This window comes from Lissotriton vulgaris, chromosome 3_1 (assembly GCF_964263255.1).
Source record: "Lissotriton vulgaris chromosome 3_1, aLisVul1.2, whole genome shotgun sequence".
In the NCBI taxonomy this organism is placed as follows: domain Eukaryota; kingdom Metazoa; phylum Chordata; class Amphibia; order Caudata; family Salamandridae; genus Lissotriton; species Lissotriton vulgaris.
In genome coordinates, this window is record NC_141689.1 from 1,076,743,337 (window position 1) to 1,076,887,515 (window position 144,179).

General features: G+C 43.3%; 1 protein-coding gene across 1 annotated transcript; it reads left to right on the top strand.

The window, feature by feature from the left end:
• The first annotated feature begins 10,559 nt into the window (after window positions 1-10,559).
• On the top strand, window positions 10,560-92,394 carry LOC147727425 (alcohol dehydrogenase 1-like). The gene is made up of 9 exons (XM_086961502.1): window positions 10,560-10,824; window positions 31,110-31,211; window positions 42,242-42,383; window positions 64,814-64,901; window positions 74,432-74,651; window positions 80,957-81,217; window positions 81,599-81,734; window positions 90,082-90,220; window positions 92,081-92,394. The coding sequence occupies exons 1-9, from the start codon at window positions 10,807-10,809 to the stop codon at window positions 92,112-92,114; spliced, it is 1,140 nt and encodes a 379-aa protein (XP_086817628.1). The 5' UTR covers window positions 10,560-10,806; the 3' UTR covers window positions 92,115-92,394.
• Window positions 92,395-144,179: the final 51,785 nt, after the last annotated feature.

The window sequence follows — 144,179 nt, forward strand, 5'->3', positions numbered from 1 at the left end:
TAGAAACGGGTTGGGCACCCGCTAAAGCACCTATGAAAAGGGGTGGCACCCTTAAATTTAATTTAATGAGAATCATGCATAATGCATGGTGGGCACCTGCGATGAAGGGCCCACATGGGGAATTCCTACGTTCGGGATTCCCTCTCACAGGGTCATATGGGAAAGGAGCCCAGCGCTCCCAGAGCGCCCACAGGCAGCATCAATTCCTGGGGCAAAGGCAACAGCAAAGAAACAGGTCCTGGAGATCAGGAGGCCATGTAGGGCCCAGGGGCCAGCACACAGGGCACTCCAGCAAGGAGACAGCCCCCATGGAGGTCCCTCCTTGGCCCCACCCTCAGCAAGCCCCACTCTGTCAAGGTTCAGGAAGTAGAGGGGTCCTCCAGGCATCCAGGGACTGGGTAGGGCACAGGGAGGAAAGCCTTCCCCTGGGCCCCGGCAGCAGCACAGCCCTGGTAGATTCAAGTCAGGAAACAAGAACATTTTACAAGAGGTCACAGCCTCTTTTTATACACACAATTCCTTTGTCTAAAGGTGCAGGCAAGGGGCGAACCAGATACAACTGGTTCCTGAGCATTTTGTTTTGCTCAGCCCCTCTCTCTATTCACAGGATGGGTCAGGGACATCAGCCACACCACAGGGGGTGGAGCCAGCATTTTGTGGGGGAAAGCCCAGCCCTATTCAGGTCCCAGGTGCACTCCTCCCCAGCCATCAACATATAGATCTCCCATTCACCACCGGGGCAGACCAATCCTGACACCAGGAGCCTGGCACACCAGCCAGCCCCAGCCAATCACAAGCCAGCACATTCACTGCATAGACAGGCCAACTTCTAGAAGTGGCACTTCCACACTAGACACAATAACACCGCACACATCATCGCGCAGCATTTAATCACACGAGTCCGCACATACCAAACTCGCACCTGCACTCCCATGCATCAGGGATTACCATGGACACACACATTCCCCATGCATTCCTATGGGAGGGCAGGACAATCTCACACACGCAATCAGAGAGCGCATACACTTTACACTGCGCCACAGTGCTAAAGTGCGCAAAGACCAGGAATCACTATAAGGAGGTAACCTTACAAGGCAAAAAGTTCAGGGGTGAACCTGCCAGAAGGGCCAAGTCAAACACCCCGCACATACTTCCTTGCATCTCCTCCCCTCATCTCCCCCTCTCACACACCCACAAATGTATCCACTGAGCAGTAAGCACTGCCTTTTGCCCTGGAAATATTTTGGCAGTTGTATAACTCCTTCACATTACTAGCACATCTGCCCATTGCCCTATTCTCCCTGCAGAGAAGCCAAGGATTGGATGAACATGCATTCTGAACCCCTTTATGACCTACTGACATGCACTGTGCGAAGTTTGCTCTGCCTTCTTCCTGACCTCTACAGCTCTCAACCATGGCCCATTATAAACACCAACCCACAACCTGATCCCGCACAAATACATAGAGGCAGCTCCTTTCACAATACACAACTACATGGGTAATATGTTGCATACAAACCTACAAAAAATCATTCTGAAAAGATGAAATAAAATAAATTCTAGAGTAAGTAAAACGTGAAAAGGAAATCGGGACAGCATTACTGTTCCAAGGCTAAGAGACCAGCTCTGTTTTTTGCAGACTGGAAATCCCATCTGGTGGAGGGGGACCAGGACAAAATTAAATGGAACATATTGGACTGGGCCCTTTTTGCAGGGTCATCCTTGAACTTTTTGCCTTCCTCTTGTATTTTGTCTGACCTGTTTTTGTTGGTTTAATGACTCTGGGCACTTTACCACTGATAATCAGTGCTAAAGTGCATATGCTCTCCTTATTGTAAATTGATATATGGATTAGTGATTCCATGATTGGGCTTGTTTGGTTTACCTGTCAGACCCTAGTACAATGCACCAGGAGTGCCCAGGGTTTGTAAAGCAAATGCTGTTAGTGGGCTTGCAGCACTGGTTGTGCCACTCACAGAAGCATCATTGTAAAATGTGTCTAAGGCCTGCCATTGCAGAGCCTGTGTGCAGTCTGGTACTGCCCTGTTGACTGGGCACGTGCACCCACTTGCCAGTCCCTAAACCTTCCCTTTTCTTCATATCAGACACCCCTATGGTAGGCCCAAGGGCATGGTGCATTGTAAGTATAAGGCAGGACATGCCCTGGTGTGTTTGGCATGTCCTAATAGTGAAGTACAGCCATTTCTGTTTTTCATTATTGCAAGGCTACCTGTTCTCCATAGGCCAGAATGGGCAGATAGATTATTACATCTTATAATCCTAAATGACTCATGGAACGTGGTAGAATTTCGGGTTTAGTGTGCCTGAACTCAGAATAATAAAATACATCTTTTAGTGAAGTTAGTTTTAACATTCTGTGTTTTTCAAAAAACACTTTTAGAAAGTAGGTATTTTCTTGTCTAACTATCCAAGTCTGCCTCTGCTAGGTTGCGTATTCCTTGTCTGGAGTTTGAGTGACAGGGCTGGGGATTCCAGGAGACAGGGTGAGTCCCCCCAGTGATGAATAGAGAGATCTGCATCCAGATGGGAGGAAGGAGTTGCACCTGGGACCTGAATGGAACTGTGCCTGCCCCCCACAGTGCTGGCTCCGCCCCCTGTGGTGTGTCTGATGTCTCTGCCCTTCACTGTGAAAGGAGAGAAGGAATCATGTCAACAGAGTGCTCCAGGGCTGTGCCTTTCCTCCACAATGCTGGCTTCACCTCCTGTGGGGTGTCTGATGTTTCTGCCCTGCACTGTGAAAGGAAAGAAGGAGTCATGTAAACAGAGTGCTCCAGAACTGGTTTGGACTAGGCAAAGGCCCCTCTGCCCTCAGAGGACAAAGGATTTTGGGGTATAAATATTTGGACCCTGATCCCAAGACATTAGATCACTTTTGGACTACAAGAAGAAACCTTTGCTGAGGAGAGGAACCTGAAGAAACTGAGGAGAGACTATCCCTAAGCTGAAGCGCTGCTTGGGGGATTGGCCTGCAGTGGTTGCCTGACTGCCAATGGAAGGAGAAAGGAACTTTGTGTACTTTATTTTCAACTTGTGAAAGATCTCAAGGGCTTTGAACAGTGCTTGCCTCCTGCTGAAGTCTTAGGGACAACAGACTTGACCCACCAGCTCCCCAAGAGTCTTCTTGAAGTGCCTGCAGTTTTGCTGGACTTTTTGAGGACTTGCGTGTTGCAAGGAGCTGGAAGCGCGACTCAAGAACAAGAAGCGTGTAGCTGAACTGCTGCTGCGGCTTCACATCACGACGTGCCATGCATCGCCGGAGAAGAGGATCGACGTAGCACCAGATGCCGCCGCATCACTGGGAAGCGTGTCGCAGTAGTGGAGGATCGACGTCACTTCAGACTCCGCTGCATCTCCGAGAAGCGTATCACAGGGCCTGTCGCGGCTCTTCCCAGGAGAAGAGGATCAATATCGCAGCAGACGCTGCTGCATCTTCAAGAAGAGTGTGGCAGGGCCTGTCGTGGCTCGCATCATTGTGGAAGCATCGCCAGGAGAGAGGATCGACGTCGCAGCAGACGCCGCCGCATCACTGGGAAGCGTGTCGCAGGGCCTGTCGGGGCTAGCATCGAGGACAACATCTCGCATCGGCGGAGAAGAGGATCGACGTCGCAATAGATGCGGCCGCATCACCGGGAAGCGTGTTGCATCACGGAGAAAGCGCCATCTTTATTTCTTTTGCACCTGAACATTGCCGCATTTTGTTGTATGTGATCTATGTCTCTTTTCCCCTAGTTGAGATTTCGCTGTGGCTCAGATGATGTCACTGTTAGAATACTTGGTGACATTGTAGAATGTTGGGGGCTTGGCCTGTAGTTGACTGGCAGTTGGTGGCAGGCAGGCTGAGTGACAGGGAGGTCACTCCTGGTGGGGTTTTTATTATATTACCATCTTATGATCTGGACTAGCAACTCAACTTGAATAATAAAGTAACTGAATTATATTCCTGACTCAAGGACTTCTTTTATGTATAACACATTTCCATCGCTGCAACACTTTTGTGTGGAAGCGCAATGCATCGTAAGGTACATTGACGCAAAGTGTTGCATCTTAAGAACTAAACGTCACTAAACTAATACTACCATTTTTAAGTATAGTATTGTGGATTTTTGTCATTTGTGGACTTGTTTTAAGTCTATATAAAGAATACTCATTTTTAATATACAACTGTGTGGTGTCCATCTGTAGTGTTGCCACTGGGTAACTGTATGTGGTCACAAATGCTTTATACACTGCCTCTGAGATAAGCCTGTCTGCTCGTGCCAAGCTACCAAGGGGGGTGAGCAGGGGTTATTTTAGGAGTGTACCCCCTTACCCTGACTAGAGGCAAGGGACCCTATTTGTCACAAGTACCTACCTGTGCCAACCAGAGACCCTCAAATCTGACAAAACATCACCCACGAGAGCAAGTAACGTCCCACGCTCTTTCCTCTGTCCCAGTCGCCTCTTTTCTTTTTCCGCCCCTCGTCCTCACTTTACCCTTTCACAGCTGTTCCCTAGCCCTAGTCCCGTTTGTGGTTTGTGTGGTGTTTCCCAAATTGAATTAAAGAGGAAACAAGGTGTAGATCAGGAGTCCAGTTTATTCGCCTCATCCACCAACAGCTTCAGGTCGTAACTGACCTGGAATCACACGTACATTCCTATTCTAAGAACATAGGAACATTCCTATTCTAAGCAAGAGGGACTACAATGTAGGGAGGAGGAAGGCAGGTAAGAAGACACAACATAACACATCTCCCTTCTTTACCAAAAACATAGTGAACAGAAAATTAAGTAGGCAAAGGAGATAAAAGAAACAGATGAATAAGCAGAAACCAGTGAACATAACTTACACATAATCTTTCATGTACATCGGAGCACTGCGTAACCTTTGACTCCTCATGCGAGAACTGGGTGGAGAGTTGTAACAAGAGCGAGAAGAATTGCTTATGCCAAACAGATTAGATGTAATATCAGAGTCAGACTGAGAAAGGTCTCTAGACTTAACAACTACAACTCGACTCTTGTTCCAAATCCTCCCATCTTGTGTCTTGACGGCATTACCAAAAACTTTAATGACAGGCCTAACATTGGTATACTTGGACCACGGCCGTCTCCCTACAGGTGCCTTTATTCTAATAAGGTCACCTACCTTTACTTCATGAAATTTAACACGTTTAACTTTGTCAAAATATGCCTTCCTACAAGTTTGTTTCTCAATTTCTCTCTCCCTCCAAGCACCCACATGATTATCCACAAAACCCTTCTTCATGTTCATCCAACCTGGACACCACATCGTATTCGGAACTCTACCTCTAAATAGCTCAAAGGGAGATTTTCCAGTGGTCGAGTGAGGGGAGTAACGATAAGCGTCTATTCTTTCCCTTAATGCATCCTTCCAATCCAAGCCACTAGCTCTTGCGAGCTGAATGCACTCCTTTAATGTACGGTTGACCCTCTCAACTGCACCATTTGTTTCAGGGTGATATAACGATGTTCTCTTGTGTACTATTCCACATTTTTTAAGATAGTCTTCAAAGACACTAGAACAGAACTGAGGACCGTTATCTGACAGTAAACTATTAGGGAAACTCTCTCTCAAGAATATGTCCGATAAAAACTTGATGACAGAATTAGAAGTAATCTCACTGACTGCACGAACCTCAATCCACCGTGAATACAAGTCAATTAAGACTATCAGATAGGGAGTGTCAGAAACTCCCGTAAGAGGGCCTAAAATGTCAATTGCTAATTCATCCCAGGGATGATTGGGTAACTCTCTACATACCATGGGCATTTGCCTGACTTTTAGGATCTTATCACTTGCACAGCATTCCACACATTCCCTCACCAAACGTTCAATTTCTAAGTCCATTCCTGGCCACCAGAACTGAGTACGAACCATCTCCTTGGTTTTTACTATCCCCAAATGACCAGAGTGTGCATGAGAGAGCAATTTTTTCCTTAAAGAGAAAGGAGGTATGAGTCTCAACCCACGAGTTAGCATGTCATCTGAAATTGAAAGTTCATGAGAAACAAGAGACCAAGGTTTGTCCAGACGTTTGTTATCTTTTAATAAGGACATTACCTTAACCAACTCCTCATCCTTTGACAATTCCTCTTTCCACTCTTCTTTACTTACAACACCCTCTGTGACCTCACAAACATTCAAATATTCATCTTCATCAACATAGTCATCTTCGTACCCCGTATCATCACTTTTAACCAATCTAGAAAAACAATCAGCAGCCTTGTTAGACACACCAGGTAAATACTGGACTTCGAAGTCAAACTCCTGTAACGATATGATCCATCTTCTTATCCGCGAAGAAATAGAATCTAGTCCTTTTTTACAAAATACTTCTTTCAAAGGCTTATGGTCAGATTTGACAATAAATTTGGTCCCCCAAACTAAATTCTTGATCTTTTTTAGTGCCCAATATATCGCTAATGACTCCTTTTCGATTACAGAGTAGTTTAACTCTGGACCACGAAGGCACCTGGATGCACATGCAATTAAAGACTCATGGTCTTGTTTATTTTGTACCAACACCGCCCCTAATCCCTTTTCACTTGCATCAGTAAAAATGAACGTAGGTAAACCAGGAACAAATGCCTGCAAGGACGGAGCTTTCTTTAATTCCTCTTTTATTCCCTCAAATTCCTTCTTACACTCATCTGACCAGACAAAAACAACACTTTTCCCAGTGAGTCTCCTCATGTTCTTTGTCTTGTCCGCAAAATGTACAATAAACTTCCCATAAAATTCTACCATCCCTAAGAAGGACAATAACTCTTCTCTATTGATAGGTTCTGCAACATTACTGATGGAAGCAACCAAATCCGATTTTGGAAAAACACCTTGACTCTTAATACAGTGCCCTAGGTAATTTACTTCTTCTAAGCCAAATTTACACTTCTCTTTCTTAAGAGTCAAACCAGAATCAGCCAGTCTTCTCAACACTTCACACACACGCTCATTGTGCTCCTGCAAGTTTGACCCATACACTAGAAGATCATCCTGGTAACATTTTACCCCAAGAAGACCTTTAAGTATGTGTGTCATAATTCGCTGGAAAACCGAGGCAGCTGATATCAATCCAAAGGGCATCCTTTTGAACTTAAAAGTACCCATCGGTGTTACAAATGCAGTTAAGTCCTGACAAGAAGTGTCTAGTTCTACCTGGTGGTAGGCAGATGCCAGATCCAGGGTAGTGAAGTATTTCGCACCCTCTAATGTGCCTACAATTTCATCTATGTTGGGTAACGGAAATCTGTCCACCACCACCTCTTTGTTTAACGCTCTTAGGTCAATGCACAAACGAATCTCACCAGTTGGCTTCTTCGCAACTACAATGGGGGCCAACCATTCCGTGGCTTCTACAGGCTCTATAATGTTATTTGAAACTAACTTTTCTATCTCTTCTTGTACCTTTACTTGTTCCGCTAGTGGAATCCTTCTAACCTTCGCTACTATGGGGATAGCATTTTTCTTAAGCTTGATACAATGCTTATAGCCAATCAAACATCCCAACTTGTCTTCAAACACAGATGGAAATTTTCCAGCAAACATGTCAGCAAGATTTTCCACCTCCTGAATTCTCAACTGAGGTGTGGCATTAGGATCAAGTGTGACCCCAAGATCACGTTGGTCACGCCAACTAATTAGTGCATCCCCAAAATTGGTAACATAAATTTTTCCAGGAATGATTCTACATCCTAATTCCATAGTGGCAGTAAAATAACCTAAAATCTTAATGGGTTTACTGCCATACCCTAGTGGTAAGATGTCGCTTTTGAACAGCTTTACATTTTTCCCAAAGGTTTTGTGCAGAAGCTCTTCATCAATCATGGTGATCTGGGAACAAGAATCAAATTTAAATTCAATCATGGCATCATCTACTTTAACTAAATGTGTGGGGTGTTCTAATACTCCATCACTAACCTGAAACGTAACCGTTTTTACCTGTGGTTGTGCCCATTTCTTGTACGTATTATCCCTTTTATTACCTTTTGTCCTACAACATTTTGAAAAATGACCTCTTCTCCCACATTCATTACAAGTAACTTTCAAGGCAGGACAATTTGGTGAGTTAGCTAAATGTCCGGGATTAGCACACCTGAAACAAGAAAATTTGTTAGACATATTAAAATTCGGATTATATCTATTCGTCATATTGTCATTTCTCCCGCTGTCTTCTTTTCCCTCTTTCTGAACTTGACAAACTACTTCCTCTACTTTGGATTCGGCTTTCTTCTCAGGTTCCACTGTTTTCTCTTTTTCTCCTTTCAGTTCATCTACACACTTGGTCATGTGTTCGACTTGTTTTGCTATCACAAGTACTTCCTCTAGGGGTGGTTCATCCTTTAGCCATAACTCTTTACGAATGCTGTCATGAGCACATTTTAAGATGAACTGATCTCTTATCCTTTCTTCTAATGTTTGTCCAAATTTACATGAAGACGCCAATTTTCTTAGAGCTGACACGTAGTCTTCTACAGACTCATCTCTCTTCTGACCTCTCAAGCCAAAATGGTATCTCTCCATTATTGTGCTCAATCTTGGAAGATAGTGACGATCTAATTGCTCTATGGCTATTTCGTACTCGTTTAAGTTTCTCTGTTCCGCTGCTGTGAGCTCCGGCAAGTGTTCTAGTACGTCCTGTCCTTCACCACCTAGACAGTGTAAGAGTAAAGAAAGCTTCCTTTCTGCACTCAGGTTTGTGCCACACACTCTCGCATAATTCGCAAAAATCTTCTTCCATTTCTGCCATTTCACGCTAGGTTCACCTGGACTTATCAAAAAAAATGCTGGTTGTGTGACATTCTGCATATTTATAACTTCTTTTCTTTTCCTTTTTTTTTAATTTTATATATAGTATATAGTCTTTCTTCACCTTATCCTTTATTGTGTCCTTAATAAGCTTTTCTTTATTTTCTTCTATAAAGAAATGTCATTAATAAAGATTTAGTTGTGTTGAAAAAAAAAGGCTTCTCTTTGTCTACCTTTTTTTTTTTTAATCACAGTAGAGCAGGCTTTGTGAGATCATCATCCTCTTTTTTTATAAAGACACGTTCTATTTTTCAAAAACGTTCTTTTACTCTGTTCCCAAAGACAATCAGGGTTCTTTTCTCTATTTCTGTGTTACTTCCAATGCAAAACGAATGTTCTTTCACTCTACATTCTTTTAACTTATGCGCAAAGCAAAGATAACAATCAGGGTTCTTTTTTTTAAATGCGCGTTAGACACTGAGCGCAACGAGGCTTGAAACGCAAGGTGACTTCCTTTGCACGTTGCGTGATACGTCACTGAAACGCATGAAGCCTTCCTGCTGCACGCGCTGAAATCTCTCGCGCATAGAAAAGCGAGCAGCGCGAGCGCATTTAACGGCTTCAGCAAACAAACAATGCGCGTTGATTATTTTCCTTCTTTTACGTCCCCTTATTTTTTTTTTTAACCTCCCTCCGTACTCCTCACCAGATCAAGGAGTTTTCTTTCTTCTTTTTAAATCGTCGATTCAGCCGCTGGGAAGACTTCGCTTCCTTCCAAAGAATACAGCCGCTGGAGAGGTACTTCAAGAAGAGGACAGCTGCGTGTTGAGGCGATGTGAGGTAGGATCGTCGCCAATAATAATGTGGTGTTTCCCAAATTGAATTAAAGAGGAAACAAGGTGTAGATCAGGAGTCCAGTTTATTCGCCTCATCCACCAACAGCTTCAGGTCGTAACTGACCTGGAATCACACGTACATTCCTATTCTAAGAACATAGGAACATTCCTATTCTAAGCAAGAGGGACTACAATGTAGGGAGGAGGAAGGCAGGTAAGAAGACACAACATAACAGTTTGTGTCCATCGACAGGCTACCATCAGGTTTCCGGTAAAAGCAAGATTCACATGGCCCATTAACTGGACATTGTACTGACAGTACTTCACAAAAATATAAAACAAAAATCGTAATTTCTCCGGCACGCTGTACTCTGCTGTCCCAACGTTCCATTGACGTCAGCGCTTCGGCAGTGCAAGAGCCAAATGTTTCACACAATAATAAAATACTACAGAATCTGGACTTTAGTAAAAAGTCGTTTGCAATTTTGAAAATCACACTCAAGTGCAAATACATTGAATTTAGCGTGTTTACAAGAACACTCGAAAAACGACTGTGCTTGCTGGCCGCATTAAAATCATGCCTAGCCCTTAATCAAATGTGGGCATCGTACCAAGGCAGGAACACAGGCCGCTACCAGTTCACTCAACGTGGGTCAACCGGGGACTCGGTTCTGGCTCGGTCCTCTGTATACAGAATTAAGGCATCAAGGGTGAGAGGAGAGAAAAATTGTTGCTTTCCTGCCAAGAAATCGCTTTATTCCACCACAAAAGGGCTGCATGGCAGTGCTAACCCCACCTAAAAAAAACACAGTAATGCACAATTCTTCTCACGAAAAAATATGTTTGGACTGCTTTTGTTTCCAACTGAAGTTTGAAAGACAGAAAAAAGTCAATACAGTCATAACTTGTCCCCGTTCCAAGCGTGTGTTTATATATTTTGTTTAACTCTTTTGAGTGGGACTTAGAGAGATGACTTGAAGAAGGGGCCGTTTGCCATCCCTCGCTTGCCAGGAGCTAGGGGTTGGTCCCTCGGTCTGAGGGGTGTAGCTCAGGAAGTGATTGTGCACTTTCTGCTGTATATAAACGGGGTGAGCGGTGCTGCTCGTTGACAGGCAGGAGGACCCGGCCGTCGCTCAGGAGAGTCTGCAGGCTGCTGGCCGCGCGGCAGAGAGTCCAGAAGTCTTCTGAAGACCAACCGCCACCATGTCGACCGCTGGCAAAGTAAGACGGAAGGGTTCCGGGAGTTATTGTGAAATATTGATCAGCAGCAGGCTGCAACGTGGGATGGGTTACACGCGAGTGCTGGGGGCACTTTTGTAGCTAAAGTTGCACTGACATTTGGACCAAACGATCGGTGCAACATGTAGAGTTTTGCACTGGTCTGACGGTGCAAATGTCGGTGCAAAATTGCAGCAGCAATAGAGCAATATCCGTATGCCCTTCGGTTTACATGCTTAGGTTGAATAAGATTCATTGAGAGAACAAAATATTTTTTGTCTCGATGTGAAGCGGGTCCGTGTGATGCTATTGGCACTGCAAGCACACGCGCGAGGCACATATTTGAGATAAGACAGATCCACTACTTGAAAGGGATTACTATTTCGCCGCGGCTTTCTATAGAATTTAACGGGTCCGCGATGACGTGTGAAGGCTCTCTCGCACTTTTAATTTTCGTTAATTTTAGGCAGCAAAGTGGGCGTCGAAAGGCAGCGTTTACTCATAATAGTTGGTCTGCACGGCTACTTCAATTCAGATTCCGGGTCAAGTTGCTCTTGCAGAGCTGCGCTGGCTGGGCGCATAAATGACCAGTCTATCAGAAATCACAGTATAAATAATGAAGCAGAGATTCAGGTGAATTAACACACGGCAATGCGATGCAGAAAAGAGGGAGTTGGAAATGCATCAGTTCATGAATTATGCTACATCTATTATGTGTCCTTGCAGATACATGGAGGGTTGGTGGGCGAATGAATGGATGAAAGGCGAAGGGAGGCTTAAATGGATCTGAGTTTAAATTAATAAATAGGTATTTGAATTGATGACTGGATGGTTGGGTGGACAGAAGACCAGGCGGCAGATAGATGGATTGATGGGAGATGGCTGACTGTGTGGATATATGGATGAGTGGTTGGATTGGATGATTGAATGGATGGATGGGTGAGTGGATGGATGGATGAGTGGATGGGTGGATGAGTGGGTGGATGAATTGGATGAGTGGATGGATGGATGAGTGAGTGGATGGATGGATGGATGGGTGAGTGGATGGATGGATGGTGGGTGGATGAGTGGGTGGATGAATTGGATGAGTGGATGGATGGATGAGTGGGTGGATGGATTGGATGAGTGGGTGAATGGATGAGTGGGTGGATGGATTGGATGACTGGATGGATGGATGAGTGAGTGGATTAATTGGATGAGTGGATGGATGGATGAGTGGGTGGATGGATTGGATGAGTGGATGGATGGATGAGTGAGTGGATTAATTGGATGAGGGGATGGATGGATGAGTGGGTGTATGGATTAGATATATGTATGGATGTGCGGACGGAATGGTTGAAAGATGGATGATTGGGAGTGTGAAAGGGTTGATGAGTGGATGCACTGATGGATGAATGCATGGATGAAGGGGTCCCCAGAAAGCTGTGCACATTGATGGTGTATGGTGACAGACACGTCATTGTATGTAATGATTTTCTGATTGCTTGGACAAGCAATAAACGATAGCAGTAGGTGGAGTGGCTATTGCATAATGCACGTATTCTGTGCCTTCTGCTGCAGGATGAATGAATACCGTACCTTGCAGTTTGGTTCGATTTTTCTGTTGCGTTAAAAATCTTGTTCACGTGCCAAAAGTAATGTGTGGATTACAAGTTTGACACGTAGGCGAAATCTATGGGCACATTAAAATAAAATGTGCTATGCAGCAAATGCTGGTGCAATGAGCTTGCACGCTGTTTGTTCACTAGAGCGCACTTGTTTTGTTGTGGGAGGGATTTCCGTTTACATAACTGCAGGAAGTGTACAGCACGTGTTTCCAATGCAGGAGTTTCCACTTCTGAACGAGGCAAAGGGTCATTTGCCTGAGTTTCAGTCATGTGGGCAACTCTCCTGGGCACAATACATGGAGCACACTGTTAGACTATTGACTGGCATATGCCAATGTGTCTCTAATGGTATAGTCCCTTCGTGAAAGCATTAGAGCTGTCGCTGTTTGAGTGCATGGGGTCCACCTGTGTATATATGTATGGTGTGCCTGTGTCAGCTGTACGCGTGTATTCCCCTGTAGTATGCACATATGTATGGGCCATTTATATAACTCCTTGCACACCCCTGTGCATGCCTATGTATCACCCTTCTGTTTATGTGTTTGTCCAGTATCCCACCCTGACTGCAGGTGTGCACCAGTGTACAAAAGTCATCAGTGCCTGTATCAGTCGACTTTGTGTATTCTCCTGTGTCTGCCTATACACTGTACAACTGTCCATTCCTTTGTATCCATCACTCAGTGTATACATTTGTGCTGCACATGTTTGGGAATGAATAAGGTTCTGTAGTGTACATATGAGATGTGCATGTGTAGGTTGCCCATGTGTGTGGACGGGTGGTGTACCCATGTGTACTCAGGAGTTCCATGCCACTGGCATACCCATTAGTTACAACTTCATGTATGCCTTTATAGCATCCGTCCATGTATGCACTGTGCAATTCTGGTTTATGAAGGTATTGGTGCCTCAGTGTAACATGTACGCCACGACATGCCTGTGTTAGTTGCCCCTGTGCATGCTTGTGTTGTATACCCATGAGTACACACGAGACATATGCAGTACTTAAATTTGTAAAAAAAAAAAGAAAAACAAGTGCCAGGGCCGTCCTCAGGAGGCCACTGAAGCTGGCACCACCCATTTGCATCTGCAAGCGCTGCCAATGACAGTACCACGCCAACTACTTACCATTACACTCCTACAACTGTGATAATTCAGAGTATTCCAGGCCCACAAAGGTATAGGAATAGCATGGGCGGCAGGTATTAGTCATTTTTAAATGTATTGAATTAGTAAACAACTGCTTCCGTGCTCACGCTAAATCAGACAAACAGCGCCACCACTGAGTGCCGGTACTGACAATTACGTGCGGGTGCCAGCACCAGAAACCGCCGGCTCAAATTAACCACTTGTTCTATGCCTCTGTTTATGTATTCTGACGCAAACCCTGCCTTTGTATCACCCCTCCTTTTAGGCATTCGTGACGTACACACGCATCCATGCGTGCCCAGGTGTGCACATACAAAGTGTTCCTGTCTCGATCGCCCATGTTTGCAAAGACTCAGCCGAAGGAGGCGACCCTATGTGCCTCTGGGGTGTTCCCCTGTGAACCAATCAGGTTTCTTTCACCCCTCCCCGTACCCTTCCCCTAACACCCTCTTCACAAGGCTGCACTTTGCTGAAATACACTTCTTATGTTTCTTGGCGCATGTACAGTCTCGCAATCAAAGAGAAACAGATGCCGTCCAAATGGAAAAAGTCTACCCGCCAAGAAACCTCTGCAGCACTCATTAGAGATAAACTCTTTCACAGTTGGTAATCAAAAGTTCAACAGTGACCAACATTTAATCTCGGCTGTTTGACATTCTTTGTAGAGTAGGTCCAAAGTGTACTTGTAGTCAAAAATACAAAAGAAAATGCAAGCAAATGATTGGCCTTCCGTGCAGAACTGCATGAAATGGGCATCGTGCCCACCATTCATGGCAATGTAATTGAGGAGGCTGCTCATTTAACACACCCAAAGGAACATTCATTTTCCCTTTGATATATTTTACATTTGAATTTTACTGTAGGGTGTTCTCTTCACGAGGCCACTGCAACTTGCACCACCCATTGCCCCGGCCAGCTCTGCAATGATAGCACCCACACAACTACTAACCATCACATTACTATAAGTGTGACAGTTCAGACTATTCCAGCGCCACCACCAGGAGTTTTCCTCGGGTGCTGGCTCTTGTGCACCTACCCCAACCATACTCCTGCCTGGGGTAGGTGCACAAGAGCCAGCACCCAATCAAAACTCCCGGTAAGGTGCGGGCGCTCGACTCCTACTAGCCTATGGAGCAACTCTCCTCTCATTTTTAGGTGGTATCCAGGAGAGGCTAACATCTAACTAGTTGTAGCAGTTAGACTGCAGGGTACATTGTTACTGTGCATGCCCGGATACCCATTAAGGGCAATGACCCTGGTTTCACGTACTATCACTTGCACCACACTTCACTTATTTTGTTGTTGTGGTCCTGAAGAAGCACCACAGATCTGTGTGGATCACCCAGTGGGGAAACATGTTGACCTCTTTAGTTACCTACGGCATATCAAGACTACATAGGTAACACCTGACCTACGGGTTTTTAAGTCTGCCAAGGGTGCCCCTCTTCATTAAAATTTCTATTCTGGTAAACCCTTAGGCAGTTTTAGCCTCACTCTGTACGCACCACTGCACCCACTTGGAGGACCCACACCACACACCCGCATGGACCAATACAGCATTTTGTCTCAAAAATGCTCCGCTAAACTGACCCTTCGGGGGACCCATAGGGCACTGCAGCGCCGGCCCGACGAGGAGCAGAACACCCAATGATGAAGCATGCCATCCCTCAGGATGTGTGAGGGCTATAAGGAGACAATAAATGCTATTTCCTCTCACACATGGGCCTCAAAAAGCCTTATACTACCTATACCTCTAATTTACTCTTCCTTACACTACATCGAGTGGGTGACTACTTGTACCCCTCATTTGGAACAGTGCCCTCTGTTTCGATTAATACAATTCACGTTATGAGCACGGGCACAGGACCTTAACTGGTTCCTGGTCCCCCCTCTCTTTTGTTTAGATACATCAAGGAGGGTGGCTCATGAATCCTGCCGACTGAGATTCCTTTATCTCATCTTCAGCACATAGTCTTACAACCCTCTGAGATCCAATCAGCTCACCTTTGTCCAATCCAGGAGGTCTTCTGAGCTCCCCAATACTGTAGGGCAGTGGTCCTCAAACGTTTTAATGCCACGCCCCCGTGGGGGAAAATAATCATCAGGGCCCCCTCAATTAAATTGCCAATGTTTAAATATGTCTATACATATTTAAAAATGGCTCTTCCATTCTGTTACTGTTTTAAAAATACAATCAAATACCTGATTACCAAACATACTTTTCTGGCCAGGCAGGCCATACTAACATGTACACATATCCACAGTGTGACTATTAGAAGTGGGGATGAGGGGTTTGAAGAATATTTGGAGCCCCTTCCCTTTTGACACATTCTCCCAGCTAGGGTATAAATGATAAAAGCATGTTAGTGATGGGCCATTACAGAGCGTCTTTGTGACGCTCATTTTTATCAGCTTAAAACAAAACACTGTTATCAGCACAATGCTTCTTTTGGGCAGAGCCTGGCGCCCCCCCCCCCACCCCCGGATCACTTGGGGCCCCATAGGGAAGCCCACCCCCCAGTTTGAAGACCACTGCTGAAGGGTTTTCATGGGCTCTCGCGACACACACAAACGCACGCTTGTTACACACATAACAGTGAAAATCTAGGAGGTGGTAGAACAGAAGACTCATCAGAGCTTCCTTTGAAAGTGTCAAATTTGATCGCACCTCTACTAACCTTCAGGGAAGAAAAACATTTTACTTCTCATTGGTTCACTGTTGTAACCTGAAGCCATCACCATACCCAGTGTCATGTCCATGCTGATGACATAAAACAGTGTTCTTAAAGTATATATAACTGAAAAATTAAAATAAAGTATATAATGTGTGTTTTGCCACTGCACGGCATGCAATGGATTTTATGGTATGGTAAGAGCCTGTGTTTTATGGCGTAATGATGGAATTATATATGAATGTATATCACCACTGTGCGTATTACTTGATGTGTTGCCCTTATGCACACATTTGTGGCCAGTGTGTGTGCAAACTGTGAAGCTGTGTTTGCCTTTGTGGTATGTCCCTGTATTTGAATGTAAAGTGTCACTATGCTTATGACAACATAGGTTGCCCCTGTGTATCATGTGTAGCATACCCTTGCGTATGCACCTGATGAGTGCACATGTTTATAAGCGCAGTATTTTCCTATATATTACTCCTATGTGGATTATCTTGTAAATTGTCCCAGTGTATAAATGTGTTGGATGGTCTTGTATAGGACTGCAGTGTCCCTCTTTCTATGACCGCATGGGTTGCCACTGTGTAGCAGCCGTGATTTGCCCTAGTGCATGCATGGGCAGTGCCCACTTTTATTTCATGTGCGGTATATTCCTGAGTGTGAACACAGCGCACCCCTACTGCATTAAAGTATGGGTTGTCCCTGTATATTCGTGAGTGGTGTGCCACTGAGCGTTGCCCCTGTGTCTTCATGAGTGGTGTGCCACTGTGGGTTGTCCCGGTATAAGCATAAGTAGTGTGCCACTGTGGGTTGTCCTTGTATATTCGTGAGTGGTGTGCCACTGTGGGCTGCCCCTGTATATTCATGAGTGGTGTGCCGCTGTGGGCCACTGGGGCCGCACCTGTATATTCATGAGTAGTGTGCCACTGAGTGGTGTGCCACTGGGGCTGCCCCTCTATATTCATGAGTAGTGTGCTACTGAGTGGTGTGCCACTGTGGGCTGCCTCTGTATATTCATGAGTGGTGTGCCACTGTGGGCTGCTCCTGTATATTCATGGATGGTGTGCCACTGTGGGCTGCCCCTCTATATTCATGAGTGGTGTGCCACTGAGTAGTGTGCCACTGTGGGCTGCTCCTGTATATTCATGGGTGGTGTGCCACTGGGGCTGCACCGGTATATTCATGAGTAGTGTGCCACTGAGTGGTGTGCCACTGTGGGCTGCCTCTGTATATTCATGAGTGGTGTGCCACTGTGGGCTGCTCCTGTATATTCATGGATGGTGTGCCACTGTGGGCTGCCCCTCTATATTCATGAGTGGTGTGCCACTGAGTAGTGTGCCACTGTGGGCTGCTCCTGTATATTCATGGGTGGTGTGCCACTGGGGCTGCACCGGTATATTCATGAGTAGTGTGCCACTGTGGGCTGCCTCTGTATATTCATGAGTGGTGTGCCATTGTGGGCTGCTCCTGTATATTCATGGGTGGTGTGCCACTGTGGGCTGCTCCTGTATATTCACGGGTGGTGTGTCACTGGGGCTGCCCCTGTATATTCATGAGCGGTGTGCCACTGATTTGTATTTTCCTTCTTCCACAGGCTGTATTTCACTGACCTAGCCATGTCTCCAGGCTGGCCAAGACCCTCTGTTAAAATGCATAACTCATGACCACCAAGCTACCTTGCCAATACTTTGCACCGCACCGCAGATGACCCTTCTATCCTCCGCCATAACACCACTAGGTGGTTTTCCCTCTACATTTTGGCCAGTGTCTGCAGCAGGAAATTAACAGTAAACTTAACTTGAAGCTTTCATCAACCATTTCTTTCATTGATTTATTTAATTGATTCAGCCACCAATGTAAAGACAACATTGAGTCTACTCTGTGTTTTACATATTTTCAGTGGCCCCTCTGCAGGTGAACAGCAAAATCCTTTGTTTTTGTATAAACATAACACACCCAATAAAGTAGCCCAGGCTTTCAGATATGTTCATAAGGAGCAAATCAGTGCCTCAACACATATTCAGATATATCCCATGTTATTTATTTCTTTTTCTGACAAAAGTTCCTCTTTTAAACCTAAATTGCTTTATTAATCATAAAACGTTAAGTCACAATAACATGTTCCGAATATTATAAAGGGCCGGAAATAAACCTAGGGGGCTGCTTACGATACGGCCCATAATGGCTCCAATCTTCTGTCGGAGACTTTAGGGCCGCATCGTAATAGGCCAGTTGGTTTCCTTTGCGACCACCTCAATATGATGGAGGCAGTCAGAAAGGAAACCAGCCGGTTATTCTAGCTGGCTTCCGACGGGCTCAGAGTGCCTGTCTGCCAGTGGGATTGCCGCCTGTAAACTCAAGGGTGGCTCTTTAATCCCTTGAGATTACAATGCACGCTTTCCAGCATAGTTTCTATGCTGGTTTGTCTGACAGGGAAACCATGTCGGAAAGCATGTTACAGGGCTGCCAGGAGGGCCCCCTTTAGTGCACGGCCTCCGGTTGGAGACTGAGGGGGCACCTATGATCAGAGCCGGACTGAGAACGCAAAGCAGCCCTGGCAATTTTGTCAGACCAGCCCCCTCAAACAGCTCCCTCCCAACCCTCCCCCCTCCCCCCCTCTCCCACCCGCTGGACTGGGAGGGATGTATCAGGATGCACTGCTGCTTTTGGTACTGAGGGCCGATATTGCAGCACTGCAAAAATTCTTCACAATTGTCATTATTTATTCCTTAAAAATGTAAGTTGAGGACACTTAAAAACCGCATCTACCAGGTCACCTTTGTACAACTGGATGACCAATATCTTTCATGCGCTAATAATTTCATCCTACAAAACGTGACTCGATATCAGAAACAATGACTTGAAAGAAATAGAACAACCTTTTTAGTACTCGCAGCTCGAGCTCCAGACTGAATCTTGATCATATTTTGTCCTAAGTGTGAGCTGACAGCTAGCATTGAAAAACAACGGTACCTTTTAATTCTTAGCAGATAAACTTCTCTTAATGGGAGACATTCAGGAAGTCTGAAAGATTAAGGGGTTCTAGTGTGCCCCGAATCTGAAGACACTTGACACCATCCTGACACTCGGGCATTTGTTGATTTTTTTGGTAGCCTCGATGAAAGGAAGTGGTGGTCTAAGATCCAGCCTCATTCCCAGTAGGCAAGTGTCTACACAAAATGACAATCATCACAAGATGGGTATGGTGCGCCAGAGAATGAATAGACATTGTCTCAGGTCACCACTTCACCCCATGTACACTGATGGGTCCAATAAGTATGCTTGCATTGTTTTATGTTTATTGTGCACTGTGCATAATTCAATTCACCAGCATTGCCTGTGATCTCTACCTTCACATAAAAACCAAGAGGTGATTTGCTTCACATGGAGTCAGATGGTTGGTGATCATGGTATTTACAGCAGGTGAAGGACATTTTGCCACCCAAGGCAATGAAATCTTTTGACACCCCAATTCCTCAGCACCCTCTTGATATAGAGACAATTGTTGCTGTCTTTACGGGGATCCACCCAGAAGAGGGCCAATTAAAAAAGATCGAGTGCTTTTTAAATTTCTATGGGATTCATAATTCATAGTAGACATGGAAATATATGACAGATAAGTATTTCAAAACAATTCTGGTTTTGCAAAATGTATTTACACAAAGTATTCTGTAGATGGAACATCTACTGTGTTAATGATGCTAAACTGTGTATTTGCACATCTATCTATTTTTTTTAATCCTTGTGTAGAGCACCCTTGCTCCACATCCCGGATCGCCCTTCCCTTCCTTTCCCTTCCCTTCCCTTCCCTTCCCTTCCCTTCCCTTCCCTTCCCTTCCCTTCCCTTCCCTTCCCTTCCTTTCCCTTCCCTTCCCTTTCCTTTCCTTTCCTTCCCTTCCCTTCCCTTCCCTTCCCTTCCCTTCCCTTTCTCTTTCCCTTTCCCTTTCCCCCTCCCCTTCCCCTTCCCCTTCCCCTTCCCCTTCCCTCCCCTCCCCTCCCCTCCCCTTACCTCCCCTCCCTTCCTCTTCCCTCGAAAGGCACTTACTCCTTCCTTCGACTCGAGTAAATTCTCATTCTCAACACCAGTCTGACTTTAAGTGCCTTTCGCTCTGTTTGTTGTATCAAACATGGCGCAAATAAATGCACCATGTGTAACAGTGAGCTTTGCCATTTGCCAAACCAGAGTGAAAGCTTACATAACAAACCTACTGCAGAAAAGTCTGTTTAGTAATCAAACAGATTTCTGAGCAGTTGGACGGGTATAGCCCTGGGGGTATATGCCATTCCAGGGAGGCGCCTCCAAAGAAGAGTCTGAGGCAAGCGATGGCTGTCTTTATTTAAGGCGTGGGGTGCTACAGAAGCTTTAGCGAGCGGCTATCATCTTTCATCATAATAATCCCCATACAATGATGCATGTGTGGATTTGATTTATGTAACCATAGAATCTTTTCCAGGGCCTATCAGTTCTTGAATGCCCTTGTGCTCCATGGTAAGCTCACAGGCTGTGGCAAAGGGCCAAGAGGCGCCTGAACTGCTGGAACTCTGACTCTCTGGGCCAACAGGCCTTATCCATAGCATAGCAAGTGGGCTGGTAAATGGATATACTGATTGCAGCCCAATCTCCACTCCAATTAGCGTCCATTCTTTTTTTGTTTTTGGTCTAGAATAGGGAATTATTATTCCCCTTTGTAGACCGAAAACAAAAAAAGAATGGCTTCAAATCAAGGGTTCAGTTCCTCACGTTTTTATGATCCTGAGCAATTTTCAGCACACATTTTTCCTCCTGCTTTCAAAAGGAGGTAAATGTGCCTGTGAACACATTTGGGGCCACTTGCATCAAGCATCCATTGTGCGATTCCTTATTAGCGAAAAATAAAGAATCGCTAATAAGGAATAGCAAAATGGAATGCATCAAGCAATCACTACAAAAATAGCGATTCCTTAGAATTCCTTAATTTGCGACTCGCAAATTGCGAGTCGCAATTATTGAATACCTCCCCATTCATTCCTATGGGCCTAGAGGCCCATAGGAATGAATAAGAAGACAATCTCAATTTGCGAATCGCAATTAGCGATTCGTAAATTGAGATTGCGAGTTCAAGGGTGCAGGGGTGTCCAAAGGACACCCTGTTGCACCCCTGAATTTGATCTGTGCACATATGTTGCGCACACACATGCCCTTTGGGCATGTGTGTGCGCAACATGAAACTTTGAAAAATGAACAAAAGGGCATTTTTCAAAGTTTTCGCAAATTACCATGAAGTTGTACTTTGTGGTAATTTGCGTGCCCTATTAGCGAATTCGCTATTTTTGAAACGTTCATGCTTTGCATTTAAGGAATCTCAATTTGAGATTCCTTAAATGCAACCAATCGCAAATTAGCGAATTCTCTATTTGCGATTTTTGCATTTGGGATGATGCATCCAAAATGCAAAAATACCGGTCGCAAAGGGGCAGATTCTGAGAATCTGCCCCTTTGCGACAGGTTTCTAGCTTGATGCATCTGGCCCTTGGTTCTCCAGGGTGCGTTCCTGCAGTTGGTAAAGTTTGGAAGAAGGCCGGGTCGTCTGCCCCCCTAACCCCGCCATCCCCTAATATGGTTTCTGCTCTATTCAACTCAGAAAGGGACCCTTACCTGTGGAGTTGGCACCAGCCCCACCGACAGACTGGCTGGTGTTCATGGAGGTCTAGCCGGCGACAAATATAAATTCACAAAATGGCCGAAAGTGTCCGCTGGCAGCCTGCCAGTAGTTGCTGCTCGAAGATTAGGCCTGCTCACTCACCATATCTTTCCTGTATTCTTAGGCATCCCCACTGTGTTTGTTTGGGGGGGTTTATCCACCAGCTTTAAGTCAACATGTATGTGAATACATGAATGGTGGGTGTAGCCAAGATTGTTGGCATTCTCTCTTTGGTGCATCTTTCATTATTAAAGGATTAGCTCCAGAGTACAGTTAATCCGGCCTCGAGTTCAGAGCTGAAAGCTCCGCTACGCTCCAGGCGCCCCTGCTCTTACTGTACACATGCCAGCTACTGGCAACGACTTGTAGAGTGTGGCCTTTGCTCCAGCTTTGAAAAGGAACCTTGTTCAGTCCTGTCCCCATTCATTACATAAGCCTCCTATCAGGTAACTATGAAAACACAAACAGTGGCATGTTTCACGTGAACGAGGGACACGCCTAGGTGGTGGAATGGCTGGCTCATCTCCCTGAAAGGTTATCACTTGAGTAGAGGCCTCAACAAGACCATGGGTGGGCCAGCTACAAACTGAAGGAAGAAAGGAAACATCCACCAGGATTTAATAATTCAATGTAAATTCAATTAATTTTCGCTATAAAAAAAATGACAACAAAAAGCACCTGGTTCCCAGTGACTACATCCTTCTTCCCACATAAAACAGCTATGAAGTGGATCAAAAAGATGGCGCTTCAAATCTCATTCGTTCTTGGCATCTGGAATAGGGAACTTTGGGCCAGATGTGCGAAGCATTTTACTGGGCGCATGGCCCATCTGGCTCGTTTGTGTCTGGTAAATTGCATTTTCCTATGTACCAACCCTATTTTGCGAGTCAGTAACCTATTACTTACTTGTAAAATAGGGTTTGCGAGTTGGTATTAGGAAGGGGAGTGCCATGGGCATCCCTATCTAATAATGAGTCGCAGGGGGAAGTACAATTGTTTTGCGACCGCAATCCGGTCGCAAAACAATTGCAGTTTACCAGTTGAAAGACCCCTTCCCATTTGTGAATGGTAGCAAAAATCCACATGCCACCGGCGACTACTGTATGCAGCGTTTAGAACGCAAGCATTACCACGGAATACCTTTACAACGTGGGCGTAACAACGAAAGTTGTTACCACGCATTGCACTGGGGGGCGCTCAAGGATAGTAAATGATTTAATTTACTATCCCAACACCTTCCCTATTATCCACGGGGACTGGTGTTGGAATAGTAAATTAAAATAATCAATTTTGCGCCCCCCAGCGCAATGCGTGGTAACAACTTTCGTTGTTACGAACGCGTTGTAAAGGTACGCGTTGTCAATGTATGCGTTCTAACCTCATACATCCACGACTACCCATAAAAAATCAGACAGAAACATTTCATTTTTCTTTTTTGAAAAGCATCCCATTTTCCTTTAAGGAAAACGGACTGCATTAAAAAAATTAAGTTGCTTTATTTGAAAGCAAACAGTCATGGTGGTCTGCTGTCCCCAGTAGGCCACCATCCCTGTGTTACTGCACATTACCAATGGGGCGCAAATTGCAAACTGCCTCATGGAAATTGATGAGGCAGGTCAATTACGACCCCAATGCGAATCGCTAATGTGTCTGAGACATATTAGTACATTTCATTTTGCGAGTCTCTAATTGTGAGGTGCAAAAAATCGCAATTAGAGATTCACAAAATGAAATGGTCGTACATTTGGCGCTTGATTCCTCCAGTAATACGCATTACGTCTTGATTTCCCACTATTTGAGAGCAACTTGCCTAATTAATTTGCTCTACAGCATGGATGTCAATTCACGGAAATGCCAGGGCTAGTGGAAGTGACATCACACGGCCTTTGACTTCTACTTTCACTCACACACATACACCCAAATTCACACATATACACTCTCTCACACATAAAAACACAGTCCCCCACAAGCATGCAAACATCATACATTTAAAACCATTTTTTACTTACCTCAGCTGCCATGGAAGGGCATATTCCAGATTATTGTGCTCTATTTTGTATTACAGTATTAGCAAATAATATATTTAATGCATTCACTACTAGTGTAATAAAAAATTGAGAGTAAATAAAGAGAGTGGAGCCCCCGCTGACCTTGTGTTCCTGGCACAGAATGTGCCACCTCTGAGGCCTGGGTCACAAACGCAGTGATAGGGGGAGCAAAGGACAAGTCAGGGGTCGCAGCTGCGACCCCTAAATGGCGTCCATACACCACAGTATGCAGGGTGTAAATAGATCTTGATCGGGATTCTTTGAGTTTTTCTTGAGAGTTTGTTAGTCTTTCTTCCATCCCACATTCCTTGAGGTTTCATTTGCTAGTTTAACTTCCTTTTATGATATTTTACAGTGATCTGTCATCTCTGGATCTTGTACACACACTCTATAAACCTGCTAATAAATAAATAATAAAAATGACTGCTCCTAGCACATTGTATAATATTGCTTGGATTAATCGAAAATATGCTCTGTTGTTTAAAAGTAAATTTGGAACATACATTAAATAGATAAAGATAGTGCGTAAGAAGATACAAAGAGGAGTTTGCTGTATAAATACTAAACTACAAATAACAATATATACCTACTAAAATAACATACCCCAAAACAGCTCGAGAAAAATAGAGGCTACATTGAAAAGTAAACCAAAGGATAACCACACATGTATTACGGCGTATTACAAAAAGACAGGGAGAAGGAAAGGGGCCAGATATTCTACACTGGTTGAAAAATGAAAACAAGTCATTCAGGAAGACAATATTTAATTTGTCAGTAAAGACTCACTTATAGTGGCAGTTCCTGGCAGTGAGCGGATCCAGCTCAAAAAGTAAATCAAAGTTATGTTTTTTCACTGAGTAATGGCAGCCTTCCAAACGACAATGAAAGATTTCAGCAATTTCAGCTAGTTTCTGTATAGGTACAGCTACTTCACCATCTCCAGCAGTATTCGTTTTTATTCCTTGTCATTCCCCATTACTGAATAGTTCATTGACACACTGAAGCAACTCATCCTAGCTTTGCCATTGGTTCAAGGGCAAGTGATACTGGGTGATCCTATGAAGTTTGCACAGGGGTTGGGGCTCTGCCCGGACTACCACAGAAAAGCAGTAGGGTCAGTTCACTATGCTGCCCCAGCACAACCCGAAGGTCCCTGTTAAATAAATGAAAAATGATGGCGCACATCACTCAATGTCTACTTATGTGGAAGCGATACAAAAGGGGATGATGGACGGAGCATTTGAGCAAATCAAACACTCACCCTCAGTCAACTGATCTGGGTTTAATCCATCACCATTCTTTAGCTCACTCAGCCACCCCATATCAGACATGGCCACATGCAAATCCGTCTTACCCTGTGCCTCATGGGAACAGTCCAGCCCGAACTGCCAAAGCAATTTGTGGAATTATGTGAAAGCGCTGCTTCTCACTCACCCGGGGAGGTGAACCTATGGTCTACTCACTGCTATCCATTAGTCTGGGATAGGAATAAAGGGGACAAGGAAGTCATGCAAAGGACATCCTTGATGGCCTATCCTCGGGATTTAGAGCGCTCGTCGCCAGGAATGAAAAGTTTCTGCTAATAGTGAGACTCAGTCCTGGCTCCGGTGTTAGTGAAGCAACCAAGGAGTAAGCAGAATTCATTTCAGTAGGTGGTCCTGTCCATCCATCTCAGCCTGTCCTTTTCCAACAGGAATATTCAAATACAGTTAGTAGAAATAGAAGGAACTTCAACTGCACCCTCTTAGACCTTTTACTAAAAAGGAGTTGGACATTTTGAGGCCGATCCGCAAAGCCATGAGAGAGTACATAAACGAGTACCCATGTAGTATGGCTTCCCTGCTATTACATGCCAGTATGACTCGTCCGTTAGTGTATAACTGGCTGCAGGCCTGTGACCATCATATATATGTAAGGGAAGTAGTACTACAGAGTACTTTTCCAAACACTTTTTTTGATTTTGTATTATGTAGCACAAACTCGTACCCGAAGGTATCGGAGCAGTTTTCATGAGCACCAGTTGCATTACAAATGGACACATTCATGTTGTTGTCGAGACACCTTAGGGTATTTGTTGCGCAATACAAATTACGTAAACATAAACATAAACATAGGCACCGGGAGATTAATTGATTTGCCAAGAATCACAGGATGTTGGGCGCCCCTGCAGAGACTCGAACCTGGTTCCCTTGCTTCGAAATCGACCGCTATAGCCTTTAGGTCACATCCTTGCATGACTTTACACATCACCGAGTCTCTATTAGTACAAGTACAAACAGGACATAGTCCTTTCAATTAGTTCTAAGTGTATATGAACGTTCCCTGAATATTCCTATTTTAAGTATTTTGGCGCCACTTCAAAAAGACATCTCAGAATATCTTGACTTTTAGCGGCTGATTCACAAAGGTAGGTGAGATTACATAAGGGTACTCCTGTAGTACTCCTTACTAAACACTTATTACCTTTCAGCATCGGCCGACAACATCCAAGATGGGTCAAAAATTAAAATATATGTGTCATATTCAGATACAGTTAGGACAAATAGAAAAGAGTGCTTCTTCTTTACAGTTTTACTCCTAGGGTATTGAACGTTCAAGGCTGATTCGTGGAGAAGTGTGGCTCAGTGGTTAGAGGCGGCAGACCCGGAAGCTGAGATCGGCCGTGGACCAGGGTTCGATTCCCCGCCTCGGCGGGTCTTGGGCTCAAAAATTCCACGGACTCGACAATTCTCTAGCTCCGGTGCCTACTTGACTCACGGGGTCACACTCTGCGACTCTGGGCAATAGCTTGCTTAATCTCCACTACGGCCCCTCGCTGCGGGATGCCTGGCTTTCACCTTGTGAATACCCTGCCGGAGTTATCTCACAGGGGAATACCAGGACGGGTTCCCTAAGCAAGCGCTTAGATACCGGGTTGGTGATTTGCGCTATATAAATACATGTACATTTACATTCCCAAAAGCATCTAAGAGTACCTAAAGGGATAAAGTGTATTCCTGTCATACTGTGTCCCTTACTACTAAATGTGTTTAGAAATTTCCCCATTGAGTATCAAACCTCCAGCCCACATCCAGACCTTTGGCTCCGGACTGTGGCCCTGATGTCAAACCATAATTTATATTACAGCATTTAGACTATATAATTGTTAAGGCATTGGAGTTGCCCAACTCCAGAAAGCTTATGAGCAGTTTGTCCATTTTAATGACCCTCGTCCTGAAGCAATCATTTTTTAGGTCTTGCCTCTGACAACTCATGCATTGCATGTGCTCTCGCTTGCGGGAGATACTGTACACAGCATGGGATTTAAAGCCTGCCCACTGCTTACCATTAATTGGCTTTATTATCACTATTATTTGCTACCTTCTAATTGGCCAGCACGTACTGGCTTCACTTCCTCTTCTTGCGGGTAGAACATGGACCAAGTACTGATTGCTTTACCTTGATTAGGGTCCATCTGCTCCTGGTGCTATCACGGAGCAGGGGCGGTTTGGCAATGCGGGCATTCGGGCATGGGCCGAAGGGCCGGTGTCTCCGTGCCCTCTGTGGGCCGTTTTTTTTCTCCCCTTTCCAAGCCACACAGTGAAGCTGCATTCACATCTCTGTCTCTGTCTCCGTGCTCACTGTGGACTTGGAAAGGGGAGAAAAAAAAACGGCCCACAGAGGGCACAGAGACAGAGACAGAGAAATGAATACAGCTTCACTGTGCGGCAGTAGCGATTATCCGCGGTGGCCTCTCCTTGACACCCTGCCCTGCCAAGCAGTCATGCTGATGGTGGGCTGGCGAGGGGTGATTGTATACAAGAATCGGCCTCCCAGGGGGGCAGGTGTTGCTCAGGCCTTTGAGCTATTTTCACCTCGGGCCCCCCTGGGGCTCACACAGCCCAGAAACAGTGTTTGTGCTAACACCTCGCCCACAGCCCTTCACATTCATGGCATAGTGGGCGAGGAAGAATGGGTCTTGCTGTGGGGGCCAGGTGATGTTTGTAACTTGCACCATCTTCACCTCAGCCTCCCCCTGGCTAACGTGGATGACCCAGCAGCTGTGTATTGTTCTCCCCGGCCAGGACATTGCCCTGAGGCCTGGAGGGCTGGGGAGGGCTGAGTAATTTACTAATTGCAGGGGCCTTACTGCTGTTCATGTGCTCCTGAGCTGAAGGTCTGGGGAGGGCGGAGTAGGTTAGTAATGGCAGGGGCTTCCTGCTAATTAGGTGCTCCTTCGCGAATAATTTTGTGACAGAAAGGGGCCTTGCTGTTTTTTTAGTTGCTCAGCATGTAGGCCATTGTCACCTTGGCCCTGTGTCCTGTGCAAGAAGAGTATCCTCTCACTTTCATTCCTTGCCTGTGCCAAACATCTTAAGGATTTGGGGGGCCCTGGGCCAAACGTATTTTTGGGCCCCTGTTCGGAACAGATTTGAATTTATAATCCAATTTCTGCTCTTTGATGCTCTCTTTCAGCTGGTCACTGGACAGAGCACTACCATACTTGTCCAAATTCTTATTGTATTTACATCTAATATTCAAGGACATTGACGTGTGTTTTCAATATTACAACACAGTAGCAGCTCACTAAAATTACTGAACATAATCTCAATGACATCCTCCCTTTTCTCATATATGATGGCCTGTTTGATCTCAAAGACATTTTTTTATGGATGTTGCATGAAACATAAACACATTTTTCTGCAAAATCTCTGTGATAGGTTCTAACTCATCGCCTGTATTAAAAATAAATTTGAAAAAATGGTATTTAAAACAATTTGTTTAAGGAGTATGCATGGTCATTAGGGCAAGATTCTCTGCAGAACAGTGCTGGCTCTATCAGGGGGCTTCATGAAAGGCTGGGGCCCTGGGCCAGAGCCCACATTGCCCATGCCTTAAAATGTCTCTGGCCTGTGCATAGGCATATGTGGCCTGACGCCAGAGTTGCAGAGATCGGGATTCAAGTTTGAGTCCCAGCGTCTGCTCAACAATCTGTGATTCTGGGCAGATCACTTCATCGCCCAGGCCCTTAATAAAAAATCGGATCATGTGTACTGTAATTGGTACTCATAAATAGAACTGTGTTTTTTGTATACGGACATCACCTGCTGGTTGTGAAATACATTTATGACTACATTGTACAGATACATTTTCCAGCATTCTTTACACCCCAGACTGCCTTTTCCGCGTTTGTGAATTCTTACTTTTGTTATTACGTGTTATATTCCCAGAGATTCCAGTCTTACCCTTTCTCCTTCACTTTGTGCTAGATTTCTGATTCATGTGATGATTAGAGTCTAGGACATAGCTGGTTGGGAAAGAGTATCTAACAGCATTGTGCAGGGCGTTAAGACTGCAAGTAAGTATTCATGTATCTGAACTGCAGTGCTCCTAGTCTTTACCAATGTTACCTGCTCTGTAAGCTTTAAAAGGCTTAATTTAGTAAATATTTCTCTACAAATTAGACCTCAAAGAGTGACCAAATGGTGTTCCATGAAAGGGCACTCCCCTTGATTGTGGGCTACGCCCCTTAATTTTGGGCCATGCCCCTTGAATGTGGGCCACTTTTTTCGTCAGTGCCAGGGCCAAATTGTGATCCCAATCCAACCCTGTCACGGAGGTACTATTTTTCATTTTTTATTATCTTTCCCTGTTGTTCTTGTCCATGGTACATTTTTCCCTCCCACACCCCATGTAGCTTCTTCCCCTCCCCTGTTGTCTGTGTTGCTTCTTCCCCTCCCATCCCCAGTGCCATGTTGCTTCTTCCCCTCCCACACACACGCCCACTTGTCTGTGAAACCTGTTCTGTCTCCTACCACCCCACTGTATGTGTTGCATCTTCACTCTACCACCCCATGTTTCTTCTTCCCCTCAAACACCCCACCTTCCTGTTGTTTGTATTACTTTTCCCCACCTGCTATAAGAAAAAAAAACTGCTATGGTGTCATAGCTCTTTTTTGTCTTGTTGCCCTTTTTCTCGCCCCCTCCCTCTTGTTGTCAAAGTTGCCCATTCCTTCCCACCTTCTCTCCTCTGGTCCGTGTTGCCCACCTCCAGCCACCATAAGAAAAAATAGAGCTAATACGCAGCCAGCACTGACAGCGTTGTAGCACTTTTTAAATTAGTTTTTAGCCATACTGCACACTACGCACTGCCTTTCCCATTGCTTGTCCCTCTTTGCTTTCAAACCCTGGATAGGTAACTCTGTCTTTCAGCATACTATCAACAGAGGTGAGTAATACAAATGACTAAATGCTTTCCAATGAGTTGATTCATTTTTTTCTTTGAAATGTTCTTGCAAAATAACTCTGTAACAGAGTACTTTCCGCAAAGGGACTGTGGGTGTCCTTGCAGAATCTATAAAATATTGAAAGAAAATGTGTCTTTTGATGGGGAGTGTATATATATGTGGCTTAAATAGTACAAACCTACCTAAAAACAATCACTTTAAAAACCAAGAGGAGTTTAAAGTGATGGGACGGTGCTACAATGGGATTAAGGACATAGTAGGGGGGTGATACTAAGCAATTACGTCAGTAAATAATAGAGTACTAACTTTGTCCCAGTGTTTAATTTGCAAAAAAGAAAAAGTGCCAGGTCTCTCCTCAGGATGCCACTGCAGCTTGTACCACACTTTGTCCCTGCCACGCTGCCAATGATAGTAACAACACAAATACGAACCATCATTTTCCTACAAGTCTAAAAAATCAGTCAATTCCAGGCCCCCAGAGGTATACGAATGGCTTGGATGGCAGGTCATTTTTAATGTACATTGCATTAATAACCAACTGTTGTTGTGATCATCTCTAAATTAGCCAGACAGTGCCACCTTGTGGCAGACTGCCACAAGCACTGGTGTTGACAATTAAGTGGTGGTGCCCAGCACCGGAAACCATGTGCTCAAATTAAGCACCGCTTTGGCCACCAAAAGGTGGATGAGTGAGATTAAATTACCTGAGATGAGGAGACGCGGGAGATGAAGGGTGATTCTCTTGCAGGTGTTCAGTTGCTGTAGAACTAGTATATGCTAGCTAGTCTACCTGAGAATTGGGAGCTGTAAATGGCAGGGAAAAACATGTGTTTTTTGATAATGCAGTTCACTGCGTGCCCAAGCTTCTCCTTAATGAAGTTATATTTCTCTGATACTTCCACAGGTCATAAAATGTCGGGCAGCAATTTGCTGGGGGCCTCACCAACCCCTGAAGGTAGAGGAGATCGAAGTGGCGCCGCCCAAGGCTAATGAAATCCGCATTAAGGTACCAACTCTATTAAACTACAATTTCCATGTATTTTGTTTTGAAAAAAATGATGGCGGCATATTATGAACTTGATTCATGTCACAGACTTTCTTCGCTTTTGGAACAGTTAATTCTGAAGTCCAGAAACCGGTTCAAAGTGCAGAGAATCTGATGCATGCGCAGTACTTGTTAACGTGAATTAGGGCCTCATTTATGAGGCCCCTTGCGCCATCGGAACGTCAGTTTTTGTGACGTTCCGTGGCGCAGAAGCCTGCATAATATTTATCAGGCAGTACTAAGTCACTTATTTTGGCTTAATGCTGCCTGATAAATATCAGTCTCTTTAATGCAGTGTTTTGCGTTAAAGGAGCGTGCAATGGGTGTTGCTGGGGGCGTTCCCAGCAACATCCATGGCCTTTTGACACTGCCCCATATTTACGAGAAATCGTAAATCTGAGGCAGTGCCACAGGGGAGGCGTAAGGGAGGCGCAACGGGGAGAAATGTCTTTATTTCTCCTGCAGCACGCATAGAAAGAGGAAAAGCCTCTTGTGATTATTTTTGTACAGAAAGGTTTCCCTTCCTGTACAAAAATAATCATTCCCGCAACCTAGGCACCCTTGAACCATTGTGCACAGATGCCTGTGTTTGCGGCCCATTTTGCACCGGCGCTGGGGAAAAGGACAGGAATGGGCCGTAGCTTATAGATACAGCTCATTCCTGCCCTTTTCCTTTGCCGTAGGGAAGCGCAGCAGGAAGGCCTGCTGCGCTTCCCTACGGCAAAACCTCATAAATGAGGCCCTTACTTTCCAGATGTTAGTGACAGTTTCTCTGCAAGACTGGATTACTGCACCAATTCCAAATGCAACCTAAAGAATTGCAAAACCATCACTAAAGTGTTTCTTGGATTGCCACCATTTTCTGTGATGCCGACCATGACTCAGCTAGTTTCCTAACTCACAGAAATCACTGACTCAGCATATGAAAAATAGCAGTTCACACATTAGCAGTACAAGAATCACGACTGCTTATGTAGTAAAATATTAGTAACTAGATACCTTCATGAGAATTGACGATTAGGTACAAATGATCTTGAAGGAAATTCAACTAGTTATTGCCTGGAACGAGGTAGTCTTTGAAGGAGCAAGCTGAACCCGTATTTTTAATGTCTCTCCAATGCTGATATTCTATGGAGATCTTTTCAGACCCACTGTCACTTTTACCAATGTGAGATCAGAAGGGCAGTAAGATCGTCCTGTACGAGGAGCAGCTCCAGATCCAGGGATAGGATATGCAGGGCTGTTAGATGCCCTATGTGAGGATCATTGGTAATTTCAAGAGACTGGATATGCAGGGTTGTCAGGTCGTCCCTTAGCATGTACTTTGGTAATTTCAAGAGATTGGATATGCAGGGCTGTCAGGTCGTCCCATAGCATGTGCATTGGTCATTTCAAGAGACTAGATATGCAGGGTTGTTAGGTCGTCCCAAAGGATGCGCATTGGTAATTTCAAGATTGGATATGCAGGGCTTTTAGGTCGTCCCATAGGATGCGCTTTGGTAATTTTAAGATATTGGATATGCAGGGCTGTCAGGTCGTCCCATAGGATACGCTTTGGTAATTTCAAGAGACTGGATATGCAGGGTTGTTAGGTCTTCCCATAGGATATGCTTTGGTAATTTCAAGAGACTGGATATGCAGGGCTGTTAGGTCATCCCATAGGATACGCTTTGGTAATTTCAAGAGACTGGATATGCAGGGTTGTTAGGTCTTCCCATAGGATATGCTTTGGTAATTTCAAGAGTCTGGATATGCAGGGCTGTTAGGTCATCCCATAGGATGCACTTTGGTAATTTCAAGATATTGGATATGCAGGGCTGTTAGGCCGTCCCTTAAGACAAGCTTTGGTAATTTCAAGAGACTTGATATGCAGGGTTATTAGGTCGTCCCACAGGATGCTTATTGGTAATTTCAAGATTGGATATGTAGGGCTTTTAGGTCGTCCCATAGGATGCGCTTTGGTAATTTTAAGAGATCGGATATGCAGGGTTGTTAAGTCGTCCCATAGGATGCGCTTTGGTAATTTCAAGATATTGGATATGCAGGGCTGTTAGGTCGTCCCATAGGATACGCTTTGGTAATTTCAAGAGACTGGATATGCAGGGTTGTTAGGTCTTCCCATAGGATATGCTTTGGTAATTTCAAGAGACTGGATATGCAGGGCTGTTAGGTCATCCCATAGGATACGCTTTGGTAATTTCAAGAGACTGGATATGCAGGGTTGTTAGGTCTTCCCATAGGATATGCTTTGGTAATTTCAAGATTGGATATGCAGGGCTTTTAGGTCGTCCCATAGGACACGCTTTGGTAATTTCAAGAGACTGGATATGCAGGGTTGTTAGGTCTTCCCATAGGATATGCTTTGGTAATTTCAAGAGACTGGATATGCAGGGCTGTTAGGTCATCCCATAGGATACGCTTTAGTAATTTCAAGAGACTGGATATGCAGGGTTGTTAGGTCTTCCCATAGGATATGCTTTGGTAATTTCAAGAGTCTGGATATGCAGGGCTGTTAGGTCATCCCATAGGATGCACTTTGGTAATTTCAAGATATTGGATATGCAGGGCTGTTAGGTCGTCCCTTAAGACAAGCTTTGGTAATTTCAAGAGACTTGATATGCAGGGTTATTAGGTCGTCCCACAGGATGCTTATTGGTAATTTCAAGATTGGATATGTAGGGCTTTTAGGTCGTCCCATAGGATGCGCTTTGGTAATTTTAAGAGCTCGGATATGCAGGGTTGTTAAGTCGTCCCATAGGATGCGCTTTGGTAATTTCAAGATATTGGATATGCAGGGCTGTTAGGTCGTCCCATAGGATACGCTTTGGTAATTTCAAGAGACTGGATATGCAGGGTTGTTAGGTCTTCCCATAGGATATGCTTTGGTAATTTCAAGAGACTGGACATGCAGGGCTGTTAGGTCATCCCATAGGATGCACTTTGGTAATTTCAAGATATTGGATATGCAGGGCTGTTAGGTCGTCCCTTAAGACAAGCTTTGGTAATTTCAAGAGACTTGATATGCAGGGTTATTAGGTCGTCCCACAGGATGCTTATTGGTAATTTCAAGATTGGATATGCAGGGCTTTTAGGTCGTCCCATAGGATGCGCTTTGGTAATTGTAAGAGATTGGATATGCAGGGTTGTTAGGTCGTCCCATAGGATGCGCTTTGGTAATTTCAAGATATTGGATATGCAGGGCTGTTAGGTCGTCTCATAGGATACGCTTTGGTAATTTCAAGAGACTGGATATGCAGGGTTGTTAGGTCATCCCATAGGATGCACTTTGGTAATTTCAAGATATTGGATATGCAGGGCTGTTAGGTCGTCCCATAGGATACGCTTTGGTAATTTCAAGAGACTAGATATGCAGGTTTGTTAGGTCGTCCCACAGGATGCTCATTGGTAGTTTCAAGATTGGATATGCAGGGCTTTTAGGTCGTCCCATAGGATGCGCTTTGGTAATTTTAAGAGATTGGATATGCAGGGTTGTTAGGGCGTCCCATAGGATACCCTTTGATAATTTCAAGAGACTGGATATGCAGGGTTGTTAGGTCATCCCATAGGATGCACTTTGGTAATTTCAAGATATTGGATATGCAGGGCTGTTAGGTCGTCCCATAGAATACGCTTTGGTAATTTCAAGAGACTAGATATGCAGGTTTGTTAGGTCGTCCCATAGGATACGCTTTGGTAATTTCAAGAGTCTGGATATGCAGGGTTGTTAGGTCGTCCCATAGGATGCGCTTTGGTAATTTCAAGATATTGGATATGCAGGGCTGTTAGGTCGTCCTATAGGATGCGCTTTCGGTAACTTCAACAGATTGGAAATGTAGGGCTGTTAGTTCGCCCAATAGGATGCGCTTTGGTCATTTCAAGAGATTGGATATGCAGGGCTGTTAGGTCATCCCATAGGATGCGCATTGGTAATTTCAAGAGATTGAATATGCAGGGCTGTTAGCTTGTACCATAGGATGCGCATTGGTAATTTCAAGAGATTGGATATGCAGGGCTGTTAGGTCGTCCCATAGGATGCGCTTTACTAATTTCAAGAGATTGGATATTGTGAGAAAGTGGCTCTATATATACTGGAGCAGAATAAGGTACAGTGTGCATAGAGACCACAAACCCGAGAGGTATAACAGAGGTTAAAGCCAGGTGTGACCTTACTCTCTAAAGTGGTAGCTTGGTCGAGCAGTAAGGCAATACCAGAGGACAGTGTAAAGCATTTGTTGTACACACTCAGTCAGCAAAATGTTTCACACACTCAAAGACTGAACTCCAGGCTAATTGTTTTTATATCAAAAGATATAGTTATTTTATTTCTAGAACAAACAGGCATCAACAATATACTGCTCTCAATATGAGAGGCCTCAGATGAGTACTTTGCAGAAAGGCAATAAACTTTGGAAAGACAATAGGTACAGGGGTTGCAGTAGGCAACCCAATTCTACACACAATTTAGCATTGAGCTCAATGGGTTTCCTTATATAGGCACAGGTGATTACTTTGTAGATTACTTTGGTAATCCCAGGACTGGCTCCTAGGTTCAGTCCTGGGTTCTAAGCTGAAACTGGTTTAGCAAAAACGTTTTAGGTATTGTAGAAACCATTTTAGCAAAAACGTTTTAGGAATTGTAGTGATTTTTCAGGAATAAAAAGCTATTTTAAAAGTTCACACTTTGAAACTTTTCAACAGAAATCTGGCAATGTTATCCAATGGGAGGAAATTCAGGTTGCAGGTAAAGTACAATCTCGTTACTTTTGTAATCCAGTACTGGTCTCCAGGGGCCAGCACTGGGGCCTCAACTCAAAACAGGTAAGTAATTATGTTTCAGTATTTCATATGATTTTTAAATAATATTTCTAGTTTTTAAAAGTAGACACTTTGAAGAAATTTCATAGAAAAGCAGACAATGGATTCCGATGGAGAAAATACAAGTTACTAGTAAACCCGCTAGGGATTACTTTTGCGTTTCAGCACTGGGCTACAAGGTACAGTACTGGCTCCTCTCCTGATCACAGGTGAGTATTTCGGAATTTGGATGATTTTATAGGAATATTTCAAGTTTTCAAAAGTAGACACTTAGAAGATTTTTCGAGTCAAACCAGTCAATGTTATTCAATGGCAGGTATGTGAGTTACCGGTTTCCTGGTGAGTCCTCGACTAGTGAAGTTATGGTTCTGGGCATAGACTCAGGGGTCCCCCAGGGTCAAGTAGGTACAGTTGGTTTACCCTCAGCGGCACAGGGGCGGCCGGAAGCAGAGGTAGTTAGGCCCAATGTTATCCAAAAGGGGACGGGGGGCCTCCGGTTGGTGGCTGCTGGCTAGAAGGCCACGCGGCTGTGGGAGCTGGTCTCTTGGTCACTTGCTCAGGGCAAACGGGGAAGCAGGATAGGACAAAGGTGACAAAGCCAGCTGTGCTCGGGCGGCTGGGTGCAGGGTGCTTTTGAGCTGTTGGGAGCTCAATGTTATCCAATGGAAAGGTCAAAACGGAACAAAGGCTGCAGGCTCGCGGGTGGAGACTCTCCAGGGGCGACCAGCACGTCGAGAGGTAAGTTGGGATCTTGGAGCACAGGTAGGTACCCCAAATGGAGGCACAGGGGGCTATAGGGCGCCGGGTGCAGGGTTGTCTTTGGGTGTTAGAAAAGCTTACCCTCAGCGGTCGCGGTTGGGGGGCCCTGGTTCTGAGTCTGCAGGCGTCGTCTGGTTCATTGAGGAGAGTCTTTGGACACTGGACTTCGGATCCCAGTCGCCGGTGGGACGTCCTTGTGGTCTTGGATCACTCGGGCACGGGCCGGCTTGGCGGGTGCAGAGTGGGCTGGTCCGGAGCTTCCTGGCTGGCACCAGGGGGGTTGTTGCAGCAGAGCCTCTGCTGATGGGAGTCCCAGTCTTTAAGAGCATCAAGGCAGGCAGGTCCTCGGGGTGTCCCAAGGTTGCTGTCTGCAGGAGTCAACGGGATTTAGGCAGGAGCAGGTTCCAGGATCGACAGGCCGGTTGGGCTGGGGCCAAGTCAGTTGTTGTTGTCCTGTTGTTAGCAGCTGCGCTGAGGGTCTTCTTCTTCTTCTTGATCTTCTTTCTTCTTGTGGTATCGGGATCTGAGGAAGGAAGGTTCAGGGCGCCCCATAAATACTGAATTTTGGAGGAGTTACAGGTAGGGCAAGGGCAGGGACCCATAGGTCCCTGTCCTGGTGTGGGTACACCCCCTAGCCTGCTCCTCTCCTGTGGGAGGGGGGCAGGAGCATAGCTGTGATTGGGCAGGGCTCCCCATTTTCAAGATGGCCAGAGCCCGGGGTCGTGCTTCACCTCGTATCACCCACCTGAGGGGTGGGGTTGGCATAGGCTGGCACACCCCTTCCTGACGTAGTTTTGACCCCCAGAGTGGAGGTCAGAACTGGTGGGGGCCAGTTGCTGGGTACAGCAAATGGTCTGGAGAAGCTCACAGAGGTGGTATGACTTTGAAGCTTCCCCCTGCCTATCCTGGGGGAGGAGACCTAGCACCTCACCCAGGATGTGCATTGATGCAGGCACAGGAGAGCGGGAGGCTCTCCACCAGGGGTCCAGCACCATGTCTGCTGTGTGGCAACCTCTGCAGCCACTCAGCCCAGATGTGGATTGTAGGTTAGGTTTTCAGGGGGCATCTCTAATATGCCCTTTGGTGCATTTTACATTAAATCCCACACTGGTATCAGTGCGGGTTTAATGTGCTGAGAAGTTTGGTACCAAACTTGTCAGTCTTCGGTGTAGCCATTATGGTGCTGTGGAGTTTGTAATGACAACCTCCCAGCACCATATACTCTTAATGGCATCACTGCACTTACAGTGCCCAGGAATAGCCCTGGGTACTGTAGGGGCACAGGGCTCATGCACCTCTGGCATAGGGTACCCAGCTAGAGGGGTGACTGAAGTATGCCAGGGCATTGTGTGGGTGTCAGGGTACAGGGCCCCTGAGGGTGGCACAATAAGTGCTGCAGTCCTCAGGGGTCTACTCTGGTCACCATGCCCTGGGCCCCTAGGGTGCCATTTATTAAGGGCTGATAGATGGCCAGAGATGCCAATTGGGTTTTAGTTTCAACAGTTTTAGGGAAGGAACACAGGCCCTGGGTACCTGGTTGGCAAGAACTCAGGGCACACTCAGTCAAAGCACATCAGCAGTTCAGAAAAAAGTGGGGGAATACCAAGGTAAGAAAGATGGCACTTTCTCACACCCCCCCCCCCCCCCCCCCCACACAAAATGAAAGGTCTTGAGACTAACCTTGTCCTCGAGAGTCTTCATTGTCTAAGTGGAAGAACCTGGAAAGTCCATCTGCATAGGCATGGGCAGTCCCTGGTCGGTGTTCCACTTCAAAGTCCATACCCTGTAGGGAGATGGACCATCTCAATAGTTTTGGATTTTCCCCTTTCATCTGCATTAGCCTTCTGAGAGATCTGTGGTCACTTTGAACCAGGAAGTGAGTTCCAAACAAGTAGGGTCTCATCTTCTTCAGGGACCAAACCACAGCAAAGGCCTCCCTCTCAAAGGCACTCCAACGCTGCTCTCTGGGGAGTAGCCTCCTGCTTATAAAAGCAACAGGTTGGTCTTGGCCTTCCTCATTGATCTGGCAGGGAACTGCTCCTGTCCCCAGCTCTTAGCCATCAGTCTGCACTATGAACTGCTTGGAGTAGTCTGGTGCTTTTAGAATGGGTGCTGAGCACATTGCTTCTTTCACTGTGTCAAAACCCTTTTGGCAGCTAACAGTCCAGTTTACTTTCTTGGGCATTTTATTGGATGTGAGTTCTGTGAGGGGAGCCACAATGGTCCCATATCCCTTCACATACTTCCTGTAGTATCCAGGCAAGCCAAGGAATGCCCTGACTTGGGTCTGGGTGGTTGGAGCTGTCCAGTCCATGATGCTCTTGATCTTGGGCTGTAAGGGTTGGACCTGGCCTCCACCAACAAGGTGGCCCAAGTACACCATAGTGCCCTGCCCTATCTGGCATTTGGATGCCTTGATAGTCAGTCCTGCAGATTGCAGGGCTTGTAGAACCTTCCCAAGGTGGATCAGGTGATCCTGCCAGGTGGAGCTAAAGACAGCAATATCATCAATATAAGCTGCACTAAAGGACTCTAATCCAGTCAGGACTTGGTTCACCAACCTCTGGAAGGTGGCAGGGGCATTCTTTTACCCAAAAGGCATTACAGTGAACTGATAGTGCCCATCAGGGGTGGAGAATGCTGTCTTTTCTTTGGCTCCATGGGCCATGGCAATCTGCCAGTACCCTGCAGTGAAGTCAAAGGTGCTGAGGAATTTGGCTGCCGCTAGCTTGTCTATCAACTCATCTGCTCTTGGAATGGGGTGAGTATCTGTCTTCGTGACAGAGTTGAGCCCTCTGTAGTCCACACAGAACCTCATCTCTCTCGTTCTACCCTGTTGATGAGGTTTGGGGACCAGAACCACTGGGCTAGCCCAGGGGCTCTCAGAGGGTTCAATCACCCCTAACTCCAGCATCTTGCTGACTTCAGCTTTGATGCTTTCCTTGACTTGTTCTGATTGTCGATAGATTTTGTCTTTGACAGGGTTACTGTCACCAGTGTCCACATCATGGGTACACCAGCTGGTCAGACCAGGGGTCAAGGAAAATATGCTAGCAAACTATTGCAAGACTTGCTTGCAGCCAGTCTGCTGTTGGGGAGAAAGGGTGTCTGAAAATACCACCCCATCCACTGACCCATCCTTTGGACTGGAAAAGAGATCAGGCTGAGGTTCACTCTCTGCTTCCTGTTCCTCATCAGTCACCATCAGCATGGTGAGGTCAGCCCTGTCATTGTAGAGTTCCAGGCGGTTCACATGGATAACCCTTTTGGGTGTCCTGCTGGTGCCTAGGTCCACTAAGTAAGTGACCTCACCTTTTTCTCCAGGATAGGGTAAGGGCCACTCCATCTGTCTTGGAGAGCCCTTGGTGCCACTGGCTCCAAGACCCACACCTGTTGCCCAGGTTGAAATTCAACCATGGCAGCTTTTTGGTCAGACCAGTGCTTCTGCAGCTCTTGGCTGGCCTCAAGATTCTTGGATGCCTTGTCCATGTACTCAGCCATTCTGGACCTTAGGCCAAGCACATAGTCCACAATGTTCTGCCTGGGTTCTTGGAGAGGCCTCTCCCAACCCTCTTTCACCAGACAAAATGGTCCCCTTACAGGATGACCAAACAGAAGTTTGAAAGGGTGAAACCCCCATTTCCTTCTGTGGCACTTCCCTATAAGCGAAAAGCAGGCATGGCAATAGGACATCCCATCTCCTTTTGAGTTTTTCAGGGAGCCTCATGATCATACCTTTCAATGTCTTGTTGAAGCTCTCCACAAGACCATTGGTTTGTGGGTGGTATGGGGTAGTAAACTTGTATTGCACCCCACACTCCTTCCACGTGTGTTTCAGGTAAGCAGGCATGAAGTTGGTACCTCTGTCTGAAACCACCTCCTTAGGAAACCCTACCCTGGTGAAGACACCCAGGAGGGCCTTGGCTACTGCAGGAGCTGTAGTAACCCTAATGGGAATTGCTTCAGGGTACCTAGTAGCATTAGCCACTACTACTAGAATGAATTTGTTCCCTGAGGCTGTGGGAGGCTCAAGTGGACCCACAATGTCCACACCTACCCTTTCAAAGGGTACCCCACCACTGGCAGTGGTATCTGGGGGGGCCTTTGGTTTGCCACCTGTCTTGCCACTGGCCTGACAGGTAATACAGAAGCTCACAAACTCCTTCACCTTTTGGTTCATCTGGGGCCAGTAGAAGTGGCTAACTAGCCTTTCCCAAGTTTTGGTTTGCCCCAGGTGTTCAGCTAGGGGATGTCATGAGCTAAAGTTAGTTACCTCTGTGGCACTACCACCCTCCTGGTAGCTCCAAGTTTGGGGTTTATTGCCTCAGCATACAGTAATCCCTCTTCCCAATAAGCTCTGTGGGTACCACTGACATTTCCTTTTGCTTCTGCAGCAGCTTGCTGCCTCAGGCTTTCAAGAGTGGGGCAGTCTCGCTGACCCTGGCACAGCTCTAACTAGTGGGTCCCCTGGGCCCAGGAGTCCAATACTTCTATTTATCACTCCCCATCATCCACAATCTAAAAACGAATGAACGTTTTTTTCTACTAATTTTCCGTATTTGTTTTATTTAGAATACTTTAGTATAGCACCGACCTAACAACAACGGCAATGGAGCAGTTCACATAGGACTGTATGAATGACATACAAGAACATTAAAAGACTTTCAGAACAAATATATATTCAAGCCATTCCAGAAAGACAGGCAGTGGATGTTTAGTGTTAAATTATCTGGAAGGTAGATCTATTGTATCTGACACTTTATTAATATGAATTATTTATGTGATGTAAGTCCCGAAAAATGTATTAACAAGATTTATCAATGTGACAATCCACCATCATAAATACATTCAAGAAGACATCATGGTTCAATTTGGAACAAGAAGCAAATGTTTATTGACCTCAGTTCTTGCAAAACAGCTGACATGTGTTTTGCTCTGGCAGATCAATATATTACGTTGAACTGGACTACTGGAACACAACCAGTGCCCCATTATAAATTCAGAAATCAATCAAACTTAAATGGGCAGCAAAACCTGTGGAATAGTGTCAGCCTCCTTAGAAAGATTTGGGGGCATATTTGCAAGAACCTCATTAAAATTATCGCCATTTTAGTGGCAGGAAACTGCCGCTAATACAGCGATAATGTGCTTGCTCATATGCGCTATAGAATTCCAATAGAAGCCCAGGTAAGATGTTCTGCACATCTAACTTGGGCTTCTATTGGAATTATATAACGCATATTAGCAAGCAAATTATCGCCATTTTATCGGCAGTTTCCGGCCGCTAAAACGGCGATGATTTTGATGAAGTTTTTGCTAATACACCCCATGGACCTTAGTCTCAGAAAATACTTAGCTCATCCCTCTAACCTTTAACAAGTTATATGTAACTTATTTTCTGCTTTTTCTCCCCCTAGATCATCTCTACCGCCATCTGCCATACAGACACCCTTCCAATGGAGGGCATGCTGACCAACTACAATTACCCATCGATTCTTGGCCATGAGGGAGCTGGCATTGTGGAGAGCGTTGGGCCTGGTGTGACTTCCATTCACCCAGGTAAGGGGCCTCAAACTGTGCTGTTCTACCACAATGAGTCAAGTTGCCGACTGCACTCTTGCATCATAATCTGCTGCTATCCAATATACATGTATATTTAATAGCCAATAAAGCATGGATTTTCTTATTTAACATGGCAGCAGTAGGGTCCATAAATCGCTCAACTAATTTCAAACAAAATGTATTATTAGATGTTTTACTAGTGGATCGCCTCTGAGGCTATGTCGGGTATAGCCAATATTGATCAGGATTTGGCATAAAACAAATGCCACCACTTACCCCATGAGTTCGGTATAGCACACGGGAAAGCAACACAAAAGTTATGACACATTAAGAAAAATCGTGAAATGGTTATAGTCATACACTGGCTATCAAACACAGACACAACTACCAGGGCTGTGGCGTCGAGGGGGTAGGGTTGTCATGTGAGTATCTAGAGCGTTTATTTTTTCCCACCTTTCACAAATCTTTGATATCTGGTTCTAGTAGAGCAAGAAACAGAAAAGGGAAGAATTAGCGCCACCATACTAACTGCACCTTTAGGTGATAATAAAGAGTTAATGATATGATACTTTTATGTTCAGTTAATTAAAACTTACAATATAACACAATTTAATCTCTGAATAACACATCATCAATAAATAGTATTTTAAAAACCATCTTCAAACTGTTGAAAACCCTCAGGATTCTTTCCATAAGCTTAAAAGTAAGAGCTAATTAGGAGGACACTGATCCACAGTTTTTACAATTCATAAACCTTATTGCTCTTACTTAGTGCAATTACACCTAGAATATACTACTAATAATATTAGTGGTTAAAACAACAATTTGTTCAAAAATGGTCGGAAAAGTACAACGCTCCTTTGATAAAATCTTTTCTCATCCTAAAACTAAATTATAATTGCAGTGAAAAAAACCCATCTTGTTTAACAAGTTCAATATCAGTAAAATGAATTGTTCAGAATAAAACTAACACAATGTAGGTAGACATCATACACACTGGGCGTAGCCCGGTCAGTGACCGTTACAGCTCACACTTTGCAAGTTTAGACTCAGCAATGGACATATATTTAAAAAAAATCCAGAGCATATCAAATCTTCCCCTTAAAGACAGGCTATATTTGCTCACCAACATGTTAGTATAATATTCTGATTAAAAAACTGCCTTAAGAATCTTTTACGCTCTTCCATTAGGGCTGGGCAGCAGCAAACAATGTGACAAATGTCTTCCCTATAATAATTACAAAGACGAAATTAAGTCTTTTTAGACAATCGCAACTAAGTCAGGGAATTAAACAAATTTGCAAGTTTCCAAGCCGGAAGATCAGAAGCTTTTTGGATTTCATCTATTTAACTCTCCTAAATGTCTGAAATTTTAAGGAGCCATATGAACCGATAACCATCCACGTATGGGCTCTTCTAGCTAACACTTCTCTATCCTTTAAAGATAAAGGGGCATATTAACAAGGAGCTGCGATAATTATCACAAAGCGCGCTTAGCGCTGTTTTAAATATCGCCGGTTATCGCTGCATTTCATCGCCGAGATATCGCGTTATTATTAACGCTTATCTCCAAGGCGATAAATAATGCAGCGATGGCGGCGAAATGTGGGATTATTGCTGGAAATCCAGCGATAACACTGTAGCGATAAGAAATTCATTGTTGATACGCCATGGTGGTCGTAGCCTGACAATCCACCACCCTTTATACATATAGCTAAGTCTGAAATTTAGCAGACGTTAGCTTACGACGATAACCGCGGTTAGTGCAGCTTTTTATATCGCTACGGGTGTCAGGGTCCGGCTTGTAAATACCGCGATGTGCGGTTAGCGACTTTTTCACCGTTGTTTTCTGAGGGAACGCCTTCTTTGCATTTCATTACAGATCCGATGTCAGGAGTTAGTGAAACGGCGGCTCACACAAGGAAACACGCGCTGATGCCTATCAGCGTGTACTTGCTAATACTGAGGTAATTCAATGGCCGCTTTTCGGCCGAAAACAGCCGTTAGAGCAGCAATGTTGGCCTTGATAATATGCCCCCTTATCTTTTTGCAATGTCCATTAATAGTCACTCAGTCATCAAATCAGCTTTATTCGGCAAATTGAAGCCATAAAAGTACAACATAAAACATCTATAAGCAAAAGACATCGCATAAGCATCATTTAAATCCCTAAAAATTTGTATCTTGATATATTTAAAATTCATTAAAACATCATACAAAAGGTAATAAAAACCAACCACAATTATGACTATTAGGTAACTTTGGATGATGACCAACATAAACATACTATCAGTCTTGTTCAGAATGTTTAATTCGGCTTTATCCTATTCCTGTATCTAATTGCACCAAATAAAAAACTGGCTACCCCCAAGCAGATTACTGGTGAGCTTAACATTTGCAAGTAGATCAGAGCTGGCCTTACTTGCACAAAGTTTTGATCCCTGGCCAGCGGGAGGATGTACTTTCTATGTAGGTGTTCATAATGGGAGCAAAATAACATAATATGTAGAGTGTCTTGCTCTGAGAAGTTGTCACAAGTGCACCTATTTGGTGAGTTTGATTTAAAATAACCTTTCAGAAAGGCCAGTAGCCAGAGTAACATATTTAAATGGAATCTTGTTAAGACAAAGAGATGAAAAGCTTTGTTTATGTAGGTCAAATATGGTTGCATCTGCTGTCCCAGGCTCAGTGTGACATACTTTCTCACCGAGGGCTTAATTATTTCCTTTTCCTCCCTCAAGCTTTGACATCTATCTAAAAATTTCAGCTTAACAGCTCTAACAGCGGACTTAGTCAAAGGTATAGGGGACGCAAACAATTCAGGGCAACCTAACTTCTCCATTTGATCTTTCATATATTTAAGCCATGGAATGTTTAGTGCCTTATCCAGAGCCAAGCAATCCTGAATTATTAATTGACTTAAGTTTGGGGTTGTTTGAGCCCAAATTCTCATCCAAAGGAGAAGTGTGGCAACTGCAATCAAGTCCGAAATGTCCATTAATAACTCTATTAAATGTAGTTTGAGAAAGGGATACGGTCCAGAGTTCCTCTGCTTTAACAGTGGATAGGGCCTGGATAACATTTCCATGTGCTGCAATATTTGTAGGGTCACTTATTGCCTACCAGACAGCTGTACTAATTGTAGATCTTGTATCATTTTTTAATTTGTAACAACATTTCAAATACACTACAAGGCCACTTATCCTCTGTCTCCTGAGGCCAAACTCTAAACAGATTTGGGCTGGTGAAGTCTGCTGAGGTAAGTTAAACAGGAGACAATAAATTGCTACCATGACGTTGTTTATAATTTTGTCAGCTTTTCCTCTCAATATCTCAACACCATATGTTAAAGAAGGGGCATGTTTAGCTGCCATTACTTGCATGAGTGGCTACAAAGACAGAGCTTTTAAAGAATTACGGAGGGAGGTAAACACAACAACTAATGAACAATTTCTTCTTAAAATTGCAGCACGCTGATTCTTGAATGAGCCTCTGGAGTCAACAATCACCCCCAAATATCTATACTCCGATACTGATTCCAGGGCTGCCCCTTCTATATAAAATGTTGAAAGTGAAGCTCTTCCTCCTAAAACTAGCATTGTTTTGGTTTTATTAAGATTCACTTTTCACCTGTGATCAGCAGCATACTGCATGGTTGTATTGATTAAGGGCTGAAGCCCCACCTTTGTATAACTAATCAATATGATGTAATCAGCGTACAACATATGAGAGACATTAAAACCAGCCACTGTCAGTGAATGTGAATTCATACTGTTTAAAGAGACTTTTGAACCGTTGCCCAGGCTAACTCTTGCCCAAGTATCTGTTTAAAATAGTTGGATCACTCTAAGGAGGAGAGGAGAAATTCCCAAATTCTTCAACTTTGACCATAAGATATTTCTCCACACTGCATTGAATGCTGACTAAAAATCTAAATAACACAAGTGGAGCTTTGCAGAGCGATACCTTGCTTGTTCGATTATCAAAGCCAGCATCTGTATGTAAGTGAGTGTATCAATTCCCTTAATAAAGCATGTCTGATGTTTCGGCACCAGGGAGTTGGACTCCACCCAGCCCGTTAATTCCGTTTGTAGACATTTTGCAAAAAACGTTGCCTCTCCGGCCATTAATGCAATCAACTTGTAATTAGAAGGTTGGGAGGAGTGTCCGGTTTTATGAATTGGGGCCAATATTGATCCCCTCCATCTATCTGAAATATCTTGGCTATGGAGAATGTAGTCAAATAGACTAACCCTTTAATCTGCCCAAAATAGTGGATTCTGCTTATAAAGTGACTGTGGTAGAGCGTTAGGGCCCGTCTCGACTGCACTTGCAGATAATTTTTTCCACTTCATCTGATGAAATCACTTTAAGAGAATCTTCCCCTTCCCACTTTTGGATACCAGCTTTTGGAGGATCTTTAGTTATGACCACACCCCATAAACTTCCTCTAAGTATTTTCACCAGGAAGCTTCTGAAATAGTCGATAAAGAAAAATAAGTAATAGATCTATCAGGTTAATTCACAAATTTCCAAACTTTTCTGGCATCCTTTCGCTTAGAGGCAAAGAGGATTTTACACCAATTTCGGTCGACTTCTGTTTTTGCTGAAATCCATGCAGTTCTGTAATATAACACTCTTAATTTAGGTTAAGATCTCACTGCAGATTCTTGAGTTTTATTTATTTCTCAACACCATCAAAGCGTGATTAAGCTTCTTTCTTGCTATTAGTTGGGCTGATTTTTTCCTGGGCCTGATTAGAACTGAGACTGTAATAGTTCTTTTCCTGTGGGAGCCAACTTGACTCTTCAAGCGAAGCTGTGAGAATTGAGCCCACTATTCCAAAGGACTAGTGGTTGTTTCGCATAATTTCTCCCATTGAAGTCTGGCTTGATATTCTACTTTGTTGATACAGGCTACAGACCACTGCAGTATTTTGTAGTTAGCAGTTAAGGAATAACGGATTTCCGGTAAAGCTTGTTCATGCAAGGACACTTTTAAATTTTATCAAATCATTTGTGGCTGGTGTTCACTTTCCGGCCTATCTCCCAACTCATAATTAGTCACCAACTAAAAGAAAACTTCTGTTGTTAAAAGTGTGCTCTTCATTACCACCCTACATATGGCTGATACCCAAAAATTAGATCCTTCGAATTTAATAAACTAAAATTGATGTGTCTGTTGGTTTATGTTCATGTCTAAAATGTTAATATTGTTTGCCCTTCTCCCCTCCTTTTCTACTTTTTAATGCTGCTAATATTTGCATTAGTAGTCCGACGCACTTACTAGTATAGTGTAAAGTGCAGAAATACATAAAAAATTATTAAAAAATAAAAAAAGTCATTGTTTCTCCTTTCTGTTCTGAGGCACCATGTTTAGATTTGTTACACACAGATACATGCACATACCCAATTCCCAACCCCTTAATACTTGCACACACACACACACACACACACACACACACACACACACATCTATATATTCCATCAGCCACTGGTCACCGAAGCCTTCAGGTACATCCCAGATCTCTGCAGCACAAACATTATCCAATCACGCTATCACATTTTTATTGAAAATGGGAACCTACATGCCAGACTAAGGCTTCTGCAGTCAGTGTTAAATCACATTGTTTCACACTCTTTGAAACAGTGCCTTATGATAAGCAAAGTAGAAATATTTGAAAATAATTATTTTGAGTATTAATTACAAGTTTCAATATGGTTCCACCAACTTATACTCCTCTTGGATTTGAATCTGAAAACCTGCTGGTTACACAGATCTCTACATCAGAAGCTTTGCCGCCTGAGCTATATTGCTCTAAATAGGAACTTTCTGCAGCAGTGACCTGGGTTGTGTGTCATAAGGTTGAGTACAAAAATATTGTCCTAACCCAGCAATGCTTCAGAGAACATCAATTCCCAAAATACTGTTAAGGTAAGCATATAGCAGTAAGTATAGATGTACTATTCTTAACGCCACACTTATCCACCTTATTTTGTTGCGGTACACATACGTGAAGGGAACAATATATTTACCTTCGCAAATTGTTGTAGTGGTTATATTTTAAAACACAATATTCTGATAGAATACCACAAACTGAAATTCTTTGAGCGAAAAATTAGTTTTGGAGTTGTGCGAACTCCTCAGTCCTGAGATATGAACGCACATTGCACACCACATCTGAGGTACATTGTGTGAGCTCTGTGGGTGCATCAGTACAGCGACACTAGAACATTCTGAAAAAACAGATAGAAATGAGTACTAAAATCTCTGAGGATTTGTCAGTCCTCTGATAGTGGTGCATTGTCCAGGTCAGGTTAGAAGAGCATTTGGGAGACCTATGAAGGTATCTCAACACTGAAACAGGAAGGCATGCTGCAGATGAAGAGGGAATTACTTTGGAAGAGCCCTTTGGATGTCTATGGTAGGTGGAGGCCAGAACATGGTTCCAACCAGGAATTATGCAGGAGGTCTACAGCGTTCTCAGAACCACCATACAAATAATATTCCTTGGTGAGGGCATGATAATGGTGCATTGAGAGACCCGTGTGAATAACTCAGCATGAGGATAGTTGCACATGGGGAAGTCAGAACAGAGGTGAATAATCAGAGCTCTGACTATATCTCAGTACTGGGATAAAAGTGCACAGTGCAAGAAACATCAGTGGGGCATGGGATGACTGTCTCAGGATTGGAATCATAATATATTCAGGAAGTTGGTATTGGGGTACAGCCTGGTGGGTGCTTCATTACCTGATAACTAGGACAGTGACTGGTACCTATCAAGACAGAGGTGTTTTGTGAGAGCTCTGTGATTGTCTCATTCTGCAAAAGATGTGCTTGGAAGTTCAGGGTAGAGGTGTCTTGTGAGGGCTCTTAAGATGTTAGATCAAGGTAAAGGGACTAGAGGCTCATTTCCCACTCATAGAGGAGTGGGGAGGTCCAGCATAGAAGATGCCTGAACAAGAGCAATACAAAAAGGATTTCTATGCTGTTCCTCTCTAAAACCGAAGCTGTTTGGAGACGCCAAGTTTCTGGAGCTCACTGTTCCCTAGAAAGGGCAATAGTGGAGATCCATGTGTTGGATCATAATGCCCTCACACATCCTTTCTGCGGTGTTCAGATATTCGTAGTTTAATGGGTCTTGTCATCATCCCTATATAGTATAGGTTGCAAGGACATATCAGTAGGTATACACAGTTGGCTGTATTACAGTTAGTGTGTGAGCACATTTCCCATGAAAAGTTGTTGTTCAGGATATTCTTTTGTACTAAAGTGAATGCGCATGCCGTGCAAGAGCCAGATGGATAGTGGCCAATTACTGCTGGTAATTCCCACAGTGTTCCTCGTCTGTTTGTTTCTTTGGTTCTGGGTCTGGTGCTAATGAGCATGTCCTTAAGATTTCTAGAGCACTTGAACGCAAAACGTGGCTGATCAAATTGTACTGAACCTGTGTTCAGTATGCTCCAATGTTTTTTCAACACTTTTGTCAGTTTGTTGGACATTGGTGTGTATGTTGACACAGAGGTCAAGGTTTCTGTTTCACTTCACATCACAGCATCTACACTACAATGGCCTCACACTCGCACTTCCCCATACAGCAGTTGGATAGAAGATCTCCGACAAAGAGACCCTTTTAGGGAGCCCAGATGATGAAGCATGACACCTGAAAGGGTGTGTGAGGGCATTATGATCCAACACATGGATCTCCACTATTGCCCTTTCTAGGGAACAGTGAGATCCAGCCACTTGGCGTCTCCAAACAGCTTCGGTTTTTAGAGAGGAACAGCATAGAAATCCTTTTTGTATGGCTCTTAAGATGTCTCAGTACTGTAAAGCAGCTCAAAAAGCAAAATGATGACCAAAGATTTACTTGAACATTGAGGGCATTAAATGACACTTGTTGCTCAGGTTCAGGTTTAAAGTCTTTATTTCGATTTTTAACAAATCATAAAAGACACATTAAAATACAAAAGAATTTAACTGATTCAATTTAAGCAAGAAACAGGGAAAAACAAAACACAGTCTAAATGCCCCCCTTGCACTATAAGAGTTGATTGGCACCACAGCTTTGGTTGCACAAAACATAATAAAGCCAGCATTGGTAATGACAATAGACCTTGCTTTACAAGAGTGTTGTATGGCAGTGTAAGTATTATAAGTAAATCGCATGGGAATTAATATGTATTTGTTCAAAAACAAAGACCTGTAGAATAATATTGGTGTAGGGTAAAAGGTCAGGTGATAGTTGCACTTTCAAACTAGATCTAGAAATCCATATAATGTAATGATTGCATTCCTCCCATCTGTGCTCTTGCCCAAAAACAAAATATATCTTTTTCATCTAAGACATTTGAATAGAATTTGAACAGAATTGCAATATCCCATGTGTGCCCCTAAAAGTTCAAGCTCAGGCATCTGGATAATTAAACACAATGATCACAGCTGTTTGGAGGGCATGCCCTTTTTTGTGAAAGCACACAACTTTTGCCAAATCATAACATGTACTCCTGGCTCCCAACATATGGGTGGACCAAAAGCCCCTCTATGGTAAAATTCACACAATTGTCAGGCAACATCAGCGCTGTCAAGACAGACAATAAACATGCTTGCTAATGATAAGTCAGCTAAGGCGACCTCGCCATTTGGTGGCAGCAGATACTGTAGTTTCTTTTGCCTGGAGACCATTTTTTTCTGTTTGTGAGGTGAATCCAGAGTGACTTTCCCGAAAAAACTATTTGACTGGGATCCCAGAAAAGCTTCTGGCAGATGTGTGAGGAAGTGAAGGCAGCGCTTTTGTGCTGAAGGCCTTTGCCTATTGCAGAATTCACATACCTCTGACTTGCCTAAGTTGTCCCCTCCTCGCCCATCAATTGCATCACGCACCTTTTAGGTCACACACCTCAAGGGTTGAAATGAGTTATAGGAGGATAAGCAGACATTTATACCACACCTCAGGATTTGAGAAAATTGCTAACGCTGGTTTATATCAAAGGCATAAGATGCATATTTTTCCCCTGCAGGAATCTTACAAAAAATAAACGTAAATAAATGTAGGAAAACAACATAATATTGTCATGTTAATAAACAAACTTAGTGCAGAACCCTAGATCAAGATATTAGCACCATTAGTACACCCTGCGTTTTTTAGCACATAAACAAATAGTATAAGCCTACAGACAGCCGACCCAGCGTGGGTTTCTTATTTGCAGTGTTGTTTAGAAAATGATGCATTTCTTTGTTTACTCTTCCGCTTTCTTCCTCAACCCTTGCCTTCCACTGCAAACCCACTCTCTCTCTCATGCTGTATGGCATCAACCACTTGCTGCTGTAATTGTATTTTATTGTACATTATACACCCCTGCCCTCATTATTATACAAATGTCAAATTTGCATTCGGTCATTGGAGTGGCGCGATGTGTTCTGTGCTTCCTTCACTTCGTTTCCAGAAGGAAGTTTCTTGTAGATACTGGCGTTCTTCCAAAGTCAGTTTCACTCGGTGTCCAGCAAGGACGGTGGTGACATATGTGGCCTTACGCCAGAGCTGCCTAGTTGGGAATTGTGGAACTGGGTTCGAGTCCTGGGGCTGTATTACAGAGGGCGCCCCGGGGCCGCAACAGGCATTTGCGTCCGCTTTGTGCGCCCCGGGGCACTTTGGTATTACAGAAGGAGCCACAGAAACGTGTGCACCCCTTCTGTAATACTGGTAGTGCTAGCGCACTTAAAGCACCAGCACTACCTTCAGGGGGGATCCCCTCATTTGCATGGGAATCCCTTTGCCTCTGCGTCCGAGCCCCATTGCAGAAGCAGGTGCAAAGGTAAAGAAGCCCTCAGGAGGCGTCGGCCGCCCTCTGGCGGGCGAAAGGGGGTCCCATGGGCCTCCCAGTCACTGACTGCAGCCACCTGCAAGGGGGATCTCTATTCCCGCTCAAAAGTGCAGTCAGCTTGCTGCCTGCTCTGTGAAAACACGAAGAGGCTAGAAAGCAGCCATTCCGTTTTTTGCTCTGAATGCGATGCCCTGCGTGAGTTTGTGGCTGCCCTGGCGGCAGTGCTTTCATCGTGATAGGCCGCATTTTCATTGTTTGCGCTGGGCACTTGTTTTTAAAGGTGTCCCCGGCGCAAACATTGAAAATGCCCTTTTTGTGTTTAATGTGGAAGTGGGACTTTTAGCTCATCACCTCCTGCCAGACCAAGGGTGGGGCGGGGTCAAGGAGAGGGGGAGGTTCTCTACCCTGCACTAACTGGGGAGACCTATAAACAAATAAAAAATCAATTTAAAGGGACCACCGAACTCCTGTGGAGGTTGCAAAATCCCTGATGGATGTCAGCATCTCAGAGTCTGATCAAAGAGGGAAGGATCACTTGTCCTGTATAACGTCGGGTATGCCGGAACGGTTCTGACTAGTCCCAATAAAAAACCCTCATGCACGTGTTGGTGAGTTTGTGATGTTAAGAGGTATATCTTGGTTCTCCGCTGTCCCTCACACGTGTCTGCATAATCATAGGGTTTAGTAGTTTATGCAACCTCCTTGTGGATTCATGGAGACCGTCCCTGTGTTGATTGAGAGCTCTTTTTTTGCATTTATCGATGATTCTTTTGGGGTAGTACCTTTCTTCAAGTTTTCCACTCAGGTCGTTGGCTTGTTGTTTATATTCAGTTAGTTTGCTACAATTTCTGCGTAGCCTCAGAAATTGGCTATAAGGGAGGTTCTCCCTTAATGGTCTGGGGTGAAAGCTCTGAAAAGAAAGTAGGCTGTTCTTTGACGTTGGTTTAGAATACGTCTTAGTTTGTAAAGTCTGACCTTCTGCGTAAATAGTGATGTCTAGAAAATCAATTTGTTTGTTGCTGGCTGTATAGGTGAATTTTCTAATGAAAGAGAAACTTTGAGCTTTTTTTTTTGGACATATTTTTTGTTTACAAGAAAGCCCTGATTGCATGAATGGCCCTTAGTCTTGGACCATTCACCACAAACGAATTAACTCTCAAAGGTTCTATATTTTTTAAAATAACTCTTGACCTGTCATGGGAGTTCTAATGAAAGAGACATTTGTCCTCAATGTAGGAGGCCTTTTTGTCAAGTATGTGTTTTTTTCAGGCTGTATGAAATGCACTTTGCACCAAGGATGTCGCCTAGCAACGCGGAGCGCCATGCAAATATTTATTTCTATACCAGATAATGTAAATAGGATAAAAAAAACAGCCAAGTTAATTGAGCGGGTTCATTATAAAAAAGACAGTCGGTGCTCCCAGCCTGGTTCAAGGGTTCAGAGTTTGTTCTCTGTATGTGTGCACTCTGGGTGTGTTAAGCCATGCCACGCACGGCTGAAAGCAAACTATTGTGCAGAAGCCAAGTGCAACTGAATATATAAAAAAAAAAAAACGAACGTGTCCATTGTGGAAGGATTATGTTCATTCTCTCCTCGTGCTTGAATACGTTTCTTGAACGCCCATTCCGTACCAAACGGTGCGCAGGGTGATCAGAAAGGGCCAGTGGGGAGGGCAGTAGGTATCAGGCACTGAACACTGCTAATATTACACCCTCATAAAAGTAACATCTCAAATTTGTGTCCAACCTTGTGCCATCGGTGCTCGTGTTTCATTCCAGCCGGGCCCCCTGAAAGCCCTGAAACAAGTCTAGTGGACATTTCTGAGACTTGTTACAGACGTAGGGTCAGATTTATGTTGGGAATGCGCCACGTTTGCGTCACGCAACTGCGGCGTAAACGTGGCGCATCCCTACGACCCATTTACAACGTGACGCATCTAGGCAGATGCGTCATGTTATAAAGCCCTGCGCCACTTGTGGGCGTTCCGGCGCAGGGTGGGCGTTCCGGGGCAGGTGCGCCTCGCAAAAGTGGCTGAGTGAAATCAATAAGATTGCACTCAGTCACTTGCAGGCCAATGCTTGAAGCAGGCGTAGGTCTTGACGCAGCATTGTAAAGATGGGGAACCCCCGAGCCTTGCTGGAGCTGCGTCGGGCTTGCGATGCAACTCCAGCAATGCGCCACCTTTACGGCACAGATGCGTCACGCATCTGTGCCGTTTTTGCCCCATGGTGCGCCGCATTTACAATGCGGCGCACCATTGGTGGCGGCGCAAAATAACTGGCGCATCCCTGGGGATGCGCCTGTTATCATAAATCTGCCCCAAAATATATGTTTTACTCATACAAGGTCAGTATACTTAACAATCTGATTATGTTCACCCTATTATGCCTTGCAAACAGTATTTGGTGTCCATATAGGCCCTCAAGACGTTGCAGTTTATGGCAGTTTAATCTGCTGAAAATATAGCAAGCACTGGAAAATTCATATGCCAACACACGGGGAAAAAGGCATAAAAACTGCAGTTAAAGTCAGACCTATTGGTTTTAGCAATGTCTTTTCTTGATTGCAGCTTCTGAATTATAAAAGGAACTACTTTGCATGGATGGGGGGGGGTCAAGCTTCAAGGTTTTAATAGGTCTTTCTGGCATAACAGAGCAGTGGGTGAGAATCGTTTAAAAATGTTACCCAACTCAATTCTTCCCAACAAAGTAAAATAATTAGATGACATTTGTTTGTCTTCCATTTTGTCCCTGTCAAAAATGTTAAAATAAACAGTAAGTCAACCTACACGTTTTGATAGGATCTGCAATGCGGAACACATAAAGTACTGTCCGATGTGATCAATTTCCCTTGTTCAGTTACACGCCTTCGAGTAGAGAGTCATGTTACAAAAGGTGCACGCTGCGTGTCTCGCTTAAAAAATAATGGCCGGACTCACAAAGGTAAACTTACACGTTTAGGCCACTCCATGTTTTTGCCTTACACGTTGAGCCTGGCCTATATTTTTATGTGCGGTGTTCTCCGCCCCCGACTGCAAGGTCTCCGCTCCCGTAAACTTACTATTAAACTGCAGGTATGTGAATACTGAAAAAGCGTAAACTTACACAAACATGTAAATTTAAACTTTGTGAATCATGACCTAAGGGACGAAATTCAGATAGGATTAAATGCATATGCTTCTAATCCATATTTTCCACCTATAGATTTTGAAACGGACGAGTAGTAAGAGTAGTTACTTTTGTTATAATTGTATTCAAGACAATGATTAATCTATGGGTTATTTCTGATATCCCCATAACAGCTGAAAGGGTGCAAACGTGTGGGCCTTAAAGAATATGTTGTTTCTGTGTTTTAGGTGCAGATACTCTAAAATGATGACCTTGATGAGGTGTTTGTTTTGTTACCACCCTTTTGTGTTTCATAAATAGTCTGTCACTTCACATAGAAGTGTATGCTTGTGCAATGACTTTACAGTCCTGTGCCTTCTCAGACGTGTTCAATTCAGTTAATGGAACACATTTCTCAACATATATTATAACATTATAGCCCACTGTTGAGGGTGATACCAGTTGTTAAAGGCCCTTTGCCTATTTTATAAACACGTGTCATAGGCGAGGGCCAATAACAAGGGTGAGGATGTCTAAATACCAGTATAGTCACACACAGCGGTGTTATGAAGGAATTAGTACAGTCCAGTCACTGTGGATAAACTGTTCTAAATTAATCAGGGAGAAAGGCAAACAAAACAAAAATAAACATTGGTGTTTTGAAGTGATCTGTACGAGCCGTTATTGACCCTGTGACACTGTTGTTTTCAATGCTGCAAATAACATTCCAAAGTTCTAATAAATACTTATCCCTGAAAGGATGCTGCTTCAATACATTATTTATCATTATGACAGATATCCTGGCGTATGCAGTGACACTCTCCTGAAACTTTCTACGTTTGCTAACAAAGTGAGGGGCATATTATCGGTGTTAAAATTATCGCTGTTTTATCGTCAGGAAACTGCCGATAAAACGGCGATAATGGGCTTGATAATACGCCCTTGTTAATTCCCATAGATGCCCATGTTAACACCAGAACCTGGGCTTCTATCGGAATTAACAAGGGCGTATTATCAAGCCCATTATCGCTGTTTTATCGTCAGTTTCCTGCTTATAAAACCGCGATCATTTCAACACTGGTCCTTGATAATATGACCCCAGATGTTTCCATGTAGTGCATTCAGGCAGACTTGCCAATCTTAAACAGTGTTATCTACAGACAGTCCATTGACAAACCTAGATTAAGGTACTTGAACAAACCCAAGATTACATTTGCAAAAGTAAACATGGGGTCGATTTCAAATTAAAGGCGATATTAGCATGTTGCAAAAGAAATCCTCTCTTTCTAAAACCTGACTCCACATTTGCAAATAGACAAAAAAGTTAAGAGTGATCGCAGATCACGTCTTGTACCAATTAATACTAAAGTCACTGTTTTATTCGTGACAGAATGCGTAATTAACGAATTGATATAAAATTGGTATTTGGGAAAATCTTAGAACACTGTTTTCAATTCATAGGTTTCAATATATAAATGAGAGCATATGACAACAGTATGGTCAAGCTTTCCAGATATTCTTAAGTGTTTTGTGAATACGTGCTGGATGCTCTGCATGCACTTTCTCCTTACACTCCTTACTTACAGTGAAGGCACATGCATCACCCCGTCCCCCAACCTGTTGTCTAGGCAAATACAATCTTTACGATTAAAAATAGATACTGCTCCTCCTGTCACAGCCGCCCTTAGAAGAAGACCTGTCTGGCTCCTCTAGTAGCACCGCCGACTCACGGGTCAAGGCTAGTCGAAATGACTAACCGCTGTGAAGAGGAAGATAGCGCTTGGACTCTTCCGGGGCATCAACATCTACTACCTTTTCTTTCCTCTTTGGTCAGCAAGCCCTTCTTTTCCTTTAGCCAATACATACGCGATAAACACAATCTCTTGGCATCACATTTTACCTGGGATATCAATCTTACAATCATCTGGCTGGGCTGCCAGACCCTCCATTAAGGTTACACCCTCATCAAGGTTCCCAATGAGTCCCTCCAAGAACCCAAAGAGGTAACAAAGTCCCAGTCTGCGCTTATCTAAATGTTTCAAGTGTGGTTATTACGCTTAATGTTTCATTTTATTGTGTTGCATTGTTATATATTTAATAAAACACGAGCAACTGAAAAAAGCTCAAGGCAGAATTCCATCTGTATTATGCACAGACCCCACTTGAGATCTCTCATTGGACAATCTTTAAATTATCTTGTGAAGTATGACAAACATAGGGGCATATGGAAAAGCACCTATAGCTACAGGAATGTCACTTTTAACGACGTGGAGGTGGCAATAGGGTGTGTGCCTTATGTACAAGGATTAACGCTAGCTTGTACGTAAGGATCCCTTTCATGCTATGGTTAGTGTGAAAGGGGTGGGCAGTGGGTCTTGCGGTGGGCGTTCCACCGTGACACCCATTCATTTTGATGCTGCCCCCTATGTACAAGGGTGGCTTACATAGGAGGCAGTGCTAAAATTAAGACCAGGTAAATCCTGGTCTTAAGGCGAAATAAGGAAAAATGCATTATTTCTCCTCGTTTTTTGCTTTTTCCATTTGTGCTGCCTTGTGCGTTGGGGCTAAGTTACTAAACTTAGCACCATCGCAAAGGGAAATGCAAGACTGCACCACATTCTTGTAAATATGGTGCAGCCCTGTGATTCAGAAGTGGAGGAGAGAGGCGTTAAGACAGGACGGCTACGGCCTCTCTCCTCCACTTCCTTGTACATATCCCCTATAATCTCCTAATTGTTGAGGGTGCTGTATTCTTTCCTGATGTAGATGATGACATACATGAATCTTTAGTGTTCATGTTTAAAGTACCCTCTTAAAGTTAGGAAGAGGAAATATTACTGGAGTTTCATTTCAAGGTGAACTTGTGGAAAATGTTTAGAGCATCAAACCGCCCCTTAAAAAGGCGTTCGGCATGTGAGGCCAAAAATGCACATGAAAATGGGAAAAAAGTGTGTGAAGGCATAGAATTCAGACATAATTTAATCCAAAACCCCAGCAAGAATAATTGAGAATTTCAAACCTTAAAAATTTCCAGCAAAAATGGCCAAACACGTGTTTTTTGTCAACAACATCGTGGTTTTATGTGACAACCAATTCTGGGCATGCAACAAGTTGACTTTTCTTGTGCATGTTTCCAGAGTCAGTTTTGGACAGTAGGGCTCAAGGGCCCTTGTGAACAGTCGTCTCCAATGGGGCTCCATTTGGGCTCATGAAATCTACAGTCCACCGCCAATATGTTTAGCTTTTAATGAATATTCAGTGTGAAACTTTGGGTGAGAAAGAGGAATTAACAGGCCCAGAATTACTAATTATCTATGTAACGCCTCTTCTCTAAAGGCACCCGCATAGTAATGCATGAATTATTAAAATGTATATAGCACTGCTGATACCCCAACAGGCTGACCAGGCACTAGTGGGACCACAGGAGCTAAGAAAATGAGATAGCATGTCTGAAAACTCTACTTGTAAATTGGATTCATGTCCAGATGTAGATTTAAGACTTCTTTTTTAATCGATCCCAGAAGATCCCATGATATACATGTTGTCTTCAGCTATGTTTGAGACGAAGGGATGAGTAGTAACCCACTACTGTTGCTTGAAGTAGACGAGGAAGAGCAGATAAAGGGTGACACCATTTTAATATCTAGTGGTCCCCCACAAAGTTAAGGTGTGCAGAGAAATTTATAAAAAGGAAATTAAGAGGAGGAAACTCGCCTTGCAGGCGGAAGCGTGGGCAGATTTACGAGAAGCGGGGGAAGAAAGGACCTAGCAGGTTTCTGGAAAATAATTAATAACCCAACCTTCCAGGAAAAAGATACCCCGGAAATAGGGGCCAATATTCTCCCAGAGCAGTGGGTTAACCACTATAGGGGCCTGTACAATCATGAGCCTTGTTCTACTGTAGACCTACCGGCCATTCCAACTGAGGCTCCACTGGTAGAATTCTCCATTAAGGAGATCATTGCAGGGATTGAGGGCCTGATCAAAAATAAAGCTCCGGGGCCTGATGGAATCCCCCCTGATCTGTTTTTGAGTAACATCGAACTCTGGGCTCCCCTAATGACAAGGGTTATTAATACTGCTATCATCTGTGGCCTGCCCCCGTCTTGGTCCACGGCAGTAATTGTGCCGATTTTCAAAAAGGGCAACAGGGATGACCCAAAGTGCTACCGCCCGATCTCCCTGATTGATGTGTCAGCAAAACCTTTGGGGAGGGCAATTCTTAATAGACTGTCCGAGTGGACCGAGGAAAAAAATATCTTCTCGGACACTCAATACGGATTTAGGGCAGGGAGGTCCACTAGTGACCAGTGCCTGAACCTTTATATGCTGACTGCCAAGTATACCATGGCTAGTGATGAATCCATCTACATGGGTTTCATGGATCTGGCAGCAGCATTCGATCACGTCAATAGGGAAAAATTGTGGGGCATGATGCTTAGTATGGGGATAGAGAGTGGTCTAATTAATATATTGAGGGAACTGCACAGTGACACCACCGCCAAAGTCCGCTTTAATAGGGAGGGGGGGCTGACTAGTTCTTTTCCCTGTAAGAGTGGAGTCCGACAAGGCTGCATTCTTGCTCCCTTTTTGTTTTCCCTTTATATTAATAATTTGGAGCAGTTTCTGTTAGGTCTGAAGGCAGATTGCCCAAGGGTTGGGTCGCGTCATATTCCTGTTCTGCTTTATGCAGATGACGCGGTACTGATCGCACGGACACCAAGGAGCCTACAAATCCTGATTGATGGTTTTGTTAGGTTCATGAGTGCCTTGGACCTTTCTGTAAATCTGAGTAAATCCTATGTGCTCCTGGCGGGGAAAAAAACCACCTCTAAATATACATACAAAATAGGGAGCCACATTGTGGAAGAAGTCAAAACGTTTCCATACCTTGGTGTAACATTTGATGGTGCCCTGCGGTTTGATACCCTGGTGGAGGAACGTTGTGGTAAAATGATTGCATCTAACGGGTCAATTGCTAGCTATGGCAGGAGGCTAGGAAGATGGTCCCCGGAACAGGTGATAAATCTGTACAGCTCAGTATCATGCTCCAAGGTAATTTACGGGGCAGAAGTATGGGGCTTTGTCAATACCACTAGTATCCAACGTGAAGAAAATAAATATCTGAAATCACTCTTGAGGGTACCACAAAGTACTGCTGGTTTGATTGCCCATAGGGAGCTAGGGAGACCATATATAGAAGATCTGATAAAATTGAGGCCTATTATCGCTTGGTTAAAAATCTGGTACAACCCTGATGCGACACTCAGTAGAGAAATCTTATCGGACTGCCTAAAAAGGGACAAGTGTATGCGCATCCCCTGGCTCCTTTATGTGAAGAATACCCTGGAGGAGCTAGGTTTTGGGAACCTCTTTACTCATCCTGTAAATATTGTAGCCCGGAATAAACTGCATGTAGGGAGAATTTTTCTAGAGCGGAAAAACCTACGCAGAGATGAGGCTGAAGGGTGCAAAAAGACAGTGAGGGCCCATCACCTAGTGAAGAGTGTGGAAGGTATGGAGCCATACTTGTTCCTCATGTACAATGCACAGGATAGGTTCCTGATGTGCCGTTTCAGATTGAACCTTCTCCCATTTATGTTGGCATCACCAGCGGGGTTTGCTACATCAATAGAACAGAAGGGGCCCTGCGGCGGCGACAACAGGTCTCCGCAGGACTCCCTTCATTTTGTTTTACTCTGCCCCTTTTACTCAATGCCCAGACGCAGATACCTTGTAAATATTTTGAAAAATGCTAATTTGGTCCATGCTAGGGAGGCACTTGTATTCTTACAGAAAGCTGAGGAACCCCTAACACTGTGTAGCATTATGAACTTTATCAAGGTAGCACTTCGTTTAAGGCTTACTAGAGGAGAAGACTGAAATGTTTTTACTTTAACTTTTAAGTGTTAAATATGGCTATATTGTTGTATTTATGTTTTGTTAATTCACTGTACAAAGAACCCTGAAATGTTTAATGACTTTTTAACATGTAAATATGAGTGTGCTTTTATGGTGTTTTTTAAATCACCGAATAAAGATTCTTTGACTTGACTTGACTTGATCTAGTGGTCTAAATACTTACTGTAACATGTCTGTATTTTTCAATAGACTGTGCTTCTAGAAGTAGTGGCCATTGGAAAGCTCTTGTGGGAGGGAGCAGAGAAGTATAATTAAAAAAAAAGTGTTGGGTGGAAACTGCATGGCCGTGTCAGTCTAAAAGAAATGTTGATCAAAATTAAAACATATTCTTTTGGTCTCACAAAGCATAAATTACCATAGGAGTTGCACTGAAGGAAATTGGTAGAATGCTGTCACTGACAGTGAAGTTAGCCTTTGGGGGAATAGGGTCGAACAGTTGCCCCATGCTTTAATGCTGGAGTGGGCGGAAGAAAATGTAAATGACACAACAACAGATCAATGGATGAAGACTGTTGGCTGAAAGCCCCCATAAGCAAAAATATTTTGCATATAATTGTATTAAAATCAAAAGGTCTTGGCTATAGCCAGACCTTATAAAGGCTGGGGTAAAACAGGTGACGGATGCAGGGGTAGTTCTCTAATTCAAATTTATGCATTATATTTTTAGACATGACCACAAATGTTTGAAACAAGGCATGATATCATGCACAAAAGCAAACATTCATTGATATATGTACCGATGTTTACAGGATATCCACAATACTTTGTATGTGGCCAATGTACATATAATTTGCTTCAATGGAGATTATTTACTTGTTCCCGATGATTTTCTATAGGCTATCTGTTTTTGGACATTAGTGTATCTGAATACACCAGCAAAAACATACCTAAAAGAAGAGTAACTTTATTGAACACAAGAAAACCTGATTTATTCGAAAGTATCCTTCACAGTTTCCTGCAGTCGCCTATTTTTCGGAAAGTGAACGACACACAATTACAATTATATTTCAAGGGCGAGATGTACCAAAGGGTTTTACCAATTCTATGTCTATGGGAAAATACGTTCATGTGTGCCCTAGTTCCTTGAATATTGAATCTATATATCGAAGCACATTGCAGACTGCCATGGATTCATACCACTTACTTGGACATGAAAATCTACAGTGCCACCACAGTTTTCATAAATGGCATCTTGGGCATTCCCGCTCGGTCTCTATGGTTCATATCCTGTATCAATATCTCGTCGCAAAGTTTCCTCTGTTATTGGGCTGAAACTCTGGAATAAACTCCCTTCACTTCTGCTCAAGTAGTGTATCTTAAGTTTGTATTATATAATTTTTCCTACACTAACAGGAGTGGCTTGCAAACTCCACTTTAGAAAAACCTTTAATGTTTGTCAATAATGTTCTTGTTAACATCCATTCTGATCCAGCCTAATGGATAAATAGCAAATCAGGTGCTTTGTAGCTGAACACACTGAAAACATTCATCACTGTAGAATTGTCTTTATCTCTCAGATGGTCAGTTTTGTTCTGATTCCACAAGTTAGTCTCTGTATTTTGTACAGGAAATCCATCTTTTCTGAGTGGCCACCCTGGCCTTTTCACCTCTTGCTGCACCCTATACTTTTACTGGTATGAGAGCTCTGAAGTATAGCAAAAAGTAAGGGATGGAAGGCTTGAATTAATTCCAGCCACTAGTAATTGCTCGGGTCGCATCCCATGCATCGTTATTTTGCACACCATGTCACTCGGGTGGTACTCATCTATATGCAAATCAGTCTTGACCCTGCTCCAGTCAGAACAGTCCAACTCCAACTGCCGGGTCAGGTCCTCCCTTAACCAGAACACAAGCAACCCAGGACTGGTTTCACCTTAGTTATGGGCTCATCAGCCAGGTACAGCTTGTTTCCAGTGACACAGTGAGTACAGGACCCAAGTCTGGGCATACCTATCCCACTTAGAGCTGCACAGAAAAGAATACCAAAAAGTGATGGCTGTAATGCTTGAATTAATCTCAGCCACTGATAATTCTTTGGGCCGTAAAATAACTGTGGTTTGTTATGCAGCCCGGGTGATTACCAGTGGCTGAGAATATTCCAAGCATACCATCCATCAGTGTTTTGTACAGTTAAGGTATTAGCACTTTACCCCCGCTAACCAGGAGTAAAGCTTTTGCGCAACTAATTTGAACATGATGACCTTGTTATACAGCTGATTGGCATATTTAGCTTATCTATAAGTCCCTAATATATAGAGCAAAGTGTACCCAGGGGATAGAAGTTAAAGGACACCAGTGGGCTGCAGCCCCTATTGTGCCACCCACTACAGTGGTAGTGCAAACATGGCTTGAGGCCTACCAGTGCAGCCTGACTGTAGCAGTGTAAAAACTACAATTCTACCTGACAAACTAGATTATCTTGACAGTTCAAAACCTCCCTTTCAAATATTTATAAGCTACCTATGGAGACCTCGTTGCCTACAAGGTAGGAGGCATAGTATAATATAGGATTTAGTATAGTTGTGCACATTTCCTTTAACCCCATGGATGCTTATGACGAGCCCAGCACAGTGGAGTTGTGCTCATGACGAGCTGGGCTGGTCATAACGGCAGCGCCACTCCCCCGCGTGGCGAATTCCACGCCCCTGCGGACGTTCTATTGGAGTGGGCGGAGTCATGACGAGTCCAGCGCGTCATGAGCCCATCTCCACTGGGCTGTTTTAACACGACAATGGAAACCCAAAAGGAATCATACTAGAGATCTAATCTAAGTAATTACGAGAGGCTCTGTGATTGAAATAGATTCTCTAGACAAACATGACATGCTATTTTCTGTCCTGATGATGATGCAAGTATTTCGTAACTGCATCAAAACGTCGTCGACCTCACTGCACCATATGTTGGTTTGACCTCATAAATATTGAACAACAATGGGTTGCTATGAATGTGATCTAGTCTGTATAACCAAAGAATAAGTACAGACCGCTTTTGTGCGTTTTTACATAATTGTTTTGTCACTTGTTCTGTCTTGTCCTCTGTGGGTCACAGGCTGTGCCCACTTTTGTATAATTGTTATATATATGGAACAATACTAAAAATTGAAAAATAAAAAAACCTGTCCGGCTGGACAGAGGTCATATATACTATTTAGTATATGTCTATTATTTACGTGATCCTTAATTACTAGGGTCCCCTGTTCTGTACATCTCCACTGGGCAGCATGATGAGCTGGACTCGTCAGGAGCACTGCGGCGACGTGCTTGCCCCCTCCCCCCGCACCGCAGGGGAACTACCCCCGCTGCGAAAGTGTTAATTTCCTACTGATTGCAGACCTTCAAGTTCATGAGGCTGTGCTCCCCACAAAGCCCCACTCACTCCCCGGCCCTACCCCTCCTCTCACTTCGTCAGTCTTTTCTGTGTTAGAAGTTGGCAGATCTTCAACTGCGTTCTATGACAAGTGAATGAAAGCTGAACACTGGTATGCAGTAAAATAAACCATGTCAATGTTTAGACAAACGAGGAATGTGACTAATGTTGTTCTAATCTCTTGGCTGCTTCTTGTTTCCATAGGGGACAAAGTCATCCCGCTTTGCTTTCCTGTGTGCGGGGTGTGCAGAGTGTGCAAGCACCCAGACGCCAACACCTGTGACAGAATTGAGTGAGTTTTCCGGGTTTTCTTCTTATGTACACCTGTCACATAAAACTGCTGGATGTAAATGTGTGATATTCTGAATTTGTACTACCACCTGCTCCTTCTGTTGCTTTTGTATGCCAGCTCAGATGAAACAAGTGCTGGCAAAGCCATTAGCTCTGGGCATTTTATAAGTTAAAGTGATTGACAGCCAAGTTTGTGGTTGTGGGGATGGATGAATGGCTGAATGCCAGAAAGCGTCAACAGCTGCATGGATGAGAGGCCAGGGTACGAATAGATGAATGAGTGAGTGACCGACCGAGTAGCAGAATAATTAGTTGGTTTGTGAATGCATGTATTGATGATTAAATAAGTCAGTCCATGGATAATTTGTTAAACTTTTTTAGAACATGAAAGGATGGCTGAATGAATGAATAAGTGAACGAATTCTTGATTTGGAGTTGACAGTTTTACCAATACAAGCTTATGTCTTAGGCAACAGTGGAGAAAATGTTATAAAATCCACAAAATACAATTTTTAGGCTAGTGCCATCATTAAACCATGGGCAGCAACCACGTGCCAATAGTACCTACTGAATGCTAAGAATTGTCATCATTACATCAGTCAGCTTTGCACACAAAAATCTTGAGTACCAATCCAGACTTGCAAGATTACTAGAAATACTGGCTGCATGACTACATTTGCACCACCACTCATTAATTCTTAGTGCATGTTATGTCAAGCAATTTGCGAGTACCAGTAGCTCATGCAATGGTAGAGAGACAAAATATCGAAATTAAAATATCGATATACAATAATATCGATGTTTTAATTTCGATGGTATAGAATATCGATGTGCAATAATATCGATAGACAGAATATCGATATTAAGGTATGTATGTTACTAATATCCTAATTATGTTTAGTGTTATGTATTTTATTATGTTGTTTATATGTTTGTTAAACATGTTTTTAATGTATGTTTAGAAATGAGTAATTTTGATTACATTTTGCGTTTTAGTATCAGAGCCGGTTGTGGGTTAATAGGGGAATAGGGTGGGAAGTAATTTATTTATAATTAATTAATTATTATTATTTTTAAATATTTTTGATTAATAAATAATTATTAATTAATATTTATTTGGTAATTAATTCTTATTAATTAAGTAATTAAATTAAGTAGAGTTAATGTAGTAATATTTATTATTTTCTGTTATTGTTAATTAATAATTAATTAGTAATTAATTATTATTAGGTGATTAAATGACAATTACATTTTTTATGTGATTTATTTATGTGTAGTGGGTTGTGTGTCTATTGGGGAATAGGGTGTGACATAATTAAATTGAATTAATTAAAGAGCCTGTATTTATTTATTGTTAATTAATTGTTAATTAATCGTCAAACGAATTGTCCAGATTGTTGGTGTAGGGCATAGCCTCAACCAAAGAGTGTCTCCAGGCACAAAGATACTAACAGGCATATGCATCAAAGTAAATACCGGGAGCAAAGGGGCAGATTCTCAGAATCTGCCCCTTTGCTCCCGGTATTTTTGCATTTGGGATGCATCATCCCAAATGCAAAAATCGCAATTTAAGGAATCTTTAAATTGAGATTCCTTAAATTGCGATTGCATTTAAGGAATCCCAAATTGAGATTCCTTAAATGCAATGCATGAAAGTCAAAAAAATAGCGAATTCGCTAATAGGAGTAGCAAATTATGATGAAGTTTAACTTCATGGTAATTTGCTAAAACTTTTAAAAAAAGCGCTTTTTTGCATTTTTCAAAGTTTCATGTTGCACATACACATGCCCTTAGGGCATGTGTGTGTGCAACATATGTGCAGAGATCAATTTCAGGGGTGCAACAGGGTGTCATTTTGACACCCTTGCACCCTTGAAATTGCATGAGCAATTTGCGAGTATCTACTGGTACTCGCAAATTGCTCATGCAATCTCCAATACATTCCAATACCTGTAGGCCCATAGGAATGAATGGGACAGCATTCCTTAATTGGGACTAGCAATTTGCGAGTAGCAATTAAGGAATGTTAAGGAATCGCTATTTTAATAGCGTTTCCTACATGCATAGGCTTTTGCTATTCCTACATAGCGATTCCTTAAAAATCGCTATTTAGGAATAGCAAAAGGCTACGTTGATGCATCTGCCAGATATACATACAAAAATATCGACGCAAAAATATTGACATCAAAAATATCGGAGTTCTATCTACATAATGGTAAGTACAAAAATATCGGAAAAAAATATCGTAGTACAAAAATATCGAAGTTAAAAATATTGGTTTTTTAAATGTATTAATAATGATGTAAAATAATATAAACATACATATAATTTAACAAATTATAAATATAAACATTAAAACATATTTAAAAAATAATAACTAATACATATATATTTCAAATGAACTAAAAACTTTAAATATAAATTAATATATATACTTACTCCATATATTGCAACAGTAGGGAAAGCGTTGGATAGCGTAGGGGTAAAAATGACTATTCCCACTCCAGAGGGTGCAACAGTAGGGAAAGCGTTGGATAGCGTAGGGGTAAAAATTACTATTCCCACTCCAGAGAGTGCAACACTAGGGAAAGCGTTGGATAGCGTAGGGGTAAAAATTACTATTCTCACTCCATAGAGTGCAACAGTAGGGAAAGCGTTGGATAGCGTAGGGGTAAAAATTACTATTCCCACTCCAGAGAGTGCAACAGTAGGGAAAGCGTTGGATAGCGTAGGGGTAAAAATTACCATTCCCACTCCAGAGGGTGCAACAGTAGGGAAAGCGTTAGATAGCGTAGGGATAAAAAATACTATTCCCACTCCAGAGGGTGCAACAGTAGGGAAAGCGTTGGATAGCCTGGGGGTAAAAATTACTTCCCACACTACTCCCCCTTTAACACACAGCACACTACACATACAAAAAAAAACAATTAATATAAATATCAATTAATCAATTGATAACAATTAATATTATTACATTGATGTAATTATTAATTAACTAATTAACACATATTAATTACCAATTAATATTTAATTACCAATTAATAATTGATTAACAAGATATTTACAAGAATCAACAATATGCAATAATAAATTATTTATAATTAAAATGAAATAATTAAATAAACGAATTACCAATTAATTAATTAACAATTATATAACAATAAATAAATACAATCTCTTTAATTAATTCAATTTAATTATGTCACACCCTATTCCCCAATAGACACACAACCCAGTACACATAAATAAATCACATAAAAAATTTAATTGTCATTTAATCACCTAATAATAATTAATTACTAATTAATTATTAATTAACAATAACAGAAAATAATAAATATTACTACATTAACTCTACTTAATTTAATTACCTAATTAATAATAATTAATTACCAAATAATTATTAATTAATAATTATTTATTAATCAAAAATATTTAAAAATAATAATAATTAATTAATTATAAATAAATTACTTCCCACCCTATTCCCCTATTAACCCACAACCCGCTCTGATACTAAAACGCAAAATGTAATCAAAATTACTAATTTCTAAACATACATTAAAAACATGTTTAACAAACATATAAACAACATAATAAAATACATAACACTAAACACAATTAGGATATTAGTAACATACATACCTTAATATCGATATTCTGTCTATCGATATTATTGCACATCGATATTCTATACCATCGAAATTAAAACATCGATATTATTGTATATTGATATTTTAATTTCGATATTTTGTCTCTCTACCATTGCATGAGCTACTGGTACTCGCAAATTGCTCATGCAATCTCCAAGTCATTCCTATGGGCCTGTAGACCCATAGGAATGAATGGGACAGCATTCCTTAATTGCGACTAGCAATTTGCGAGTAGCAATTAAGGAATGTTTAGGAATCGCTATTTTAATAACGATTCCTACATGCATAGGCTTTTGCTATTCCTAAATAGCGATTCCTTAAAAATAGGTATTTAGGAATAGCAAAAGGCTACATTGATGCATCTGCCGGTTAGTGTTTATATTAAGTTTGAGTGTTATGGAGCAGTTGGCCCATCTAGAAATTTTGACAAGGTTGCAAGTTATGCCCTTGATTTTCTCCCCCTACATGCAGCGTATTTCATGACGTCTTGGGTGTGACTGCATCTAGTCTTCTGCTTTGACCTACTCTTCAGTTGCGGAATTTGGAACATGATTTTGTCTTGAAATACCATGGTAGTTATGGTGGTTTCAACCTCATTATATTGAACAGGTCCTTGGTATAGTTCCCTATTCGATGCAAATAGGTTGATTCCCACATCAAGTGAACCATCAGTGTCACTAGAGTGGATCCCCCCATCGGAAAGATTCTCTTTCACATGATCAATTGAGGTAGTTGGTATATGGAGTGGGTTCCAGAGGTTGTGCCTTTCACATGTAATTACCAGGTCTTTTATGGCCACCAGATGGACCACCAGATGGCATCCTTCCAGAATAATGACAGATACATTTGATTGGACCACTGTTTAATGTCAGATGAAGTTGGTTGGGCTACAGAGTTAAATTTTGTACACAAGCCTTAGCAGATTAGTTCGGATCTGGGCTTCTCTGTCACTTCCTCGAACATTCCTTGGGTAGCTCTTCAAGCTTTGAGGGAACCCTGTGGTGATCTGGAAGGAGCTGTGATCCTGAGATTTGCAATTTTAAGGTATCTGGGGCCAGATGTACAACCATTCCTTTTTACCAGTTGAACATTTAAATTCCCAAATGGGTCACAAGGGACCTGCCTCATTAATATTCATGAGGCAGGTTGCTATTTGTGGCCCATTGGGAATGGCTGGCACTCCCAGGGAGTGGTGGCTTTCTGGGGTCAGTAGACCACCATGTTCGAGACTGCTTTTTTCATAAAGCAATTTTTTTTAATGCAGTTTGCTTTCCTTAAAAGAAAATGAGATGTGTTTCAAAAAGAAAAATGAAATGTTTCAGGGGACCATTGCCTGCTCTTAATAAATATTTGCACCCACTTTTGAAAATGGGAAGGAGTCTCTTGGGGATCCCTTCCCATTTGCAACTTGTCTACCACTAATTTTACATTGGCCGTAAAACATTTGTACATGGCATTGCAAGTCGTTCCTAATAGCCAGTCACACACCCTATTTTGCGAGTCAGTAATAGGTTACCGACTTGCAAAAAAAGGATTTGTACGTGCCACAGACCTATTTAGCGATCGCAAAGGCCCAATTCACTGTTTGTGACTGCTTAAATGGTTGTACATGTGGGCCCTGGTCTTGAAGGTATAATTGCTAGGATCTGTATCCTCCTTGATTGTGGTAGACACTTTATCAGCATCTGTTCCAAGCTCTTCAGTTGCACTAAGGCACTCATTAAGAATTGACCTGACATGCAGTGGAGATACCGGGGAGCTGGATTGAATCAAACTGGCTTACAGCTCTGCTGCAAAGTATGGCCATTGAACACTCTTTCTCCAAAACTGGGAATCACTGCTAACATCCAGATTAACTGGAAGTTTTACTGTGCCGCTTTTTACCATTATGGGAAAAAAACACATTCATTTTCCAACAGCTCAGACCAGATGGAAAGTGTGCACATGGTCTGGTGGGGGCTGAGGGGTGGGATGGGATGTAGTGGTTCAAGGCATGCTTTTATCTGTCTGAGGGAAGCATTGGATTCTTCTCCTAGACTTCTGCAGTGAGAGGGTGGGACCAGGCAATGCCGCTGCCTTCAGCCCCTGTCATCAATTCTATGATATTTCTGGGTTATGATACACTGTGGGGCATATTTACAAGCCCTCAGCGCCAAGGGAGCGTCACTTTTTTTGACGTTCCAGGGGCGCAGCACCATTTTCCATATTTACAAGGTAGTGCTAAACCACTTTGCATGGTTTAACCGCACCTTGTAAATGGGCCTGTTTCAGCCACAATTCTTTGCGGAAAAGAGGCGTGCAATGGGTGCTGCTGTGGCCGTTCCCCCACAACACCCATTTCTTTTTGACGCTGCCCCAGATTTACAAGGCTGAGGCATTGCCAAAAACTAACACCATGGAATACCAGGCGTTAGAATGGCACACCTTCTTTTTTGATCTTTCCACATGTGCCACATTCTACAGCACACATAGAAGGTGCAAATCACCATTATTGAGTGTTTATGTGCAGGAAGTTGTCCCATCCTGCACAGAAGCATTTGTCCCTGCAGCACAGGCACCCTTGCAACTTGGCGGCATGGGGCCTGCGCTGTCACTAAACAGCTTTTTTTCCTCCAGTGCTAGGGGAAACAAAAGGGTGCGCCATATTTTTGTGAACACGGCGCATCCCTACGTTTTAAAAATGTCGGAGCGCTGCGCTGCCAAATTTGACGCTACTCTGACATTTTCTTGTGAATATACCACTTTGTTGTTTCAATTTGTGTTATTTCACTAAGAATTAACTCTGTGAAATAACAAAACTCGCAATGTGGGCCTTAGTCTTGGAAAAAATCATACTGCTGATCCAGTCGGAAAAGTTACTTAGGAGTTTTTCACTTTGCAGTGCAGGCCTCCTTATTTCAGTATGTTCCTGGTTAGGTTTCTAGTTTCAACATTAAATCTGGTTTTCAACTTGAACAGTAAATTGCACCTCCTTTTTCCTAAATCCTGTTTCCTAAGAAGATATTGGATGCCATCTGGTGGAAGTTACACGGGCAGCAGCTTGTTATCTGGAACATGGCATCTTATGTCAAATTATCTGTTTGCCAACTTTGGTCGGCAAATGGGACTGAAAATGTTGCCTTCAATATCATAGACACACATCATTGAAGTAAAAAACTAGGTCCTAAAAGGATGACTCAAAATGATGAAGATAAATAACCATCAATTGGTGATTGATTTGTGGTACTACCATGTCAGTGCAGATCAAGGCCCCAGCCAACCTCACAGAGACCTCCATGCCATCCCTTCCTGGGTTAGGGGGGGGTTAAATATGTGTCTGTGTGACTACCCACTTGGTGAGGGTGCCGCGCCAGCTTTGCTGCTCTGATGTGCGGCTGTCCAGTTGTGCAATACGCCAGTTAGTACTTTCATGCTTAATCTTATATTTCTGAGAAGTGGACCAAAATCTGCCAGTTCCAGTGGTATTGTGTAAGCAGAATAACTTATGAATTTCTGTTTTCCCCTTTTTTTGCACGAGTAAAATATTTTGTATTGTATGGAGACAAGTAAGCAAGGGGCACAACTTGCTTGTTCTATTCCTTGTATTTTGCTCCTCAGTTTCCCTCTGTGCAAATGTTTACTCGATAGGACACCTCAGCGACTTTCGTGCGACTAAACCAGCAGCATGATACAAGTATGGAGAAATCGAAAACCATATCATCAGCAGCATTGCATTGTACATTATAATTTAATGTTGTTACTGAAGCAATGAAAGACTGCACTGCTAAGTGAAGTGTTCCAAATGAGTCTGCTGTGTAGTTTTAGGGCTTTAAAACCCAAACTTTGCAGCAAACTCCTGTTTTTTTCACGAGTCCAGAAGATCAACAGCTGTGCTGAATCCAATTTGGAATGAAATTTGAAGTTGAACGTTCAAAATCAGTGAATTCTTTCCTTAGCAAAGATGACACATTTTTGACTCATTCAAATCTAAAACTGTGGGCCCACACAAATGTCTTTTAATGAGATTTCAGAGATTTTATTTGCAAGAAGATATGCTTTACATGACCGGCCGCATCCTTCGAAATGGTTTTGATGTCTTACCTAAGTAGCTATTTTGCAGGCCTTCCAATATTTACACCCTAAGGGGAATACTTATGAAATAGTGACGCAATGCTGCAGCAACTCACCTTGCTGTGCTGTACTGGATCACTGGGAAAGGGCAGGAATGTGCTGTATTTAAGGCATACGGCATCTTCCTGGCCTTTGACCCTGTGCTGGGGCACAATGGGCTGCCTAGCGCCAACGCAGGCCCCCTTACATGGTGCAAGGAGGCGTGCGCTGCATGCATGATTGTTTTGGTGCCGGAAGGGGCACCTTCCTACACAAAAACAATCCTGAGAGGCATAGTCCTCTATCTCTGTGTGCCACAGAATGCAGCACACATTGAAAGAGGAAGTAACAAGGAGAAATAAAGAAAATTTTCAGAGTTAATCATCTCCTGGGGAAGTGTATCTTTTTGGTGCATTCTCAAGCTCACAACGTCCTGCAAATCTGGGACTGCATGAAATACTATGGGATTTGCATGGGAAAACCCACTCAATGCCCATGGAATGCCTACCCAGGACATAGTAATGGAATGCAGCGAATTGCGCTGTGTTACCCCAAATATTTGGAGCCAACCAATGCTATGCAAAGCGACTTTAAGTGGCTTAAAAATTCTGACATACGGTTTTACTTCACTCTAGCACTACGTTGCGTGGTGCAAGAGCGACGTAAACCGTGTCACAAATATGGCCCTTAGGACCAGATGTACAACCATTGGATTTTGGTCCTCATAATTTGCGACAAATTGCGAGGTGCAAAATCAAATGTACAACAGTGTGTTTAACACTGTTTGCGATTCTTAATGGGGACGCAGATTGCGAGGCTCATTAATATTAACGAGTCTCTCGCAATTTGCGAGCTCATTGGGTATGACAGGCCCTCCCAGGGATGGTGGCCTGCTGGGCTCAGCAGACCACCATGTCTTGGACTGCTTTTAAATAAAGCATTTTTTTTTAAAAATGCAGCCCGTTTTCCTTTAAAGGAAACGGGATGCATTTAAAAAAAAAAAAAAAATTAAACATTTTTGTTTTATTTTTCAAGCGCAGGCAGTGGTCCCTACTTTTGCATGCATTTGTGAAGGTGAAGCGGTCCCCTGAGGACCCCTTCCCATTGGCAAATGCATTACCACCTACTTGAAGTAGGCGGTAATTGCGAATGTTTTGCAACTGCAATTGCGGTCGCGAAACATTAGTACATGGGTTTGAGACTCGCTATTTGGAAGAAAGTGCCCTTCCAAAGAGAAAGCCTCTAAGCACTTTTTTGCGAGTCTCAATTCATTTGCGACTCCCAAAATTGTGTTGATACATGGCCATGCCAATTTTAGCATGCTCGAACAGGTCGCTAATCCCTTTCCGCATGCTAAAATTGTTCGTACATCTGGCACTTAGTGTCTACAATTTTAGTTGTCTAGTGCTCTTCCGTTCTTTATGAAGGATTCTTTTTCCATAGACAGAGACAATGGGGATCAAGACCAACCTATCCCTGAACATGTTTTCATTGTTTTTAATTAAACAGAGAAAATACATTAATGAATACAGATGTCCTATAACTAGAATCACAATCTGTAATATTTAACGTCGAAGGAATTTTATAATGTTTTTTTGTTGGTTTGAATGAAAGTAAACAAAAAGGGGGAGCACATTAGGAAAGCTGAAAAAGCTATTATTTTTCAAACAATATGACGATTTATCTGCGTCTAAATCTGAATCGTATTTCCTCTTTAAATCAGAGGATAGCAAAACAAATATTTGAATAGCAACGATCTTACTAACCTCTGAGTTTGTCCCTTGCACAGTGGTGGGAAATACATTGGACTGATGGCGGATGGTACCAGCAGATTCAGCTGCAAGGGGAAACTGATACACAACTTCTTGACAAGCAGCACCTTCACTGAATTCACCGTTGTGGCTGAGATTGCATGTGCCAAGATTGATAGTGCTGCTCCCCTGAATCGAGCTTGTCTGATTGGATGTGGTTTCACCACTGGATATGGATCTGCAATTCACACGGCTGATGTAAGAAGTCACACTCTTTGTTTTCTATTCTACTCCTCATTATAAGCACAGAGATATCTCTTTATACCTATGCACAGGATCTGTCTATGCTACATAAAAGCTATTACATTCAAATTCCAACTCCATATAATGATAGGAGCTTCTGTTGGGGCAGGATGTGTTCTAGCATTGTAAGGGTCACCTGTTGAACAAGGAATTAAATGGTCATGCCACAGGTTGCCCAAGTCACCAGGCTGTCTGATCCTGGACCAGTCATTGCAAATCTGTGTAATTGACCCCCATTATGAGTGGCTCAGGAATGAGTGTGATATGCATTGAAACAAATGAAATCTGACAGCGCAGGGTTTATCAGGTGACAATAGTTCCACCCACTTAAGTTTTTGGGGAATTAAAACAAGAGCCACATGTTATAATACACATTAAGCATTACTCCCCAAATAGATATCGGCAGGATTGACTAGTCATTATTAACCATAAAACTCATAATTGCGATATAAATGGTACAACCTATATAAGTTCTATTACAATTGCGATTACATCTCAATTAACCAGACGATTCTTAATTAGGGCCTAGTGTCCTACATAGGAGGAGTTAAGAGAATGCTAAACTCTTGTGATAAATACTAAAAAAACAAAAGCTATTTCTTGGTGCTCTTCAAAGTAGCTCGATATGTTGGCAGCCCTGAAATGTGAGTTTGAATTTTCGAAGTGGCTAAATCACAAACCTATACTAATTCACCACTAATGCTTTTTTGGGTTCCGGAGTAGCGTGCTACTCCCCGAAAAGCACCTAGACGCCTCATCGGGGTAGTAAGCGCTATAGAAATGCAATTTCAATTACAGAACACTGGTCGGTTCTTACAGTTAAGACATTTGACATTGTCATACTTTTTCTGTGATTTATACAGACTGAAGGAAAAAACAAGCACTGCAAAATGCAAGATTGCTGGTTTTTTTTAAAACCCAAGAAACAAAGCCTCCAGTCTGTGAAGGAAAGTTGGCATCCTATGCTTCCCTCACTCTCCAGATAGACATGGACGAGCAGCCGAGGCCCAACTCAAACAAGGTCACGGTTCAGTGTAAACCACTTATCACAGTTGCAGTGAAGATGTGAATGTTCAGTTCGTTTGTGAGTTATTGTGATGAACAACACTTCCACAATGTTGAAAGTTCTAAAAATGTTTATAATATTTAAGGAAGTCAAATGTTAAAAACAAAACATAGTACAAAGTAAAATGGTAATGCAACACAATGGAGTGATAAGACCAGAGCCCAGTAGCGGCCGGTGCAGGTAAGAGCGGTGAGGCCAGGTGGGGGGGATTTCGACAGACGACGAGGGAAAATTAAATATTTATTAAATTTTACCTTCGTGGTCGTCAGTCGTATCCCCCCCCCCCCCACCCCCCCACCCAGCCCCACCACTCTTACCCGCACGGGCCGCTCCTGCCAGAGCCAGTGTCGTTCACAGTGGTCGTGCATACCAGAACACACCTGAAAACAAAAAGAAAACCCTACACACTATCAAGTGCAGTTTGTGTAGCGATCAAAAGCTTTATACATTGTTCACAAACATGTACTGTTTCTGATCGTCTACGGGCCATGATCACAAAAGTGTAAACCGAAAGACTTCAATGCTCTCTGATTTTGTTCCTACTGTTTGCAAGCATCGATAACACGATAAACCAGAGGAACAATTATATCATTGTCCAGCAATAACCTGCAAGACAAATGGGATGTTTTTCAGTTTGGGAAAGGAAGATATGCCTGTCTCCTAGATAAGAGTTAAAGACTGATGACCCCTTACATCTCTTACAATGGACATATTTCCCTTGAATGCTGGTGGGGGTCCTAAAGACTCAGGTCTCTACTCCCTCACTCAGATGGGATCTAACTTGCAAATGAATTGAAGCAGACAGCAGTCTGACCCAAGGATCGCATTGTGCCGGCCCAGAGGAACAATATTGGACCACACAGACCCTTTCAGACCCAGCTAGCACTTAGGCTCATCAGGTGCCAAGACTCTCATCAAAGAACTGGGCCATCAAAGAAGAAAACAATAAAAGGTGGTGCAAATAGACAATGTGCCCACAAGACAGAGTCACTGCTCAGCACAACTCTGCATACCTGCTTGTAAAACAGTAGTCCTTGTGGCAACTCCTCTTCGAAAATGGCAGAGAAGGCTTCAAGGCACTGCATTGTATCTCTGGACTCTTTAACTCGGCTTGACGTTTCCTCACAGACAGTTAAATTGGCAACAGTATGGAAGAACTGGGAAGCTTCCTCAGGCCCTTCTGCCTGGTCTCAGCAAATGCAAAAGAGACGCAGGACTCATACCTTTGTTCTGGAATCACCAATAACAGCAGGATTCAAGAAGCAAGTCGGATTACCGAGCAGACAAAGTAGACACCGGCCTATAGGCCGCCCTTCTGTTAGAGCTCTGCTACTACTGTTGGTGTTGGTAGAATGACATACGTATTAGAAGATAATGTTTAAGAAGGGCACGAAATCTCGACTGCCTAGGGGCCTCCACAGGGTTTAATCCGGCACTCTGACGCAGGTGTATATCTAGAGAGAATTTGTGAATCTTTGGTAGTTCAAAAATCCCACAAACTACCCTGAAAAATATTTTCGTTCTAAAGAGATGTGTCTGGAAATGCCCAGACAGGTGTTGGAAACAAAGAACAGTAGAGTTTAATAAGTGGGGGACGGGGCTATGTCCTCTGAGGGCAGCACCCCTCCTATATTTTGTTAGTGATTGTAAACTAGCTTTCGAGTGGATATTTTAGTTGTTCCTGATGATTAGTGAGAAAGCTCTGCAAACATTTCAAACACGCAACAAAATGATCATATCACTCCATCCAGCTCCCACAAACCACTGGACTCAATTTAGATGAGAAGGCTAAGAGAGATCATACCTGGCTACAACCACTTCGCCCTAAAGTTAAAAATGATGCCACAAGTCAGAGCCTGTGCCTAGAAGAGTGAGCAGGCTAAGATTACAGGGCCGGGAGACCAATGGAGGATCTCCCCAACTCTAGTGTAGGCCATGAGAAGAAGAATATTTGCAGTTGAAGGTGTCCTTCATGATCATGGTCACCATGAGGCATAGTTATTAAAATATCATGCAATGCAGCGCAGCAGGACACCTTGTTGCGCTGTATTGCATGCCAGGGAGAGGGCAGGAATGCACCATATTTAACATTTTAGGGTGCATTTCTGTTCTCATGGGTCACAATATGCAGCCTAGCGCCAACATAGGCACTCTTGCACCTTGGGGCAAGGGCATCGCCATTGCAAACAGTATTGTTTTTGTGCAGGAAGGGCACCTTCCTGCACAAAAATAATCCTCTGCTGCTTTTTCCTTTTTCTATGTGTGCTGCACAATGCAGCAAACATAGGACGATGAAACAAAGAGGAAAATAAAAAGATATTACGATATTTCTCTTTGTTACACCTCCCCTGGAAGGCGTAACATTTTGGTACATTCCCAGCTGAATCTGGGAATGCTCCAATATCCATGGGTGGATGTGTAGGAACACCCAAGATCTACCCATGGAACGCCTCCCTGGAGTAGAGTAATGCATGGCAGAAACTTGTGCTGCTTTGCGTTACTCCTGATCTACCTTAGATGGCCTTGCGTGGCTTGGTAAATCTCATTCTAGGTGTTGCCTCACCCCTGCATCCCCTTGCATGGTGCTAGGACGATGCATAACCTTTGATAAATATGGCCCCATGGGGTTTCTAAAAGGACAAGGGACCTTGCAGGTATAAAGGCAGAGATAGTACAGTTGCACCAGTAGTAGGGGACGGCTGGCCTTACTAATGTGTGGAGCTTGCATTGCGTACATCATTTTTGTGTTTACGCATACCTCACGACTGTTCAACTATTCATGTAAATTATTTTGTGATTCATGTGCACAGCAGGCATGCTGTAAGGTGCACATATAGCTGTAAATAATCCCTTAAAATAGATATCACAACATGGTTTCTTATGGTTTTGTCTGTCTGCATATACTTCAACTCATTTAACAATATAGTTGATTGACATGCGCCTTCTACTATACACACTCTGGAAAAGCTGTATAGGCTGCCACATTTTAACATACTCTCTGCACTTACCCCAGATCCATTTGGGTTTATGTTTGATGCTAAGTAAAGAGTATAAACTAAGGGTCTGACTTAGAGTTTGGTGGATGAGATTTTCGTCACAAATATGACAGATATGTTGTCTTCTTTATTACAGCTGCACTGCTAAAAAGGCGGATGTATCTGTTACTCTGGTGAAAGAGTTCCTATCTGCCAAACTCTAAATCTCTTCCTAAATTTCCATTTCATTTCCCTTGCTTCTCCTCCCCTCGGTACAATCACTTGTTCAGTCCCTGTGTAAGTAATGCACACATGCATCCTGTACAACTGCACATAAGTACATATTACCACATAATGACTTTTACATAGTGTAGGTCTACTTTACCTTAAAAAACGTTTTTTTTTCAATGGGCCCCTCTATAATGCATAACATTTATTGACATCTTTAGCCAGACTTTCCCTCTGTAAATACATCTTTTTAAAATACAATTATTGAGACAGACAAACATGGGGATTTCAAACAAATAGCTTAAAGGCAAATTTAAAAGAACTGATTAGTTCATAAAAGAATGAAACTAGGAATGTCCCAGAATGCATAACACATGGCAGCACATATCAATGCATGTGAACAATCATGAAAAGCTCCTGCAAGGAACTGCCTTTAGCTCCGCCCTCCTTCCTCATACGTAAACAGTGTACACTGCATTCTACTGCCTAGCAGCCAGATGTTGATCAAGCAAGCCTAATGAGTGAGTAGAGTGATCCTGGTCCAGATGTGGTAATCAAGATCCCCCCTAGAGAACTGAGAGTGGGGCTGGCATGTTTATCCTGAAATAAATGTTTTCAATTAAGAGAAGTTTGTTTATTCCCTCTGTAGACCTCCCTGGCATACAGAGATTGAGCTGCGGTTCTTTTAGAGCCAGCTAACCTGGATTGTTTAACTTTTAGAATTCTGGTTGGCCTGATAGAGGATATTCAGAAATTCCTCGGTATCTCAAGGGAGACTACGAAATGGAGAGAAGGAGTTACTTTCAAACAATAATAAACCTCCTAATGTCAGAATACTATAAGGCAATGTGCACATTGGCGCCTACTGCCTTCGGCTCTGTGGCAGGGGCAGAAGGAAGGGTTGATAGCAGAATAATATGCCTTTGTGTTGCCCAGCATTACCACAGCCAAGCTGTAAATTGTACTCCAACACATTCTGCTCTAAACATTACAATCTAATGTCCACCAGGCAGCATTTCTCATTCTTGCCAAAGAGATTATTTTTTATGCTCTTTTTTTGTAGGATTGTTGTTGAAGGGATTCTCTGACCACTTTAAAGCCTTGTTTGCAAGGTTCTGTAAAGGATTCAAAAATTATGTTTTTACAAATGTACAGGGGATCCCATCCTGTTGCATTTATTTACAGGAACACAACTATAGAGGAGCTGAGTGATTAGAGCCACCAGAAAATGGGCCCTGGAAAGGGTATGGATTAGGGGGGTTTGACTATGTTTTTCCTGGGAAGAATATTTCTAGTAGTAAAAAAAACAGCACACAACGGGGTGAGATTCTTTTATGAAATAAATTGCACACCCGGAAAACAGTGTGTAGATAAAAAAGTCCCATTAGTGAATAGGCGCCCTTTCATATCACATACTTCCCTTGGAATGATAGGCCAAGCTGTGTGCCAGCTGTGCTGCCATACTTGGTGAACACAACAGAGCACAATATCAAATGAAGCAGCAATCTCTGAGTACAACAAAAGTGAGTCAAAGCTACTCTTGACAAATTGTTTGCGAATCAGGCTTTAGAATTTAAAAATTGCTGTTTTCAAAGTAATATTTTTTCCAACATACCTTCAGCTCACTAACCTTATTGAGCCATACATTGCGACATCAAATTGACCCCTTTAGGTTGCAGATAACCTACACGAACTGCAAACAGAGCTGTTGTTCATTTTTCTGGTCCTATCTTCTGAATTCATAGAGAGTGGGGTAAAATGCTCTCAATAACCTGGCTTGTATTGATAATGTGAGCAGTAGCTGATGATAGATGATTTTAAGATCAATACTATTGCAGTAAATTAAATTACACTTTGAAATATGTGAACATTAAATACATTTTAATGCTATATTAAATGGATGCATTTCGTTCCATTGTGAACGATTATGAAACAGTGACCATAGCTTCTCACCGTTTGTCCGTTATTTGTTGGCTTCGATGTTCCCCTAGGTTAAGCCAGGAACAACTTGTGTTGTGTATGGCTTGGGAGGAGTTGGCTTGTCTGCTGTCATCGGCTGCAAAGTGAACGGAGCGGCTCGGATCATTGGAGTAGACACCAACAAGGATAAATTTGCTAAGGCAAAAAAATTAGGAGTCACCGAATGCATCGACCCCAAAGATTGCAAAAAGCCCATCTACGAGGTGATAGCCGAAATGACTGATGGTGGAGCCGACTACTCGTTTGAGTGCATTGGAAATGTAGACACTATGGTATGTAGTTTTTTTCTTCTTATTGTGCTTAGAAGAGCCACACATGGCATCATTAGGTTGTAGGTTTATAGTCATGCTACAAGGACCAACAACATAGCAACAGCAGCGTACATATATTTGTAAAAATTAAAAACGAATACACTAAAGCATCCCTTGGTGCTACAGCGTCAGTACCTGATTATTTGGTTAATGGTAAAGGGCTAGGCACAATTGTCTGATTTAGAAACAGTAGGAAAGGGTTAAAAACTAAAAACAAACAATAAATGGACTTGAAGAGCATTTAGCATATTAAGCATCAATATATATATATGAGATGAAAAATTAAAACGATTTTTAAGATTTGTGATGTGGATCCTTTTCTCTCCTCCTGTTGCCTGTCAGGTGTCTGCCATCAAGTCTTGTCACTATGGGTTTGGAGTCTGTGTGATCATTGGAGTTGCTGCTTCTGATGCAAAGATCTCCCTTGATCCCATGCTGCTTCTCACAGGCCGCACCGTGAAAGGAGCTTTCATTGGAGGTACAGTATCCAATCATCTGAAAGATAGAGCACGTACTGCCTCTGGGAGAGCAGAAAAGGACCTTGTGGGGGATGTTTGAGGCCTTTGAACAAATAACCACCCGAGCAGGGAACTGGTGGCCTAGATTGTCTCCAGCATGACTTACCTATCGATGGGCGTTGTCCGCAGGCTCTTTTTTGTTGGGGCAGATGGGTGGGCATCTTTCTTGACCAATTTAAAAAGATTAGTTTGAGTATGTGGGCAGTTTTGCAGCTTTGATGACGACGGTCTGAGTCAAGCCAGACATTTAGATTAAGTCTTGGAAGAGCTGTACAAACTGCCCTGTTGTTGCAAAGGACAATGCACCATCTGTCTTAACCGTGAAAAAAAAGGTTCAAACAGTGGAATGCATTGAGCAGCCTGAGAAGAAACAAATGGCGGCATGTCCAATTCTTCATTTCCTGATCTCTACGAGTCAAGCGTCAGTTCAGCCAACAAAGCACTGAGTTTTCAAAGTTGGCTCTTCTCATGTTGTGTGATTGAATTCTTACGTAGAAAAGGTCACAGTTGTTTCACATTATCCACGAGGCAGGGACTCAGCTATTCATACTTTTGTTTGGAAGACACAGATGTTAATTATCCAAACGTCAGTATAACGTGAAATCATGCGCCCTATGACCCAACATGACCTTCTAGGTTTAAACCCCTGTTCCACCCTCAGTCCCTAAACAGCTGGTATTTGTTGCTGAGCAGAGAGGGAAGTGTAAAGAGTGAACCTACAGATTGTTAACAGTGATGCTGAAGCCCTGTTAACTTGCTGATCCTGCAGATGCTTTGAGGAGCCAGAAAGTGTCAGGGCTTAGAAAGGACAAGCCAGGGGTAGAAGCTGCTACTTCTGGAAAACATACGGGCTACCTGAGTATCACTGACTAACATTCATATGAATTGACAGGTGTCCTGTGACCAGCCATGGCTCGTGCAGGGCGTTACGCCGGGCGGTGACGTCAGGCAGAAGAGAGGCAAGGTGGGGGGTTGTAAAATGCGGGATATGGACGATGTCAGGTAAGTACCGGAAAAACAAAATGAATTTCGTTACCCGGGCTGCATCGCCAAATTTGATGCAGCGCGGGCAACGAAATTCGTTTTTTTCTTCATTTTTTCGGTACTTACCTGACATCATCTATATCCCGCATTTTATAACCCCCACCCTGCCCCTCCTCTGCCTGACGTCACCGCCTGGCGTAACACCCTGCACGAGTCTCTGGCTGCCTGTGTCTCCCCCTGATTTGCCTGATTACCTTCCTTCTCCAGAAGGCAGCATCCCACGAGGCACAACCCATGGCAGTAGTATTTGGACGCGTGTTTAGTATTCTTCGTTAAGGCAGCAACATTTTCCTGCTCCCCTCGGAGTGTACCTGGGCCTCCATTTTAATGGAACACATAGCAGTGGGTTTACATTTGTCCTTCTTGTGAAATATCAAGCAGGTCTCTGACATTATAGTAGACTTTTCCTACAGGCTTCCTCATCATTGTGCTCTCGTAGTGTTCTGTTTGGCTGCAACATTTTTTTTTTGCAGTCTCGTTATAGACAGCTCCAGCTGTCTGTGGCAGAAGGCATCGTGTGCAATTCTCAACAGACGCAATCCTTGCTCAGGATTCGATGGCTTTCATGTCAGTCTCAGTTATCCTGCTTTTGTTTGTGGCTCTCCTCTTTTTTTTGCATTTGACCCACACATAGGAGCTTTTAGGTCAACCTGTCCTAGGTTCGTCATTAGTCCACATTTATATACTAGTTTATAGGATTTTAGCGCCACCTGGTGGCCACAAGAAAAACCGCTGTATAAATGTAGAAGATATAACATCGATCTTGACAGACACCAGGGTCACTGGAATGATGCCACTTTACGGACTTTGCGTTTTCCAGTTATAATGGATTACCTGGGTGTGCAACATTACATAACCCATCATTCACTCCATAATCTGCTGAATTTAACAAAACATATTTGTAGCTGAAATGGATCAAGAAGGAAATAAAAACGAAGAGACATATGGCAGTCCTTGAAAATGTTTTCTGGTTCCGTTTCTGTGCTTATTGCTGCGTTCAGGTGTTAAACGGTTACGTATGAGGTGAAACCTTTCAAATTCCAATTGGCTTTGTTGTACATAAAGGTAAGGGAGCCTGATAGGCAATACAAGTGCCTATTTTTCGAACACTGTACTGGTTCAGTTTTGAAAAAAACATACCTTATGCATTATTTTCCTTTGACAGTAGGCTTATCTTGCAGTGAAGTACATTCTGATGTACTTTCAAATCTTGCTGGTACGCACTTTATTGTAAGATGGGTTAACTCTGCCTTGCAGCTTGTCTTCATAATGTAGAAGGTCCGGTTTGTCTCGTGGGCGAGGCACAGCTGTCAATTATACAGCAGATGCAGTGGCCCCTTGGCCTAGCAATTTAGACCTAGCCATTTTTGCAGGGTTATCCCAAACTTTTTGTCTCCCTCCTATATTGATTCTGACCTGTTTTGATGGTTTTATGACTCTGGGCACTTTTCGGTGTTAAAGTGCCTGTACACTCTCCTGGAAACTTGGTTAGATTGGTCCACACATGTCTGGTACATTTAATTTACCTGTAAGTCCCTTGTACAGTGGTATCCCTTATACCCAGGACCGGTAAATTAAATGCTACTGGGGGCCTGCAGCACTGCTTGCACCACCCACAGAAGTAACCTTTCAAACCTGTCTCATTCCTCTGCCACTGCAGGGCCTGCGCGCACATTTTACTGCTACTATGATTTGGCATTTAAAATGTTTGCCAAGTCTGAAACTCCCCTCTTACTACATATCGATCACCCCTAAGGTAGGCCCTAGTTAGCCCTATGGGCACGGTGCTGTTTTGGTAAAAGGTTGGATATGTGCCTTTTTTATGTGGCATGTCCTAGTAGTGACAAACATCCTATTTGGTGTCTCATTGCGGTGAGACTGCTCCTCCCATAGGTTTACATTGGGGATTTGCTGATATGTGTGTCAGTGGTAATTTTTGATCTGGAAGGAGTAGCTTTGCCATGTTTGGAATACTGGCAATAAATCCTGCTTATTGGCGTGAGTGGATTTTGTATTACTATTTTAGAAATGCCACTTTTAGAAGTGGGCTTTTCTACAGTCACAGAGGAAGCTCGGGTGTGCCCTGCATATCCTGATTAGTCTTCTTGGGCTAGAGTGGTGGGAGGAGAGTTGTCACCTGCACCTGAATAGTGCTGTGTCAGCCTTTCACAATGCTGTTTTTACCTCCATGTAGTGTGTCTGGAGTTAGGGCTAGGGATTTAATAGGGCTGTTACGCACTTCTAAACTTGTTTGAAGTTACCTCCAGAACAAAGACATTTGGAGTATAAGTACATGGACTGTAAATTGATACTTGTATAGCGCACTACTCACCCGCAAGGGTCTCAAGGCGCTTGTACGAATACCGCTGTGGAACCCATCCTGGCTTTCCCTGTGAGGCGTCCACTCCTGGGCACCCCCAAGGTGGAGGCCAGGCATCCTTAGTGTTGTGGGGGCCGTTGTGGAGATTAAGCAAGCTATTGCCCAGAGTTGCAGAGTGGGACTCCATGATTGGAATAGGCACAGAGGCGAGAATTATCAGGTCCGTGGAGTTTTTGAGCCCAAGACCCGCCGAGGCGGGGAATTGAACCCTGGTCCCAGGCTAGACCTTTGCATCAGGGTCTGCCGCTCTAATCATTGAGCCACACTTCTCCACCGTGACCCCATGATTTTAGGCACTGTGGGAGACTTGTAAGCAGATGCTGCTGGTTCTACAGACTGCATAAGGAAGGGGAAACTGTTATACTGCCAGGAGGAACTGCCATCAGACTTGCTTGCTGTGCTGACTTGTAGCCTGTTTGTGTTTCAAGAAGGACTGCCACTGGTTACAAGGACCCTGATGTGCTGGCTTGCTGCTTGTTGTCTGCCCTTGAGCCCCTAGTGATCTCACAGGGTATGGTGGCCTGCCCGGTGTTTTTGACAACTTAGTGCCTGATGAGCACTTTATTTCCTTTTGTGCCTGGCCCTGAAGCAAAGAGTGGTGAGCACTTTGGGTGAGCGAGTGCATGTGTAACAGAGGACCAGTGTGGGGCACTGGGCACACCAGAGTCAGCCGGACTGGCCCACTTGTAGCGCCATGTGATGGAGTGGATCGGGAGCCTGAGGATCCTACTACGCCGAGAGCCTCGGATTTCCCCTTCCATTCCTTACTTCCTCGTGCCTCATCCCCGAGCAGAAGAGAGGGTCGCTACAGCAGTGCAGATAGTCTGGCAAAGTCCCATGGAATTACCTAAAAAGAAAGCAGAGGAGCTCCGCTGTCATCTTGCTGTGGGTGAGGTCTGGCGAGGAAGGTTGCAGCCACCTTTTACTGCCGGCAACAATAGCCTCAGGGAGAGAAAGTTGCTGCCACTAAGGTTGGAGAGGGGAGGTCTCCCCATGGTATCCTCAATATGGGCCCTCCTCCCTAGGACACTGACACAGAGGTTGCTGTGGCCCCTCAACAAGCCCTGGTAGGCTGATATCGGTGCCCTAACCGCAGGAAACCTTGTGACACCGGGGCAGGATGATATCACGTTGCGGTAGCAGGCAGCCTGCATTTTGCGAGTTGAGGTCTCCCCAGAAACATGGGCAGTGCGGGTGCCTCCCTCCTTTCGTGCACATACCAGGGTCACTATTGCTTGATTGTCGGGAAGGGGCGGAATCTCGGCAGAGGCTCCAGATTCCCTGAGAGAATTTACTGCAATCCCCGTTATAGGTACACAGGTGCTGTTGCGCCCGATATCCTTGTGTTGGTTACCATATTATGTGTAAAGAGAGAGCAGGAGCTCTGGCCAATGCTTCTGGTGCATTTCATGCCCAGATATTGGGATATGTAATTTTATATCCTAAACTGGTTAGGACAGCGAAGACAATATCATCTCTCAGCATAAATATTCACAGTAAAGTGGTCTTTAATGATGTTTTCGTGACATCTGGTGATTCCTAGAACTGGTCATAAACTGCTTCATATTCATGCCTTGATGTGAAGATTTATGGTGTGCTTATGCTTTATACTGACAGGATAATGAATATTCTTTCAAGGGCTACAAGATATGTGTGCAGTGATGATGATTTTATGACGTATGCAACCTATAGGTATTTACTTTATTGCACTAACTGTGATGTTATGACAATTGCTTATTTGTCAAAATGATTTTATGGTTATTGTGATTGTGGTCTATGTGTTATATACAATGTATGAACTATTTTTATATACTACCATGTGGAGTTTCTTTTGTGGAGTGTTTATTGTGTCACTAGTGTGTGTGTGTGTTGCACAAACGCTTTACACATTGCCTCTGGGGGATAAGCCTGACTGCTCTGCAAAGCTACCAAGGGGATAAGCTGGGGTTATATTGGGTGTGTAACCTCCTTACCCTGATTAGAGCGGTGGCTTCTGGCTGGCTTAGATGCATACCCTAGCCAACCAGCAAGCAGAGTATGCTGGACATTGATCTCCACTTTACCCAACCAAAAGGAGTGCTAGGGGACATGTTCCTTGCTTAGGTTAAGGTTCACTGCAACCTTACTGTGTCAATGTCGTGGGGACAAAATATGAAAACAGGCCAAATGAGTACCACCAGCAGAATTTAGTAGCTACAGCCAAGCAGTAAATATTGAAAACTATATAGGAAGAAAACAATTCCTTCAGTAAAATAAAGGCCCATCGGAATTGCATTGGTGCCTCCAAATCATGTTACAAGAACACTTTGCTCAAAATGATAGCAAATACTGTCCAAAATAAGAACAGTGTTGAGTTGGTCTTTTCAGTTAGGCTATCAAAACTGATTTATTCCAAGTAATTTTGATCAAACCCATACAAAAAACAAAATAGCCATAAAGAAGGATGGATGACATTACAATGCATACATTTACTTCGCTGTACATTACATCGTGGTTTTCATAACACAAGTCGTTACAACGACTTGCGTTGGAGGGCGCTGGACTTAGGGGTAGTATAATTTAGTATTCCAACTCCAGTCTACGTACAGTAGGGAAGGTGTTGGATAGTAAATTATACTATTCCTTGCCCTAAAGCGCCATCTAGCGCAAGTCGTTGTAACAACTTGCGTTGTGAGAACCGTGATGTAATAGCATTGCGGTGTAATCCCTGAGTTGTAAACAATGTTTCCCATAGAGAAGTCTAAAAGCCATAATTCCATCAATAAAAGCATAAGGATGTGTAGATGGTAAATCTAAAAGGTCAATTACATGGAATGTAAAGCCTAGACAAGAGTTAGAAAATGCGTACTGTTGGTTGATGCTTCAAAAATTACCAGAGACCTTGTCACACTCCCTCCAAGCATTGCTAAAAACAATTCAAATAACATTCAGCTCTTATTTCAGAGAAAAAGCTTCTGAACTACAAAGAGTGCATGGCCCCTTTTTTTTAGGTGTATGTTAACTTCTTTTTTGGCACGGTGTGCAGAGGTAACAAAGTAAAAGTAAGTGTGGGGGTTTTCAGAACTTCAGTCAACAGACATCACAGGGCTTCCCTACTCGTGACTAAGGTCAGTTGAACCCACTTATGCACCTCAATGGACTGGTTACTGACTGTATCCATCATGCAGATGGACTCGTACTTTGCCAATTTTAGAATTGAGTTGTTGAAGAAGAGGCTGAGAAATGAATGGGGATTTGCGATTTGGATTAAACTAGCAGCCCGCCCCAGCGTTGCTTGGGGGCAATGAGGCTTCAGGGCCAACCGCCCGCCCAGGCCCCCGCCCGCCCCGACATTGTCCGTGCATGCCCATGCACGGACACGGACCAGGCCCCCTCCCGCCCCAACTCCCTCCCACCCCGACTCACTCCCGCCCCCCCCTCCTGCCCCCACTCACTCGCGCCCCCCTCCCGCCCCGACTCACTCGCGCTCCGACATTTTCCTTTACTGCTGCCTCTTCCAGCTGATAGCACTGCGAAGGTCCTTCTTGCCTCCCCCTGCATCACACAGTCTCGCACTGAACTTTCCCTTTCCTTACCTGTGCCGCCGCTCCTCACTGCACAGCCGCTCGTCACTACACCGACGCTCCTCCTTCATCGTCATCACGCACATCGCGTCGCGGTCATCACGCACGTCGCGGCCAGCGCTAGGTCCCGGCCGGCGCTACTTTCAGGGGACTACTTTGTTTTCAAACGTAATTTTTTTAATTTACTTTTTAATTTTTGTTTATATAGCCTATGTTCATCTACACACCCTGACATTTTCATAGATGTATCGGGTGTGTAGATTGGCGCTGTGGTTCCCGAGTTTACCTGGCCAAAATGTGCAAGTTCTCTCTTTATAATAGTAGTATAGATTGTTACAATACTTTGCCAATTTACAAAGACTTATTGGCATATTATCAAACAAATGTTCACCAGTTTAGCTGCGCTCTTCTGTGATGAGGCGGCGATTTTCTTATTGCACTATTTACAAAGACTAACTAACATGCTTTAACGCTTGTTTTCTTGAGATAGCAGCCGTTTTTTTGCCGCTTTGCATGTCAGCGATATTTATCGCTACTGACGTACAAAGTAGGCATTCCTCACTAAAACTACATAGAAACAGTTGCAAACACAACCTCCCGCTATTATCAATGCAGCTCTGGATCCGAGAAGCGATAAAAAAAGTCACACTAACCGCGGTTATCGCTGGAATTTAACACCTGATAAAAACTTGACTTAACCGTCAATGGGAGGTGGATTCTTAGGTTAAGTCCACACTTGCCTATTAGCAAGCTTTTCATTAGCGCAGTAAAATTATCGCTGGATTTCTCATGCTATTGCTGGTTATCACGCTATCGCTGGATTTTACATCGCCTCTGAGCAAAGCGTTGCTAATACACCGCTAACACGGCGATGTAATCCAGCGATAGACGGCAATAAGAAAATACACGCTATGCGCGATTTGCGATAATTATAGCACAGTGTTGATAATATGCCCCATCATTTTTTTTTTATTTGGTGGAATTTAAAAGTAGGCATCACAATGCACATTTTTCCCTTTCACGTCCAGAGGCCTCTCAGATAATCAAACCGTTGCCTGTCACTATACCACTGAAGAAATAGATGCATTTAAACTCAAAAAGAACGATACACATTTAGTTTGATATTAATAGGTGAAAAACACAATAGGATCGAAATGTGTTTGAGATTTTCGGGACTAGAAAACTTTATGCATTCCCTACTGTGTGTAGTGTTATAGCTTCCCGATTGCTACGCATCACTGCCTCTTTTTGTATATGATTACATTGAACATTTACCAATTCAATTTGTTTTCTTGAAATTAATGATGTATTTGCTTTTAGGATTAAAATGCAAAACTGCCATTCCACAATTGGTTTTGGACTATCTGAGAAAGAAATTTGACATGGAAGAGCTTGTCACACATACAATGCCTTTTGAGAAAATCAATGACGGATTTAAACTTCTGCACGAAGGGAAAAGGTAAGTTTGACCCCTTTGAATAATGCTCCGGTAGAAATAGTCAACACAAAGAAGTTTGTGTTAGTAAAATGTTATATTCCATTTTAATGTGCTTTGTGATAAGAATATTACTTCATGATTGACCCTCTAATCTCACATGATCCCAAATAGAAGAGACTGTTCCTGTGGCATTTACATTATAAAGAATTCACATCATTATTCTGATTAATGCGGATTTTTAAATGTCATTATTGCTCTTACTAGAGATCTTAAGTTGTACAAAGCCACATCTGACTCGCCCTGTTTTCTTTTTTACATTTTCATACTTGTAGTGCATTACTCATAGTAGAAAAATAAAATTACAAGTATCAGAAAGCAAACTCTTTAAGCACTCTTGAATAAATTATTGATCAAAAAATGAAAACAATATTTTAGCAATGTAGAGTGAAGTTGCTGAAACACCAAAAACTTTTTGAAAAACACCTACAAATGTAAAATAATTCACTATTGGAATCCACAGTTTGTAGAAGGCAAACTAGTTTTCGTGAAAAGAAATTGATAAATCTACTGTAGACAATGCATTTATTTTTGTGAGCTCATTTTACAGCACCTTGTCTGCCGGTAAACAATGCTTGGCAAATATTTCTTTTTTTATTGAGAGGGTTGAAAAAATAACTGGAAAGCCCCTAAACTTATATACCCATAATTCCTTCTGGAATAATCACCCTGCATTACTTATTCTGTTACCCAGTCTGAGGCCATGGCCAAAAACTCCTACATCACACTCCATCTGGATTAGCTCTATTTACCATAAGGCCTGTAATAAAGCTTTACATCAACTTTAGTGCATACTACGTTTCTCTTTGCCGCTTCAAGTGTAAATCCACAATTTGTAAATACAAAACATGATTTTTCAATGTCAAATTTAGATATTGTTTCATGTAACCTTAGCCCTGTGGTAGCAATGTTTTTCATCAACGTTAGTGTATACTAAGTTGTCTTTGCCATTTCAAGTGTAAATCCACATTTTATAAACACAAAACATGATTTGTCAATGTCAAATGAGATATTTTCATACTTAAATTTAAGTCTATAAATACTGTTGTGAATTCTCCAAAGATGTTCTCTCTTTAGTGAATTGTTTGGAACCCTGGCTACTAACCCAATTCCAGTAGGGTGTTGTAAAATCGATTGAAAAACCTGGATCAGAAATCTAATAGATGAGTTTTAGAAAGGTAAGGGCATATTATCAAGAACGGCGTTAAAATGATCGCCACTTTAACAGCAGGAAACTGCTGCTAAAGCGGCGATAATGGGCTTGATAATATGCCCTTGTGAATTCCCATAGAAACCCAGGTTCACCCATTATCGCTGCTTTAGCAGCAGTTTCCCTCCGCTAAAGCAGTGTTAATTTGAACGCCGCTCTTGATAATATGCCTCTAAGTCTTCTCCGCATGGCTATCCTCTTGTTGACCAAAAGAATGCAAACTTCTGAAAAAGCACCCATGAGCACCCATATGCCCGTAATATTCTTAACACACTATATAATACTTCAAACTCTTTCATGCTGCATTTAAATAACAGTGTTAAAAGGAAAATCAATTCACATTTAATAACTCAATTTTTAAAAACCTATATCGGAAAATTGCTTAGTAAGCACCTGACGGTTTTTCATAAAAAGGCATACATGTACAACCAAATGTAACTACAGCACGTGAACGCTCCAAATGTACCTTTATTCCAGGCAATCCAAGAACATGAGCTTTCCTGGGTCAGGAACCACAAAATTCTCAATACAATATGTAACTTTTCCCATCAAGTGAGTTGTAAAAAATGTTTGTGCTTGCTAAGCAACAATTGATTTTTTCTCTTTGTTTACAGCATTCGCACCGTCCTTGACGTTCAAAAGGAATAAACAAAAGGGGTGCCATTGAAATTCAAGAGTTCCTGCAACTCCTCCTGGAAGAAAGCATGCATGTTTTTATATTCCGCACGCTACCTGCGCAAAACCCTTCGAGGCTATTTCTTATATTTTCCGTGCCACCAAAATTGATGCTTCTGAATCTGTAGCAAAGAAACGCAAACACAAAATCTTTAAAATCTAATACATCTATTTTAGCTTGTAGTGTTCTGATGAGTTTTTGAAACATTATAAATCAATATAATGAACTACAATAAATACTATTTGTATTAGATTTGGGTGTACAATGTTTCAGTCTTTTCCAGGTGGTAGCTGCCATTCCGAAAGATTTTGCATCATTTTGTTTCTTTCGGTGTTTGTTCTCTTGTATTCCTGATTCTATCCCAAAACTTTCTTTTGTTTATCCCTCTTCATCTTTAGCCACTTTCTTCTTGTTCCTCACTCTGTTTCTTCACTACTTCCAAACATTACAGTGTCTCTTTTCGCTACACCTCTGCAATATGTTATCCTTTCATCAAAAGGTTACTCTTATCATTTTTATTACAGTTATGGTATAGAAGGGGCAACATTTTATTGCAGGTCCCACAAGAATACAATATATTCAGATATCGTATTATTATGATGATGATTAAACAATATATTGATGCAAAATTAAGGAAATTGAAGAAAACAATACCCCTGGATGCCCTCAAACCATACCCTCTCATGAGTGGGGAGTTGAGCTCTTTCTGCTTCTGTCTTTATTCTTATTGAAGACCATGTTTTTTTGCATCCAGAAGACTGATGTATTTTTCAACGTGAATTCTAAAGTTCTCTACAATATTCAGATTTTTGTTTTACGTACATACAAAAAGGTCCTAAATTCAGGTCCCAGGTTTGACGCGGTTCAGCTATTATGGGAGTTTGCATCTGAATTGGGGTTTTGAGAATGAGACAAACTCCGAACACTGAGGCATTTTACCAACAACTAGCGATAATTATCGCTATGTTGGTTTAGCTGTAAAGTCAGCGATATTCATGCATTACCGAGCTAATGCTCTTAGCCATGTTAGCGCGAATATCTCCAAAAGTTGGTAATAGGAGATAGCGATGTTAGCGACTGTTTCCAGTCACTAACATCTTGGCACGCCCACTTTGCATGTCATTAGTGATAAATATCACTGACATGCAAAGCGGGGCCCAAGAGGGTCGATATATCCTACTAGCTGTCGCTAACTGGTGTTAGCGACAGCTAGGTAATAGGGAGATCATTTTATCTCCGCTTTCTTGGCTTTTTAAGCCAAAAAAGCAGAGATAAACCCCCTTGATAATATGCCCCACTGTGTTTTGTCTGAGCAGAAACATCATTTTTTTTCCCAGGCAAACAGCACACATTACAAGTCTGGTTAACGAGGCAATGAAAAAAGACACACATCATGACTGTGTTATTTCACATTCTGAAGCCTGTAGCTCAGAATGGTGCGCTCTTTGCGTACTCAAAAAATACTGCAATGGGCAATATCAGTTGAAATGAACCCTCTGCTACATTGACTGGCACCAATCTGGCATTATGTTGGCATACAAATAGGATGGAAGACTATTCCCTCAGGTGAAGGTTCCTAGAATGGGGTCCAAACCATAGATCAATTATTTCATGAAGACATGCCCAAACCATTTGCAGCCATAAATACAGAATACAACCTAGAAAGTTCAATCCTCTGGAATACTATCTCATCAAGCATTTTCTGAGATACAGCCTGGTGTCTTCAGCAACCTCGCTGTGAGACTCCTCTGTCATGCAATATTATATTATGGCAGTGCCATGGAGTTGAATTGGGTATATACAGTACTTTCAATCACAAACCTCTATTCCAAATCCATCCATTGCAATTCTAGGATGTACAGGCAAAAACTAATATATACACTAATGCAAAGTGACTATAGTCCTGAGTACTGGTCATCAGTTCTAGGAGAACAGGACAGAGCAATGAGGGAGTTCAATTTGAAGTTTTTATACATCAAAATATGAAACAACCGGTATTGGAAACCACTAAAACTATATAAGATGGGAAACTATGTAAGATGGGTCTTCTAAAAAAAAATTCTACCTGTTGGAGGTGCAACTGGAAGGTGCGATATACTGCACATGCTATGGGAGTGCAAAGCTATACAAACATATGGGAATGAAGTCGGGCTGCAGACCTAGGCAATCTTAGCACACATCCATCTGCACACCTGGCTATTTTGCATTACACCATAGATTTTGTTTTGCAAACTCTTTCCTTTTATGTTATTTTTCAAACTAGTTACATTTCCATATATTATTTTACAAAAGCAATGGCACGTGTACAATAAACATATCTAGAGTGATATAGTCAACTTACAGCAGCCAATGGTGCAAGCTCGGTTCAGGAGACTGGACCAGCAGCTGCTCTCTGCTGTATGATTCAGTGGAGCAGTGGCAGAGTACAAAGGGGTAGCAGTGTTTTATAAGATGTGCCCTAGCAGATGGGAATGATGACTGCAAGTGGTAAGTGTATGACTGGGGTAACTTGTAACTCCTTGAGACTTGTAATGAAGAATGCAAATCTTCTGTGCAAGAACTGAGGAGAGAGAGGGGTCAGGGAAACAAAAGGAGGGATCACAGGGTGGGAGGTCAACTAAATAACAGCATGGACCAAGAGAAGGTTGCAGCGCAGTCTCTTCTGGGTGGGTGTTGTGTCGGGTCTGGTGGTGTCTGCCGCAGGTGCTCGCGGTGTAATATCTGCTGCTGTGAAGGTGGTAATGAGGAGAGGCATTTAGTTGTACTATGAACCAACAGGAGATGCTCATGGGTCAGGGATGAGAAGGGTAACTATGCAGGTTGCGAGCCCTGGCATGGAGGTCCTCTCTGCGCACTAGTTCCCGGAACTGAGTTAGCATCGTGTCCCAGGCCGATGCTATAAGTCGTGTGCTAAACCGATGGGCTTCTTTGTGTGCCCTTGGCCATTGGGAGGCAGCTGGAGGTTGGCTTGTTTCCCAATACATTGTGAGAGTCCGCTTGGCCATTAGGAGGGCCAGGTTTGCAAACTTCGCTCGTACCTTGTTATTTTTCCCGTACTTGTAAATCCCCAGGGCAGTTGCCCTCCATGTATCAAGAGTAGGGAGTTCAGTAATTGTGGCCAGAATATCGTGCATAGTGTGCCAGAAGTGAGTGTGGAAGGGGAAATACCATAGCATATGCTGTCGGTCAACTACAGCAGATTGATATCTGGGGTAAGTGAGATGCGCTTACAGGGAAGATGTAGTTCAGCCGGGTTAGCATTTGATAAGCCCTGTGGAGAATCATGCAGTGAAAGCTTTTACATTGTGCATTGCTTGAGATCATTTGCGGAGACTCCAGGGCCTTTTTCCACTCTATGTCGAGGATGAGGGGTGAAGTCTTCTTCCCATGGCTGGCAAAGGGGTTCTAGTGAGACCCCCACATGTACTCTGGTGGTTCTATAGAGCCATATAATTAAGTGTTGCCCGGCACCCATGGCATGTAACATAGGTATGATGGTGTGAGTGGGGGGGTTCCTCATTCACAGTGTACCACAGGAGTTGTAATGCAGCTAGTAACTGTCTATGCTCGAGGAACTGACCTGGGGGAGTGCGTAATCTGGATAGAGCTGGTCGAACGAAAGTAGCTGGCGATCTTGAAAGAGGGAGCCCACTGTGCCCATTTTAATCCTGCCAGACTGTGAGCTTGTCTGCTGTGAAGGATACATGGAACTTTGGCAGTCCTTCTATAGGAATGCCAGGGACAGTGGGTAGTGTTTGGCGCATCAGTTGAAACAACTGGGAAAGGCACTTCCAGGTCACCCAGACATGTAGGGACCAGGAGCGTGTAGGTTAACAGAAAGTGGTAGAAGCTGATGAATAGTGTGAAGGAGAGGGGGGCCCTCTTCCATGCTGGTGTCATAGAGATTCTTACCTGACAGCCAATGTGGTACCCACTGGAGCTGGGCAGCGAGATACTAGGATTTGAATGAGGGGGCCCCCAATCAACCACAGGCAGTTGTAGTTTGCAGAGGGATATGCAGTGTCATTTGTCATCCAGTACCATTTCCCCTAGCATTGAATCCGATTCACGTAAGAAGGAGTTGGTTCCATAGATAGGGGCATTAATGAAATAGCATAACAGCTGGAGGAGGAAGACCATTTTTGATAAAGTGATCCTGCCAGTTAGGGCTAGAGGTCGACGCTTCCAGAATTGGGTTTGAGATTTTAGGGCAGTGACTGCCTGCGTAATGTTGCCCTCAAATGAGTCAAGTTGTGAGTGACAGAGGTGGATTCCCAGGTATTGGACTATCGCCTCCCCATGTCGAGTGGCTTCGCCAAACTGCATTGCCTGGGGAGCTGCGCCTTTGCATGGGGGAAGGTATAGACAAATCTACAGATGAATTACTTCACAAATGGCTGACAAATTCATAATATTTTATAGAATTTGATGGCCTTATCTCATCGACCAGTACTTAAACGATTCACTTAGGGCAGTGGTGATTGCCAAGTCCCACCTCTATCAAATAATGCAAGTGATGGATACTCGGGAATGACCTGTTTTCCGTGATCTTTCAATATGTGTGGCTATGGATGCACCTTCCAGAAGCACAGGATGATTATCTCAGAGGGAACGCCCTTTCTACTCTAGAATAAGGGACAAAGTTATTGTTAGCTAAGTTCAATTGCTATACACATACCTGGTGATATAAAAAGAGATTTATTGCAACATTTATTCTATAATCTCCTCTCCTTAAGTCCCCAACAATGTACAAGATCAATATTAAAATTTGCCAATTGGACCTTTGGATCCCCTCTTTAAAGGATGCTTAGGCGAGGTAACTTTTACATGGAAAATTATGAAGGGAACCTGAACTTCTTCATCAACAGTGCATGTCAGTCAGTCTTTTCAATATTTGATTTTCCAACCTTTTTCACACCCAACTGATGTTTGATAATGTGGACATTGAATGAAAAGGTGTGACTGTTTGATTATTTCCTTATCTGTAGATATTGGTGAAACATTAACAAAGAACTAATGTGAAAAAATAAAACTGAAAACAAACAAGCAAGGGCAACTGTCACCAAAGTCAAACAAAATGCTACTCTTGACCTAAGGTGTTTTGGAACAGAATGTATTCCACAACAAGTGTTTTAAGTTGGTATTTGAATTAATTTCCCTATACATCATAATTGAAAATTTACCAAATGCTTTCATCAGTGTTCAGCACCATGCCACACAGGAGTCTGAAAGTCTGCCATGGAAACTGAACCCGATCTCACCCTGAATACCTTAAAAAACAGCTTTGCCATGGAGAGCTTAAATATTCCAGTCCTCAGATAAGCCATAAAAAATGTCATAACTTAAGTCAATTAGCAAAATATACAGCAATAGGCGGCAGGGTATTTGTGGGTACACACCTACAATTACATAAACATTATTTTACCTATATCTGATCCATACCATGGTGCTCAAAAACAGAAAGGAGAACACCATACATCCTTTAAAAGACAAACAGCTCTGTAATCCAAAGACACATTTGAGCACACAAAACCCATATTCCCTGCACATATTATCCACTCTTGTGATTCTTTATTTCTAATCTTGACGCCTCAAGCTAACTTTTGTTGCACTGGTGTTATGCCTTCAACTTCATCAGGCCTAAAGGTAAAAAAGATACAAATATCTTTGTATGTATCACAGTAACTCAATAAATCCAATCAAAAGTATTCTTTAAAAATCTTCACCAATTACTCAAAATATTAATTTAGTAAAACATGCTAATCCTGGTGAAGCCCTGCAGTGATCTGAACAAAATCAAACACAATGTTGTATAACATTTTAGAATTGCAAATTCATTACATAATGATAGTGTCCAAAATCTCAAATTTCATACACCTATTTGTGACCTATTAAAAATAACCTATCCATTACCGAATATATGTACATACACATATATGTATATACACATATATATATTCACTGAAAAAACCATAGGTTTCAGGCAGGTTCTAGTTAGGAATTAGCATTTAAAGAAACCTTAGAAATTCACTGAAAAAAACATAGGTTTTAGGGGTGTTATAGTTAGCTGGACATTTTACTCATACAAAACCATTGAAATTCCTCTGTTATAGTTAGTTATACTAACTGTAACTCTCGCACCCGCAATCCACTGGTGATGATGTCACATATTACATCATTCATGACATGATCAGTGACATCACTGATGACATCACTGATGACATCTCAAATGATATCACTGATTACATCATCAAGTGAATGTGGATAGGTTCCATATTTAAATTTGTATTATATATATAGCAATCTGCATTGAAGAATGAGTGGATGTATAAGTGTCTGGATGGACGATTTAGTAGCAGTGTGATTGACAGTTTACTTAACTAATTTATAGTGTCTCACTAAATATATTGAATAGTGACTAAACTGTGTGAATATCTGTATTACTTTCTCAGTTTAAAAAAATATATATTTTTATTAACATTTTCCAAAAGTGCTCACAGTACAGCATGATACAATATGTAGTTGCACAGTAGGACATATATGCCATGAAAGAAATGAAAGACAGGCGAACTGCATCTATATGACTGGAACGATGAGGATGGTAGTCCAACTGCCATTGTATGGATGTGAGTTCAAGGTAAAAACTGGTAGAGATAAACTGTGGGCTTTGTAGGGGAAAGAAGTGGGGGGGGAGAAGGACGGAGACAGGGCTGAGGTGCCGGATCATGAATAATGTCAGGATAGCAGCCGTTATTTGCCAGGAAAGGGGGGGTGCATAGAACGTGCAGAAGTCCACTGGAGGAGTGTGTCTCCTGTCAGGGTGGAGCGGGTGGCGTATGTTGGGGTGTGCAGTTTACCGCTGTTAGACGTGGACGGGGGGGAAGGGGGCACTAACGGGGGGCACCGCATCTGAGCCCTATTGTGGTGCAGGAGTCGTTGGGAGCGCAGTGGTGGATTGGAAGTTATCCGGGACAGGGCGCACAGGCGCTTGTTTAAACTGATGAGAGAGCATGGCACACTCCAGGGAAATGGGGTGCTTGCATTGGCCTTTGGCTTCCTCCTCCCCTAAAAGTTCCTCCTCCGTATGTGTCCGCTTCTGTACCGCCCCCAACCATGCCTCCAGAGGGGGTCCCGATGTTGCCCGCCATTGCATGGCAATGTTTCTTTTAGCCAATAGCAGGGACAATGCCACGAAGCGGACTTGTACTTTGTGTGTTTTCGGTCTACGAAATATTCCCAGGGCAATGCTTCCCAGGAATCTAAGTCTGTGAGTCTCGCGAGGGTGCGGACAGAGGTGAGTATGTTGGTCCAATACGACTGTAAAGCTGGGCAGCTCCAAAACATGTGGAGGAAGTGTGCATCTGATGAATGACATCTAGGACAAAGGAACTGCGTATCGGGGTAGAAGCGCTGTAATCTCGCCGGTGTCTGATACGCTCTATGTAAAATGTAGAACTGTATATTCTTGAATCTCGCGTTTCTAGACACCTTCTTAGGGAATTCTAGCGCCTTGACCCACTCCCCGTCATGTAAATTTCTCCCGAATTCGTCCTCCCAGGTGGCCCTCAGAGTGAGTAAGGGCTTGTGCGCAAGCTCACAAATTCACTTATACAGCCAGGTAACAAGATGTCGGCTTATGCCCATGTATAGGATGGTGTAGACGACTGGGTGTATCGCGGGTTCACCAAGTCGAAGATCATAATGTGGGCGGAAAGTGGTGATGAGTTGTTGGTGGGTTAGAAATTGTCCTGGGGGGAGGTCATAGTCCTCCATGAGCTGTTCGAATGGGCAAAGCTGCCCCTCCGTGAATAACCCCTCCGCCTCTGTAATCTCGGATTCCGTCCACGCACAGAGCATTGTGTGCGTGAAGTAAGTGTCTCCATTTGGCCAACCTACCAGCGGCAACCGTGGGGAGTAGCATGGGGTCCCTGCCGCGATGCGATGGATCCGTAGCATACACCGGCAAGCCACCGACACCTGCAAGGGATAGGTCTGACGGGGGTTGGTGCCCAGGAGCAGCAGCCGACGGAGCTCGGGGACCGGGATAGGACCCATCATGGTGTAGGTCTCTCCGGTAAGTCGTCCCGCCATCCAGTATGACTGCCACTGAAGCTGTGCAGCCAGAAAATATGACTCAAAGGCGGGGGCGCCTAGACCCCCCTAGGTGGTGGGCAGTTGAAGTTTGGTGAGCGCAATACGGTGTCTGCCCGCCCCCATATGAGCGAACGGAGGAGCACATCTAGTTCATGGAAAAAACTACCGGGTGGGACAACGGGCAGATTGGTAAAGTAATATAATAGTTGAGGAACAATGATCATCTTGGCTATAGCCACCTTACCGATCGGTGCCATCGGAAGGTGTCTCCAGAAAGCCACTGATGACCGAATGCCGGCTAATACCTTACGGTGATTGCCCTTGTAGATGTCAGTGGGGGAGTGGTATAAGTGGACCCCGAGATAACGGGGAGCGCCCGTGATCCAGTGCAGAGTTTGTGGACTGATGCGTTTCTCACGTGGGGCTAGGGATCGATGGAGGGAATATATGGTGGATTTATCCCAGTTCACCTGGAGGCCAGAAGCCTCCGCAAACTCCACCAGGACTGTCCATATGGGCGTCAGGTCCGCAGTGATATCCTTAATGTACAGCAGTAGGTCGCCTGCGTACATGGAAATGCAGTGGACCGTGTCAGCTATGGGGATACCCCAGGAGATTCCCTCTTGTCATAGGACGATCGCTAGGGGTTCCACCGCCAGGGCAAAGATCAGAGGTGACAGGGGGCAGCCCTGCCTAGTTCCTCTCCTGACTGGTAGCGGGGATGAAATGTATCGACCTAGCCGGACCCGAGACGTGAGGTTCGTATATAGCAGGTTGGTGTATCGCAGAAGGGTAGGACCTATCCCCACCCGTCGCAGGACAGCGAATAGGTAAGGCCATGTCAGGGTGTCAAAGGCCTTTTCCAGGTCGAGGATAATATAGGCCGCACTGGGGAAGGAGTCACCTACCTGATCCTGAACATGGAACAATCGTCTTATGTTCTGGGACGTGTTCCTGCCGTGGACGAATCCGCATTAGTCCAGATGGACCATGGAACGTAGTATTTGTTCGTATCTGGTCGCTAGGATTCTGCCCAAGACCTTGCAGTCGGCAGAGTGAAGTGTGATGGGGTGGTAGGAAGACAATTGTCGGGGGTCACGTTGCGGTTTAAGGAACTTCACTATGACGGATTCTTGAAGGGATCCTGGAAGTACTCCCCTCTCAAATGCGTCCTGAAACATAGTGGTCAGACGGAGGACTAAAAGGGCAGAAAAAGTGCTGTAGTACTCAAGGGGCAGACCGTCTAGACCCGGTGCCTTGTTCCATGCCAGCGTGCGTATCGCGCCAGAAACGTCTGCCGCTGATATTTTAGCATCTAGGGCGTCCCTATTTGCATCTGTGATATTCGGGATCGAAAGGGGGTCTAAGAAATGGCTTGGTGCTCCCTGCCGAAGATTCGTTGGGGTGTCGTAAACCGCAGCATAATGTTGCCGAAATGCATTTAAGATGTCCAATTGGGAGCGCACTAGGACTCCCGTGGGCGTCAAGATCTCCGTAATGGGTTTCGCATCAGTGTCTTGCTTTGCTAGCCAAGCTAAAAGCGTACCCGTTTTGTCCAGTTCCTTATGCACCCGGGTGGCACATGCCCCAAAGTTAAATTTGCCCAGATCTGCTAGAGCAGTGGAGTATTGCACTTTGGCTTCTGCTACCTGGGCCGCTGTTGCGGCGTCCGCGTCCTCTTTTTTCGTGAGTGTTGCCTGCATGTGTTCAGTGTCGACCAGCGTGCGTTCTAGTGTGCGGCGGACCCCTACCACTTGTTTGATGCATGTCCCTAGAGTCACTACTTTAAACGCATCCCATTCTACTAGTCTGGGTGAGGCGGACCCTGTGTTGTGAGTGAAGTATTCCTGGATACTTTGCGCATGATCGAGCCGAAATATCTGGTCGGTGAGGCAGTCCCGGGGGAGACGCCATGTGGGTACTGGTGGGTGAGGAGGTCGCCATTGGACGTGTATTATGTGTGCATCGTGGTCTGAGACTATCCGGCCCAGGTAGTCAGAGTGTTGCACCTTAGGTATCAGGGATGAGCTGCATTAAAACCTGTCTAACCGGACACACAAGTTATGGGGGATGGAATGAAACGAGTAAAGCTTTGTATGAGGGTGATGGGCTCGCCACGCGTCTACCAGTGCCCAGTGACTAACCCAGCGGCAGAAGCACTCTGACCGTGTATGGGCCAGGGAGTGTAGTGGGGGCGGGTGGGATCTGTCAAGCACAACATCGAGTTCTCAATTGTAGTCGCCCCCAGAATCCATGGGATAGATGTAAACGGGGCAAGCACACCCGTGAGGGAGTCCCAGAACCTATCCTGTTCAGTATTTGGGGCATATATGCTGCCTAGCAGAATGGGTTGTCCGTCCAGTAACCCTTCCAACAGGGCATACCTACCCTCCCGGTCCATCACCCAGCGGGTTTCCTGAAAGGGGGTTGCCCGGGTGGACCCAAATCAGTGCGCCGCGCACGAACGCTGAGTAGGAGATGGCGCATATAGTGCCCCGCCAGCGGGACCGCAGTTTGTCTACTTCTGCCGCTGTAAGGTGCGTCTCTTGGACAAACGTGATTTGTGCATGTTGGCGCTTAACATAAGCATAAGCGGCGTATCTCTTGCATGGTGTATGAAGGCCCGAGCGTTTAGGGTGAGAAGACTAACATCTGCACACTGCATTGAGAAGTTTGACATGCTCGACCCGGGCCAGGACGCGCAATCATGATGGTGAAGGGCATGGACTCTAAGGATGGCCGGGCTGCGCTGTTCCTAGAGGGAGTCCCCCTAGGTCCCACCCGGGCGTGTCGGCTGTCCAGCTGTGCATGTCTCCTGTGGGGTGCATGGGGTAAGAAAATAGGTGAAATAGGACTTGTAACTGGGTGGGAAAACTAATTCAATACTTAGGGCATATCTGAGAACCTGATACGTCCAAACTAGCGCTCATAGACTGCAAGAGCGAACAAACAATACATGGGGTTGGCAGTGCGTGTCTGCGAGGCAGGATCCAGCGGGGGCGTTGTTAGGATTAATGTTCGTCATTGGAGAGTGTCGTATAGTTAATGTGCCGTGATATCTGGTGCCAGCATCATTCTGTCGAAAGCACCCACGGCCAGGTGCCCTTCAGTGTCGGTGGCTTTCAAGGAACATCTTTCAGTTTCCTTAGCGTAGGGTATTGGTAAGCTGTGGAGTGGCTGGAGGTAGGGTAATAGAGTCAGCTGTGGGGTGGGCGCTGTTGCTGTCATTCTCGCTTCCTGATGAGAAGAGGTGGGGGAACCCCTCAGCGTCTTCCTCAGAGGGGGGAGCCCCTAAATCAGTGACAGCTTGGAGGGCCTAGCGACGTTCTCGCATGATCTGTTCGAGGTCTGGGGAGTCAACCACATGGCGTCCCGTGGGTTCCCTCCAGTTCTGTTGACCTTGTGATTGCGGCTGTTGCGAGGCGCATTTCCTGTTGCGCGGTGCCCTTTGTGTACGCCTTGGTGGAACCTCGTCAGCGGGTTCCCGTGTACAGTGGTGATCCGCCCATTCACAAGCGTCTGCTGCCATGGAAAAGAAGTGCGTGGTCCCAGCGGAGATGACTTTCAGGTGAGCCGGGAATAACAAGGAGTATTGTATGTCATTTGCCCGCAGGCGGCGTTTTACCTCCAGAAAGGAGGCTCTGAGCTTTTGCACTGCCTTGGTGTAGTCTGGGAATATCATAATGTGCTGGTTTTCGACTTGTGGCAGACCTGCACGCCTGGCGGCCCGAAGCACTGCGTCACGGTCTTGAAAATGAAGGAACTTCGCAAGCAAAGCGAGGGGTGCGGGGGCGGGGGGTGGAGCCAGGTGGCGGCTTGCCCGACGGGACCCGATGGGCTCGCTCTATGGAGAAAAAAAGCTGTGCGGTCCTTCGGTGGGGTGAAGGATTTGACCCAAGCCTCCATGTATTCGATGGGGTGCATCCCCTCAACACCCTCCGGAAGGCCTATCACGCGTATGTTGCAGCATCGGAATCGCCCTTCTAAATCATCTAGATGGTTCTCTACGCTAGCCAGATGCCCCAGGGTCGTTTGAAGGGTCTGCCGCTGCGTGCTGAGGGCGGGTTGTATGTCTGCGAGCGTTCACTCCCCCTCTCTCACCTTATCAGCCAGCTTATGATGGTCATCCCGGATAAGGCTGATGTCCGTAATGAGGGTGCCCAGGCGTTCCTCCATGGAGGCCTTGGAGAGTTCTATGGCTGCCAGGACTCGGTCCAGTTTGTCCGAGATAGTCGAGTCTGCCTGGGCTGTGGATGCTTTAGGGAGCGTGCTAGTTTTGGGCTGGTTCTCTGGTGCCGTCTCTGGGACCGATGACTGTTGGGTGGCCCTGGGTTTCCCCATGGTCCTGGCAGCCGATACTGTACTCGATTCCTGTAGGGCTAGGGGCGTCGGCAGGGTTGTGTCAGCGTGTCCCCGGGTTGTCGCTGCCCTGTTGGTAGACTTCTTGGTGTATGGGGCGTAGTGCGCCCATAGATCGCACCCTCCCAACGGGGTCCGCTCCGTAGTTCCGCCAATCATGTGCCGTGGGAGGGCGCCACGCAGATCACCTGAGCAGAGACAACAATGTGGCCCTGTGGCGTGCACCCTGGGTGGAGATCGTCCAGACACCCACCTGTCAAGTCCTGTGAGGAGGGTGGTTGGCACCAGCCTGGGCAATGCATCTGAAACATCCACAGGGGGTCTGGTAGGGAGTCGGTTGCTGGCTGGCCCCTCAAGTGGCGTGGCTGGGCAGGGTTGGGCCGCGAGGGCAGCGGAGAGTTAGTGGTGTGCTGCTCACCCTCTGAGGCTCCTTACGTTGAGACTCCCGGATGGCCCGGCCGTTGTGCCCATGGAGCAGCACCTTACGGGCACAGTCGCCAAACTGTGTAGCCAGTAGCTGAGGCGAGGGTCCCTGGGGTACCCCACGCCAAGATGCCATTGAGGCCTCGAGACACTCACTCAAGATGGGGGGGGGCCCACTGTCCGAGGCTCATGAGAAGGGAGGCCGGCTCCGAAATGTTCAGTGTGCACGAGCCGCCATTTTAAAGTCAGGCAAGGGACCGCTGTAGTTTGGCCCCCCAGATGGCGTGACCGGACAGGAGGGCGGGGGACAGCAAGGGTGGTGAAGAGTCTATGCCGCGCTGCACACCCACCGCACCTTCACACGTTGGGGCCCCCAGAAGATGCGGGCGCTGATCACAGGGAGCATCCCCTCATGGGTGCCATCTTGTTGTCAGGTGGCCTGCAGCGTGGAGCCACACAGCGAGTGGCGGGGGGGTCCCCGAGGCACCCGGTGTCGAGCCCGTCCCTCGCTGAAAGTTGGTTGTGGCCCCCGGGTCTAGAAGGCGAAAACAGTCTCACGGCGGCGCCACCGGCAAACATTCGGCGCCACCGTCAATCCCTGACCTCCTTCGGTGCGCTCGTGGCGTGAACCAGGGTCACGGCAGATGGCAGCTGGGGGTGCAGGAGCAGCCCCCTGCACCGCTCGGGTATCAGGCACTTTTTCATTCCACCCGCAGCAGCAGATCGCCAGGCTCAGCTCCTCAGTGTGGGCCAGTCCGGGCTAGAGGCGGGCGCCCGCCATTTTGCGTCCAGGCCCGGGATCGGACTACACTGGCCATATCTTCATGGAGAACCCGGAATGTCGCCGTTCATCCGCACCTACGGGAGCAGCTTTGGTTCCGCCGCCAGGGTAGGGTTTGGTGTCCCCTGAACGATGAGGTGGCACGAACTTCTGGGCTGCCCGATCGCGGTGCTCTAGCAGACCGCGGCCGCCATCGTGGCTTGCTTAGCCACGCCCCCTGTATTACTTTCTCAGTTGTTGTGTAAACTGCTGCACCATTTGGTTACTAGCTACGTGAAAGTCTATATTAGTTACTGATTAGTTAACTGAATATTTGTATGGGAGAGTGAATGTGTGTGTGGTTCGGTGGGGGGTGTGTGACTGCCCAAAGGTTTGTCAATAGTTGATTCAGTAGGTATATGACTTTAAGACTACATGTTATAATAGTTGTTTGGGTGAGTGAATATGTATATGGATGTGCTGATGAGCAAATATATCTCTCAATGGTACATGTCGAACAAACTACAATAATAAAAGGCACTGTATGTGACATTTGTTGTATATAAATAAGTATACATAAGACTCAGTGATTGCATGAGCTACTGTATGGATAACTGTATACTTGTAATAGGGAATTTATAACACACTAAATATGAGTTACTATCTATATGAATAAAAGAAATGGTGTTTGTATAAGTGTGTAGCTTAGTAAATATAAGTATTATCCATTGTTTGCATAAGTGAGTAGGATGACTGCATAAGTAAATAGGATGTGTACTGGTGTGTAATGTCAATATAGGTGTGTAAGTATATTTGATAGTGTTCTATTGATCATTGACAGCATGTATGAGTGAATTCATTACATGTTTGTGTAGATCTAGGAATGACTGAGTGGGTTTTTAGATACTTGTACTGGTGTGTCAATGGATTCAAATATGGTACTCTGTATTTTTCAGTGAGTAATAGAAGATTATAGTAGTGTATGATGAGGTGTATCTGATTGGCATGTGGATGATGTCATCAGTGATGTCAACAGTGATGTCATTTGAGATGTCATCAGTGATGTCATCAGTGATGTCACTGACCATGTCATTAATGATGTAATATGTGACATCATCACCAGTGTATTGCCGGTGCGAGAGTTACAGTTAGTACAACTAACTATAACGGAGGAATTTCAATGGTTTTGTATGAGTGAAATGTCCAGCTAACTATAACACCCCTAAAACCTATGGTTTTTTCAGTGAATTTCTAAGATTTTTAAATGCTAATTCCTAACTATAACCTGCCTGAAACCTATGGTTTTTTTCAGTGAATTTCAAAGGTTTTTTAAATGACAATTATTACTTATAGTGTTGACCGCTTCCCCATATTTTCATCAAGAAACCAAATCTGCAATGCTACTTAAAAAATCAGGCAATAGTTCCACTTACCAATAACAAATTAACATCAACATTTATCTACTGTAAGAACGTCAAATATGTACTGCGTGAATTACATCCAACTCACACCCATGTTTAAAGAGCAATATGCGATAGAGGTTCTAATTATACACTTCCGACACCTAACAAAATCACAATAGCAAGCGCCACAACCACCTCAACCACCCCCATGGACCCCTCCCCCTACTACCTCAGAGGCAACGCAAAACAGGACAACGGACCTTTCCAAAATAATATATCCCCTCAACAGTACACTAGCTCAATCTACAGAGATGTGGCAACCAAGTATGTATAAGGGAAAGAACTCGAACATCAACAATAATGTACACAATGCTAAGACTACAGGCAAAACAAGTACACAACTCATTCAATTCTTGATCGATCACAATTAAAAAGTGTTGTTTCACAATTCACAATGAGCTTCAATAAATACTTCCTGCCTATTTAAATGGAAGACGAGATTGTCGACATTACAAAACTTAGTGGCATGTTTACAAAGACAGAGGTAAAATTGTTGTTGCTTTAATGTCTGCAAACTAGAACAAAAATGCAGAAAATGGACTTCAAAATCGTTTGTTATCTTAACAAAAGATTTTCTCAACATTGCTGTTTCCTATACAAGACTGAGAGCCATCCCCCAGGCTATAAAACAAATGGTTGTAGGGACCTGAACGACCCCTGTCAAGCCCCGGGAACCACCACCTCACAGCAGTGAAATCTGTTCTCACTTTCAAAATCCAAACCAGATTGCATTTCTACATGCAAGTTAGCATCTCCCCATGCGGAAAATCAATGCCGGCTCGCGAAGAACGCAGGGAGCCGGCTGGACAGTGGGGACATTATGGCTCCCGCCACGGTCCCCAACATTTTTTGTGGGGGACATTGTGGCTCCCGCCACGGTCCCCAACATTTTTTATAAGAAATTAGTGATAGGGGCTATTCTTTTACGGTAAAATTCAAAGTCGGGCACCAAGCGCAGTGCTGAGTGCGGCCCCCTGGTGTGCATGCGCTGGATGCAGGACTCCTAATCTGTAGGGTACGTGACTCCAGCGCCTTTGGTGCACAACTTTTACGCGTTTGGGAGCCGGCATTGAATTTCCAAATGGGAAGCTCCTAACATGCAGCTCCCCATGTGGAAAAGCAATCTCATTTAGATTTTGAAAGAGATTTCCTTGCTATGGGAGGGCGGGATAGACACCCCGGGACCCACAATACATAAAGCCCCTGGGAGTGGTGGTCCCGAGGCTTTGGAGACCATGCAGCCCCTTACCACTTTTATTGTAGCGCCGGGGGATAATGGGGCCCTGGAGTGCTCTAGGAGGGGGGCCACGCAGGCCCCCTCCTACAATACATAAAGCTCTAGGGGGTGGTGGTCCCGGCGGCTTTGGGGACCTTTGACCCCTCCCCCCACCATTTTTTTCTTTTTCGCCTCAGGTGGTGACGATCCCCGAGGCTGGGGACCCCTCTGGGCCCAACATAAAATGTAATATTTTTGCCCCGGTATGTAACCCCGGGGACTAATTATTTAAAAAAAAAACTCTTTTTTATTTTATTTATTTTACGGCACAGTCCGCGCACCCTACACGCACCTGCAGGGTTAAAAAAACTAAATTGTGGGCCCTGGGGGTCCTTCTGGGACCCACTAAGCAGGTATAGAGGGTAAAATTATTTCAACACTGCCCCCTTTCTTCGTTTTGCACACATATTTCACTGACATCCTCAGCCTCGCTTCTACTGAGGCACAAAATGGCTGCCAACTGTTCCTGGTTTTGAATGTTGACAACCACTTGACTGCCAATTAGCATGCAGCGTGTGATCGGAAGGGTGCGCTTATGGTACGATGACAATCCTCGCACACTCCGCGGATCTACCGCGCCAATAAATATATAAATGACTTTAACTGTAATTTTCTCAGGAACTACTAAACAGATTGACACCATATAAGCAAAAGGCACAAGTCTGAACTGAGGACTACCTCTTTGCCAAATTTGCCGTAATTCCGTTTAGGCTGTAGCTGTGGCTAAAGGTCCTAAGGGAAATTGCATTGAGAAAACATGTTGTGGACCCCCTTTTTTCTTAGCCCCCGCTTGACGAATCACCCCGAAACATTCAGGATAGGAGCAGACCGGAGCTGGCCAAAAGTTTGGAAAATTTCGCAAAGATTCATCAATCGGTGCAAAAGTTATTGGGAATAGAATGTTGCGGATTTCCTATGCATAATAAGTCCTAACTATAACTAGGTAGGTAATATATATACATAAATATATATGTATATATATATATATATATATATATATATATATATATATATATATATATATATATATACACATATATATATATTCACTGAAAAAAAACATAGGTTTTAGGCAGGTTATAGTTAGAAATTATCATTTAAAAAACCTTAGAAATTCACTGAAAAGTTAGTTAGTTGTACTAACTGTAAGTCTCGCGTCCGCTATCCACTGGTGATGATGTCACTTATTACATCATTCATGACATGGTCAGTGACATCACTGATGACATCATTGATGACATCTCAAATGACATCACTGATGACATCACTGATGACATCATCCAGTGAATGTGGTTTGGTTCCATATTTAAATTTGTATTATATATATATAGCAATCTGCATTGAAGAATGAGTGGATGTATAAGTGTCTGGATGGAGGATTTAGTGGCAGTGTGATTGACAGTTTACTGGACTAATTTATAGTGTTTCACTAAATAGTGACTAAACTGTGTGAATATCTGTATTACTTTCTTAATTGTTGTGTAAACTGCTGGACCATTTAGTTACTAGCAACTTGAAAGTCTATATTAGTTATTGATTAGTTAAGTGATTATTTGTATGGGAGAGTGAATGCGTGTGTGGTTCGATGGGGGGTGTGTGACTGCCCAAAGATGTGTCAATAGTTGATTCAGTAGGTATATGACGTTAGGACTACATGTTATAACAATTGTTTGGGTGAGTTAATATCTTTATGGGTGTGGTAAAGAGCAAATATATCTCTCAATGGTATATGTGCAATAAAGTACAAAACTAAAAGGCAGTGTATGTGACATTTGTTGTATATAAAGAAGTATACATATCACTCAGGGATTGCATCAGTAACTTTATGGATCTGTATACTTGTAATAGTGATTTTATAACACTAACTATGAGTTACTATCTATGTGAATAAATGAAGTGCTGTTTGTATAAGTGTTAGAGGTAGTTTTGTAGGGTTTAGGATAGTGTAGTGGTGTTTGTGTAGTGAACAGGTTGTGCTGGGGATAGATTTAGGGTTTAGAGTTGTGCATTGGTCTTTGTGTAGAGTAGGGGTTGTGTTGGTGGTAGATTTAGCATTTAGGGTAGCACACTGGTGTTTGTTTAGTGTAGGAGGTCGTGCTTAGGGTAGTGTTTTAAGGTTTAGGATACTGCAGAGGTGTTCGTCTATGTAGGGGTGGTGTTTTAGGGTTTAAAGTAGTGCAGTGGTGTTTATGTAGTATAGACGTTCATGCTGGGAGTAGTGTTTTAGGGTTTAGGATAGTATAATGGTGTTTGTGAAGTGTAGGGGTTGTGCTGGGGTATGTATTAACATAACACTATGACCACCCTAAGCACAATTATCAGTAATAACTACCAACAAAATTCCAGGTGAAGTTATCAGCAGAATGCTAGGAAAATGTTTATCAGTATTAAATACTTCTAATCAAGTACAACTCAAATCATCACATGCAGTGTGCCACAAATTGTATTACCACAGCAGTAAGACTCCCCAACTTAGATTTAAAGCGGATAAACATGTTTCATGTGACAGACCCATAGGCCAATGCTGCAGCTTCCACATGCTCCAACACCCTCCACATAATCAGCAAGACCTTCAAATAGACCCATCCCCCAAATCAAAGAAGACCATCACCCAAGCACTCATCACCAGCAGGCTGGACTACGGGAACGCCCTCTATGCCAGAATCAACAAAGCTCTACTCCATAAACTTCAGACTGTCCATAACACAGCAGCCAGACTCATCCTCAGCATCCCGCAACAAGACCACATTACCCAGCAGAAACAAGCACTTCACATGCTCCCTGTCGAAGAAAGAGAGACCTTCAAGCTGCTCACACACACGCATAAAGCCCTCCACAACACCGGACTCCAATACCTCAATCTCCTTCTACACTCCCAAAAGAAACCTCCACTCCGCTGACCAGGCCTTGGCCGAAATCCTCTGTATCCACAGAACCAGACAGTAGACACACCCTTCTCCTACATCATGGCCAAGAGCTGGAAGGAACTCCCCCTCAGCATCAGATGAACCCCCACACTGATAGCATTCAGGAAGAGCCATAGGACCTGGCTTTTCGAATCACCAAAGCTGCACAAATCCCTGGAAACCCTCATAGGTGAGTAATGCGCTCTATACAGCCCTAATTGATTAATTGATACACCACCACAGTGTGTGTTTGAGTGTTATCAACAGGCCCTGCCATTGGTTTGGCTGTCTGTAACTCTTAAGGATAATGAAATGAGCAGTACTACCTTCTTTAATATACACAGAATCTCTGAGATTGGCTTGGTTTGGCTTTACCTCTGAGAGCTACTTTCAGGGTGCCAGTGAGATACCAGTAGCTCCTGAGCTACTAGTTGGAGACTCATGGTATGAATAGTGAGTGGTGAATTGTAGTCCTGAAGCACACATGTGAAGGTTATTACACCACTAGATACATAATACATAGCACTTTGAATCACTCCATTCCCTAAAGCCTGGCTCACTACATGAGTACATGATCACTGACTGAATGATTATATTAATATAAGTAAAGACACTGGGTGAATTCTTAATTGGTTGACTTTTGCTTTAGTGAATGAATTACTACATGGTACTGAAAGAGTCATTTTGAAATTGCAACAGCAGTCACACTGTTTGCAGGAGTATATAGATAGTGACTGTTGAATTGTAGGACTGAAGCACAAATGTGAAGGTGGTTACACCACCACATACTTAGGGGCCTATTACGATGGAGGATTTTCTGCAACCTCCGGGCCGGCGGAAGCCACCGCCGGCCCGGAGGATGCGGAAAATCCTCTGCGGACCCACCAAAGACCCACCGCCACATTAGGATGGCTGGTGGGTCCTGGTTTCCGTCCGCAGCTTTTCCACGCGGTTGGCTTACAACCGCTGTGGAAAAGCTCTAATATGGTGACGGTGTCCCTGGGTGAAGGGGGGTGGGGGGTGCACATGGGGGGTACCTATGGTACCCCCCCTGCATTTGTATGCAGAAATTGTCAGGCACCGCACGGTGCCTGCCGCTTTCTGCATACAAATGCAATGTATGCATTTTTACCATTTTTACCATTGCGGCGGATGCAGCTTGAAGCTGCACCCGCCGCAATAGTAAAAATAGAGGATGTGACCGCCAGGGTGGCGATCACATCCTAATTGCACAGGAGGGAACTCCGCATGTCATGCGGAGGTTCCCTCCTACTCTATGGTGGCGGACGGACTCAGGTCCGTCCGCTATCATAATCGGCCCCATAATGCATAGGAGTTTGAAGCACTGCATACCCTAAAGCCTGGCTTAGAGTATGTAACTGCAAACACATCAACCAACCAAATCATTCTCTCTCATTTTTGCCAAATGGACAATGTATCAAAGTGTGATTCTAGACAAATACCAGTATCCCTTGCAGTGTATTAAAAATATTAGATAAATGAATGTATTAAAACTCGGAGTAATGGAATTAAATTAATTAATAGTTGGATATAAATTAGAATACTCAAAGTTTAATAGAGAGTATCTCTGGCATGGGATGCAGGGAAAATAGGGGTTTAGGGTAATGAAGAATAGTAAAAAAAGTTTTACAAAAAAAAGGGAAGTTACTGGAATATTAAGTCGAAGAAAAAAAAAGGGGAATGAATGTTAATACTCGTATTAAAAAAAAGTAACCTATAGAAATGCTTTAATAAGAAAAACGAGTTTAAATAAAACATTTGAGAAATTATACGAAAGTTGAAAAGTATGGAAAGAGGCACGTTTACATAAACACCTGATGCACTAAAACAGTGGAAATGAGAACCCCTGTCAACTGAAAAACGTGACTTAAAAGTGGGAGGAGCAATCATTGATCCCATAGAGTGTTAAGTAACCAAAAAGTATACAAACCACACCTGTGGGATAATTAGTTTTGTTTCACAGAATCAATACAGGCGAAGAAACTACGAGCAAGGTAATGATTCAGGGCTGTGGAAGCATCTTGAGAAAATCTTTCATTTCCTCAGAGGGAACATATTGTTAATGTATATTTAAAAATACATTAAACATTATCTTCCTTCCAGAGGAGTTGGATGAATTTTGACGGAAGAAGGAAAGAATATCGCAGAGAGGTGAATAATCTGAATGGGTATATGTATGATATTTTTAAAAAAGAAAGCCAAAATATTTAAATGATTATAGAATGTGGTATGATTGAGTTTAAATGGAATACAATAAAAAGTTGACGAAAGAACCATTACAAGAAATATAGGTTAATTAGGGAATTACTACGTGCAAAGTAAGAATTAGGAGCGATGCCATCATCTTGAATTTATCTTTCATTTCCACAAAGGGATCATATTGTTAATTTACATTTTAATTTATATATAAATTTATGATCCTTCAACTGGAGTTGGATGACTTTCAACAGAAGATTTCAAAACATAATATATAATATTTTTTTTAGTATGCAAGTATTTCTTAATGATTGAAAAATGTAGTATAAATAAACTATCCACGAAAAAAGGAAATACTTTGGAATAAAAGAGAATACTCTTTATCTTCTTGAGTGAAAATGGGCTTAAAGTATTTATATTGAGTAGTGCTTTTACCAATTTTCACTTGTGAAGAACAGGAGGATTGGGGGCGTGGCTTGAGCGCCGCACAAGATGGCGGCTTAGCGTCGGAGCTTTGCTAAACGAGCACCGGCACCGGCGGATTCCTGCGCATTCACCGGACTTCCACGATTGAAAAGCCCTGAATTGCGTGTGGGAGCATGAGGTGAGCAAATGGCTCTGCTCCTTATCTACTAAATCCAGCAATATGCGCTACTTTTCGCTGTGACGCGGTCCGCTTTTGCCGTGGCCGCCATTTTCTTTTTTGCCGCGATTTTCTACGAGCAGAAACTGCTTCATAACTGCCTCATTTCAACTATCTACAATGCTTTCGTTGTCTGCTTCATCTTACATCAACCTCCAAATCACTGCGGAATGCATCTTCAGTCGCACTTTTCTTCTTTTCTCATTTTGACCTACAGACGTCATTTTCACTAACTCTGCTTCTTCTCTTCAATTTTCATATTCCTGGTTGGCGCCTTTTTCGACTGCATTTATTATGCGCTTTGTTTATTGGTTTGCCACAGTGTTTTTCTTTGCGCAATGATGCTACAGCGGTTTTCTTGAGGAACATGGTTCTAATGTGCTTTTACCATACTGGATGAACTGCGTGTCCTCGACGTTGCTGTCTCTGTTTGACACCTTTTTCCACCGCTTGTAATGCACATACACTGCTTGTTGATTTGCCACAGTGTTCTCTTTGCGCAATACGTCTATGGAGGTTTTCTTGAAGATGGAGATAGTGATGCACAGCCGCCATATTGAATAATCCTGCGTCTCCTCAGCTTTGATGTTCCTGTTTGGCGCCTTTTCTGATCGCATTTTCTGTACGCATTCACTATTGCTGTGCCACAGTGTTTTTCCTTTGCACACTATTTCTACAGAGATTTACCTGAAGTCTGTAGTGGTACTAATATCTATCCTCCTCTTTTTACATGGGGAAATTGCGTACCCTCAAGCTTACTTCTTCAACGGTCAAACCACGTCATTCCTCGGATTCTGACTCTGCGACTCCAACTATGGAAGATCCTGCTTCTCATAAGCCTGACTTAGCTCCTGGGGTAATCCCAAAAACAATTTCCTTAAGTAAAATTTTGCAACCTGCTTCGACAAAACGCCTGAAAAAGGATCCACCCTCCCCAGGCTCCTCATCGCATTCTGCGTCTATGGATCTTATTCTTGAGGAAATTTGCGCACTCAAACCCTTCATGGCTGAGACTACTAAGACATTGCAATTTCTCCACGACAAATGGTCCACTCTTGAATCGCGTGTTCTTTTTGTGGAACAATCCACGGAGTCCCTTCAGGCCTCATGTTCTAGGATTTCACTTTTGGAAAAAGATGTATCTCTCCTGAGGAGGCAGACAGAGGAGTTGGAAAATCGTAATCGCAGAAATAACCTACAAATTTATGGACTTCCTGAACATACAGAGGGATCCAATCCAACTGCATTTTTTCAAACCTTTCTGCCGAAACTTTTGGACCTTCCTCCATCCTCTTCACTTAACATACAACGTGCGCATAGATTTGGTCCTAAAGTTTCCACCAAACCCCGCGGAGTCATTATGCTGTTCCTACAATATACTGATCTCCTGCAGGTTCTTTCAGCAGCAAAAGCTAAAAAGCAAGTAATGTGGGAAGGCCATCGGTTATATCTATCCCAGGATGTGGCTAAAGTGACAGCGGATCGTCGAAAACAGTTCCTTGATTTGAGACCACAACTACGAGCTCTTAATGCCAGGTTCGGTCTGCTTCACCCATGTCTCTTCAAGGTGACCTATAAGGATAAGACAACAACTTTTGATGACCCACAAGTCCTTCAAGAATTTCTTCGTCAGCAAGGAGCCGACATCATGGACACTGCAGGAGCTGTTTAATTACGCATGACTGAGCTATTTGCTTTTTCGTTATCCTATAGTGTCTTATTTTTGTTCCTTCTTCTCTGCTGATTTTTTCATGCCCTAGTATTTTGTATTTTGCACTTTGTATTTCGTACGTATCTCTAATTTCTTCTTATTTATCATTTTATTACAGATGCTCTTCCCTTTTCTTCACCCCGGTGTTATTCATTCGTCCAATTCAGTCCTATGCTGGTTCCTCAGGTGTTCGGTGGCGTGTGTACCGTTGTCGATGTCGTCATCTTCTGGCGTCGTCACCCCCATTCTTCGTTCTGTATCTGTTGGTATGTTTCCATGTTCTTCTTATATTGCTCTGTTCTTTCTACTGTTCTCTTTTACTATCTCTTATCTTCGCTCTTTTCTCTCCTTCTTTCTTTTTGCATTCTCGCTGTTTTCTCTTTGTTTATTTCTCTTACCTACTCTTTATCTACATTTCCTTCACCATTATCTTATTTCATCATCTCATTTTCTCTATTCTATCTCCTTTTCCATATCATTCTATTTTTGATTTACATTCCGAGTAGTCACTTGGAACGTTAAGGGGTTAAATAACCCCATTAAACGTCAACGAGTTCTGACACATTTGACTAGGCTTAAAGCTAATGTAGCCCTTCTCCAAGAATCCCACCTTTCGGAAAAGGAGGCTTTAAAACTCAAACGTTGCTGGGTGGGACATTTTTTTCACTCTCCTGCCTTGGGTAAGAAAAATGGTTCTGTTATATTGTGTCATAAAAAGTTAACTGTTTCTGTTATATCCCAAGAATGTGATGTTAATGGTCGTTGGGTTCTTGTAGATCTACTCATAGACAAGATACCAGTAGTTATTTTTAATGTTTATGCTCCCACAGGTGTTGATAAATTGTTTTGGCCTGCTATTTCTGAAAAACTTGTTACGCTTGATGAACAATATGTTATTTTCGGTGGTGACTGCAATCAAGTACTAGACCCCATTTTAGACAGGAACTCTAAGGTTAAATTTGTTACCTCCAAAATGCACTCTCAATTTACTGCATCTATTCAGAATAACGCATTAGTAGATATTTGGAGACTTTGTAACCCCGACCTTAGAGAATACACTTTTTATTCCCCTACCCACCACTCCCAATCTCGTATTGATTACCTTTTTCTTAGCAAATCCTTAGCTCAACTTGTCCTTCACTCAGACATTGGTTCTATTTTAATTTCAGATCACGCTCCCGTTTTTGTTGATATTGACCTTATCCCCTTCTCTCCTCACTCAGGACGTTGGAGATTTAATAATTCTTTACTCCTTGACTCTGATTTTTGTACTCAATTCACTGTTTTTGCCACTGAATTTTTTACACTTAATCATCTCCCTGACTCTTCCTTTGTAATGGTGTGGGATTCTTTTAAAGCAGCTGTTAGGGTTTTTGTCATTAATTATGTTTCTCAAAAGAAAAAGAAGTCGATTTCTAAGTCAACTCAACTTTTGGATAAAATTAAGAAGTTAGAATATGCTTATTATAATTCTGGCTCTGAAAACTCCCTTCACGAGCTCATTTCAGCCAAATTCGATTTTAATAAATTTACCACAAATGCTGCCTCTAATTCTCTACTTAAATGCAACTCTCGTTATTATGGAGGTCAAAACAAAATGGGTAAATTACTAGCTAACTATCTTAAAATACAAAAAGAAAGGACAAAGATTGAATCTCTAAAAGGCCAGGCTGGAATTTCTCTGTTTAAAGATAAGGATATATTAAATGAATTTGTTTCTTTCTATCAAAATTTATATACTCCTGAATCCAGTCCTGATCCCACTTATCTTCTTACTTATTTTCAAGACATCCCTTCCCCTCTCTCTTCTTATGTTGATTTTCACTCACTTGATTCGGATATCACCCTCTCTGAAATGTCACACGCTGTTTCTGTCCTACGTCGTGGTAAGGCGCCTGGACCTGACGGTTTCACTATTGAATTCTACAATCATTTCCTCCCTTCTTCTTCCTAAACTACTCCTGTTATTTCAATCTTTTGTCGATTCTGGATCTTCCCGGGGATCCTTTCAGGAAGCACTAATTTGTTTAATTCCCAAACCAGACAAGGACCATACCTTATGTAAAAATTTTCGCCCCATTTCCCCTGTAAATACAGATTATAAAATTTTCGCCAAAATTTTAGCTCTCAGATTAGATTATTACCAGAAATTATTGGCCCAGAACAATCAGGTTTCGTTAAAGGTCGTTTATCGTCAGATAACTCTCGTGCTTTCTTTGCTATTTTAAGTAAAGCTCCCTCACTTTCTTATCCATTGGCTGCCATCTCTCTTGACGCCGAAAAGGCTTTCGATAGAATAGGATGGGACTTCATGTTTCAAGCTCTTCGTTGGATCGGTTTTTCATCTAAATTCATTTCTCTTATTTCTTTACTTTATTCTAGCCCTCATGCTTCAATTTTTGCAAATGGTATGGCTTCTGATTATTTTCCTCTTCAAAGGGGTGTACATCACGGTTGTCCCTTATCCCTTCTTTTGTTTGTTTTAGCTTTAGAACCCTTTTTGACAAAGATCAGACTTGATGAAAACATTTCTGGCTTCCATTTTGGCTCCCAACAACAAGTTAAATTATCAGTCTATGCTGATGATATTTTGTTATACTGTTCGGATCCACAATCCACTTTGCCTTTCTTTTTAAATCAAGTTTCCTCTTTTTCTAATGTTTCTGGTTACCGTCTTAATATTGATAAATGTGAAATCTTACCCTTAAATCCTCTCGGTCAAAAACATCTCTTTGATACTTCTGGCTTCTCTTGGCAACCTTCTAAGATTAAATATTTGGGTGTTTGGTTTGCTCCACGTCTCTCAGATACTCTTAAGTTTAATTTCGATTCACTTTCTGCAAAACTAAATGCCGCAATTACTCACGGGAATCCTCTTTTCCTTTCATGGTGGGGCCTTCTTGATTCCATCAAAATGATGCTGGCACCTCTAGTACTCTATTCCATCTCAATGATTCCCATTCACATTCCAGACTATTACTTCAAGTCGATAGACTCTATTCTGCTCAAGTTTTTGTGGAAGGGTAAAAAATCTCGAATAGCTCTTTCTGCTTTAAAAAAAGATAAATCACTAGGAGGGGTTACATTTCCTAATTTCATATCTTATCATAACGCCTTTTCATTAAAGCAAGCTTTGCGTTGGCTCTCTTCTGACCTCCCTTTTTATCCTCCTCTTTGGCTAAAGTTAGAATCTTCCTTCCTTCATCCTTTTGATTTTAGCGAGGTTCTTTCCTTCACTTCTAACGTAACGTCTCTTCGCTCCCCCATCATCTCCCGCTCTCGTTCTCTTCTTCACCCATACTTACCATCCTCTTATCCATCTGCTTCCTCCACCCATATCCAACCTATTTGGCATAATAAACACCTCAAAATCCGTAATCGTTCATTATATTGGAAAACCTGGCATTCTCTTGGCTTAAAATGGATCTCTCAACTTCTTTCGGGTAATCAATCTCTTCCTTTTCAGGACCTCCAAAACCAATTCTCGTTATCCTCCTCTCTCGTACACAATATATATCACTTCTGCCATCTCTTACCCAATATCTTTCTTCACTCCCTGCTACAAATTCTATCCCTATTGCATATCTCCCTGTGTCCAACGCGCTTGATCACTCCCCTTCTGCTTCTTTTCTCTATAAATCAATTCAATCTTCTACTGATCGTATCAAATCTAAGGTTGAGTTGGCTTGGGAAAAAAATTTTTCTCAAGTTTGGTCTTTCACTTTATGGAATAAAATTTGGTCAAAAATCCATAGTACCTCCAGAGCTGCTAACACTACTCAAACCTTATTTTTTGTTTATAATCGTACATTATTTACTCCATTACTTTTATCATCGTTTTCCTCAGACACTCCCTCCACTTGTTGGTCCTGTCCCTGCTCTTCAGCTGATTTGAAGCATATGTTGTTTGATTGTCCTCCCATTTTTCGTTTTTGACAATTGGTTTGGACCAAGTTTAAAAAGATTTTCAATTTTCATTTTTCCTTCTCCATTGTTAACATTTTTCTAGGTTCTCTTTCTCCTATTTTTGCCAATTCGTCCCACAAACATAAATTAATTGACCTTTTGATAGCCATTGCCTTACACCATATTACATCTCATTGGAAACAAGCTAATGACGTTTCCTTTAATGCTTGGTGGAATGCAGTCTGTTTTAACCACCGTCTAGATACTAATTTTGTTTCCCCCATTTCCCTTGCAATCAAACGTGATCTTTTATGGCTTCCCCTTACTGAGTATTTATCCAGAGTTGTTATATTCCCACCTGCTTCTCAAGTCCGCACTGTTGAGGTCCAAAAACCACAGTGATTGCATTTTCTTATTTGCATTTAATGTTTTTTCATATTACTTATGTGTTTTATTCTACAGGTTATACCTCATTCCTTCTGTTTTCATAAGCATTATTGTTTACTATATTTTTCTGTATCGTTTCATCAATCAGATTTACTTTTCTGTAAGAGAGATTTCTTGTTTTTATAACTTATGATTGTTTCTTCATTTTCTGTCTTTGCTTCTTTATACTTTAATAAAATTCAAACAAAAAAAAAAAAAAGAACAGGAGGATTATTTTCGCAAGCACTTTTTTTGAAAAAAATATTATAATTGTGGCTTCAAATGTTAATAATTCTTCCCATTTTTAAAAATGATTGTTAAATGTAATAATGAAATGGAATGTACATAAAAAAGAAAGATGAAGTAGTGAAGTAGTGTTTGTCGCAGCACTTCTATTCTACTTTATCTGAAAGTAAAAAAAGCCCAAACATTTAAATAAAAATGATGGGGCAACACTTATATAATGGGAACATAAGGAATGAGTGCTTATGATAAAATAAAATAAATGTGGTCCAACACGTGATACCAATTAATGAAGAAAAAAAAATTGCATTTCACCCATATGATGAATATAAATGACTCAATAAAAATATTTGAAAACATGAGCATTTTTCTTTCAAGGATGGTTTATACCTTTAATAAAAGAACAAAGTACTCCACGCTACAGGAGAAAAGTCAGCAGAATTATGATTCAATGGAAAATAGAATAATATTTTTAAATACCTTTACAGTCAACAAACTCGTAAGCAGAGTACACAGTTTTAGTTAAAAACACCCTACCACAACTAGTTTTTGAAACGCATTGTAAAATATAGTATGTCACAAAATGGGCTACATGTATGGTGAGGATATCGTAACGTCACATAGAAAAACAAGCCAATCAACATTAGGATAAGGAAGGTAGAGTTAACCACACAACAGCCAATCAAATGTTTTTCAAAATCTGCGCAAGGAAAGGGATTGGTCGGTAATACGTCTTCTTACAATGCTTCACAACCAATGAAAAAGAGGTGTAGAAAGTTTCTGTTTTTAACATACGAGCAAATCAGATGACCTTGCAAGTACACGCAGCAAGAGGCAATTATTAAAAATGACTTGCTTTCAAAAGACCTCGAAAGGCTTTTTGCAGAATAGGTACGCACTTATCTGCGAGATCCCATTTAATGATTAACCAGGCTCTCAAGCCTAAACATGTTGGAAATCATTTCTCGTCACTTTCTCTTCTTCCAGGTTCACCGTAAAAGTGCGGGCCTCCTTCTCCTTTCACTCCTTTCTTTTTCATAGTTATTGTTACTCATACACTATCCAGCACATACCCTACAGATGCACCCTGCTCTCTCTTTCAAAATCCAAACCAGATTTACAACACCCTTGCACCACTTTTGCGTCACTTTTCCCATTTTAAAAGTAATGCAATAGTAACGCAATGAACTTGTAAACCTGCCCCTATCCACATTACGAGCAAAACAAGTACACAACTCATTCACTTCTTTATCAATCACAATTAGACAGTGTTGCTTCACGATTCACAATGAACTTCAATAAATGCTTCGTGCCTATTTAAATGGAAGACGGGATTGTCTACATTACAAAACGTAGTGGCATATTTACAAAGACAGAGTTAAAATTGTCGTTGCTTTAACGCCTGCAAAGTACAACAAAAACACAGAAAAAGGACCTCAAAATCCTTTAATATCTTACTGGAAGATTTTCTCAACATTGCTGTTTACTATACAAGACTGAGAGCCACCCCCCGGGTCTATAAAATAAATGGTTGTGGGGGGCTCCAAACCCACCCCCTGCAAAATTAGAAGTGTGGGGACCTCAACTACCCCCCTCAAGCCCCGGGAACCACCACCCCTGGGATTTTGTGTATTGTGGGAGGCAGACTGTGTGGCCCTCTGCCTGGACCCCTCGAGGGTCCTGGGGACCGCCAAGCCCCAGAGCCGGCTCCTGCAGTCTCCCGGGGTGCCTACCCCCGGGACACTGCTGTTTGCTATGAGGGGGCTGGAGTCTTGCGGCTCCCGCCCTCCCATAGCAAACTTACTTTGGATTTTGAAAGACACAGCAGTGAAATCTATTCTCACTTTCAAAATCCAAACCAGATTGCTTTTCCATATGCAAGTTAGCATCTCCCCATGTGGAAAAGCAATATTGGCTCCCGAAGGATGCGAGGAGCCGGCGGGACCGTGGGGACATTGTGGCTCCCCCCATGGTCCCCAACATTTTTTATAAGACCCGGGAGATACGGTCCCAGGGGATATTAGAAATTACTGATTGGGGCTATTTTTCTATGATAAAATTAGAAGTTGCGCACCCAGCGCGGCGCTCAGTGTGTCCCCCTGGTGTGCACGCGCTGGATGCACGACTCTTAATCAGTTGGGTGCACGACTCCAGCGCCTTTGGTGCACAACTTCTATGCGTTTGGGAGCCGGCATTGCTTTTCCACATGGGGAACTACTAACATGCAGCTCCCCATGTGAAAAAGCAATCTGATTAACATTTTCAAAGAGAGAACAGATTTCCTTGCTGTGGGAGGGTTGGATGGACACCCCGGGACACTGCAGGAACCGGCCCTTCCACAATACATAAAAGCCCAGGCAGTGGTGGTCCCTGGGGATTTGAAGACCTTGCAGCCCCCCCAACCATTTTTTATGTAGCCCTGGGGGGTAACGGGGCCCTTGAGTGCTTCAAGAGGGGGCCACGCAGTCCCCGTCCCACAATACATAAAGCCCCAGGGGGTGGTGGTTCCCGCAGCTTTGGGGACCTTGGACCCCTTCCCCCATCATTTTTTTTTTTTAGCCCGGGGGGGGGGGGGTGACGATCCCCGGGGCCCCCCATAAAATGTAATAATTTTGCCCCCAGTATCTACCCCCGGGAGCTAATTATAAGGGCCCCCCCTAAAATGTTATAATTTTGCCCCCCCAGAGGCTAATTTAAAAAAAAGCTCTGTTTTATTTTTTACGGCAGAGTTCGCGCACCCTACATGCATTTGCCAGGTTTAAAAAAAAAAGAAAAAATTGGGCCCTGGGGGTCCTTCTGGGACCCCCTAAGCAGGTCTAGAGGGTAAAATTATTTCTAACCTTCCCCCTTTGTACTTTTTGCACATATATTCCACGTACTTCCTCATCCTCCCTTCTACCGAGGTAAAAATGGCTGCCAACAGTTCCTTGTTTCGAATGTTGACAACCACTTGACAGCCAATTAGCATTCAGCGCGTGATCGGAAGGGTGCGCTTATGGTACAATGACAATCCTCGCACATTCCGCCGATCTACTGCGTCCATAGATATATAAATGACTTTAAGTGTAATTTTCTCAGGAACTACTAAACAGATTGACACCATTTAAGCAAAAGGCACAAGTCTGAACTGAGGACTACCTCTTTGCCAAACTTGGTGTAATTCCATTCAGCCATTCAGGCTGTAGATATGGCTAAAGGTCCTATGGGAAATTGCATAGGGAAAACAAGTTTTGGGACCCCTCTTTTTTCTCGGGTTCCACTTGACGAATCGATTCACCTTGAGACTTTCAGGATAGGAGCATACCAGAGCAGGCCAAAAGTATGGGAAGTTTCTCAAAGATTCATCAATCGGTGCCAAAGTTATTTGGAATAAAATGTTGCGGATTTCCTCTGCATAATAGATCCTAACTATAACTACCTACTGACTACCTACTGGCGGTCGCCAGTAGGTAGTCATAGTTAGGACCAAGTTTCCATAGGAAGAGCGTTTGTTTGTTTTGTTTATAACTTTGGCGTCGTTCAATGAATCTTCATGAAGTTTTCCAAACTAATTTTTTGTTCATATCAGCTCCTATGGTGCAAGTTTGGGGGTGATTCGTCAAGGGGGGGCTGAGGAAAAAGGGGGGTCCCAAAGCTTGTTTTCTCCATGTTAATTTCTATATGAAACTTTAGACAAGGCTACAGGTCAAACAGGTGAACGGAATTACCCGAAATTTGGCAGGGAGAAGGGTCTTGGTCTAGAAAGCATGCTTTTGTTTATTTGGTGTAAATCTGTTCAGTAGTTTTTGAGAAATATTGAAATATACAGATATCGGAGGAGGAGGTACCACACCAACCAAGATGGCCGCATAGTCTCCCGGCTCCGCTGACCTTCGTCCTTCGCTCTATTATCCTGTTGCTTATCCTGATTACCTGCACCGGATCCGTGTGTGTGATCCGACCCGCACTCCAGTGGTGCAATCCCGGAGTTTCTCCGCCGTTGTGGAGCGGAGCTACGTCGATGGTCGCATTGAGGCCTAACCCAGCATAGAAGCCGGGGTCTCGAGTGCTGACTCTGCTGGGTCCGAGTTGAATACCAACGGACTGCTGAAGGTGGTTGGGTCCGGTCTCTGGAACACTCGGACTTTTTTTTTAATTGTTCTGCTACCACCAGCTGCCTGGTGCCCTACAGAAGGTGAGGTGACGAGTGATGCACGGTGCTGTGTCGCGGGGGTCCCTGACCGGGGGTCTGGCACTCACATCACCGATCCCCCCGGGTCGGTGCCTCGCTGCGTACTACTGCTCGCTAACCGTCAGTCCCTCATGGCCTAATCCTGCTCCGCCTAATTTTGCCCTGGAGAAGGCGCCTCTCCGTGGGGACCAACATGTTGGAGGACGAAAGGAATCTCGCGGAACAGGCTCGAACTGGCCCGTCACTGCGAACGGTGCTGGAGGCACTCATGGCACTTAAGGGAACTATTGAAGTCCAAACTTGCAGTTTGTTGTCTGCGACGGATGGACTCACAGGCCTGCAACCGGATCCTGACTCGACGCCCGCGACCCGGCAGCCAGCCCGCTTTCCAATAGGTGTCTCGGAGGCGTATTTTGACCCGGCGCTGGAAGCAGTGTTTGCCCCTATTGTAGTGGATATACCTGTCTGTACTGTTCCTGGTCACCCAATGGAACCGTTGGAACCCCCGATTGTGTATCCCTTGGAACATTTACATGTCGTCCCCGTTTTGGAACCTTCTACTTTCTATTATTTGCTGTTTCGGACCGTATCGACTCCCCTCCCCTGTCGGTCTTTCCAGATGGCGGATGGGGTAAAGCTTGGCTTCGGAAGCAGGGAGGGGCAACATTGGTACCAGCCATCTACATTGGGACCTGCCGTTCTTTTCTCATCTGTGTACTCCTGTTCTGCAGACTTTTGCAGTATTTTGTGGAAAGGGCTTTCCTTAATTGACGACTTCAGTGAATTTGATCGGCGGGGCCAGGGTTGAGATTATTATCTGGGTCTCTCATTGTGGCATCATGTTTAACGGGATTGTTTTATTGACCTAACGGAGTCCGGGGCGGGGCTGGCTACGACGGGGGGAGGAGACCGGGAGCCCGTAGAACTATGCCCTCCTCCGCTTTCCCTCATCGAGTGGGGTTCTTTGCCTTTTCCTTTCTTTCCCTTTTTTCTATATTTCGGGTTCTGGTTACTGGGCGACAGGCACGCTGCGAGGGGGGTGGCCGTAGTCATCAGCAGGGGTGCAGGGTGGGGGGGTGTGGGGGTGGGTGTTTCGTTTTTATTTTTGTTCTATGGCCTTTTTCTTCCTTCTCTTCTCTTGCCTTTCTTTCTTTTTCCTTTTCCGGGTTAGTGTAGTGGGTTCGGCTTTCCTTACATCCTTGTTTCTACATCTGTACTTTGACTTTCCTGAGGTTTTGGTGCTGTGGGGCGGACAATAATGATGGCGTAGATGAAAAATATTGTGCTATTTTATCCTGATGTCGTATGTCTTAACGCCGCTGACTTACATGATAGCGAGCTTATTTTGGACACGTTGTTCTTTTGCTCGCCCCCCTTTGTGATCCGAGACACTGTACGACACCTGATCCTTTCTACTTTATATTTATAAGATGAAAACCTCTTATCCTGTTTCCGGATTGAACTGCTTTTGCAACTGATGCGCTTTTGTGGATGGAGTTCCTATGCTTCCCAGGGAGACTGGGTTTGAAGTTGGATGGTAATAACGTATTGAAATGCTTAGCGGCCAGCCCTGGGGGTTGTAGGCCTGTGTCTGTATTTGATTGCAAATGTAAAATAAAGGTTTAAAAAAAAAAAAAAAGAAATATACAGATATCGATATTTGGGAATTCTGCCATCTAAATGGCTGAGGCGTTACGAGCACGAACTTGCTGCTTATTGGTTGCGAGCGGTGTGAGCGGTTGCAACTAGGAGATGTTGGCGGCCATTTTGTGATTCAGTTGAAGCGAGTAAGGGCAAAAAAAGGCAAAAAAAGTGGGAAAGAGGAGGGTAGGAGCACTGTAATCTCTGTGGAGTGTTTAGGGTGTGCTATAGAGGGGGTGTGAAGGGAAGTATTCACTAAGGGTGGGCGGGCGGCTACGCTCCGTGCACGGAGTGTGCGTAGTGCCGGCTTCTACGCATTTTGCGTAGCAGGCGTAGAATCCGGCACTACGCACGCTCCGCAGACGGAGCTTAGCTGGCCGCCACCCGCCTCCCTCCCGCCCTCCCTAAATACTTTAAATTTAAAGGTTAAAAGAATTAAAAGGCACTTACCTTGCCCGTCGCTGCCCGCCGCGTCCCCTGGGCTCGCTATCTTCATTCTGCCGTCTTGTGTACTAATGCGCATGCGCGGGCGGCCGCGCATGCGCATTTCTCACAAAAAAGTGCGCATGCGTGGCCGCCCACGCATGCGCATTAGTACACAAGACGGCAGCAATGAAGATAGCGAGCCCCGGGGACGCGGCGGGCAGCGGAGGGCAAGGTAAGTGCCTTTTAATTATTTTACACTTTTAATTTAAAGTATTTAGGGAGGGGGGGAGGTAGGCCTGCGGTGCGTAGTGGGGCTACGCGGAGGTCGGAGGTGGGCGTAGTTTCTCGACCACTTCACGTAGCTCCGCGAAGCCCCACTATGCCCACTACGCCCAGGGTTAGTATTCACCCCTAATGGTGTGAAAGTGCTGGGCTACGGAAATTAAGTGACGTATTGCCTAGAGTCTGATGCTGCTAAGGTGAGCTGGTGCGGGACTCGGGGATTAAAGCGTGAGGTCAAATTGTGTGTCTTATGCAGTGAAGTCATGTGCCGTGGCCGCTGCACTACAGCTGTGGAGGTAGTATCAGCATGTGTTTATACCTACTAGGACGAACGACTGACCCGTACTGGTCTGAAAGTCCTTGGGTAAGGAAAATATGTGAGGTATTGTCTAGAGCAGAGGTCTTCAAACTGGGGGCGGGCCCCCCTAGGGGGGCCTCAAGTGATCCCAGGGGTGCAACAGGCTCTGGCCAGAACAAACATTATGCTTTGTTTTCAGCCTAAAAAACATGAGCAGCAGTGAGCACGTCTGTAATGGGCCATCATTAATATCCCTTGTCATTTAAATCCTGGCTGGGAGAAGGTGTCAAAAGGGAAGGGACTTCAAATTTTCTCCGAGACCCACACTACCATTTCGAATAACCATAATGTGAATCCTTTGGAATAGTATGTTTGGAAATCATGTATTTGTTTGCATTTCTAAAACAGTGACAGAACTTAGCTGCAATGTTTAAATAATTCTAGACATATTTAAACATTGCCAGTTAAATAGAATAATTGTGAAAAATTTTGAGTGGGGGCTCGGCGAATTGTTTTTCTACACTGCGGGGGCGGAATTAAAAAGTTTGAAGAACACTGGTCTAGAGTCTCATGGTGCTAGGCTGAGCTGCTGCCAGACTCGGGATGAAAGAGTGAGTCCTAACTGTGTGTCATATGCTGTGAAGTCATGTGCTCTGGCTGCTGTGCCACATCTGTCCAAGTAGTGTCAGCATGTAGTTATACCTACCCAAAGGAACTTTTGTTTGAACATTGTAACTTGTGTATGGTGCTTAGGGGGTGTTATACAGGGAGTGCGAAGGTAAATTTGCGCGTCTCAAATCAATTCGGTATTTGTAAAGTGCAAACTACTCACTCGTACGGGTCTGATGGCGCTGGGGGCGTAAGCTGAGCTGCAGACGGACTCGGGGTAAAGTGGCTGAACTAATGACCCCTACCAGTCTGAAATTGATGCATACGGAAATTAAGTGAGGTATTTCCTAGAGTGTTATGCTGCTAAATTGAGCTGTTGCTGTACTCGGGGATGAAACCGTGAGCCAAAACTGTGTGTGCTATGCTGTGAAGTCATGTGCTCTGAGCGGTGTGCCACACTTGTCCAACTTGTATATGGTGCTTAGGTGGTGTTGTACAGGGATTTCGAAGGTAAATCACCCTATGGGTGAGTAGAGCCGGTGATCAAAGCGAGAGCTCTGTGCTGCAGAGTCAGATGGTCTGGCCGCTAACCCACAGCTGTGTGGAAAATACATTTTGGCGAAGGTCTGGGAGTTGCCTTTACCTGGCCCTATATTAGCGGGCATAAGTTGTCAGTTAGAGGGTGGCTCTAAAAAGAGCCCTTATTTTGATTAGTTGGAGCTACATATCAGTGTGGATGCACAGCTTCAAATTATTCAGGAAAGCTCGATTTCCGTGATCAGTGAAGTGTTCTCCATCACTTCTGTAGATATCAGCCATATCAAAACGTATGTTGTTGTTGTTGTTGTAGATGGACCCCGTTTTGTGGTCTCTGAGGTATGCAGACACAGCTTTGTTGACTTTCTTCCTAGACTTTACAATCTGAGGACAACATTGTTTTGACCATTTCCACTTCTGTCTTTGGCATAAATTGGAATATACAAAGTCAGTTTGAGGCAAAAGCAACATCATTTGTCCAAAGGTGTCCTTCATAAGCATTTCCAAACCTACCCCAGTCAATGTACCTAGGTCATTTCCACCACAGTGTACAATCATGAGGTTAGGGTGTTGGAGATGCAAACAGGTTTTAACCAAAGGCAACAATTGGTGCCAATTCAATCCTCTCTGTCCAAACCAGTTAATGCCCACATTTTGTAAACCTAGGTCTAAGTCAATACGTCTCTGTTCTGCATTCCTCTTCCACCAGAAAATATAGTTATGTCCTGCCATCCACACTAGCATTTTGTAGGTATGGCTGGAAGGTATGGAAAGATGTCTGTAGCTCATGCAGTTCCTTCGTTAAATAAGAGGGGGAACTACTTTTTTTTGCCATACCAAACGATACCTGATTGGGAGTTGAAAAGCGTTGTTTTTTAAAAGTACGGTTCACATTCGTTTTGTGGAAAAGCATCTCTGTTTTTGGTTAAGAAAAAGCAGTTTCAAAGTGGAGTACATATCAGAGGATAAACTATGGTCAACTCAACCATACCTGCTATTTGCATTTGAAAGGCACTGTTCAAACTTAAAACAATTGTGAACTTTTAACCTGCCCCGGCCGTTAAATGTTCGAGAAAATGTTGCTAAAAAATATAGTTAGGTTTAAAAAAATTGATGAACTTTTAACCTGCACGTGTTGTAGAATGTTCTAGAAAATGTGTTGAAAGAATACGTTGGACTCCTGACTTCTATGTGTTGTTGAATATGAAAAAAACTGCTTATATGGAAAATTAAAAAGAAACTAATAGAGAGAAGTTTTGAAACCTAAAAGAATCAAGGAAGTATTCTAATTTGTTCTTTACATGTATTTATGTGTGGAGGAGCAAAATTATAGAAACAACAGCACCAGGAAGAGGAAGAAGAAGGGAGTGGGGGGACAGGGGAGATGGGAGATGGGAGATGGGCACAATGGCACACATGCACAATCAAGTACAGCACAGGTATAGACAAACAATGGCCTAAATGAAACACACCAAAAAGGAGCACAAGTCACACAACCTGCCAACATCACACTGCTGAACGAGCATAGAAGTGAAAACCATGCTGCATTCATACAGAATGTGTGCAAAGGCCAGTTGTGGGTGTTGTGGGATGTCTGCGACCCTTGCCATCATGGCTGAGATGACCAGCACGTGACACATGGGCGGGTTCACTGTGTGTTACATTGCCAAACAGCTGCTCCTCCCTCCCACGAGCCCCAACACTTTTGCACAGTGCGTTGTTTTATCCCATGCACTCGTACGGCACAGCATTGTAATGCCTATTCGGGGATGTCTGCGGCATACCAACTACACCATGACAGTGCTGTTTGGAGGTGGTACATGCCAATTTACAACTTCGACAACTGCGGCCCTTGTGGCAGGCCACAACAGAACACAGAGACACACTTACCATACTTCCTACACACAAACATGTCCGAGACACCCCGTTTCCCATGCTGGATAGGCACACCCCTGCGCTGACCTGTGTACGCCGGACCAGCACACGCCTATTGTGCATGCAGAAGGATGTGTCCGTAGCTACATGTCCAGGGTCACTTCCAAGGCTGAGGTGACATAGTAACGTCTGCTGAAGACAGCAGGCTGTGATGTTGCAGGGCCCGTGCCTAACATGCTAACACAAGGACCATACGGACACACTTGCTCAGATGCGGGTTTGGCGGGCGTTGGTGGTCCTGGGGTTGTTGCGATGAGTCTTGTGGCCCTCATGGTTATCCCTGTATCATGCTCATTTACTCTATGTCACCTATGGGTGGTCTGGTGTGGCTCTTGATTGTGTTTCCTTTCATGCTGCAGGTAGTCGTCCTGCTTAACACCAGCAGAAAGCAGGTGTAAAATCCCTGGTGCTAACATGGCTTAACACTGGAATTTGTTTCGCATTGCAGTTGTTGTGAAATTTGTGATATGATTTTTTCGTGTGTAACACAATATATGAACTGGGCAGTGTATCCCATCAAGATCCAGCACCAGACGCACTATTCCCAATCAATATAAATACAATGAGATTTCTTCATTGATTTTGTGTGTACACTGTAAGTGCTGCCACTACCTCAGTGCAATTCAATACAGGATTTTAGTATTTAGAATACATCGCAAAGGTGCACCTCTTGTCTTTTTGCACGGGCACCGATACTCTGCATTTCATTACCAGCACATTACTGCAACTAAAGTTGATATAACTCTAACACAGTATTCAGAAGTTGGTGCAAACTGCAGACATCACCAGTATTCCTGCGATAAGTGCCCCAAAATTTAGCACAATGGTGGATACCACCAAATAACAGTAATAAGAACAAGAAAGATTCACACAGCAGTTAAGAAAACAACCAAAAAGGTTAATAATTTTTATTTGTCAAACTTTATTTTTTTATAAACGATAACCTATTTTTAAACTTTATTTTTTTATTAACATATATATATATATATATATATATATATATATATATATATATATATATATATATATATATATATATATATATATATAATAAACTAATAAACAATATTTAACAAAAATAATAGAGAGCGAGAGTGTGAAGAGAGGGAAGTGAGAGCGGGAGAGAGAGAGAGAGACTGTTGCCTTTGAGCATCCATGAGCAAATAATTACCTGGTGCCATCTGAGTGTGCAGCAGTGGGCGCACTCCACGTGCCTGTCAAAACCCCGCTGATCTTATAGGTGTTGCTGAGTCCTGAGTCATGAGTGGCGCAGACCACATCAGATTCTCAGCGGATCTCACAGATGCCACTGAGTCCTGAATGGCGAAGACCACATCAGCTTCTCCGCGGCCCGGCAGATCTCACACATGTCTTTGAGTCCTGAGTCATCAATGGTGGAGACCACCTCAGGGTGTGGTGCCGCTAAGCCTGTGGAGCTCAAGTCTGTGCCACGTGGTGGTAGGCCCCTGATAGCCACATGAGATTCGGGTGGCACTAACCCTATGCATATGAAGTCTGCACCAGGGGATGGTAGGCCCCTGACGGCCATACAGCTGAGGGTGCGACTAACCTTCTTTCGCAACTTTTCATGGACTCTTTATGGTTGAGACCCGTGGAGCATCCACCAGCCATTCAGCACCGGCAAAAAAGGATGTGACGATGTCGAACCATCATATTTGCATGGTCACATGGCCTGTGATGCTTGTGCCTGATGGGTGTGGTGTGTGCAAATCTGCCCTCAGGGAGTGGCCATGAGATGTTGAGAACTAGACCACTGACCTGCACACCAACAGCGAGTACGCCTGCGCCAGGTAGCCATGTGGGGCCAACGTCGGAATGTAACCGGAGTGGCGTGGCATGGCGTGGCGTACGATGAGATGTCATCAGTGATGTCACTGACCATGTCATGAATGATGTAATATGTGACGTCATCAGCAGTGCATTGCGGGGGCACGAGTTATACTTAGCTAAACAAACTATAACAGGGGAATTTCTATCATTTTGTATGAATGAAATGTCCAACTAACTATAACGTCCCTGAAACCTAGGGTTTTTTCAGTGAATATATATGTATATATACACAGACAACAACACACACACATTTATATATCCACAAGAAACTCCTTTCGTCACCGAAACACAGGAGACAGACCACAAGACCAGATGTCAGGTTTCTTTTTTATTTGCTCAAGTTCGTGGAAAAGTGCATAACGCGTTTCGGGCTACTAGAGCCCTTGTTCACATGCAACCAATGTTTGTACATTTTTTATTTTTATAGTGCACACTTTCCCCAATCGCATCCGCCCCCTCCATACGTCATGTATCATGTAAATGAAAGACATATTCAAAATAGAAAAGCCTATATGTCCGTATAAATACATAGATACATGTAAATAAAATCACATATGCACACAAGTTTGAGCCAGAAGTCTCCGGATAAATCCATCAAAATACTTGTATCTAAAGGGGGGCAAAAAAAAGGGCGAATTATAAAAAAATTATTCTTTAAATAGTTAGAATATTTATACAATGTTCAACAGGAACAAAGTCATAAATGGGTAAGATCTTGTTGTGCTATTTTTAAAGTGACAAACAGTGCATGTCCAAAAAGTGCAAAAGACCAATTATGACAAATATTTTGTCTAGAGGAAGAAAAAGTGCCAATGTGCATGATAAACCAGCTTGTAAACATTTGCCTCATCATAGTATTTTCAACAATTAGGTAAGACCATATTTTGCTACAATTACAAACATGATAAAAGCATTTGATGATCCAAGCAAGCATAATCATAAATAAGTAAATATTATAAAAACACCCTGTGTATAAAAAAAGTGTAAAAATACAGAATAAATATAGGTAATTAATTACATATATTTACAGATAGGGAATAAACCAAGAGAATTTCATAGTTTCCGACTAACAGGGAACCTGACTAGACAGAATGAGAATGTAATAATTACATAGAGGGACTGTCTTTACTTATGAAAAAAGCCAAAGCAACCTCCAGGCAACAGGGAACCTGACTACCTGGAAGCAAAGATCAGTGACTAACAACCAGACCCAAAAAAAGAGAATTTTTTGACAGTATATGGGGGATTCTAAAGAAAAGTATGTAGATCCTCCGTGTTATTAAGGCCATTCGGACTTTTACTATCGAATTCCAATATCATGTTGGATTCCAATTGCCTTAATTTTAAATCCCTGTTACCACCTCTTCGTAATTTCGGTATTGCCCCCACAACATAATAAGATAAACAGTTTACATCCTTATTATGTGTTGACTCGAAGTGGCGTGCCACTGGATAACTGGAGTCACTGTGCAGAATTGCACGCAAATGTTGCAGGATCCTGACGTGCACTTGTTTGCTGGTACTGCCGATGTAATTGAGGCCACAAGTGCACGTCAGGACATATACCGCAAATTCCGTTTTGCATGTATATTGACCTACAATCGGGATTGCAGTCTCACTGAATGGGGTAAAGTAGTGGGTTTTATTAGTACCAAATTTACAGGCCCTGCAACTGGAGCATTTGCGAAATCCACCTGCTGTCTGCATCCACTTAGCTTTTTGCTTAAGTTCTGGACTTGGCTGGTCCAGAACGGCTCCCATATTGCGTGCCCTGCGGAAGGTTATGGTGGGTTTAGGGGGTAGTAATGCACCCAAGACCGAATCTGTCATAATAATGGGCCAATTTTTGGTAATGATCTTCCTGATTGTACTTTCCTGATCACTGAATGCTGTGATAAACCTAGGGCATGTCTCATTGTTTGTGTCTCCTTTAGAAGGGGAGTCTTCTATAACATTGTCGATCGGGAGGAGGCTATCTCGAGTTCTCAAATTTGCTTTTTTCAAAGCTTGGTCAAAGATCTTCTTAGAATAGCCTTGTTCCCTTAATCGGATTTCTAAGTCCCTCACGCAGTTTGTAAGATCTTCATTGGTGCTGCAGATCCTTTTCAATCGAAGGATCTCTCCATAAGGGATGCTGTGGATGGTATGTTTGGGGTGCAGACTAGACGCATGTAGGGTGGTGTTACCTGCAGTTGGTTTCCTAAATATTGTTGTTTGAATTCTGTTGGCACTATCAATATATACTTTAACATCTAGAAACTCAACCTCCTTCCTACTAATGTGGGATAAATTTTAGGTTCAAATAATTAACATTGATGTCATTGACAAAAGTGATAGCCTCTTCTATTTCACCCTGCCACACAATGAACACATCATCAATGTACCTGAGGAACTTGATTATTTTTTCATTTACCCAAGTTTTATGTGTCTTGTTGAGGACCTGCTCCTCCCACCAGCCTACATGTAGACATGCGTAGCTGGGTGAGAAGCAGGCCCCCATTGCTACACCCCTCACCTGGCGCAAAACATCTTTTTCAAAGGCAACAAAGTTATTGCACAAACACCACTTTATTAGGCTTAATATAGCCTTATTATGTTCATAGAATTGTGCAGGCCTACGGCTCAAAAAATGTTTAACAGTATTGAGACCGTCAGTATGGGCTATGCTGGTGTACAATGATTCGACGTCAAGCGTCATTAGCACCATATCGTCCTGCCATTCTACTGTTTCAAGTTTTTTCAAAAAGTCAGTGGTATCTCTCACATAACTTGGTAGTTGTTTCACATGTTCTTGCAAGAAGAAATCTATATATTGGCCCACTTTCTCACCCATGCTGTTTATTGCTGAGATAATTGGTCTCCCAGGCAAGGGTGAGATGCCTTTATGTACTTTAGGGATAAGGTAGAAAACTGACTGGGTGGGGAATTCATTGTACAAGAATTTGAACTCCTCTCCTGAGATCAAACCTTCTCTCTGCCACTTGTTCAGCAGTTTGTATAGGGTATCTTTGGCCTGACCATATTTTTTGTTGCTAGCCTTGATATAGCACTCGCCATCATGCAACTGTCTGTGTGCTTGGTTATTTAGTCAGATTTTGGCCAAAGGACCAAGTTGCCACCCTTATCCGCTGTTTTAATCACAATGTTCGGATTGGTACCTAGCTTTGCCCGTTGCTGACTGATCTCTTGTCTCTTATTTCTGTTTACTGTTTTTACCTCTGAAATAACACAGTCATGAAAAGTGTCAATCACATCCTTTGTCATTAGTGGTACAAAATCAGACTTGCCTTTGTATGGAGTTAATCCCGCGCCTTTCTGTACCATATTGATTTTACTCAATCGTCTTTGAGTTGAGATTTCTTCATCTTGAGCTATCGATTGCAAATCCGATGTTCCATTTAAGTCATGCATATCCAAAAGTAAGGGGACATCAGCTGCCACTATCTCAGGAGCCCCTGAGACTGTAGCAGCAGTACGGGTATTAGTGCCGGTTTTCAATTTTTGCAGAGCAAAGAATTCTTTTAGTTTAAGCTTGCGTATATAACAGAACACATCAACACGTGTTGGTGCATATTTGAATGGTTGTGCTGGGCAGTAATTCAAACCCAGGGCCAGCAGTTGTTCCTCTGCTTTTGTGAGAACAACATCCGTAAGGTTAATGACGAAGCTATTGATGTTTCTTTTTCCGCCAACCGTGTGATTTCTTTTTCTGCACATTTTTGTTTTTGCTTTTTTCGTCTCTCGCGTCTTCTCGTGTTCCGGCGTTTCCGCCTAAGTTCCTTTGCCGCGGTCGTAGTGTTGAGAGTCTTTCCGACACTAAAAAATCTAGCTCTTGCTCTAGATTAAATATTGTCTCCGGTTGTTGTGGAGTAAGTGAGTCCACACTTGAGACACTTAAAGCACTCGAAAGGGTATTGGATTCCACTGAAGTTATACTCAATGTATCATCATTATTTCCACAGCTTGCACCTGTACTTATATTTGTTCCCGCAGCTGTTGCGGTCTGCTGCTTGTTACCCTTTCCCATGTACTGTTGTCGTTTTGTATTGTTGTACTTTCGTGCAAAAGTGAATATCTGTCAGTTGGCATAGTCTGCCTGGTCTCATGCAAACTTACTTATTTTTCTCATTTTGATTTTGTCCCCATGTTTTTTCAGTCTCTCCAGCATTGCATCCTTTAGCTTTTTTGAGCTTTCAGTTTCCATAATTTTATCAATATCTTCTTGGATTTTTTCGATGGTTTGCAAAATCTCTGCCCGGTCTATGGCCGCATATTTTATTAAGATCCAAACCAAGTTCATAGAAGCAGCCAAATTATTTTCGCCCCATTCTTTAAGCATCAGTGGGTTTGGTTTTTTGAAACTGGGTGCAAGTAGTATTTGCAGTCCTCTTGGCACCCGCCCAGCAGCAACATACTTTGATAAAGAATAATGCTCCCACCACTTTGTGATTTCCAGGCGCCTCTGCTTTTCCAGCTCTTTATAAAGCGCTCCGATGTTTGTTTTTTCCCGTACAAATGCATTAGCTGGGGGTTGCTTACTGCTAGTATGTCCCGGCGCAGAGATTTGTTCAAAAGCCCCTCGGCTTCCTCCTCCCTTGCACGGAACTCCTCGGCGGACATGCCCTTCCCACAGTTAACTTGAACTCCTTTTGCTGTTATATTTCAAGAACACGAACACGCCTACTACTTAGTCTTTTCTCAATCTTTTTTAAGGCGTTCGTGAAGATTGGTCCACACAAAGTGTTACTTTCCCACATCTGCGATGCCACAAATAACTCACTGTGCCGGTATTCCTCCAAACGACAGACGGAGTCCTCCGACTCTGCTACCAATGGCGGGTCCACACCGTACGTTGTAAAAAACTGCTTGGCTGCTGAGGGGGCGTCTGAAAATATACAACACGAATATTTCGAAGCACCGGCTTGAAAGCAGAACGCCACTCCACGGAAAGGGGTCTGTTGACGGAGGCAAGCCAACCTCCGTAATTAAATCCACAAGAAACTCCTTTTGTCACCGAAACACAGGAGACAGACCACAAGACCAGATGTCAGGTTTCTTCTTTATTTTCTCAAGTTCGTGGAAAAGTGCATAACGCGTTTCGGGCTACTAGAGCCCTTGTTCACATGCAATCAATGTTTGTACATTTTTTATTTTTATAGTGCACACTTTCCCCAATCGCATCCGCCCCCTCCATACGTCATGTGATCATGGAAATGAAAGACATATTCAAAATAGAAAAGCCTATATGCCATATATAAGCCATTTATATATATATATATATATATATATATATATATATATATATATATATATATATGAATCAATCACTAAGTGTCATTGACACTGACGAAGGCAGTACGCCGAAAAGCGTTTGTGCGGTTCCTAAAAATAAACTTGTGGATTGATGATTTACCCTCCTGAGTGCTGCCATTTCTGGTAAAGCAAATGGAAATAGTGAGCAGAGGTTTCGCGGTGTTCCACAAGCCGCTGACAGCACCCGCCCTCGAGTGCGCAGGACAGCTTGGGAGACAAGCGTTTTTCAAAATTACCCTGTGCACCACCGCCGCTGCTGGGGCGAGGAGAAAGCCGTAGCTGGAGGACTGAAGCAAAGGAGAGTGCCGGGTGCCCCCGGAGACTTCCCAAGCAACACGCCGTCTGGTGAGCCCCCCTTTTACATATATTTGTAAACAAATAGCGGGCAATGCGGAAGTACGTCAAGGAGGGTAATCACATCCACACAATAGGAAACGGCCATAGAGCAGCTGTAGCTGTGTACAGCTGAACACAGAGTGCTGACATGTTTACCCACACCGAGCGCCGCACAGCGGCAAAAGACATGTTTAAACGGCTGGAAAAGACGTCAGAAATGGTATCAAAAGCTGCGGAGCCACAAAGCAGCAAGTTAAAGGACAACATTACCAAGTTAGAGAGGCTTTACGAACAGGAAGTTCGAAAATGGTGGGAGGCGACGAGTCTAACCAGCTATATTGAGGAGCACAGGGGGCCCAGGGGACTAAGAGTACATACAGTGCCTTCGTATGAACACCCTGACCTGCAATTACTAACAGACTGGGCAGAGCATACAGCCACATATTGTGAAGGAACTCTTAAGATCCTCGTGCAATACGCCTGGAGCGACAGTGAGAAAGCGCTAGTGGAGATCAAACTAATCGAGGAAGAGCTTGAGAAAGAGACAGAATTGGAGTTAATATTACTACTCAAGGAGCAAATGAAGGCCCGCCTTATTAAACACGAGCAAAAGATAAGATTTCGTAAACAAGAAAAATATGAGCGTGATGAGAATGATTATCTTCAAGGGCGGGTACTGACATATGCCAAGAAATTTGATGCTCCACGGAAAGCTCTCCACAGTGGCACAAGCGCAAGAGCAGCTCCAGATATAGTCACCTCAGAGTCTGAGGTGACTGAGGATTCAAGTGATGACCAACGGGATTTAGGGGGTAACCGAGGCCGTAGAACTGGAACCACCCCTTTTTTTACGAGGAGTTCGAAATAATCAGAAAATCGTGGCTACGCGGGGGAAAAACAAACCGCCCGATGCAACAGTAGGAGGACAAGGAGGGTAGGGGTGGCAGGAGGAGGCAGGGGAAGAGCAAAACCCTGGGCCACCTGCAACAAGAAGAAGTAATTAAGAACGGTGCCAGTAACTTGACCAATTTGACTGTGGTCAATCTTACTGAAAGAATTTTGACAGACTCTGAAATCGAACTATTAAGCCTAGGCCTGACATTTTGCCCTGATAGAAACCTCGAATATACCCAGACACGTATCATTCTGTTCCGCTTTACAAGGAAATTAAAACTTCACAAATATTTTAAGCTACGTCCACATACGAAAGATCAAACCAAGAAACGTGTGAGAATGACTGCTACGGGTGCATTGAGTAGCAAGGACATACCGGCAGTAGAGGCTCTTGAGGAGTTACGAACAGAACAAGTAACCAACATTGACAATTTGGACATTGCTCAACGTGCAGTATTACAAGGAGTAGAGCAAGAAAGGGAGGAGAGCAATTTCAGACCGGTCTCAATCTTTATCCCGCAGACACCATGGGATGCTGTGGATGTGTTTACGGAAGCGATGAACAATGACCGTATGAGGTACAGGAAGGCCAACCATCCAATCAAGAATAACATAACAGACCTCCAGAAAATAGCATTGCATAATCTTATGAGCGATAAGGCTATCGTAGTGAAACCCTCGGACAAAGGAGGAAATGTAGTACTCATGAGCAAGGACTACTACAGAAAAGAAGCACTAAGGCAGTTATCAGACGATACATTTTATATGAAGTGCACAAACGAATTATATCAACAAAGTATCGTGGATTATGACACTCTGATCCGCAAATCGTATGACCGCCTGATGCTAGGCAGAGATGAACACCTCTTTCTGCAAAATAATCATCTGATGCTCCCCACCTTTTATCACCTTCCCAAGCTTCACAAGAACAATACATGCCCCCAGGACGCCCTATTGTTTCTTCCATCTACAGCCTTACAGAGAATATGTCCCGCTTTGTAGATAACATTCTGTTTCCGCTGGTGATAACATTAGGGTCCTATGTACAAGACACCAAGGCCTTCCTGAACAAGATCCAGGATATGAGATGGGACTCTAATTATCTGTTGATGGTGCTGGACATTACCAGCCTATATACAAGCATAGAACATAGTCACGGCCTGGAGGCGGTTCAGCATTTCTTGGAGCAACGACCTATGTGGTTTGCACAACACAACATTATGATCCTGGAATTTGTGGAGTTTTGTCTCAACAATAATATATTCCCATTTGAGGATCAACTGTACAAGCAAAGGTCTGGGACGGCGATGGGCACCTGCTACGCTCCCAGCTATGCAAACTTGTTCATTGGCTGGTGGGAGGAGCAGGTGTCTAGGAGCTGTGTGGTGGGACATGATAGGGGTGAAGCAGTATACTGGCATCGTTACATCGACGATTTATTCATTGTATGACACGGGGCAGCAAACACAGCGGAAGAGTATATCAGGGTACTGAATAACAACAAGTACAATCTGGGGACTATTAGCCTGGTGACAGTAGAGTATCTAGACCTGAGGGTGTACGTAGAGGATGGCCAGGTGCAAACTGCACTATACAGGAAAGAGATGCTGGTAAATCAATACTCTTTGCCAGCAGAAGTCACCCACCCCAGCTAGTGAAGAGTATTCCGTATGGGGAGTTATTGAGACTCCGGAGGAATAGCTCAAGAGATAAGGACTTCGAGGCGGCTGCAGTGGAGTGCTTAGCACGTTTCGCAGTGAGAGGGTATGGCGAGACGTTGCTGAAAAATGCCTTAAGCAAAGTGAGAAAGATTCCGAGGAGGGAACTACTTAGTGCCAAATCCCCCAAGAGACATTCAGAAAGTAAGTATGACATGAGTAAAGGCAAATTTAGAAGGATAACCCCCTTCTCAACGGGGGAAAATGATCTAAGAACCATGCTGAAGAAAAACTGGCACATCCTTCAAACGGATAGTGTACTATAGAATGATTTGCAAACATACCCTTTGGTGACCTTTAGCAGGGCTAGGTCACTAGGGGATATGCTTGTAACCAGCCATCTAGAAGGGCCCGCACCTAAGTGCAATACATTATGGGAAATTAAAGGCTTATTTCCCTGTGGTCGCTGTAAGGCCTGTGCGGGCAGCAGGAGAGTCCTATTGTACGAGATACCGGGCACAGGGAGAACGATGCATATCAAGAAATTCATCACCTGCAGTACCCCATATGCAGTTTATTGCCTGGTCTGTCCATGTGGCCTACGTTAAATTGGCAGTACAATCAATCAACTCAAAATGAGGATTTTAGAACACCTTAGGGCCATTGATTAAGCAGATCCAGCTTACCCGGTGGCCCGGCATTTCTCCAAGGTGCACAATAGGGAAAGAAGCAAGCTGCAGTATTTTGGCCTGGACACAGTTCCATTAAACATCAGGGGTGGAGATAGACTGAGACGCCTCCGAAGACTTGAGTCAAGGTATATTATAGACCTATCCACGAAGTACCCTGGAGGCCTGAATAGCAGGGAGGAGATGGCGGTCCACCTTGGGAAATAATGCTGAGGGGAGTCTAAATAGTCCTACTTTCATTGAAGCCTAATGCTTATGTGTGTGATCTAGTAAAAGAAATATGACATACCTGATCTAACTGTATTGAACTGATAGATTATGTTGTGACAGGTTGTAGATATAAAGCACATAGGTATTATCTGGGACAAGAATTGCTTGGGGGATGATTGCTGGAGGCATCCGCTCGAGGAAAGATACATAAAGAATTGGAAATCTGTACCTGTGCTAGTATGGCTATGCAGTATAGATATAGAAATTGAGATACATTCTTTTGTGTTTTGTTTTCTGTTTTGTGTTCTGTTTCTGATCCATTTCATTGACTTGTGATCCTTTTGAATTTTTCTGGACCAGTTGAATTAAAATGTTTTGCTTTTGGCTCGGTCGATGGCTTATAAATGACACGTATAAAGGGGACAGAATGATATAGGACTTTTGCCGATCCACGGCTGTATGACTTGACATCTTAATATGGCAAATAATGTGTACCCTCTGATTGTAGGCAGTAAAACACCTATCTGTAGGTGGAATACAACAACAACGTATTGGCAATGCTATGTCACTCATGTACACTATAAGATGGTGCCTATAGTGTTTCAGAGAGGTTTTGTCCTTTGTCTATGTCCAGCAATGTCAAGAAACTTTATTAACATGTCACTCACTAAGTGTCATTGACACTGACGAAGGCAGTACCGCGAAACGAGTTTGTGCGGTTCCTAAATATAAACTTGTGGATTAATGATTTACCCTCCTGAGTGCTGTGATTTCTGGTAAAGCAAACGGAAATAGTGAGCAGAATATATATATATATATATATATATATATATATATATATATATATATATATATATATATATATATATATATATATATATATATATATATATATATATATATATATATATATATATACACACATATCTTCACTACAGCTATGTGGGCCCTAAAATACGCAAATCCAATAACATGAAATAACTTGGAACATACCTCATATATTGTACACATTTTCCACATGTGTCGTAAAACAATTACTAATTACATTTCACATGAATCCATACCATAAAAATCAGTTCCATTTTTCAAACACAAGCCAATAATGATATGCAAAAGTATTCACATCACCAAGATGAAACCACAGAGAATGTAAAATCACACTTGTATAATGTTTTTTAGATCTGAAATATATACTTAATTGGTGTAGTCAGATTCTCTCCCACTTCCAAAAAATCTCTAGTCATAATCAAAATATATTTTATACGTTCCAAACAAATGCATAACCTCACCCTTCATCCTTTCCACACACATTTATACAATTACTTATCTGAATCAGTGACAATGCACTCCGCGTACAAGTACTAAATTCAAAATATCTACCGGTACATATTAACATGACTGTACAAATCGTAATTCAAAGCAGTTATGTCAAACTCCTGCCTCATTTAACCTGGTGCATTTATCAAAAGATAAGACTAATTCTCGGAATACAATGTTCCCACTGGACTGCAAACATTATTAAAGTTCTCTAGTCCTTACCGTGTGGATAGTACTCTTCATCCTGCTTAAAGGTTGGTTATTCTTTACATGACACGAAAACTAAACACGAGAATGGAAAACACATATAAATGAATGTGCACCTCGCACACATTTTAGAGAATGGCCATGATTATGAGAAAACTTATAGTGAAAACGCTGTAAAAGATGCTTACATTTGTAGAAATAGTAGAATATCTTATACTGTGTCAAGCTTTTGATTTTCATATAAGATTTCAAATCGTGTTGATGAAAACTTACAAAAATGTATTTTTCAGCAATTATAGAATTAACTAGAAAAACAAAAAAATTAATATATGGCAACTGAATATACATGCATTGATGAGCTTCCATTGCAACTGTACGGATTTACATACTGGTTAGGAATTTGTAATGGCTTAAGAAACCTTCTTTTTTTACTCTCATTGTAATGTACAATTGACATTGAAAAGTTGGTGCTAAATGTTTATGCAACTAGTTAGAAAGATGAAACTTTCCACAGTGAATTTGTATGTTAATAGAGTCTTATATTTCTTAGAGCGGAAATTTAAAAACAATATATACCTATAAGTTACATGCATACACTTTGCAAATGTGATAGTAGGCCATACCTACTGTTGAATAATTTCATGAAGCCATCTATGACACTTGAATACTTTGACAAATGCATTAATTGATTCACACTTGTTTATATCTATGTTATGCGCCTACATAATAATTATAGTGTACTGTCTTTAATTGCAATAACATCACTTTATTAACCCCCATGTTGTGATACATGATTTTCCTGCATATGTCTGTCAAACAACTAGCCTCCTCAAACAATGGGATCAGCTCCAAATATGTAACTAAAAAAAAACTTAATAGTAAAGCACAACAGTTATTTCATAGAAGATAGGCATTTCTCTCATTTTTATTAGCTATAGTGGAGAAATCCATAGCCGGCATTTCCTATGTTAAGGGCAACATTAACTATAAACTAAAACAAATAAAAACATAATTAAAAAGTTAATACACCTGGCTAATAAGTGAAGGAGGCTCTTCTTGGGTTTGTGAACTGATCTGTGCTATTGTGCGGGGCAGGTGGGTGAATGCAAGAATTATTCAACGGGTGGATGATTAGATGCATGAGTGCAGTATTTATGAACAAGTGCATGGATGAGTTGTGTTTGAGTCTATGGATTGAAGCATCCATCCATAAACCTATTGGCTCATTTTTGCATT

Coding starts and splice junctions, on each gene's coding strand:
- LOC147727425 (XM_086961502.1), top strand. Junction 81,218..81,598: donor TTGGAAATGTAGACACTATG/GTATGTAGTTTT, acceptor GTTGCCTGTCAG/GTGTCTGCCATCAAGTCTTG. Junction 81,735..90,081: donor GAAAGGAGCTTTCATTGGAG/GTACAGTATCCA, acceptor ATTTGCTTTTAG/GATTAAAATGCAAAACTGCC.